Consider the following 143,387-nt stretch of genomic DNA (forward strand, 5'->3'; position numbering starts at 1 on the left):
GATGCGGGTGTTTCAAAATGTTCCATGGGCTTCACCAGCTGAGCTGGCCCTCCTGCCCCTTGAGGGTGCCAACGCTGCCTTCAGCAAGCCCTGATAAAACTCAGGTCCCACTCCAGGGCGGAGGCTGACCCGAGGCGTTTTTCTATCCAGTGACAGTGGAACAGCCGGATCATCACTGGAGTCGCTCTCAGGAATTTTCAAAGATGGTCCCTCTTTGGGCAGCACTTTTTGCGGCATGTCCACAGCCAGCCTCTGTGAGACACCTGCACTGCCAGAGCTGGGAGCAGGCTCGCTTAAACTGCTGATGAACGAGGCAAGAGAGGGGTCTTTGTGTGGAATTCCAAACACTGTGGATTGTGCTGAAGAGGGTCCAGGGCCAGAGACAAAATGGCGCTGGGAACACAGGGTTTATATGGGGGATAAAAGGGTCTTATATGCAGCAACCCAGGACCAACAGGGGAAAAGACAGGTGAGAACAACTTGGGGGAGTACATATAAAGAAAAAAAAAAGTTCATCATACCAAGAAACCCTGTTGAATCCCCAAAGGCCTGCAAAAGCCTTTGGGCAAGATCATTGCATTTAGAGGAGTGTCTCACTTTAATTCATTATCTTTGCCCTTAGGTACTGCGGTTCCAGTGGTAGGCCCCTGGACCTCCACAAAACTACTACTTCCTGAGACTTCATTGCTGGGTGAGGAGCTCAGTTGTGCTGAAAGCAGAGGCCTGTCCCGGCAGCTGTCACCCGAGTGGGGCCCAGGGGCCAGTGACCACTGCCAGCAGCAGGAATGCGGGCATGGCGAGGATGCCCTGGCTTGGCTTTTGTCTCTTGAGCAAGGCAGGCTCAGGGCAGTGCAGAGCAGGCTGGGAAGCAGAGCCCAGGGCCTTTGGAGGCTGCAAGGCTTAAAGATCAGCCCCTGCAGCAGCCCAGATGCAGGTGGCCCAGTTGCCAAGTCTGTGGTGGCCTTGAGAGTGTGCAGGTGGATTTTGCATGGCTGTGGCCTGCTGCCGGCTCTGGGCCCAGGAGTGCCTGTGGCTGCAGCAGGAAGGGTGGCTGATGGTTTGCTGGCTGCTTTGGTGGCATGGCTGCAGGGGCCAGTGCTGTGAGAGCCCCCTGTGTGAGAGCTGGTGAGAGCTGAGCTCTTGGGGACAGCGCTGTGCCCCAGGCCAGGAAGAGCAGCAGTGCCCAGTGGCAGGAGTGGTGTCAGTGGGAGCCCCTGTGCACAGGGATCCCCAGCCCCAGGGTGCCTGTGCCAGCACCCCCAGGGACCTCCAGCCCTGCGAACTCGGATGAAGAGGAACCCACAAGTGTGCAAACGCTGCCTGCGCCCAAAAGAATGGCAAAAAGTAGAGATGTTTTAAAAAGAAACAGTATTTATTTGCTGAAGATCGGCAAAAGCTCGGATTTACAGAACAAGTTTCATTATAACAATCCTTATAACAACAACAACAACAATGTACAGAACGTATTTACATGGGATCTGATGGACTAACAATCTTCAAACGTATTTACAGAAAACTTCTAATATACTGAACGTATTTACAAGCAACTTCCAAACTTTGAAACGTATTCACAAAGGCATCCCAACTGTGCCATCGTCTGCATGAGTCCTGGAAGAAAGGAAGCAGCAGAGCTGGACTCAGCTGGCAGCACTGGGCCCAGCAGGGCTGGGAGCTGGGCCCCAGGGGCTGGGCCGGGGCTGGCAGGGCTGACGTGGCCCCAGGCAAGCGCAGGGCAGGCCGGGACTGGTGCTTCTGCCACCACAATCCAGGCCCCCTGCGGGCACCATGTCCCTGAGCGGGGCCATCCAGCCCAGCCCCAGCCTGGCATCAGGGGACCCAGTGTGTGTGTGGGCAGGGCGTGGGAAGCATCTGCCTGTCTTACCTGTGGGGCTCCATCTTCATCCAAGGACCATGGGCTCCTCCTCATCCTTCTCGTCCACTTCCATTACCTCGATGTCATCCTCCTCATCAACCTCCATCTCTTCTATGTTGTCCCCCTCCTCTACTTCCATGTCCTCAACAGGATCTTTCTCGTCCACCTCCATCATCTCCTCCCTCTCCAGCTCCATATCCACTTCCATTTCCTCCACGGTGTCTCTGGCACTCTGCATGGGGCAGCACAATCCCCCATTGGGCTTCCTGTCCCCCACCATCCATTCCCACATGGCTGCAGCCTGCCCAAGCCAGGTGCCCCCTGCCTGGCATGGCACTGTACCTCCACTGGCACAGCAGTGCACATCCTGCTGCGATTGGCACTCCAGAGTAGGCGGCAGGAAAAGCCCAGTCAGCAGCAACACCTCAGCAGTGAGGGGCAGAGCACACAGCGAGCGGCAATTGACCCTTGGCAGCCAGTGAAGTGTCTGCTCTGCTCGTTTCCAGGTCCTGGACATTCCACCTGGAACCCTCTGGGAGCTGTGATGTCACTGAAATTCCATGCCCACTGCGTAGTGGGAGATGGGGATGGCAGAATGATCAAATCCTTGAATGGTTTGGCTTGGAAGGGACCCTAAAGCTCATCTGGTTCCAAGCTGAGCAGCCTCCCAGCACACCAGGTTGCTGTGGCCCCTGTCCAACCTGGCCTTGGATGTTCCTGGGGATGGGGCATCCACAGCCTCTCTGCACTGGTCCCTGTGTCCGGGACAAGCACCCTGTGAGTAAAGAACTTCTTCCCATCATCAAATCTCTTCCACCTCTTGCAGTTTGATCCCATTCCCCCTTGTCCTGTCACTACACTTCCTGACAAAGAGTCCTCTCCCTCTTCCCTTTGGGTTAGTGTCATGGTTTGGGCCTGGCACAGAGCCAGTGCCCTCATGAGAATACCCTCTCCCTGGTGTCTGCTGTGAGATGTGACCAGGAATAAGCAAAGCAGGCTCCAGCTTAGAAAAAAAGAAAACTTTATTACCTAAACTACAAGAGAAGAAGGAAGAAAACTATAAGGGAAAAAATTGAAAACCTTACAAAAAGCACTTTCCTCCTCCCCACCACCAATATTTCCCAATCCGATACATTCCCCCAAATCACCAACTGCCCAGTCTGGCACCACCCTTTAGGATATTCAAACTTCAGTCCATGAAGAGGAGAGGAGTCCTTCTTACACCACAGGCTTCCCCTGGAAACACGCTGAAACCTCGTGTGCTTCCATGTCACTCAGCACTGCCCAGAAAGTCCTTTTGCCATTTGTGACATCTTCCTTCCATGCCCAGTGCTCTCACCACTGTGCATGGACCAGAGCTGCTTTTAGGGTTGTCTTTTAAGGATGGCTTGTCTCACTCCAAAAAGGCACAGTCTCTGCTTTGGGACATCTGTCCCCCCCATTTTTATCCAACCCCCTGGGGCCGAGGGGTCCCCACAATGAACCCTCCTGGTTCTGAGGCACTGCCTCCCCCTAAATGCAGTCTCTGTGCCACAGGAATAAAACTGGTTCAGTCTATGGCTACACAAGAAGAGTCCAGCCAAAAGGCCACTCCAATCATCTCTCTCTCCACTCAGCAAGCCTTCTCCATGTCCTTCGGGCCAGATCCTTGTCTCATCTCATCTCTTATCTCCCGTCTTATTCAGCTCCGAGGAGGATCAGTATTTTTTTGCAAGGCCCCAATCATGAAAGAAAAGGGTTAAAAATTTCAGTCTCTGTCTGTCCCAGAACTCCGGCACTCCCACACTTGCTGCTGCTCTGGCCGGGCACCTCCTCCCTCGCTGCATTCCCCCCCTTTTCCCCTCCTGGGCCGGCTGCTATCACATTCGTCGTCGCCAGCTCTCCCTCTCTCTCTCCGGGGGGGAATGGCTGCCTGACGTCTCTTGGGGCTCCTCCACCCTTCCATCCTCCAGGGCCTCCTCACCCCCCATCTCTGTCCAGGCCCAGGCGTACCACATGGCTGCCCCTCCCCTGCCCAGCAGCAGCGGCTGGACGGGGGAAGGGAGATCCGACCTCCGTCCCTCGAAGTCCCAAGAGAGCCTCCCAGGGCCGAAGCTCTGCTTTTAACCCCTGTGTTTTCTCGGAGGTGTGTCCAGATCCCACTGGCCACATCAGGTGCCAATATCAAAATCCGAGCACCCATTGGTTTGACCACAGCATCCCAGAATTCCCGCTTCTTCCTGGTCAAACCACCACACATGCTAAACGGGCTGTGTGTTTGTTTTGATGGTGGAGAGGGTCAGAGATGCAGACACAGACACCAGCTGAAGGAACAGTGTAATTTACTGTAATGCACAAATGCAAACAAGAGTCAGGAAAGGATAAGCTAAGCAATGCACCTCAGCATTATTACAAAAGGGTGCCTCTGGTGATTAAGGAAGATCCATCACCAGATAGCCCAATGGTTTCCCCTTCATCCAGAGCTGCACATCAGCTGGGGGAAGCTGTCCCAGCCCAGCCCTGCAGAGCCACGGCCGGGAACCGGGAAATCCTGCGGTGCCTCCACCTTTGGCGGCCACGAGGCTCCCGAGAGCGCTGTGAGAGTAGCCCGGCTCTGATCGTGCTGGACGAGCAATGTGCCCGAGCTTCTGCTGGGGGCACAGCTGGTGTCATTCTCCTCTTGGTTTTCTCCCCAGGCCTGGCCAGGGCTCAAGGAGGAACCAAGGCCAGGTGTGGCCTTGTCCATTTTCCTCATGCAGAAAGGTGAAGACGTGTTTCACCAGTGGATGGATGCAACAATCCTTTTGATAATAACACTTGGTTAAGGAGCAGATACATAGAATATTGGGTTGGAAAGGTCACCTAGAGGGCAGCTTTGGCTCAGGTCCTGTTGTTGAGGCTTCAGTCAGGGTCTGTTGTTCAGTCCTTAGTCCTTCAGTATTTTGTGGTGCAAATCACACCTGTGCAGAGCTGCAAACAAACAAGTCTGTCTTTAGCACATTTGAGACAGGGAACAGGATTAGCCCTGCAAGGCCAGGCTGAGGCCAAGAGCAGAAGGCCAGCACCCTGCTTTTGCCCACAGGCAGCCCTGCAGAGCAAGCAGCCCCTCCTGCCCAGGGGCTGAGGTGCCCGAAGCTGCCTCCCCGCTGTGCAGCTCTGCAGAGCCCGCGGGGCGCAGGGTCCTGGGCAGCCAGGGCAGCCCGGCTGCCTTGGGGCACAAGGAGTGCCCCAGAGAGAAGCTGCTGCCCTTTGCTTTGGAACTGTTCCTCAGAGTCTTGTCATTAATCCACAGTGTCTGATGTGTTTTCCTTTCCTCTCCCAAATTTAACACAGCTTTTTGAGAAAACTGACAGATGTAGCTGCTGCTGCTGGTGGTGGTGCTTTTGTCTGCAGGTGAGGGCAGGTGATTTGGACCAAGGACAGAGTCCATTGTTAACACCCCAGCTTTGCCAAGTCAAGAAAACCATTCAGAATTGGGCTACCACTACTGAGCAGTATTCTTAGGTTTTGGAAAGCTACCACCTTAAGAAACCCGACAGATTTTCCTCCAGGAGGACACCAGCAGTAGCATGATGCCAATGTTTTCCACCCCTTTTCTGTGTCTTTTAAGAGTTCCGCAGTGCCCAGCAGGAATGAAGCGACATGTGATAATGGGATTTGAGAGCTCTCTCTTGTTCATTGCCACATGAGTGTTCATGACAAGCTGGAAACCCCACTCGTGGCTCTGTTGAGTTAAATTCATCCCAATTCTGTGCAAACAGCAGCCTCGAGGTGCTGAGAAGAGCAAGCACAGTGGGTGGGTGTGCATGCACACACCCGGGGGCTGACTGCTGTGTGTGCAGATGGTTTTGCACTGTTGTAAATCTTCACTATCCCAAGCTGAAAGACTATTTCAAATATACATCTTAAATGAAAATATATATCAAAAAATAAAATTGTCCAAAAATACATGTGCATTAAATTTCATGCATATTATATATTATATATTTTGATTAATATAATAATAACATAACATGATATAATATAACATAATATAATATATACATGAGATCATTTTTGAAGCCATTGCTTGTGGGGGATATTAGATGATCTTCTAGTGTTTGTACATTTTTGCTTTCTGCTACTGCTGATCCTAGCAGCAACTCCCTGTCAGTTCTTCCAGGTCACTTCACACAAAGGGATTCCATCATTTCAGTGTCGGTGAGAGCTTGGCACTGAAATGCCAAGTTGATTCCCGGCTCTCCAGCCTCCCTCTGGATTTTGGGGCATCTCAGCACTTGTGTCCATGGCCCTTCCTTCATCCCCAGCCTGCAGCAGTCACAGTCACTGCTGCCTCCCCCTTGCTGCAGCTCATTTGCCAAAGTGCTGCCAAAGGCAGCAGAGCTGGCTCAGGATCCCTGCTGGCTTCTGCTCTCCGGGATGAGCTTCAGGGGCACACTTGGAGCACTTTCCTAAAGAGCTGCCCGTGGGATGAGGGATTTGTCCTCCCCGGGTGGCTCCTGCTTGGATTCTGTGCTCATGGAGCCCCGGAGTTTTCTCAGCAGCCTCTGCAGCGAGTTCTGAGCCAACGTGGGGCTCTGCTGCCAGCCCAAATCTGCACTTCCCCTGCCCAGCCTGAGTGCAGGTGGGGCATGTGCTGGGCATGGCCAGAGATTTGCATGGCCAAAATCCTTCAGCATTTACATCTGCCCATGGCTTTGGGTAGCACAAATCTACGCTTACTTCAGTTGAAACACTGCATTTATTGCAGATAGTTACACCCGCACTACTAATGTACAAATACACAAACATTAACTTATGTTTAAAAATGAAATTTATTATAAATTACAACACCTTTGTTACCAATATAGAAACACAGAAATATCAATTTATGATTAAAATCTAATTTATTCTGAGAATTGTGCTATGTAAATATATACAAATATCAACTTCAGTGAAAAAAAAATTACTTTATTGCAACCCTCTGCAACAACTCACTGTACACAAATATTGAAGTTACTGAATTGAAGTTTAACAATTAAATTTATTACATATTACTACAACAATACAGCCCATATACAAATACAGAAACATCAATATCCCTTTCCAAAGAATCTCAGATCCAGAACTAAATAAATAGAATTTTAGAACTATACAACTCCATACATAATAAATAGAAGTAAATACATATATAGGCATAACAATACAGAGATGTAAACATGCATTACATATTTCATGACATATAACACAACAATATAATACAAATATAACAAACCTGTCTATAAATACACAAATATCAATGGACCAATAAAAAAATCCATACAACCCCAGCAATAGAAATGCACAGCTACAGAGCTGTACAAGTATGTAAACAGATGAATATACACGCATCAATATAACAATATACACACATACTATCCCTATACAAATATCAGCCCGTGTATGTAAATATCCCTATACTTGTAACTATCCGAATCTAGCTACACATCCATAAACAGCGCTAGATCAGGAGGGATTGCAGCCGCCGATGTTCCCAGGCTCTCGCTCGGTCTCCTCCTCCCGAGCAGAGCAGCTCTCCTGGACGGGGACAGCAGATGGGACATCTGGCAAGCAAAGGGAACACTGAGTGAGTGTGGGGACGTTTCCCTTGGCAGCGGCTGCGCTTCCATCAGGGAAGAGGAAATGTCAGAGCCTCCCCAGGAGGGTCAGAAGGAAAAGCAGCCGAGCGGGCCAGGCTGTGGTGAGCTGTTCACTTCTTTCTGGCATCCCAGTTGCTCTGAGGGAACTCCCTCATGTCACGTTATTGAACCACCACTGCACTTATCAAGACTGTGGCCCCCAAATCAATCAGCATTTATGTCTCCAGCTGCTTGCACCAATGACAGGGAATGACCTCTAACAGTGCTGGGGCACAAAGTTACTTTGCACAGGTCATCTGACAGGGCCTTGTTCTTTCTGTGCTTCCTGTGTTTCTCCTTAACTTCCACCTGGAATTTTTACAGCATTTCTTTTTCTTTCCCCTTGATCAGTGCTGAAATGTGTGTTTCTCTTCCAAGTTTCAGTTTGTTCAGTGATTCTCTCAAGCCTTTTCTCAGAAGCTTTTATCAGGGAATTGAGTGTTAATTTCAGCAATTTTGGTGATTTTCTGTGAGATTTATGCAAGAGTCCTGTTCATTGGGCACCATTTAGGAAGGTACAAAAGAGAAAAAGGATGTTCTGTATGTCAGTTCACTAGTGGAATATTCATGCATAGAGAGAGTGATTAGCTGAATTTTACATCTACTCCTAACCTGAAAGTGCAAGAGGTAATTTGGGGAGAAATTAAAGCCCGATTTCTCCTTCTACCAGCCTGTATTTAAATGTAAAGTAAATAGAGCAGGGTGAGAATGTCAGTGTTCAGTTCCTGAAGTGCCTTATTAAGGTGTTCTTAAAGTAAGGGAGATAAAATCTGGGTGGGCATTTCTAATGTCCAGACACTCATTGTCAATTTCATTGACTCTGAAAACAGCAGAGATGTGCACATCATACCTGATCAATCCATTTGGGGATGGTTTAGGTTCAGATTCTCTGAGGCTTTAGATTTTTAGATCTCTAGACAATGCTTCCAGGAATCTAAATAGCTTTCAGAAATTAAACTTTTCTCCTTTTTTCCTCAGTCTTTGCACTCATGTGCACCAGAGACCTTCAGTGAATGGATTCCACTCTAATCCATCTCCAAGCTGAATCTCCCAGCTGTGTTCACACTGGTGGTTTGTGTGTCTCTTCTGCACAGTGCAATTTTAAAATCTTCCTTCCTTATTATCTCTGCCCTTCCTTTTCTGTTTTAGCTTGCAAATGCATGCAGATGTATCAGAAATGATACACCTAATTTCTGACGCATCAGTTCCTGTCTAGCAATTTCATTTTATCCTGTTCTGATGTTATGCTAGCCTTCTATGTTTTATTCTAAGTGGACTCCTGTTTTCTTGCATGTGGAAGTTTTACAATGCAATGCTCTCATTCACCTGCTTTCATGAAATCCTTCATTAACATTAGCACAAGTAACTGTGTGATTCCCTTCTGCTTTGTAGAAGATTTGGGAAACTCAAGTCCTGCTCAGCTACAGATAAACATACATGGTGCTTGGTAATTCCCCTAAGAGCTTAAGTTAATGGTAAACAACTGCAGCTTATTAATTTTGCAGAAATTGGGAGAAAAGACATTTCAAATATTGAGGAATGTAGTGCAATATTGATGGGCATCCCTCAGTTATGCAGACAGACTGATGTCACTGGCAAAATTCCCTCTTTTCCAAAGGTTTTCATTTGCTTTGGCTGTGCTTCGTATGGCTGCAGGTCACATTTCCCTTGGTTTAAGGAAGTATCTTGGCACTTACTCTTGGGGATATATCTTGCTAATTCTGCACTTGGAGGAATTACTCAGTTCTGCACTCCCTATTACATGCCCTGTTCTAAAAGACTTTTATACTGTTTTCCCTCTCTCTGTGTTTTCACACTTGTTCAACAAGGTTTTCTTTCTAAGAATATTAATCACAATATCCCAAAGGATTAAAAAATGCTTAGGTATTTTTCCCTAAGTATTTACTGAAGAAAAATAATAATAATTAAAAAAACCTGTATGCATGCTGGATGTAAAATACAAACAGAAATAAACTTGAGAGTTCTCCCAAAAAACTTAAGAAAAAACCCCATGTATTCTATAAAACCCAGAGTATTCATCTACAGTATACAAAAATGGGCATGTTCTAGAAGAGAAAATCTGTGCAACAGTTCTGCACAGAATTCTATGCTTTCAAGCTGTTTGCCCTTCAGGTGCAGCGCCATTCTCGGAACTGTAATGCTCTGAGCATGTTCTGCTCACCATGGCAGCTTTCTGCTCTCCCCTGGTACAGATCATCCTCCAGCAAAGGGGGAGTGCAGCCACCACAACTCGCAGCACCTTCCCACATAGCAAGAACCTGAAGGACAGAGATGGCTTTCACCAGCTGCTGCGGGTTCTAACAGTGCCACCTCTCAGCTGCTGAAAGCCTGAATTTCTGTGTTGCACTGTGTTAGTTTATTGAGTCAAATGTTCTGTTATATAGTGGTATGCTCAAGTGCTCCCCGAGTTATTACAGTTAGCTCCTCCCCTATGTTATGCCCTCCTACCCAAGTGTCCCTCGAGGAATCCCCTCCCTCCTTACCAGATTTTTCCCTGTCTGTCAAGACAACTCGGCCCCTTTGCCCCATCCATCAGCCCAAACCCTACCCTTTGTTCCAGAAAATTCCCTGTCCCTCACCCTTAGATCCAATCCCTATGCCAACGCTCTCTCCTCCCCTTGTTCTGATTTGTTGTAGCCCTCAAAACCACACCCCAAGAGTCGCTTATTGGTTACTGTATGGTGTCCACCCCCTGTTTTGAAAGATTTTAAAAACCCGTGCACAGGGATGGTGGGGGTTTTTGCAACATCTGTTCCATTGGGAATTCTCAGCTGTGAACCTTCTCCTTATTTCTCCTGATGAAATTGCTGCCCTTTACACCGCCGAAGAGCCTCCTTTGCTTTCTTCACTCGGTCCTCCAGGGGTTTCTACTGCTCGGCATTTGGCCTAGAGGTTCTGGCTCAGGCAAAACCCCAACCTAGCCAGTTCCCCACTCTTGCCATTGTCCCTGGAGCATCACAGAGCAAGCCAGGGCTGCGGAGGGCAGTGACAGTGACCCATGGCCTGGCATGTCACAGCCCCCAGAGCCACACCTGCCAGGCCACAAGCCCCAGCCCTGGTGCCCACTGCCGGCCTCAGGGGCTCCTGGGCATCCTCACCCTGAGTGCAAAGGCAGCCTCAGGAGCCCCCAGGGCGCTCTGGATCCAGGCTGCAGACACCCTAAAGCCATCACTGAAAGGGACATGGATGGGGACTGCAGCTGGATCTTCCAGTGCTCTCCAGTTCTGACTACTCTCTAAGTGAACCCAAACCTCATTGGCAGCACCTTGAGCACATTGACCCTGCTCACCCCTCCTGGAACGTGGTGTTCCCACATCCTGCACCAGCCTTTTGCAGGGAGTGACCAGCTCCCAGCTGCTCTGCTACCCTGGCCTTACTTTCTGTTTGCCAGCAATGAACTTAATGGATACACTCCTGAGAAACCTAGCACAACATTTGCTTCTTAGGAGCTCTTTGGCAAAAAGACTCCACTAGTCCCTTGTTTTGCACAGAGAAGGAGATCCTGACAAAGCATGAGGCAGAGGCAGGGCTCTGACATACGAATTCCTGAGCCGCAGGATTCCACCCATTGTTGTTCCTAGCTGCTTTGCTGATATTTTAGAGCCAGTTCTGGACAGGGGCTGCTGCTGACAGGGTAGGAAAATTTGGAGGAAAAAAGGTGCAGGAGACAACAAAAAAACCAAGGGGGGAAACCCTTAGAAATACAGAGCTCAAGAGAAGTCCTTGGAGATGGTTCAATAGAAAATGCCAGCAGCAGTGAGCAGAGCCGAGGTTGCTCACTGCCACCCCAGGGGCTCCTCATGTTGCCCGAGTGATAAATGACACAAAACTCGGATAAGTTTTGTGGGTGCTTTATTACGGGCCCAGGGTGCTGGGGGACTCACGTCCCAAAAACCCAAGCCCCCCATTTCACATATGGGTGCTTCCCTCTTATACATGCGATTCACAACAAAGTCTCTAAGAAACAGTTCCCTTGTGATACATTCCTTAGTTCACAGGCAAGATCGTAAATCTTCTGCTTATCTTATTCTAAGAGCATTGTATGCTGCCTTCAGACAGGTTAGCATTCTTACTCTCCTGCACTAGTTTAATTATTTACTAAATTCCTAAGACTACCTGCTAAGTTACACACAAACCAAACACACACACTATCAACGGCTGCAAAACTGCAAAACTGCTTTTAACAAACCAATTCACACACAACTCATAACTAAACTATAATTACACATTTTGCTAAATTTCATTTCTTTTCCAACATTTCCCCCCTTTTGAGCATCCTTCAGTCCTACTGCAAGGATGCTCAATCAACAGTATTGACAGTAACATCTTCATAACGAGGTGGGGAGTGTTCTTCATTCTGCCGCCCGCGGGTCATCGCCTTCAGCAACCGGAGAGATCGCTTCTTTTCCTTTTCGATCACTCCTAAGAGGCATCTATATACAATCCATATAGTCACTAAAAATACTAAAAACATTAGTGCATACTGTATAGCAGATGTAATCCAGCCAGACAGGTGAAGCCCCAAAGAATCAAATACTGCTCCTATCCAGTTATGCTGTGCTTCCTTTTCAATTTCTTTGGTTTTTGTTTCCACTTCTGCCAGTTGAGAAATATCTTTCTCAACTTCAAGTGTAACATTTGGAATGTGTACACAGCAATGATCTATTCTCCTACTCAGGTAAGCACAAACTCCATGTTCTCTTAACAGTAGCAAATCCAATGCCATTCTATTTTGTAGGGTCATTCTTGATGTAGCTTGCAATTGCAAGTCTAGATCTTTAAATCCCTTCTTAGTAGCTGCTGCCAACCTTTCTGTCTGTCCTAACAAGTTGTTGAGCATTTCCCTATTTCGATATGTCGCTACCGGAGGGAATAATGATTCTAATATCCATCCAAAGTGTACTCCTGAGCCAGGTTCATGCCACTGCTCCTCTAGGGATTCTTCCCTCTTTCTGAGTCCTTTCCTTTGGATCAATCTATTCTGTTTCCAGTATGGACACAATGTGGGAACCCCTAGGGTGATTTGTGTTACTGATCCATCTAGAGGTAAATGTGTGGTCCACTGTCCATGTCCCAACACCCAGACTAGATTTCCAGGGCTATGCACAGTAGTATATCTGCAATCTATAGGTCCCTCCATGGACTCTTTGCTAACTGTATGATCATATCCCCTACACTCACATCCCCACTTTAATGCCATTTTCACCGGTACCAATCCAATTCAGTCTTCCGGTGTATCACATGTAAAAACCTCAGTACAATTCCAATCCTCTTTCTGCGGTCTGAACTCTCGGGAAGATGTAGATGTGATGAGGGCCCTATAATGTGACTGATTCTTTACTCCTGACCATTGGATGCACCATTGTACTTCCCCAAGGTAATTATAGTGTTCCAAAACACTAGGTCCCCATAATGTCTTCCAACTATTCCAGGTGTCAAAATTCTGTGTGACATTCTGACAACTCATCTCATTTCGGTGGGATTTCGTTCTTATTCGTACTGTATTGCATGGCTCATCTATTGGGGTTGCAATTAAACACCTCCTGGTATTTTGAATCCAACCATAATGATTGGGTTTCTTTTCACATTCCTCTCTAGTCATAGCCCGAATGGTCATACACAAATCCCTCCATACATCCACTGGTTTGGGAACTGACTGGCAGGACCATGAAACATTCTTAAATGTTTCAGGCATTTTGGTTACCGGTATTATTCCCCAGGGAATTGGTTCACCTGCAGCCTGTGGTAATGGTAGGCAAGCTGTTATTTTAGTCACGTTCTGCATGATCCCAAAATCTCTAATTAATCCTACCACTAAGTTTTCCTGCTCAGTATTCCGTTCTATTGTATCATTAGCCTCCCGTCTACCCCTTCTACCGTGTCTCTGTAAGGATAACATCATTCTGTCATGCCTCCACCATGCATTTCCTATTCTACGATTAGTGACATTCAACCACCCACAACCTTTGCCTTCCTTCTCCCACCAACTGGTCCTGTCCTCTATTCTGTCCCAGGTCAGTTCCCTATTTTGCCTCCACCTTTTGACCCATAGGTTCCTTTGATATCTTGATCTTACTAGGAAGGAACAATTTATTCTAAGGGGTGACCCATCCCACATGTCCGCTGCCATTGATACTGGATCAACCTTTATGTTTTCAGCACGATCCCCTGTCCATGGCAAAACCCTCATACTCACTCTTTTGTAATCAAAACTATCCCGTATCTTGACCAAACATGTATATTCTCCCGTATCGTTTGTGGTTACCTTAGTAAGATTCAGTACCGTGTTTCCTTGTTGTTTATCCTGATCCCAGCCGACTCCGATCTTGCCTCGGCTTCTTTCAGCCCCCCGTTGCCATATTGCAATAACTTCACCGGCCTCAACTCTCTGGCTGTCAAATATAACACAAGTTAATTGAACATCCATCCCTTCCATGACTGTAACCTTTGTTTCTTCAACCTGTACTAGAGTAGACCCTTGAACGGGTAATAGTCTCATGATCACTAGCAGTAATATAATTAAGAAGGCGGCTTTGCGCGGAAGATCATCCGGGTTGGAGACACTATCTGGGTTTCCCATTGGAACGGTGCCTTCTTTACCCTGGTGTAATGGATCCAAGCATCCATCCCCTGGACCTTCACCGCCGTGTAGGTCGTCATCATCACCTGGTGGGGTCCACTCCATGATTCCTGTAGCGGATCCGTGATCCACTTCTTGACGTACACCTGGTCCCCAGGCTGAATGTCGTGGACAGAATTCTCCAGCGTGAGCGGTCTATTCCACTGTAAAGTATTTCTTAAAGAATTCAAGATCTTATTAAGTGACATAACATACTCTGCAATTGCCTGGTCCCCACTCACATGTACCTCCCCTTTTAATACAGTTGCATGATATGGTTTGCCATATAGTATCTCATATGGACTTACGCCTACCTTTTCCCTTGGCTTAATTCGAATCCTGAGTAGGGCCAAAGGCAAAGCTTGAGGCCAGTGCAGTTTAGCTTCCTGGCAAATCTTTTTAATTTGTACTTTCAGGGTTTGATTCATCCTTTCCACCTGCCCACTAGACTGAGGTCTCCAGGGGGTATGCAAATTCCATGTTATATCTAACAGTCGTGCTAATTCCTGTACTACCCCGGCTATAAAATGCGGACCCCTATCTGATGACAATCCTAAAGGTACTCCAAATCTTGGTATTATTTCTTTTAACAAGGTTTTTACCACCTCCTTAGCCTGATTAGTTCTACATGGAAAAGCTTCTGGCCACCCTGAAAACGTACATACATACACTAACAAGTATCTGTATCCCTGTGCCCTAGGCAATTCGGAAAAATCAACTTGCCAGTAATCTCCCGGTTGTGGCCCGACTTGCAGCTTTCCCATTTGTATTTGTCTCCTAACTACTGGATTATTTTTCAAACATACCGGGCACATTGCATTAACTCTTTTTGCCATTGTTAACATCTGATTAGAGATTATCTCATTTTTCAAAAATTTTACCAATACTTCTGCCCCCCAATGACATTTGTTATGTTCTGATTCCAAAATAAATTTCATTATGCGAGTAGGTACCACTATTTGTCCCATTGGTGTAACATACCACCCAAGTTGATTCCTCTGTGCCCCTAGCAAGTTTATTAGTTTTCCATCTTCTATTGAATATTTGGGCTCCTGATTCAGGTAAGGGGTAGCCGGATTCGTTCTTACCGGTACCAGTGCCATTTGAGTCCATATTTCCCGTGCCACTTGCCATGCTGTAACATCAGCAAATCGGTTTCCTCTGTAAACGTCTCCTTCCGCAGTCTGATGTCCTCTAACATGCATAACTGCGACTGCTTTGGGACTATGTACTGCATCCAGTAGCTGTAGCACTTCTTCCCGGTGCTTGATGTTGGTTCCCTGTGAATTCAATAGCCCCCTTTCCTTCCATAACGCCCCATGTACATGAACCACACCAAAGGCATATTTAGAATCTGTCCAGATATTAACCCTTTTGTCCTTGCTCAAATACAGGGCTCTGGTGAGTCCAATCACCTCTGCCTTCTGGGCCGAAGTTCCAGGTAACAAAGCCTTTGCCTCTATTACCTGATCCAATGTTACCACTGCATACCCGGCATAGCGAGTCCCATTCTCGACAAAACTGGATCCATCAGTGTATAGTTCCCATTCAGGGTCTTGCAATGGTTCATCCTTTAAGTCGGGTCTGCTGGCATATACTTGTTCAATTACCTCTACGCAATCGTGCACCAGTCCCCCAGCCTCCTGGTCACTGCGTAAAAACTCTGCTGGATTAACATGATTAGTAGTCTTTATTTCAATATCATCCTGTTCTCTCAGGGTAGCCTGGTATTGCAACATTCGACTGGATGATAACCAGTGACCCCCCTTTTGCTCCAAAACAGCCATGACCATATGGGGAACAAACACTTTCATTTTTGCCCCCAAAGTCAATTTCCGGGCCTCTTGAATAAGAATTATTGTTGCCGCCACAGCTCGTAAACACGAGGGCCACCCGGAACTTACCGAATCCAGTTGTTTAGAGAAGTATCCCACTGGCCTCTTCCAGGATCCCACCTTCTGGGTGAGGACCCCCAATGCCAGTTTTGCCTCTCATTCACGTACAACTGGAATTCCTTGGTCAGGTCAGGGAGTCCTAGGGCTGGGGCCTCCTTTAGTGCCTGCTTCAATTCCTGGAAGGCCTTCTTTTGCTGTGTTGTCCACTCCAGCCGATGCTGCTTCAAGGCCTCATACAGTGGCTTGGCTAGGAGACCGAAATTCATGATCCACAGTCGACACCATCCCACCATTCCTAGAAAAGATCTCAATTCCTGATGGTTACGAGGCAAAGGAATAGCACGTATTGCCTCTATTCGGTTTACTCCCAAACATCTCTGCCCTTGTGTGATCTCACAACCGAGATAAATAACGCTTTTGACCAGTTGAGCTTTTTCCTTAGAAACCCGATACCCTGCTTGGCCCAGCATGTTGAGTAATTTAATTGTTAATTCCACACACATTTCCCTTTCCTTAGTAGCCAGAAAGATGTCGTCCACGTACTGCAGGACTACATACAAGGATGGGGATATTGTTACCTGGGTTATCTTCCATTCCTCCAGCTCCTTGGCCAGTTGATTTCCAAAAATAGTGGGGGACCATTTAAATCCTTGTGGGATTCTGGTCCATGTAAGCTGCTTCTTTCTCCCAGAATCAGGACTCTCCCACTCGAAGGCAAAATATTTCCTACTCTCTACTGCCAGTGGGATGCAAAAGAAGGCATCTTTAAGATCAATCACTGAGAACCATTTAAACTCCTCCGATACAGATGTTAACAAGGTATAAGGATTAGCAACAACTGGATGTATGTCTTTCACTATTTCATTAATAGCCCTTAAGTCCTGTACCAAACGGTACTTACCATTAGGTTTCTTTACTGGAAAAATTGGAGTATTATACTCCGATTCACATTCCTGTAATATTCCTTGAGCCAAAAATTGTTTAATTAATGGGGCTACTCCCCTCCTTGCCTCAAGCTTCAAGGGGTATTGCTTTACCCTCACCGGTTGGGCCCCTTCCTTTAGTTCCACCTTTACTGGCTGTGCAGCTTTAGATTTTCCGGGAACCCCTGACTCCCATACCCAGGGTACTACAGCCTGCTCACTTTCTTCTGGAATAGGAGAGGCATCCACTTCCTTGATCACAAAAATGCCTGCTATTTGTTCCTCAGGTATTTCCAATTTCACCCTTCCCCCTTCAAATATTATTTTCACACTAAGTCGGGACAACAGGTCTCTGCCAAGAAGGGGTGTGGGGCAGTTTGGCATATACAAGAATTGGTGATCTAATTCCTTCCCCCCAAACTTAAGATTTAAAGGTTGTAAAAATGGTTGTTCCTCTAGCTTCCCTGTTGCCCCCATCACTTGTACTGTTGTGTCACTCAAAGGTCCCAATCGTCTATTAAGTACAGAATAGGTTGCTCCAGTGTCTACCATAAATTCTTGATCCTTTCCATCTATCTCTAAAACTACCCTAAGATCCTTTTCTAGTCAGCTTTGATTCTGATAGTTTCCCAAAACTAGTGCTTGAGCGACTTCTGCTGGTCCTCCCGTGAATCCTCCCACAGGAGCATTCCCCATTGGACCTGTCCTTAATCCTATGTTTCCCATGCCCATACCTCCTCTAACCGGGCATTCATTTTTCCAGTGTCCTAACTGTCGGCAAAACGCACACTGGTTTGGATCCAACCTCCCCGTGTTAGGTGCAAACCCAAATCCTCCCCGACCTCTTGCCAGCCCCCTTTGTCCGTGATTAGCTCCTCCCCGACCTCGACCCCTAATGGGTCTTCCTCCTACCCCTGTCTGTTGCATTACAGCCAGAATACTAGCTTGTTGTCTTTTTGCAGTTTCTTTTTCCCTGTTGTTGTATACCTTCCACGCTACCTCCAACATTTTATCCAAACTTCGAGTGTCCTCTCCTTCCAACTTTTGTAACTTTTTCCTAATATCCTCTTGTGATTGCCCCATAAACAACAATGCCAATTGAAGTTTTCCTGATTGATCCTCTACATCTAAATTAGTAAACTTCCGAGCCATGTCTTTTAATCGTTCTAAAAAGGCAGACGGTGACTCATTCTTGTCCTGCTTGACCGAATACAGCTTAGACCAGTTCATAGTCTTAGGTATTCCTGTCCTAATTCCTTCCACCAACAATTCCTGATATCGTTTTACAGCCCTTATTCCCCCCGTAGAATTTGGGTCCCACCTTGGTTCCTCACTAGGTACCAATTCATCAACTGTTTCATTTAGTTGTCTCAACCGTATCTCCTCACGAGCCTTTTCTCTAGTGGCTTTAATAACCATTTCCTTTCTGTGGAATCCATTATAGTATCTAATAATACCTGTAAATCATTCCAGTCCGGATTCTGAGTCTTTATTACCATTTTAACCACCCTTGCCACCCTTTCAGGATCCTCCCGATAACTCCCCGCTGATTGCTTCCATATTACCAAATCCCCGGGGGAGAAAGGCACCTTTATAAGTATCCTTTCTCCCTGTGGTCCCACAGCTTCCCTTAACGGCGCAATTAACTGTGGCCCCTTCTGCCCCTTCCTCCCCTTGCGAGTCCGCCCTGCTAACGGAGTTCTTTTAACACTCTCATTCCTTTCACCATCACCACCATCACTATCACTCTCACTAGATCCTGTTTTTATAGCTATATCCGCAGGGGGAGCAGGGGGCACATTAGGAGCAACCGGAGCCCTCGGAAGTGCTATACAGTAAGACAAATCTTCCTCAACTGAAGGATACAAATTACGCTCCTTTCTTTCTTTACATCCCACACACTCCCTTTCATCATTCACTTCTAAAACCAAAATACCACACTCCTTTTGCCATTCATCTTTCCGGTACAAAACGAAAAACAAATCCAAATATGGTATTTCATCCCATTTCTCATTTCTCCTTAAAAATTGCATCAAAGATTCCATTATCTCCAATTCCAGTGTACCATTCACCGGCCATCCCGCTTGCCCAATCTCATATTCAGGCCAACAATGATTACAATAATCTATCATTTTACTTTTATCCAATTCTTGATAATACCCCTCACTTTTCCACTGTTTCAATATACAACCTAACGGCGTATTTCCAGGTATTTTACCATTGGCTTGCACTAAGGTTTTAAAAGTTTTAAAAGACATCATATTACAGCCTTTAATTCCACCTTTAGTTCCAGTAAACCAATACACCTTAAACCAATATACCTTCTCGCCGTCCTTCCCAAACAAAAACAGGAGGCGAGTTCCGGTCCTGCGTCCTTAGACGTCTTATGGCCGGAGCCTAGGCTTTTTACCAACCACCAAATCCAAATCCAATTATCACCTTTTTCCAATATAAAGCACATTCGGGCTTACCCTGGCAGTTGTCCAACAGGCGCGGGGTCGGGCATGACCGATGTCTCCCCGAGAAGTGCTCGGTGCCGGCTTGGAGTGGATCGGGACGCGGAACCGCCCCAGCTGCCTTTGGAGTCCTGCCGCGGTCGCCAGAAAAACTGTTGCCCGAGTGATAAATGACACAAAACTCGGATAAGTTTTGTGGGTGCTTTATTACAGGCCCGGGGTGCTGAGGGACTCACGTCCCAAAAACCCAAGCCCCCGATTTCACATATGGGTGCTTCCCTCTTATACATGCGATTCACAACAAAGTCTCCAAGAAACAGTTCCCTTGTGATACATTCCTTAGTTCACAGGCAAGATCATAAATCTTCTGCTTATCTTATTCTAAGAGCATTGTATGCTGCCTTCAGACAGGTTAGCATTCTTACTCTCCTGCACTAGTTTAATTATTTACTAAATTCCTAAGACTACCTGCTAAGTTACACACAAACCAAACACACACACTATCAACAGCTGCAAAACTGCAAAACTGCTTTTAACAAACCAATTCACACACAACTCATAACTAAACTATAATTACACATTTTGCTAAATTTCATTTCTTTTCCAACACTCAGTCCCCTGCTGGTTTGTGTCTGATGCAGCCCTGCCTGGAAAGGGCTCCAGGCTCTGGTGTTCCCAGCTTGCTCCAGGCTACATTCTTAGCAGCACTGAAAGAAGAGGTGAAACAAAGAGACATTTTCTGTGCTGCCTGCAAACTCTTCTCCTTCAGTGCCACTGCCAGAGATCATCCCTCTGTCAGCTTGGCACTGTGCCTGCTGCATCCTCATCCCTGTCCCTTGCATCAGCTCCTGCACATCATCAGCACTCGCTGTCCCACATCATGAACAGAGAGAGCTGTGTCAGAAGAGCAAGGAGTGCATTTTCTTGGCTGTGAGATGCAAAGCTGTGTTTCGTGTCAGGCACAAACAGACGATATGTGTATATGTGAATGCAAAATGTGTGGACCCCAACAATGGGAGAGCTGTGAATTCTAATAATAACTGAGGAAAATAAAGCATGGAAAAAGACTTTTGAACCTATCTTTTGTTTGCAAATTAACCCTAGTTGATTTAGGAGCATTTGAATTAAAGTGTTATAGATGTTGCTTTTTGCTTGCATTTAATCCATAAAGACTTCTGCAATAATAACCTTTTGAAGTATAATTTTAGAATATTACTTGTATCCTTGAAACTGTAGCTTTGGAATATATATAAAGAAAATATGCCTATCTCACACCTTATTGAAGCAGAGAAAAACAGTTTGAGAAAAAAAGATGAACATCACCTCAAGGATTTATGGTTTCGACCAAAGGGAAGCTGGACATCACTGTTATGAGATTTGGATTCTCTGCAATTAAAAGGTGGACACACATCTGGGGAGCTGGACCCCACCAGATGAGATTCATCTTTCTTCTTTTGGAAACTGGACCGTCACCATCTGGGGATACTCCTTTGAGATACATCCTGAGAAATTAAAATCACAGTAGTGTATAGAATTGTGATGTAATAATTTGGAACAAAAATTGCTGATGAGTAAAAGATTGAAAATAGAAACTGCTGAAAAAAACTGATGAGTACCCCTATAAATACCTGTAATCCTCAATTATCAGTGTGCAGTTGGAGGGAAAACTTCCCCCACTGTACCCAGCGCTGTATTGCTCATACTTTGCCATATTAAATAATAAATTGATTGCTGCTTGAATATTGGCCTAGTCAAGCTTCTGATTCATAACACTGTTTGCTGTGCTCTTCTATGGGCTGGCCATGGCACTTGGTAATTAATATGCTGTCATGCTGTGAACTGAATTCACACCTTACAGGGCTGTGTTTACTGGGCCTGGTGGATCAGTGCCCACTTCCTTCCTCTGCTCCTCCTCACTCCAGGACTGTAGGAGACCAGCATGGGGTCAAAGACCCTGCAGTATCATTATTCTCTAGTAATGCTCAGAGGTCTTCTAAGGGCTATGTAATGCACAGCATCTGGGTGTGGGGCATGTGCTAAGGAGAAAGAAAGAGTCTGTGAGAAAGCTGAGCTGCTCTTACATGGGACTGCAAAAATGACAGGAACTTTTTGGCATATAAAGCTTTCCTTCCAGGTCAGGGACCAGGGAAGGCCTAATCAGCTGTGGCCCCACAAAGCAAGTCTGTGCTAACTCCCAGCACCAAGTGCAGGGGTGTGGGGCAGGGCTCCTACAACAACAGCACAGCTCTGTGGAAGAGCCCAGCCTTGCATCTGGGTTCCTGCCTGCTTCCCCTTTAGAGACAGCTGTGGCCCTAGGATTTGTGTCTGAGGGAGACACATCCTTGGACCTCCTGATCTTTCCCAAGTGGCCAAATGGGGATGCACCAGCAGCACTGCTGGGAAGGTGCTGGCTCAGTGGCTGTTTTTGAGACTGTGCCCCCCATATCAGCTTTATGTGTGTGTGGGGGGGTGCTGTGGTGGGTGTGGTTACACACTCACTGGCCTTGGCAGAGCACAAGTTGGAACCTTGGGAGGTTCCAGCTGCTGTAAGGCTCAGGAGGCAGAGCTGGTGCTAGGCACAGTGTGGCACTGTGCTGAGGGAAAGGTGAAAACAGTTAATAATCCACCCTCAGCTAATCACTGAGGGCTGATGGGAGGCACAGGCTTGGTGGAGCTGCTTTGTACAAGCCAAGGTGCTTATCAGCTGTGCGGTGTCCCCAGCAGCCCCTGGCAATGCTGGTGCAGCTGAAGGACAGGCTTGATGGGTCTGGTGCAGCCCCACAACCTCAGACACTGCGGCTCCACCGTGCAAAGCAGCATGGCTGAGCTGGTTGTTGGTCAGGTAAGGGCTCAAATATATTTTCTGCAACTTGCTCCAGCACAGTTCAGCCTGGAAAAAAGGCATTTTTCCAAGTGTAGGGGAGTCAAGCCCCAATAAATGTCAGCTGAGCCCTGGTGCTGGCTCCCGTGCATGAAGCCTCAGTGAGGCACCAGGGCCTCCTGTCAGCAGGAGGGGAAGGGAGATCAGAGTTGTTGGAAGAGTACGTGACTGAAGGCTGAGCACAGGGTTGGTGGTGCTTTGCGTGGCTCTTGCATGACATCCAGGCTGGCTGTGGCAGTGTAAGCTAACCTTTTGTTTTGCATCAGGCTTCATGCCAGAGCCAGCCCCTTTCCAGCCTTTGGGGTGATTACAGCTGTTGCTCTATATTTCTCTCCCTTCTTTTTTTTCCAACAGCTAGTCTACCCCAGCACCATAGGCAGGCAGTGATGGCTGCCTGTAGCTAACAAGACAAACTGAGATCTGCCTGCAGAGCCATAGTAAGGTGTCTCTGGGCTTGTGAGACAGGCCAGGACAACACAAACTGAGGCCATAGCCATGCTGTGCTTTCAGTTGAGCCTGTGGTGGAGCTGCTATGCTTGTAGTCAGCATCCAGATGGGGCAGGTGACATATCTGTCTTAGCTGGGACAGAAACAGAAGTACAGCCCTTGCACAGCATCCTTCTGCTAGGCTGTGCTAAGCTCAGGGGCCTCTAAACTGGCCCTTAAGACCTAGGTCTCCACTCCTTGCCCAGATCCCCAGCCTCAGGGAGGACTTGGGTTTAGGAGCCACGGCTTTTTCTTCCATAAGACTCCATTAAGAAAAAGTCAAGTTAAGCAGTTCATTGACATTTAAAATACTGTACAGTGTGTAAAACCAAATATCCCCCTCCCCACAACAATCCCGTGCTCTCAGCGGATGCTCTGGTGAAGAATCCCACTTTTGGCACTGTTTGCCTTCTCTTTTCTCCTTCTTCTTTATGGGATCCATCTCAAAACAGCTCCAGACCTGCACTGTTTCATTAGCAGCTGCTGAGGCCACTGTTGTACCATCAGGACTCATGGTCAGGTTCAGGATTCTATCAGTATGACCTGAGGAGGAGAAGGAATGTGCAATCCAGGCTGAGCTGATCAGCACATGCACATTTACTCCTGTATGCTCCCATGAGCCCTGCCAGCTTGCATAGCTGTCCCCCCAGTGGCTGTGGCAGCGTGATTTCAGACCCCAAGCACACACTTGGATCAGTGGTATCTCTTCCACAGCCCCGTGGGCATGCTTTACTCCTAGCAGCATGGCCCCGGATACTGTCCTGTATCAGTGATGCTGCAGGCTCAAACCAAGGAGTGCAGCTGTCTTCAGCCTCTAACAGCCCCCCCACACCCAGGCCCTGTCCACCTACCTTGCAGCTCTGCAACCTTGGTCATTGTTGGATAGTTCCATATAATCAGCTCATTCTGTGCAAAGCCATAGGCTGAAATGAGCTCCTTGTAGTTTGTTGACCATAGGATAGAAGAGACCTGCAAAGAGGCAGTAACACAGGTGATACAGGGTCCTTGCGCTGATGCTCACCACTCGGAGGTGAGCATGGTCCCCCTCCTTCCCTGTGCCTTTGGGCCTGAGGAGCCAGCGGCTCTGTGTAGGTGTGCTGCCAGAAGGTGTTTGTCTCCAAGCTGATGTTCATATCTCACCTGGGAATGGGTATCAACAGCACTGAGGCAGGCGCCAGAACACACGTTCCAGATGCAGATATGTCTGTCTCTAGTGCCACCTCCAGTGGCTAGAACATTCATCTGGTATGGGCACCACGCCAGGCCTGAGAGAGGAGAGTTCATTTTAAAACATACAAGAGGCAACCTGCGCCCAGCCAGTGCTGCATGCCTGCCTTGCACACACATATCTGCCCGTGGCAGCTCTGTGCTCACCTTGACAGCACCCTGGTGCTGAGTGAAGGTCTGTACAGGAGCAAAGTCTCCACCCCCACCTTGGGTGCATGGCCAGACGTTCGCCAGACTGTCACTGCCACCACTGGCCAGGTAGCGGCCATCCAGAGACCATCTGAGTCCACACACCTCGTGTGTGTGGCCAGCAAGGGTGGCCACGTGATGCTCAGCCACTCGGACATCGTGGTGATGGATGTGCCCAGTCTGTGCACCACTGCAGAGAGAAGAGAAGGCTTGCAGGGTCAGGCTGCACATTTTCACCCAAATCCATTTTTGTTATTGCAAGACTGCTATACCTGCCACTGGGTTTCAACCAGTGTTACCAGCAACACAGGTCTGTTGGTGTGAGTGAAACACCCACACAAGCTCTTTACAACTTCAGCACAAATTGCAATACAGGAAAGAGGCCTTCTCCTCACAGCCCCAACAGATAAGGCTAAATAAGAATCCCAAGCCAGGACAAACTTCTCTCTGCCATCCCTAACCCATGCCACACGTAGATTGAGGGATAGGAGTTTGCAACAACTGGAAACTGCCCTTGACCCACTGCTTTACCTGGAGAGGATGCAGCTTTCCAGCTGAGGGTTCTCACAAGGCCACAATGGCTGGTCATGGTTCGGAGACATTTCTGTTGCTCAACGTCCCATAGCTGGAGAGGCAAAGCAAAAAGTTCTTCAGAAGAAACCCAATCCTGTTTCTATGCCCTAGGAACCTCACTGCACAGGCTCTCTCAGCTTACTCAGTAAGGGAACAGAGAAAATGTGTATCTCATGACTATAGCACAGAAGGTTACGCTACTTATCAGAAAACCCCCAGACCAAACCCTGCCTTGCACACTGGGCAGTTCCACCCCACACCAGGGAAGACAAGTCAGGTGCATGGCATCCTTCCTCTGCCAGCCAAGGCCCCACAGTTCTGTCAATCCCTAGAAAACACCTCTAGTTTTAGTCCTGCATTCACCTGAACCTCAGCACTACTTGTGCCAACAGCAAGATAGTCTCCATCTTTAATCCATGACACAGAGGAAATGTAAGGATATGGATGCTCCGTCTGCAGTAGGGGGATAATCTCCCTAGTACCGTAATTCCACAGATAAACAGCGTTGTCCAGAGCCACTGCAAGGAAGTTCTGGGAGCTCCAGTCTACGAGATTCAGATCTACAATTTGAAAGAGCAGTGCAGGTCACACCATGCTTGGCTAGATAGCCCTGCCCTTCACCCGTGCTGATGCAGCAGGCGCGGGTGCACATGTGCACACACACACGTACAGGTGAGGGGCAGCCTTCTGAGTGTCACTATGCCCAGCTGCTGGGGCCAGGTACCCTGCTCCAAGGCACCTACACAGTGCCCTAGACCACTGTCCCTGTAAGGCCACACAGGGACACTCCAGAAGTGGTCTGTGCTAGCCTGGGTACACAAAATAATACAGACAGCCCAGTCACACTGTCCTAGGAACAGCAATCCAATGCAGAATGTTCTGGATGCCCAGCACTCAACCCTGTAGCCTACTTACAGTAGTCATTGAACATCTCTGGTGCATCCAAGACCCAGTCTGGCTTTGAGGGAATATATCTGCTCTTCTTCCTGCTGGATCCAGGTGCCATTTTCTGACTGTAGAGCACTTTCAGGTTATTCTGATAGCCTGTGTGCAGGGGAACAGGTTTGTTAACCTGAGTTAGTTTCCTCCCAGCTGAGTGCTGCTCACCCAACTAGGAATCCCTTGGAGTGAAAATAAAGTCCTAAGAGAAACACTCACAAGCCTGCCGTGCACAAAAATCACTGGCAGAATGAACTGCTGAACAGGGGTGAGCTACAATTTGCTCATTCATGGAAACAAATTTAACAAACACTTGGGTTTTTGAATCCCATTATATTTAGTTGCAGTTTAAGCTAGAAAATGCACAGCAGAGACTTTGATGCTCTTACAGACTTCATGAAGGCTTGGAACCTGCAGTACAGGTGACTGTCACCGACATCTTTTCATAAAAATCCTTTCTTTAGGATTTTTCTCCCTTCTGAGAAGCTGTGGCCTCAGCAACAAAATGTAAACAATGGTTATCTGCTGCTGTGGAATGCAGCAGGTGGATGCGTGATTGGTCTTGGGTGAATGTTTGGATTTACTGACCACTCAGAGCAGAGCTGGGTCTCACTCTCTGTTGAGACACAGAAATTTGTTTATTTATTCTTTTTCTATTCTTAGCTTAGCTAGCTTCTGAGAACTTTCCTTCTATTTCTTTTAGTATAGTAATAATGTAATATATATCATAAAATAATAAATCAAGCCTTCTGAACATGAGGTCAGATTCTCATTTCTCTCTCCACCCTGAAGACCCTTGCAAGCCCTGTAACAGGTGACCAACTGGCAGTCATAGCAACTCTCCTAAATAAATTCACTGTAACTGTTATGCCCTCCCTCGACCTCAGGAACCGTAAGAAAGGAGACTCCAGCCTGTACAGCTCTCAGAAACCAGTTGATTTCTCCTGTGACCACACACAGAGCCTCTGTGTTGCTGTTCCCCTGACCTGATCTCTCCTGCTGATTCAGCTCACACGACTCTGTATCATACCTTCTGGAGCATTCTGTGGTTTTACACTGAGGTGGAGGATCTTTGCCTCTTCTACATCAAAACCATTCAGATTCACTGCCCAGGCTTTCTGTTGCTCCTACAGAGACAAATCACCCTCAGTGCAATGCATTTAAAACAATTCCCACACTGCAATTTAAACAGACACCTAAGTCCCCTTCTCTTAGAATCTGAAGATGTTTGACTGTGCTGCAAGGGTCAGTCACACAGAGGCAGGTCAAAGCAGTTTTCCCTCAGACTTACATGCATCGTCCTGCTCACATTTTCACACAATGGCAAATTCAGTGTCATTGCCAGTGGGAAAAGCCACAGCTACAAAGCGACCAAATGCTTCATAAACAGATTTCAGAACACAGTGTAAAACATTCCAGAAGTGTTCCCTGTGGAGACATTGTCCTAGAATAGCTACCACCAGCAGTTTCACTTTGCATAGGCTCACAGCTTTGTGTTTTGGTTGCCTGCTACATTTTAAAGCCTCATTAGTCAAAGGTAGATTTTGCTGCTAGAAGCAGCATAGGCTTAGAGTGCATGGCAGTCTCTACAGCTTCAATCTCATCCTAGGCTCCTGAAGCCCAGAGCTGCAAGTAGTGATGGCTGGGACTTGTCAGTCCCATGTGCCCACTTGATAGAGTAAAGGGGCAGGAAGGAGTAGCGGTTGTGAAGTAATTGTAACTTAGCAACATGCTCACCTTCTTGGTAGGGGAATCCTCATCAGGGTCATTCTCTTTGGTTAGGAGGAAATTTGCCATCTCCATCTGCATAGTGCTGCGTTTGGGAATGTAGCGATCCCCCCCAGCCTTTGTGGGGGTGCTTTGAATTTTGGATCCAGATTTACCTGCATTCACATATGAAAATATTGTCTTACAGCTATTTAACAGCCTGTATTAGAGCTTTCATGGGAGCAAACCCAACACTCCTCCACATCACACCCACCAGACAAGTAGGACTCTGAGGTCTCATGCCACCCAGTCACAACTAACTTATATTTTCCTCCCTGCCACCAAGTTGGTTAGGGACAGTGTGGTGCAACTCCTTGGGTCTAGTGCAAAAATTCTAGAGTCCAGAGATAAGGGGAAGATACTAAAACGCTCACAAGATGTAAAGCTGTCAGCTAACAGTCCTGCCCACACTCGTCCTAGCATACAGCTGTGCCAGCAAGGCTCAGCTGGGCAAACAGCAGCTCGCCAGCCCCAGCGCTAAGAGCTCTGCCCCTAATGCTGACAAGGAGGTGGGTGGCTGTCAGGAGCACAGACCACCTCCTCCTGCCTCAGCAGCAGCCAGTAGGGCAGCGTGGCAGGGAGCCCAGAGCCCCATGGCTACAGACAAGCATCCTGGGCGAGGCTCCCGCACTCAACCTCTGTCGCTGGGGGCCGGCGCTCACCGGGTGTCTTGGACGATGTCTTGCTGGAGCTGCGGGAGCAATTGGCCGGCTTCATGGGCGACACGCCGATGGGACTGGGCCCGGGGCCACTCTCCTTGGCCTTGCGCTGCCATCGCGTAGGCGGCGCATTCGGGATCAGCGTGTCCAGCTTCAGCAGCCCGCGCAGGTCCGCCTCGAACAGGAACTGCGCCATGGTCCTGCGGGCGGGCGGCGTTAGCCGTACCCACCAGCCGGGCTGAGCCTACTCTGACAGGCCCCGCTGGCCTCCCCATCACCGGACCGTGCAAGCGCTCCGGCTGCTCCTCCCCACCAATGGACACCCCTACGCTCCCCAACCGCTCCTCGGGACACTCCATCAGCCTATACACCCTCCCTCCACTCCTTGGGGGTCCTTGATCAGCTGGAACCCCTTCCAGCCGCTCTTTGGGGCTTCCTCCGATAAGCGACATTCTCCCGTCCCCTGCCTTTCAAGGGCAATCTCGTCCCTGTTCTTTACCCTCCCCACCGTGCTTTGCCTCTGCCCTGTGCCCCTGGGGCTGCTCTTGGCCAGGCAGCCTCAGTGGGAGCCAGCACTTGCTGCAGCTCCAGCAGGCCCCCCAGGACAAGGCCCAGCAATTAGGAGGCCAATGAAAGCTCTGGGCAGCAGCAGAACCCTCAGCAGAGTTCTTTGGACCGTCATGGACTGGCCACACCTACACTGCAGCCTGACTGGCAATGTTTCCTATGTACAGTAGACTTTCAAAAGAAGCTGTTTGAGGGAAAGGTGAACTAAACACTCACTGTCTTCTCTTAAGTCCAAATTCGGATAGAGCATAAGATGAAAATAAGCTCCAAAACAAGCAGGCCTGCCAGGAACCCCAGCCAGCAGCCTGTTCCCTGACAGAAACCCCTTCCAAGGCCCTTCTGGGCATCAGGAACATGTGCTGTGGTTCCAGCTGCACCTGTGGGAGCAATGGGGAGGTTCAGCCCGTGCTGTGCTGCACTGCTGAGCTGGCAGCACGGTGGATGCGGGCAGGACGTTCTCCGTTTCCCCCAGAGCTGGGGCCTGCAGGCACCTTGCTGCCCCTTGGCACAGGCTGTGCCACCCAACCAAGCCCAGCAGGCTGGGAGGAAAGCCCAGGGGCAGCAGGAAGCTGAGAGAAGGCCCTGCTCTAGAACTGAAGGAGTTCCACCAGAAGCAAACAAAGATGGTAACTTGAAGACATTCCCACTGTGCTCAAAGTTTGTCTGAGAAGACTAAGATGTTAGCTTGTCCAAAATCCGAGGAAATATCTGGGAAATGGTTTTATGTATGTTGGTTGTGCCCAGATAAAAAGATCCTGTGGGAAAAGAGCCTCTGCAGCAGGCTGGCGGGCTGAAGGGGTCTTACTTCTTCCTAGAATAAAGATTACCACTGAAATGCAATTTTATTTTTTTATTGTATAAGGGGAAAATATTTTCCAGACCTCTAAAACCAGTTTCAAAAATACAGATGTCTTGTGGAAAAAGGAATGAAACATATGGGGATTTCTCTATACAAGAGATATTTCTAAATATTTTTAAAAATGAAAAGTGAAGACAAAATGAGGTAATTTTTTTGGATTCTAAAACTACTTAGAAAAATCTTTAACTACTATAGGAATTGGGAAGAAATATTTGGGGGTGTCTGTCTACAGAAAAAATATTTTGAAATATTTCTACAAATTTCTAATTTCTAAACCTGAAAAACTAAGCAAATGGGGTTGCTTTTTCTCGGGAGCCCCATGCTGCTGCCTGCCCCCTGCACTCCCCCAGCCCTGGGGACCCCGCCGCTGGTCACAGAAGCCCCTGCCTGGCTCCTGCCTGCCCACACCGTGGGCATCCACGGCTGCTCCTGGCCATGGAGCTCAGCCAGTGCTGCTGCCCACTGGGCTTTGCTGCTGCTGCCACCCAGACACTGGGGTGACGGCAGCTTCCCTGTAGTGCAACTAAAGAAAGGGCCATCACCCAGACTGGCAGAGAGCGGGGATAACTTCAGTGTTGTTTAGAGGGCAGGACCAGGGGGTTCAGGGGCACAGGAAGGGACATGTTGGTCTCAGGAGGGGCTGGAGGGTGCTGGGCTGCTCCTGGGGTCTAAAGAAGAAGTCAGGATGGGACAGAGGAGGATCAAAAAAGAGATGGAAGTAGCTTGGGGATATACATGGGACGAGGAGGTGGCAGTGGGATCTCCAGGAGAATAGGAGATTTCCTTGACAATGGCTGTTCTGGAGTCTTCTTCTCAGAACTCTTGAACGGGCTACCCAGGCTCTTCTAACTGCTGGAGGAGCTGCTCTTGCTCTTTGGGTGTGAGGTGCAGCCACCATCTTACAACTCCTGTCCAGAGGTGGAACTGTGGAAAGAGGAGGTGGCTGAGGCCCCAGCTGCCAGTGGCACACAGGGAGCCTCCTGCACAGCAGGGCCCAGAGCTGGAAAGGCTCCCCAGCACGGCTGGAGCTGCTGGCACAGCTTGGCCCAGCTGCACAGCTGTCCCTCAAGGCCCCGGCCAGCAGGGCACGACTCTGGGTAGGCTCCCTGGCCAGGAGCGGGCCCCAGAGTGCCTCTGCCTTTCAAGGCCAATCTTGTCCCTGTTCTTTCTCCTCCCCACCGTGCTTTGCCTCCACCCTGTGCCCCTGGGGCTGCTCTTGGCCAGGCAGCCTCAGTGGGGGCCAGCACTGGCTGCAGCCCCAGCGGGCCCCCCAGGACAAGGCCCAGCAATTAGGAGGCCAATGAAAGCTCTGGGCAGCAGCAGAACCCTCAGCAGAGTTCTTTGGACTGTCATGGACTGGCCACACCTACACTGCAGCCTGACTGGCAATGTTTCCTATGTACAGTAGACTTTCAAAAGAAGCTGTTTGAGGGAAAGGTGAACTAAACACTCACTGTCTTCTCTTAAGTCCAAATTCGGATAGAGCAAAAGATGAAAATAAGCTCCAAAACAAGCAGGCCTGCCAGGAACCCCAGCCAGCAGCCTGGTTCCTGACAGAAACCCCTTCCAAGGCCCTTCTGGGCATCAGGAACATGTGCTGTGGTTCCAGCTGCACCTGTGGGAGCAATGGGGAGGGTCAGCCCGTGCTGTGCTGCACTGCTGAGCTGGCAGCACGGTGGATGCGGGCAGGACATTCTCCGTTTCCCCCAGAGCTGGGGCCTGCAGGCACCTTGGCGCCCCTTGGCACAGGCTGTGCCACCCAACCAAGCCCAGCAGGCTGGGAGGAGAGCCCGGGGGCAGCAGGAAGCTGAGAGAAGGCCTTGCTCTAGAACTGAGGGAGTTCCACCAGAAGCAAACAAAGATGGTAACTTGAAGAGATGCCCACTGTGCTCATAGTTATTCTGAGACGACTAAGACGTGAGCTTGTCAAAAATCTTAAGTATCAGGGAAAAGGTTTTATGTATGTTGGTTGTGACTAGGTAAAAAGCTCCTGCGGGAAAAGAGCCTCTGCAGCAGGCTGGCTGGCTGCAGGGGTCTTACTTCTTCCTAGAATAAAGATTACCACTGAAATGTAATTTTATTTTTTATTGTATAAGGGGAAAATATTTTCCAGAACACTAAAACTAGTTTCAAAAATAGAGATGTGTTGTGGAAACAGGAGCGAAACATTTGGCGATTGCTCTCTACAAAAGATATTTCTAAATATTTTTAAGAATGAAAAAATGGGGTCACTTGTTCTCTTGATTCTAAAAATACTTACAAAAATCTTTAAACACTATAGTAATTGGGAAGATATATTTGGGGGTGTCTCTCTACAGAAAAAATGTTTTGAAATATGTCTACAAATTTCTAATTTCTAAAACTGAAAAACTAAGCAACTGGGGTTGCTTTTTCTCAGGAGCCCCATGCTGCTGCCTGCCCCCTGCACTCCCCCAGCCCTGGGGACCCCGCCGCTGGTCACAGCAGCCCGTGCTGTGCTGCACTTCTGAGCTGGCAGCACAGTGGATGCGGGCAGGACGTTCTCCGTTTCCCCCAGAGCTGGGGCCTTCAGGCACCTTGGCGCCCCTTGGCACAGACTGTGCCACCCAACCAAGCCCAGGAGGCCGGGAGGAGAGTCCAGGGGCAGCGCAGCTTCTTGGGCAGTCACTGCTTGGAGGGACACGGGCCAAACCCATCCCTGAGCAGCCCCTGCCAGCCCTGGCCCTCCCTGCCCCGTGACAGCTCCCCCAGCCCCAGGGCACAGAGTCAGGCCCTGTCAGGACCCAGTGCAGCCCCTGCCCAGTCGGGAGCCAAGGCTGGCTCTGGCCCTGGGCTCGCGGCAGGGCTCCCGCTCGGGGCTGCTCCTGTGCCTTGGGCCTCTGGGCACTCAGGGCCAGCTCCAGAGCAGCTGCAGCAGGAGGGACTTTGGTGCACGAGTCCCCTTTCCCCAGGGCTGTGAACGAGCTCCAGAGGCCTCAAGGACTCCAGAGGCGCCTCCAGCTTTGGCTGCTGCCGGGCCATGCAAGGGCAGGCCCTGGGGGAAGAGCTGCAGCCACCCAGCCCTGCCAAGGGCTGAGCCCTGCTGAGCCTGGCACAGCAATTACCTTCTGAGCCTGTGCCCGTGCCCATGCCTGTGTTTGGCTTGGCCTTCCTTCCTGCAGCAGGGGATGCCAATTGGCCTCGGCTTCTTTGGGGAAATACCTCCTTCTGTCCTGCCTTTTGGCCTATCACTTGAGAAACAAAAAGTGCACCTTAACAGACGGAACTATTCTCCATTACTTTGATGGCATGTTCAGGACGTCATGCTTTTGCAAAATCAGGTCAAATCAACAAATCATCTAGGCTTTTTCCGCTGGGCCAGAGCCCACCTTCCTCCAAACAGCTGCAAGTGTTGAGCTGAAGTTGTGAGTGGATCGTGCCGGGCGAGGGCACACATGTGCATGGCTCTGTCCTGGCGCCTGCAGAGATGCCCCCCTGGCTGAGCTTAGGGCTCTGAGCTGGCAGCTCTCCCAGGCGAAAGGCCTTGACGTACCTTCACCATCTCCCAGAGGCTCAATCCTGAACGTGGGCTGGGAAGCCAGATCACCTTTGCCAACAGGCTCAGCTGCAAAGAAAGGCAGGACACAACAGCTCCAATGGCACTGCTGAAGATTCTCCTTCAGGCCTGAGTGGCAGTGAGGGCACCTGGGTGATTGGTGCCCTCCAAGGCACTCCCTTGGCTCTGCCTTCCACTCAGGAGCAGGGCCAGGGGGACCTTGTGCCTGCAGTGGCCCCATACTGGGATTGAAGGAGCCCCTTGTGGGGCAGTTGGGGGCAGAAAGGACTCCCTGGAGCTGCCAGCACCTCCAAACCCAGCCCAAGGCAGGGCCAGGGCTTGGCAGAGGCAGCAGGAGCATCTCAGGCTCCCTGGGGGCAGCAAATGAGCTGAGAAAGGCTCAGCCCCGGGGCACAGCCCTGGGCCCAGCCCCTTCCCTCTCTGCTCTTCTCTGTGGCTGCACAGAGCACACAGAAGGCCACAGTGGCATTGCACATGGGAGGAGGATGGACAGCAAATTGCCCCTTCCTCCCTCTGACAGCGATCCTGTGGGATCCCTCAGGGCTCCAGAAGGGAGCAGGGTAAGGTTTCCAGAACTGATCAACCTTCAGTGAAATTTAAGGGAACTGTCTCATGAGTAAACTCTTGCCACACAGCCACGGACTATTCTGTCAGGAAAGGTACATTCAGAACATGCTTCCAACATCTGGCAAGGTCTTCAAAGTACCATTCACCAGCATTTCCAACTAATCCAAGTCATGATCCCAGTCGAGAAGGGAGCACAGATCCTACAGAAGCATTTCCATGGTTTGCAGGGATCCCCTTCTCCCTTGGGGTATTGGGCACTGCAAAGGGGTGGAGTAAGGCTGTGGGAGCCTGTGCTGTGGCTCCTGGTCACTCTCCACGCTCTTTGCAGGTCCTGTGCAACATGCCTGGAGGGGCAGCTGGAGCAGCCCAGGGCCCTGGGGCTCTCTCCCTCCCATGCAGGAAACCCTCACTAAATGCTTGGGCAAAGCTGCAGTGCCACTGCTGTCACTCCCAACCTCCGTACCTCCCTCCTGCTTGCCCACCTGCCCATGAAACAGCTCCCACAGCACACGGGCACATAGCCAGGCCCTCTCAGGACACACTGGAGCCTTGCCCTCCCCCTCGGCCCTTTCCCCACCATGGGCACCCCGTGCAGCCGCTCCCAGGTTTCGGGACGTGTCTCCCACTGAGGGAGCTCAGCAGGACAGCTCAGTACCCGAGGGCCATGAGCCTGCTGGGGATAATTCCTCTGGGCTGTGCCCGTCTTGTCCGGGCCCTGCCCACAGTGCCAAGCAGCAGAGAGGGAAGCTCAAGCCTCAGCAGGGCTCAGGCCCAGAGGCAGAGCAATTACCTCCTGTGACTGTGCCTGGCATCGCCTCCCTTCCTGCAGGAAATGCCACCTTCCATAGAGCCCCTCTGTCCATCCCATGAGAAAGGAAGAGGCACAGCTGGATCAGATGGAATCATTGCACATCCAGGAGGTGGCCTCTTCAGGAGGCAATACTTCTCCAAAACATGGATAAGGATCGCTAAAAGCCTGATCCCTCCAGGCCTTTGGGGCTGGCTATGGCTTTACCTCCTCCAAGCAGCCACATCTCAGGATGTTACTGGGGACCGGGAAAATGCAGGGGATCCCTGGTGAGTTTGGGCTGCACAGCAGCTGATGCCCAATGCCTTCCTGCAGAGGCTGGGGAGAAGCTGCAGCCAGGCCAGTCTGGGAAACTGCCCTGCAGGGCATGGAAGCAGCAGCGGGGCAGCGAGGCTGCCGTGGATCCCTTCCCGCTGTTCCAGGCACGGCGTGTCCGGATGTGCAGCCAGAGCCCTCGGCTGCTGAGCCCCAGAACAAGGCTGAGGGAAATGCTCTCACCATTCCCTTTTAGCAGTTCTGTCACTATTCGTTTCAAGATGTTGTTTGGCTCATGTGGTTTCTTGTGTCCTGGGGCTTCGTTCTTCCCTCTCAGAGGACCTTAACGGAAAGTAGCTCCATTTCCTAGGAATGGATGCCACAGAAGCAGGGCTCAGCCTGTGGGGTCAGCAGGGACAACACTACTCACCCCTGCGATGGGAGCCAGGCTTCTCTGTAGGAATCAGCAAAGGAGCAGGAAAAGTCCTCCCTGCAGACACATCTGTAACACAACAGCCACAGTAGTTTGTGTAACCGGGTTGCTGTGAAGTTGTCAACAATTATTACTGTGTAGGACAGTGAGAACATACCTGAAGGAGGCTCCAAAGGCTTCAACACTTTTCTCAACCAATCTAATGGGGAAGCCTTTCGAGCAACCTCATCTAGAACGGAGCACAGATGAGAACATTTTTCAGGGTGTGTTGGGATCCCCTTCTGCTTTTGGGAATTGGGCACTGCAAGGGGGTCGGGTACGGCCGTGGGAGCCAGGTGTGAATGGACAAGGTCAAACTGCACAGGGGCCTGGGGAGCTCTGGGCAGGCTCCTGGTCACTCTGCACCCTCTTTCCATGCCCTGTTCAACATCCATGGTGGGACGGCTGAAGCAACCCAGGGCCCTGGGAACTCTCACTTCCACAGCTGCAACTCTTGCTAAATCCCTGGGGAAAACTGCAGCAGGCAGTGGCACAGCTATCCCCCTGTCCCCCTCCTGCCCTTTCTCCCTCCCTTTCTCCCTACTTCTATCTCTCCAACCGTCTTTCCACTGGGACAAATCTCCCAGGACACAGGCACATAGCCAGGCCCTCTCAGGAGACACTGGAGCCTTGATCTCCCCCTCTGCCCTTTCCCCACCATGGGCACCCCGTGCAGCCGCTCCCAGGTTTCGGGACGTGTCTCCCACGGAGGGAGCCCAGCAGGACAGCTCAGTACCCGAGTGCCATGAGCCTGCTCGGGACAATTCCTCTGGGCTGTGCCCGTCTTGTCCGGGCTGTGCCCGCAGTGCCAAGCAGCAGAGAGGGCGGCTCAAGCCTCAGCAGGGCTCAGGCCCAGGGGCACAGCAATTACCTCCTGTGGCTGTGCCTGGCATCGCCTCCCTTTCTGCAGAAGAGGCTGTCCATGAACCACTGGTTCCTCCAGGAAATGCTTCCTTCTGCACAGCCTCTCCATCTGCTTCTGGAGAAAAGAGAGAGCTGGATCATATTGGACTGTTCCCCATTGGAGAGGTGGCATCTTCAGGAGGCAATGCCTCTCAAAGACATGGTTAAGATTCAGGAAATCCCTTTCAACTTTTTGGGTAGGGCAGGGCTCTCCCTTCTCCATATAGGTGCCCCTTCTGATTTGCCAGGAGATGGGAAATTGCAGGGCATCTCATGCCTGTGGTGCAGTTTGGTCTGCCTGTCAGCTGATGCCCAATGCTTTCCTGCAGAGGCTGGGGAGAAGCTGCAGCCAGGCCAGGCTTGGAAACAGCCCTGCAGGGCGTGGAAGCAGCAGCGGGGCAGTGAGGCTGCCATGGATCCCTTCCTGCTGGGCCAGGCTCGGCGTGTCCAGATGTCCAGCCAGAACCCTCGGCTACTTAGCCCCAGGTGAAGGCTGAGGGAATGAACCCACCTTGTCCTGCCTGCTGCATTTCCTTCAGCATTTCCCTCATTTGTTCAGATGGCTCATGGGGTTTCTTCTGTCCTGTAGCTTTGTTCTTTCCCCTTGGAGGGCCTTAGAGCAACACGGTTCCATTTCCCGTGAATGGATGCCACAAAAGCAGGGCTCAGCCTGTGGGGTCAGCAGGGACACACTACTCACCCCTGTGACGGGAGCCTGGCTTCTGTGTAGGAATGATCACAGGGACAGGAAAAGTCCTCCCTGCAGACACATCTGTAACACATCAGCCACAGAAGCGTCTGCCATCTCTGCTCAGCTGCACGGGCACCACTGAGCCGCAGGAGCGGTGAGGGGATCGCGCAGGGCGAGGGCACACACGTGCATGGCTCTGTCCTGGCACCTGCAGCGATGCCCCCCTGGCCGAGCTTTGGGCTCTGAGCTGGCAGCTCTCCCAGGGGAAAGGCCTTGACCTACCCTCACCATCTCCCAGAGGCTCAGTCGTGGATGTGGTTTGGGAAGCCAGATCACCTTCACCAACAGGTTCAGCTGCAAAGAAAGGCAGGACAGAACATCACCTGTGGCACTGTAGGAGATCCTCAGGCTGCAGGCAAAGCTCAGCCCTGGGGCACAGCCTTGGGCCTGGCCCCTGCCCATTCTACTCTTCTCTGTGACTGCACAGAGCACATGGAAGGACACAGTGTCATTGCACACGGGAGGAGGATGGACAGCTAAATGCTCCTTCCTCCCACTGACAGCAATCCTGTGGGATCACTCAGTGCTCCAGAAAGAAGCAGGCAAGTTTTACAGATTTCTTTAGCCGTGACTTAACGTTAACAAAAATGGCCGATAGGTGAGCTCTTGCCACATGGACACTGATTATTTTGCCAGTAAAAAGGGAAAATAAGGACTTGCCTCTGGCATTCGCCAAGATATTAATAGTGTCATTCACCTGGACTTCCAAATCTTCCAAGGCGTGATCCAAATCTAGAATGGAGCAAAGACCTGAACCATTTCCTTTGTGTGCTGGGATCCCCTTCTGCCTTTGGGAACAGGGCACTGCAAGGGGGTTGGCTAAGGCTACGGTAGCCAGGTGTGAATGGGCAAGGTCAAACTGCACAGGGGCCTAGGGAGCTCTGGCCTGGTTCCTGGTCACTCTGCACCCTCTTTGCAGGCCCTCTGACTCATCCCTGGAGAGGAAACTGGGACTGCCCAGGGCCATGGGGGCTCTCTCCCTCCCCCAGAGGAAACCTTCCCTAAAGGCCTGGGGAAAACCATCCCCAGCGCTTCCCGGGGAGCAGGGAGCGCTGTCCCGGGAAAGGGGAGCCAGGCTGCCGGCTCACGTGCTCGCCATGCTTTCAGTGGAGCAGCCTGGGCAGCCCTGGCAGGCAGGGCCACGGCCAGGAGGAGCAGGAGGAAGAGGCGCCGAGCAAGGGCCATGGTGCCTTGCCCTCTGCCAGTCCCGTAGCTCTTGCTGCCACCGCTGTCCTGACAGTGCTGTCCCAATGTCAGCACCACTGCTGCCACTGCCGCTGCTGCCGCAACAGTTGTGCTCAAGGACTGAGTGCTCGCTCCTTGTGCTGCTGTGCAACCACCGGGTCTGGCACCTCTGTGACCTCAGAGCCAACTGTGACCTCAGCCTGCTGTGACCCCTGAGCCTGCTGTGACCTCATGGCTTCAGCTGTACCCCCAGAGTGCGCCCGCATCTGTACAAATGGACTGCCTTGATTGTTTTTGTGTATCCCAGGTCCATTGCTCAGCAAAACCTTATTCGTCTCCGGCTGACATTGTGGGTCAGACTGTGTCCATGGAGATGCTCTTGATGGCTTCCCTCTTTTCCTGGGCTTGCCACTGGAGGAGGTCCAGGCCCAGATGATGCCAGGGAAGGAAATGTGCCCTCAGCCCAGGGACGCTCAGCATGGGCTCCCCCAGCCCTGGGGACCCCGCCGCTGGTCACAGCAGCCCCTGCCTGGCTCCTGCCTGCCCACACTGTGGGCATGCATGGCTGCTCCCGGGCACGGAGCTGAGCCAGTGCGGGCTTTGCTGCTGCTGCCACCCGGACACTGGGGTGACAGCTCCATCTCTTTATTGTAACAGAAATGCTGGGCCAAGCTCTGCCCGCCTTCAGTAGGGGCCAGAGATCAGGGCCAGTGCCTTCAGGGGGAGGGGACCTTGTTTGGGTGGTGGCAGCACCTGCACAGCAACAAGCTGGTAAAGCAACTGCGACAGGGGCATTGAGCATGGGCATGGCGATGGGGAATGTCTGGTACAGGTGTCCCAGACTGAGGTGTTTGGCCGCTCCTGTGAAGCTGCAGATGGACGCCTGTTGAGACAGGAGGTTGCTGAGGTCCCAGTTGCAGCTGGCACACAGAGACCCTCCTGCCCAGCAGGAGATTCCCACTGTGCTCAAAGTTTGCCTCTGAAGTCTGAGAGGTGAGCTTCTCAGAAATCCCAGAAAATATCAGGGAAAAGGTTTTAGTTGGTTGTTGTCGCTCGGTAAGAATGTCCAGTGGGAAAAGAGCCTCTCCAGTATGCTGGGTGCTTTGTGATGACTTAGTTCTTCTTAGAGTAAAGATCACCAATTAAATTCAGTTTTATTTTTTATTCTGCAAGTATTTAAGTGTTCTACCTTTTTCAGAATTCTACAACTACTTTGAAAAATCCTGAACTCCTGTGGGAAAAGGGAAGAAATATATGGGGATTTTTTTCTACAAAAACTGTTTCTGAATATTTTGAACAATTTCTGCTATGTAAAAATCCTGAACAATTTCTGCTATGTAAAATGAAGACAAAATGGGGTCGCTTTTTCTCAGGAGCCCCGTTCCCAGCAGCTGTCTGCCCAGCCCTGGCTGTGCCCAGACAAGCAGCTCTGCCAGCACTGGTGGTAGCACACAGACACCTGAGCTGAAGGCCAAAGATGTTGGTGGACTCAGGCCCTTCCCTGGCAGGAGGGCTGCACCACCTGGCCTGGCTGGACACCAGGGCCGGCACCTTTGGGGACAGAGGGTCCTGTTCTGGGTGGTGGAGGCAACAGCATGTCCCCAGCAATAAGCTGGTAATGCAGCTGTGGGGAAGGGACAATGGACACTGGCACGGAAATGCAAGATGACAAGTCCAGTTGATTCTAGAAGTGTAAAAATGTTCAAAGTTCTTCTGAATTCTAAAATTACTTTGAAAAATCCTTACCGACTATGGAAAAAGGGGGCAAACTTTTGACAATTTCTATATTAGGAAAAAAATAAACCCTACCTATTTCTAAGAGTTTCTAATTAATAAAATGAAGAACTAAGCCAAAATATGGTGTCTCAGGAGCCCCATGCTTGGCCACTGCCTTCCCACTCATGGCTGTGCCCAGACAAGCAGCTCCGCCTGTGCTGGTGGTAGCTCACGGACACATGAGCTGAAGCCCAAAGACATTGCTGTACTCAGGCCCTTCCCTGTCTGGAGGGCTGCACCTCCTGGCCTGGCTGTAGAGCAGAGCCAGCCCAACTGGTGATAGAGGGTCCTGTTCTGGGTGGTGGTGGCAACAGCATGACCCCAGCAACAAACTGGTATTGCAGCCATGGCAGGGACAACGGACACTGGCACGGGAATGAGAGATGACAGGTCCAGTTCTCCCTGGCTGAGTTATTTGGCTGGTCTTGTGAAGCTGCAGAGGCGCTCCTGTGAAAAGAGGGGGTAGCTGAGGCCCCAGCTGCCAGTGGCACACAGGGAGCCTCTTGCACAGCAGGGCCCAGAGCTGGAAAGGCTCCCCAGCACAGCTGGAGCTGCTTGCACAGCTTGGCCCAGCTGCACAGCTGTCCCTCAAGGCCCCGGCCAGCAGGGCACGGCTCTGGCCAGGCTCCCTGGTCAGGAGCGGGCCCCAGAGCGCCTCTGCCTTTCAAGGGCAATCTCGTCCCTGCTCTTTCTCCTCCCCACCGTGCTTTGCCTCTGCCCTGTGCCCCTGGGGCTGCTCTTGGCCAGGCAGCCTCAGTGGGAGCCAGCACTGGCTGCAGCCCCAGCGGGCCCCCCAGGACAAGGCCCAGCAATTAGGAGGCCAATGAAAGCTCTGGGCAGCAGCAGAACCCTCAGCAGAGTTCTTTGGACTGTCATGGACTGGCCACACCTACACTGCAGCCTGACTGGCAATGTTTCCTATGTACAGTAGACTTTCAAAAGAAGCTGTTTGAGGGAAAGGTGAACTAAACACTCACTGTCTTCTCTTAAGTCCAAATTCGGATAGAGCAAAAGATGAAAATAAGCTCCAAAACAAGCAGGCCTGCCAGGAACCCCAGCCAGCAGCCTGGTTCCTGACAGAAACCCCTTCCAAGGCCCTTCTGGGCATCAGGAACATGTGCTGTGGTTCCAGCTGCACCTGTGGGAGCAATGGGGAGGGTCAGCCCGTGCTGTGCTGCACTGCTGAGCTGGCAGCACGGTGGATGCGGGCAGGACATTCTCCGTTTCCCCCAGAGCTGGGGCCTGCAGGCACCTTGGCGCCCCTTGGCACAGGCTGTGCCACCCAACCAAGCCCAGCAGGCTGGGAGGAGAGCCCGGGGGCAGCAGGAAGCTGAGAGAAGGCCTTGCTCTAGAACTGAGGGAGTTCCACCAGAAGCAAACAAAGATGGTAACTTGAAGAGATGCCCACTGTGCTCATAGTTATTCTGAGACGACTAAGACGTGAGCTTGTCAAAAATCTTAAGTATCAGGGAAAAGGTTTTATGTATGTTGGTTGTGACTAGGTAAAAAGCTCCTGCGGGAAAAGAGCCTCTGCAGCAGGCTGGCTGGCTGCAGGGGTCTTACTTCTTCCTAGAATAAAGATTACCACTGAAATGTAATTTTATTTTTTATTGTATAAGGGGAAAATATTTTCCAGAACACTAAAACTAGTTTCAAAAATAGAGATGTGTTGTGGAAACAGGAGCGAAACATTTGGCGATTGCTCTCTACAAAAGATATTTCTAAATATTTTTAAGAATGAAAAAATGGGGTCACTTGTTCTCTTGATTCTAAAAATACTTACAAAAATCTTTAAACACTATAGTAATTGGGAAGATATATTTGGGGGTGTCTCTCTACAGAAAAAATGTTTTGAAATATGTCTACAAATTTCTAATTTCTAAAACTGAAAAACTAAGCAACTGGGGTTGCTTTTTCTCAGGAGCCCCATGCTGCTGCCTGCCCCCTGCACTCCCCCAGCCCTGGGGACCCCGCCGCTGGTCACAGCAGCCCGTGCTGTGCTGCACTTCTGAGCTGGCAGCACAGTGGATGCGGGCAGGACGTTCTCCGTTTCCCCCAGAGCTGGGGCCTTCAGGCACCTTGGCGCCCCTTGGCACAGGCTGTGCCACCCAACCAAGCCCAGGAGGCCGGGAGGAGAGTCCAGGGGCAGCGCAGCTTCTTGGGCAGTCACTGCTTGGAGGGACACGGGCCAAACCCATCCCTGAGCAGCCCCTGCCAGCCCTGGCCCTCCCTGCCCCGTGACAGCTCCCCCAGCCCCAGGGCACAGAGTCAGGCCCTGTCAGGACCCAGTGCAGCCCCTGCCCAGTCGGGAGCCAAGGCTGGCTCTGGCCTTGGGCTCGCGGCAGGGCTCCCATTCGGGGCTGCTCCTGTGCCTTGGGCCTCTGGGCACTCAGGGCCAGCTCCAGAGCAGCTGCAGCAGGAGGGACTTTGGTGCACGAGTCCCCTTTCCCCAGGGCTGTGAACGAGCTCCAGAGGCCTCAAGGACTCCAGAGGCGCCTCCAGCTTTGGCTGCTGCCGGGCCGTGCAAGGGCAGGCCCTGGGGGAAGAGCTGCAGCCACCCAGCCCTGCCAAGGGCTGAGCCCTGCTGAGCCTGGCACAGCAATTACCTTCTGAGCCTCTGCCCGTGCCCATACCTGTGTTTGGCTTGGCCTTCCTTCCTGCAGCAGGGGCTGCCAATCGGTCTCTGCTTCGTTGGGGAAACACCTCCTTCTGTCCTGAATTTTGGCCCATCACTTGAGAAACAAAAAGTACACCTTAACAGATGGAGAAATTCTCCATTTCTTTAACGGCATGTTCAGGACGTCATGCTTATGCAAAATCGGATAAAATCAACAAATCATCTGGTCTTTTTCAGCTGGGCTAGGGCCCACCCTCCTCAAAACAGCTGCCAGTGCTGAGCAGAAGTTGTGAGTGGATCGTGCAGGGCGAGGGCACATACGGCCATGGTTCTGTCGTGGCACCTGCAGAAATGCCCCCCTGGCCGAGCTTTGGGCTCCGATCTGGAAGCTCTCCCAGGGGAAAGGCCTTGACCTACCCTCACCATCTCCCAGAGGCTCAGTCGTGGATGTGGTTTGGGAAGCCAGATCACCTTTGCCAACAAGCTCAGCTGCAAAGAAAGGCAGGACAGAACAGCTCCAATGGCACTGCTGAAGATTCTCCTTCAGGCCCAAGTGGCAGTGAGGGCACCTGGGTGATTGGTGCCCTCCAAGGCACTCCCTTGGCTCTGCCTTCCACTCAGGAGCAGGGCCAGGGAGACCTTGTGCCTGCAGTGGCCCCATACTGGGATTGAAGGAGCCCCTTGTGGGGCAGTTGGGGGCAGAAAGGACTCCCTGGAGCTGCCAGCACCTCCAAACCCAGCCCCAGGCAAGGCCAGGGCTTGGCAGAGGCAGCAGGAGCATCTCAGGCTCCCTGGGGGCAGCAAATGAGCTGAGAAAGGCTCAGCCCCGGGGCACAGCCCTGGGCCCAGCCCCTTCCCTCTCTGCTCTTCTCTGTGGCTGCACAGAGCACACAGAAGGCCACAGTGGCATTGCACATGGGAGGAGGATGGACAGCTAAATGCCCCTTCTTCCCACTGACATCGATCCTGTGGGATCCCTCAGGGCTCCAGAAGGGAGCAGGGCAAGGTTTCCAGAACTGATCATCCTTCAGAGGAACTTAAGGGAACTGTCTCATGAGTAAACTCTTGCCACACTGACACAGATTATTCTGTCAGGAAAGGTACATTCAGAACATGCCTCCAACATCTGGCAAGGTCTTCAAAGCACCATTCACCAGCATTTCCAAGTAATCCAAGTCATGTGGCAGTCGAGAAGGGAGCACAGATCCTACAGAACCATTGCCATGGTGTGCTGGGATCCCCTTCTGCCTTGGGGAATTGGACACTGCAAGGGGGTGGGGTAAGGCTGTGGGAGCCTGTGGCTCCTGGTCACTCTCCACGCTCTTTGCAGGTCCTGTGCAACATGCCTGGTGGGACGGCTGGAGCAGCCCAGGGCCCTGGGGCTCTCTCCCTCCCATGCAGGAAACCCTCACTAAATGCTTGGGCAAAGCTGCAGTGCCACTGCTGTCACTCCCAACCTCCGTACCTCCCTCCTGCTTGCCCACCTGCCCATGGAACAGCTCCCACAGCCCACGGGCACATAGCCAGGCCCTCTCAGGACACACTGGAGCCTTGCCCTCCCCCTCGGCCCTTTCCCCACCATGGGCACCCCGTGCAGCCGTTCCCAGGTTTCGGGACGTGTCTCCCAGGGAGGGAGCCCAGCAGGACAGCTCAGTACCCGAGTGCCATGAGCCTGCTCGGGACAATTCCTCTGGGCTGTGCCCGTCTTGTCCGGGCTGTGCCCGCAGTGCCAAGCAGCAGAGAGGGCAGCTCAAGCCTCAGCAGGGCTCAGGCCCAGAGGCACAGCAATTACCTCCTGTGACTGTGCCTGGCATCGCCTCCCTTCCTGCAGGAAATGCCACCTTCCATAGAGCCCCTCTGTCCATCCCATGAGAAAGGAAGAGGCACAGCTGGATCAGATGGAATCATTGCACATCCAGGAGGTGGCCTCTTCAGGAGGCAATACTTCTCCAAAACATGGATAAGGATCGCTAAAAGCCTGATCCCTCCAGGCCTTTGGGGCTGGCTATGGCTTTACCTCCTCCAAGCAGCCACATCTCAGGATGTGACTGGGGACCGGGAAAATGCAGGGGATCCCTGGTGAGTTTGGGCTGCGTGGCAGCTGATACCCAATGCCTTCCTGCAGAGGCTGGGGAGAAGCTGCAGCCAGGCCAGGCTGGGAAACTGCCCTGCGGGGCATGGAAGCAGCAGCGGGGCAGCGAGGCTGCCATGGATCCCTTCCCGCTGTTCCGGATTCTGCTCTGACATGAGGGCCCCTGGCTCACTCTAGGATCTCTCCCAGGTCTCCTCCCACAGCTTCATCCCACAGCTCAGCCCCAAGGGCCAGACAGGTATTAGGAATTTCACAGCCTACCATTGGTGACTCATAGTCAGAATGCACAGGAAAACTCTAGCTGTGTTTCAAAATACCAGATGCTGTGTTGCTTCCTTCCCACTGCAGATTTTCCATTGCCCCAGCCTCAGCCCCTGGCAGCCTGCCTGGATGTTCTCCCCGCGCCGCTTCTGCAATCCCACTTGTCCAGGTCCTGCTGGTTCTGTGGGCAGCTCTTCGGGCCACTGAGGCCCTGTTCCTCCTTTGTTTGTCAGCATGTCCGAGTGAGAGATGATTCAGGGGCTCAGCACCAAGGCCTCCAGCAGCACTGGTCAGTTCCTGAGTGCACTCGGTGGCCACAGGCGGCTGCCCATGGCTCTGGCAGGGATGTGAAGGGGAGGCCGTGCAGGGGAGCAGCCCCCACGCCCCAGCCCTGCCCATGGGGGCCTGCAGCCCGTGGGGATGGAGCAGCAGTTTCTGGGCTGACAGAGCCAGCAGCTGGGCAGTGCAGCACACACTGCACACATCTACTGCAGGGATATGTTAGCAATATTGTGTATACATGCACTCCAAATTGAAAAAAATCAGTCTAAGTTTAGCTTAATTTCAGAGGCATTAGGGAAGAATTATTACCGCTGCTTTCCTGGCTGAGTTTTGGAACATTATACTTTTTTTTTAATACTTTATAAAAACAATCTCTGAGTCTGGAAAGGGAGTTTTTCAATCACAGGGGTTCTTGCTTCACTCCAGGAAAAGTGTAATTCAGTGTACCAGGGAGATTTTCTCTTAACATATTGCTGAGTTCTCATGCTGCCACTCATTAGTAGAGATAAAATAATTTCTCACTGTTTATGTTTGATTTTTGTTTGGAGACAGTAGGGAAAAAATGTACCCACTGTCAAGATTTGGTTCATGTGGATCAGTTATTATTTCAGCTGCCTAAGTTGAGGGAGGAATTCACAGAGGTTATCCCAGGCAAAATCTGGTGCTGATGCTTGTGCCATTGGAGTCTGGAGTGGGCTCTTTCCTAGCACAACTCACCACACTGAGCTCCTGGGCATATCTCGTTTGTTTTCTGGTTTTTACTACTAAGAACAGCCAGCATCATTTACCAGTACCTAAAACAGATTTGTTGGTTCCTCTGAATCAACTCACACTGTGGGTTGGAGTTTCCCCAGGTTTCAGCCTGGAGAAAAGGAGGCTCAGGGGGAGCCTCGTGGCTCTCCACAAGTCCCTGACAGGAGGGTGGAGCCAGGTGGGGCTCTGCTCCCATGGGAACAGGGACAGGACAAGAGGAAAAGGTCTCAACTTGCACCAGGAGAGGTTTAGATTGGAAATTAGGGAACAATACTTTTTGGAAAAGGTTGTAAAGCATTGGAACACGTTGCCCAGGGCACTGGTAGAATCACCATCCCTGGAAGAGCTCAGAAGACATGTTGATGCGGGACTTGGGATGTGGTTTAGTGGTGAACATAGTGATGGTGTGGTTGATGGTTGGAATTGATTATTGTGAAGGTCTTTCCCAACTTTAAGGATTCTCTGATTCCATGATTCTAAACAACCCAGTGATAACATAATCTAATCTCTCTTGGTGTAAATGACTTGGTTCACTCTCTGATGTTTTCTCCACATCCATGTGCCAATGCATCTTCCAGCACATGGAAGGAACAAACCAGGTGTGAAGACTGGAGAAAGAAAATGAGCCCACATCACTTCCTTGGGAAGAGAAGAGAAGATCCGACAACTTCCAGAGGGGAGGAGAAACAGAAAAAAAAGTTTGAGAAGCTGAAGTAGTGGCAGAGGTACCAGGGAGAAGAAATAAGAGGTGAGAGAAATGGTGGTTATGAATTGCAGGGCAGGCAGAGGACACCAGTGACCCAAACAGTTTGGCACCTCCTGGCCATTAGGCAGCTGACCACTTAATTGATCACATCCTTCAGCTCTGTGTGTACAGCGTGAGGATGTCCTGGGCACCTCCTCAAACACCTTATTTCTGAGGGTGTTTGTAGAGATTTGGCCCCAAGGTGACAGGATGGACAGGGAGATTGGTCCATGTGCTCCGGTGACCCACTCAGATCACCAGGATTTCTGCATCCAAGTCCTTCAGGTGACAGGGCTGAGGAGCCCTGCTCAGTCCTGCCTTGCCCAGGCTCTCGCCGGGCATCCCAGGAGACTCCTGTCTCTCCTGATCCCTTGGATCCCTTCTTGCTGACCAGCAAATATGCCTGGGGGCAGGTGGGCAGCAAAAGGAGGCCCAGAGGAACAAGTGAGGTGACAGCCCACAGCAGGAGGGGACACAGGTGGGGAAACACAACCAGCCTGGCTCTGCAATGTGACAAACCACTACAGAATGAGCACCATGAAAATCATCTCCCTGTCCAAACCCACAGCCACATCAGTCTTTAAATATTTTATACTGTTCTGATCTGAAAAACCAAGCTGGAGCATTGCAAATCAAATAAGAAAGGGACAAAGGAAAGATTAGTGAGTACAGAGCAGTTCCTACATTAAGACTGAATGGGATCCCTCAGTCTAGAAATCAAATGGGAGATAGATGTGAGAGGTTTGTAACAGCTTGAACAGCCTGGGAAATGGGGGCAGGGAAAAATTTGTTTTGATTCGACACAAAAAAGGAACTTGAGGGCCTGAAAATGTTATTAGGCAGAAACTACATCTATGTGTAAGGGCCACATAGAGAAAGGGTCCTTGGCAAGCCAGTGGAGAAGCAGCATATGGGACAGAGGTGTGCAAGAAACCCATTGCATTGGAGAGAGTCTGATGGAGACCTCACCTACAGCACTGCCCAGGAATCAAATAAAACTTCACCCAGGCATAGCCACATGGTAGTGGAGAATCAGAGTTCCTCCTTCCTCCACTCAGCAAGTCCCAGCAAAACAGCAGTCAAAAATCTTTGCCTTTCTCAAGCCCCTAAACACCAGTGAGTTCTCAGTTTGCTTTGGGGTAAAGGTGAACAGGGCAGGCACCTCTGGAGGGAATGCAGGGGATGGACAGCAGGCAGCCATGTGCAGAACTGTCCTGTGCCCTGCAGGGCCCAGCACTCACCTGAGCTGCAGCACACGGCCAGGGAGCCGCAATGGGCACCGCTGGCCAGCGGGTGAAATGCCACTGTCACCTGCACGGTGTCACCAGCGCCCAGAGCTCCTGTGGCCGGCACCACGGAGAAAGGACTGCAACACAGAGAGAGGGGTCAGGCCTGGGGGACACCTGGCCATGAGATTCCTGCTGCACTGCAGCTCCCTGCAGCGCCCTTGGCCAAGCAGGGAGCAAACCAAGCACAGGCAGCACAAGAGACAGAACAGACAGGATCACAAACAGCCACCGAGCCACTGCTGACAAGATCCAGCCCTCACAAGATCCTGGGGGTAAAATGACCTCAGCTCCCCATACTCTGCATCCAGCTCTCTGCAATGAGCCTCAAGGCTCCCACTGCCAGCAATCCCATCAGAGAATGGTTTGTGAAAAGCACAGAGAGGGTTCAGAGCTATTTGCATGCACAACTTGACACTGACTGCCTCAGGAATTTCTCTTTTCCTGCTGCCTATAAAACTCATCTCAAGAGATGAAAATGTTAGGGCACTCCCTGTCCTGGGAGATTACACCCTAGGAATCAGACAAGGAGAAGGAACTTTTCCCTGAAGACCAAGGAATAGTTCCTGTTGCATTTGCAGTGTGCTTCTTTGGTTTATTTTACCTTGAAATCATCGTGATTTAGCCTACAAGGGGCAACTTTTCTAAGCATTTCAATGAAAGCTGCTCTAAGAAAAGGAGCAATCAAAACTCTGAAAGAGTGCAAATGCAGATTAGAGCAATACAGTGACATGGAAACCCAAAAGGATGATGCCATTTACAGTCTGAAGGGTCCAATCCCAGCTAAATGAAGCACCATGAGCAGGAGCACATCAAGGAAGCAGAACAGGAGGTTTCTGTGTGTTTACCAGCAATGCAGTCTGGGACTCTGGGCTGTCATGCAGGCTGGTAACTGTTTGCTTGGCCCAGCAGAGAAACTCTGTGCAATGTGTTGGAAATAATGATGCAGATGTGTTGGTGCACTTTGGATTTAACAGGAGCAATCAGGATTTAGTCACCAGGTAAAGAGCTCTTGCCTGACAAACACAAGACTCTGTGCTTTGATGCTCAGGGACAGCTCAGGGGAAATGTGCTTCTGCCCAGCAGCTGCTGGGCTTTGTGCCCTTCTACAGCCCCAGTGAGGAAACAAAAGTTCCCGGCCTTGGTGCTTTGTTGCTGGTCAATCTGTCACTTCAAATGTGTTCTGGGGACTTTGCTGATGAATGCATCACACACAAAAACAAAGAGAACATCCGCCAAGCTGAACTTTGTTCATGTCAGTAGTAACAGCTGATGAACTCGCTTCAGGTTCTGCTCATTAAGGACCTCTTGCTGTAATTATGAGCTGGCCTGTTCCCATTGCCACTGGTGAGAACATCACTGCTGGCTGATGGAGAAGCCTTGGGCCAGCAATGTCCATGTGCTGGACGTGAGACTTTGGAGGGAGGGGAGGAAAGACAAGGCCCCAGCAGCCCCAGAGCCAGATCAGTGCTCGTGCTCCTGCATCTGCCCCGGGGCTGATGCCAGCACGGCTGCAGCTCTGCTGGGGCTGGGGGGATCAGGGCCTGCTGGGGGCAAGGCACAGCATTCTGTTCTTAGTCTTTGGCCAGAAATTTCACCGCAATAGAGAAGCTGCCAGTTAGGGGAATCCCTGGCCACGCTTCAGCACTACCTTCCATTCCATTCCCTTCCCACTCCTGCCCCATGTTACATGCTCCTGCCTTCAGGTGGCAGGATGGGAATAACATTCCAGGGATGACTTCAGGGCTTGCCTGAGAAAGAAGGTGTCTTCTTCTTTTCAAATTATCAGGAGAAGAGGATCCAGCCAAGTTCAGGACTCAGCTGTCAGGACTGGAAAACTGAGTGCAAATCAGCCCCCGCATCTCCTCCATCCCTGGGCTGTACCCACCAGACTCCTCTGTTCCTGCTGTAGCACTCATCTCTCACACACACCTGGCTCCCCAAGACCCAGAGACACAAGCTCCACAGCTAAACTTAACTCCTCTGAATTTCAGCCAACACCCTAAACTGTTCCCTGAGCCCACAGCTAGAAGAGCTGTGAAGGAGACATCCCTGACACTGTAAGAACCAAAGGAAAATCACTGCCAAGAGATAGGCCTGGAAAGCTAAATTTTGAGCTTTTCTCTGTTAATTGTGAGCTGCTCCTTAAGACACTTCTTATCCTGTTAGATCCATCCTCTCAATGAATCACTACTGCACCTGACAGGCAGAAAAGATAAGGTATGGAGGGGGTTTTAAAAGGTTGTTTTCTTCTGCTTTTATAACTAGGTCCATTGACATGTTTGTTTCCTTGTATGGCATCTAAAGACAGGTCCATGTCTCCCAATGGCACCTTGCAACCCCCAGACACTGCTCTTGCTTTGAGCAGTGTGTTTGCTCAGATGATTTCCAGAGGTCTCCTCCAGGAGCACTGCAAAGCCACGTGCCTGTGGCCTCCTAGAGAATGGCTCTGTTTGGCTGACAGTGCTGAGCAAGCATTTCAGAAGCTGCTTGTGCTCAGCAGGGTGCAAGCCAGCTCCCAACATGTTCCAGCAGCCTCCAGGAAATCTGGGACACAGAAAGCTCCAAGGCCACTGAAAGCAAGAGCAGATGCCTTCCATCCTGCTCACTTCCAGCCAGGCTGCAGGCCAGCAGATCCGATGCTTGGTTCCTTCTGTAGCTCTTTCCCAACTCCGCTCTCACCCAAAGCTGTTTGCACAGGGACAGATGAGCTGCCTCACCTCTGGGTGCTCAGCTGGTACCGAGCTGCCCAGGCACCGACATTGCGCACCAGCAGAGTCTGCTGGGTGCTGACCTTGACTGGACACTTGGAGAAGTCCAGCTGGGCAGGGAAGTCCAGCACAGCTCGGGCACCAATGGCCCGAATTGGCACAACGATCCTTTCCCTTGCAGTGAGGCACACCAGCTCGTGGCAATAATCCTGCAGGAAAAGAAACTGGCTCAGCACAGGACATTTAGTGCCATCCCCATGGCAGAAGAAAAACCATTTCCTATACCCCTTCAAGGCCATCAATTTACCTATTGCACCCTCAAATGAACACGAAGTTCTACTACTATGTCACATTTTAAAGGCACCAGTGCACTTTGCAAAATCTGTCTCAGTGGCATTCAGCTCTTGTGTCACTTGGGTCATACAGATAACAGCCCTAGGCCACCATCATTTTTACTCTAAACTTTAATGATGTTAAAGAATTCCTAAGCCCCTTCTAAGCAACATGGAGCTGGGGAACACAGGACATTGCTCTTTAATCTTCTGTATTCCCACTGTCTGAGAATAGGACAAAGTGTTCAACTGACTCTAAGCAGCAAAAGGAAGAGGAGAAAACAGCTGTACCCAAACACATCCTGCACCTCTGGCTTGGTGCAGAAACATCGGTTGGCTCACAACTCCCCTCTAACTTTGCCCGTCCAACCAAGTCAGGAGAAGAACAGTGCTAAGAGGTAGCAGGATGCTTCAGCTGTGTCTTGCCTGTCTGTGCCAGCAGAGCCGAGTGAAACCAATGTACAGCTGAAGGCCTGAGCATGTGTTCTGTCCCTTTCCCTTTGCCACAGGAATTCCTTCTGTCAGGCTGGGCACTCACCTGTGCTGCTCTGACCATCCTGCCCTTGGGCACCTGGGCATGTGCCGGGGGGGGAAGCTCAAACTCTGCCCAAAGCCTTGAGAGCCACGGCTGGTCCCAGCTGGAAGAGCTTCCAAAGCAGCTGTTCTCTCCCAGCTCCTGTGTGGGCACAGATGAAGCCCTGCAGGCAGCGCTGGAGCCAGGGCCACAAAGGTCCCTTGCTGTCTGCAGCTCACTTGGCTGAAGATGCCCCACTGCTGAGGCTCTGTCAAGGAGATGCCTCTGTTTTCTTCTGTGGAGGGCTCTGTCAGCTCAGACAGAGAAAACAATTAACAGGGAGAACTAAAACCTAGACACATTCCTGTGCACCTCACTCTTGGTACAGTGTTCCTTTCTTGCATCTCTTGGTCTCATCCAGCAGCGATCTCTCCTTGCTGTGAGTTCTGAGCGTTGTGCAGGGATGGAGTTCAGGCAGTTCTGAGAGCTCCTCCCCATTCTCTGGAAAGGACACTGCCTCAATCCAACGAAACGTAAGAGGAAACAAATGCCCAAAGAGCAGAAATCCCCAACCATGTCCCATGCAATCATGGAGAAGCCAATGGGACAGAGCCATATGGCTGGAGTATGTGTGTTCCACTCTGTATTATTAATTGACTGATGCTAAGTATGTCAGCAGGAAACTCCCAGGGCTCCCAGGAATGTCCTAGTGGCTGTGATCACAAGTTATTCACCAGTGCCACTTGTTCAAGAAAAGCCTTTCTGAACAAGCACAACTCTGAGGCTCTAGCTGGTTTACTTTTGCCTTTCAGCTGCTTCCCTCTAAGTTCCAGAGGGAGAAGTTTCTCAGCAGGAAGAAGGAGGCCAGCACTGGGGAAGGTATCCTGCCCAGAATTGGCCCATTTCTAGGCAGGAGTGAGACTCGCCCAAAGGTAGCCTTTTCCTGCTCTTTTCCTTTCTGTTTCACATGAAGTTTGAAGAGGGTGTGTGTTTCTGACAGGCTTGCCTCCAGCAAAATACCTCAGTGTCCAGGTCCTGCTGTCATTGCAAGGTGCTGGGAGTGGTGGACTGGGAGTCCTGATCTGCACTAAGGCAACACAAATACCCTCTGCTGAAGCTGCTGGGGTGTGCTGGAGTGCAGCTGCCATTGCTAAAACAATGGGAGGAGGGCTGGGGACACAAAGGCACAAAATTGCCCTTTGCCATTCTCCTGCTGAAGGAGCCACCTCTTGCTTTGGTGTGGTCACCATCAAATGCTCGGGGTCACAGGATTCCCTGCAGAGTGGCAGCGTTGGCCTTTGAAGGCCAAGGATGTGCAGGAATGACTTCAGATTGAACACAACAAATTGCATTTCTGCTTTGGGCTGGAACAATGTGTTGGACCCTGACGGGGTGTTAGATTTTGCAGGCTGCCAGATGTCCAGGGGACTGGCCCTGGGCAGAGGGGAATGGATGTGCTTTGTCTGGATCAGTGCCTACTCAGAGGTGTGTTTAAAGCTGCTTTTCTGGCAGGACTAGCTCGGTATAAAGCACAGTCCAAACGGGTAAGTGACTGAGGTGGGCTGTTGAGCAGGAAATTGGCAGCAAGAGACACAGAACACAATCCAGGTAAAGGATTGTCCTGGAGAGGAGCCTTGGGAACACCTCAGGGAAGGGCACAGCTAAGGGACAGTGTGCTGCAGCCACTCCCTTCAGCAGAATGTGTCTGCTGTGAAGTCACAGAGGAGAGCTGCTTGCATCTCTGCAGTGACAGCAGTGTGGCTGGAGAAGGCAGAGAAAGCAGGGCAGAGTTTTCTCCAAGCAATGTCTCTGCTCCAGAAGCATTTGCTGTTGTTGTGTCATTCCAGACGTGCCTCTAGAATGGCATGAAATAAGATCGCAGTAATGACAAGAAAGCACCCATTTAAAGGCCATTGAAAAAGGAGATACCAACTCTACTTTTACCCAAGTTGCTGAGAAAATAACTGAACCTTATCCTCATTCAGCATTCACCTCACTTGTCTTTTTATTTTCAGCTCATTTGTCTTTTTATTTTTGCCTTTTCCTCTCTTTGGAACACACTAACTTTTAAATACAATGAAAAGGAACAAAATCATCAAAGCAAAAGAAAAGTGTTTCTTAGTAAGGATTCAGCTGAGCTGGGGATGTCTCCCTCCCTGAGAGCCAAGCGCACACACACACACCCTCTGAGAAAATGGCAATCTTTGTATCCCCTTTGTACCCGCCTGGGGCGGTCCCTGTGCCCTTTGCCATTGGATGGCTACTCAGGAGCTTCCATTCTCTACTGAGCACCAACTTTTCTGTCCCCTCCCTTCTCATCCTCCTTCCTTTTGGTCAGGTCTTCAACCCTGTCCCTCTCACTGTGACACTCAACAAACCAACCGGAACAAATGCAAACCACAAATAACACACAGAACCAACAAATTCCATTCTTTTGCTTAATAACCTTTTGGCTTCAGCCAAGTGTCACCTCATCTCTCACACCTCCTCTGGTCCTGTGCTCTTCTTACAGATGTCTAAGTTGTAGAGCAAAAAAGATATTTGCAGTTGTGTGGGCCTCGGTTTCCCTGTCTCAGAGTAAAAGACATCCCAAATCCTTTCCCATGGAGTCTCCTGTAAATTCATGGGTTTTACTTACTCCATGAGTGCTCAGTCAGTGCCCCAGAGCTCTGTGACCACATGAGCACAGGGCTGTATTTTAGGAAAGTGCTGCCTGGCATTCTGGAGTAAGAAACCTGGAGAAATCCATGCCAGAAGAGCAGCTTGGCTTGAGCCTGCCCTGTGTGGCCCAGCAGCTGTGGATCAGCTCAGAGCAGAGGTGGGTGAGCCACTGTTTGCCCAGTGTGGGCCGGGCAGACATGCTCCCCCAGAGTCTGTACTTCACTGGGGATCAGTGGAAGATTCTCCTGCATGAACCTTCCTCCCAGCAGCTGAAGCTCTCCCTGCTCTCTCTCCTCTCCAGCTGCTGTCAGCTGCCCCGAAACAGAGCTGGTTTGGGGTTTCCCCACCAGAGCTGGTATTTCAGAACTTCGTCGCTCGGGAGGTCTCTGAAATGGTGCTGTCTCTCATGAATAAGGACAAGGTAAGTGTTGGCACGCGAAGCTTTAACACTCTGCTGGAAGAGGAGAGTGCTGTCATTCCCTCAGTGTAGAGCAAAGCAAGTTATGTGCTGCAGCACATGCAGAAGAAAATGTCTCAGCACCTTCTTCTGCAAGATGGTGGAAATCTTCCTGCTGGGAATTGTCCCCAGATTTTGGCCAGGCGTTGATGGTGTCTATCCCAAAGGAGTTTCCTTCTCTTGAAAGCTCTGGATTGACAGGAATGTTGAGGGCTGTACAGTTCTTACCTGCTCTCATGCTTGGCCTTGGGTCTATAGCACACCCTGTGTGTCCTTGGTTAATCTTGGCTCCTGGTAGGATTCTCTGCCTCTGTCAGCCAGTTTGGCTCCCTTTGTGCAGCTCACAGGCAAAGCTCAGGGGCTGAGCCTTCTGCACTTTATGCTGGAATCACTTCTCATTAATGGCATTGGCCCTGCAGGAGCCGTGTTCTGCAAGAGCCCTGCAATCAGAGTGATGGAGCAGAAGCAGTGAGAGGCCTTTAGGTGCCACTTGAGGCTCCTGCTCAGCTTCATCCAGCTCTGCTCAGCTTTTCCAAAAGCAACACGGTGCTCTGCTTTCCCTTTGCAGAAGCACAGCACATCCAAAGCCATGTGCTCCTGGAGGTTTCCACCTTCAGCTGAAGAAATTGGGATTGTTTTGCAGTTTCCCAAGAGAGCTGAGAGGGAAACAGTTGAAAAATGTCAGTTGTGTTCCACTGTAAAGAGGAAAACTTGAGACCATTTGAATTTCAGTCAGGGAAACATTTTCTCAAGTGAGGCTTGTGCCAAGAGTGGGCTGGTGGGAGGAGACAGGAGGGAGTCCAAATCATCTGGTTTAGACTTTTGGAGAGCATTTTGGTGCTCAGGGGTTGATGATATCAGTGTGCTAGTAAATGCATGTGTGCTCTGTCTGTGAGCCCCAGAGGGCAGAACCTGGCCTGCTGGCTGCAGGCAGGAATGCCCAGCAGCCCAGCTTGCCTGTACAGGCAGCAGGAAGCCCTGGAGAGCCAAGATTGGCTTTGCATACTGGAACCACACTGTCAGTCAGTGCTGGTCCTGTTTCTCCAGGCAGAAAATGCCTCTGAAGCCCCATGGTCAATAGACACGGCCTGTCTGTGTTTCTGTCACTTTTGGCAAGCTGGTTGCTCTCATGGTTTTAAGATTCTTCCTTGCTGCTTTACTGCCCATTTAAATTCTCTTTGCCATCTCCTTGTTTTAGGGATTGTCTTGCTGTGTTCATTCCTTCTTTTGCTTTTCAGGTTTGCTTTTATTCCCAGTAAGACCCCAGTGTTTGGTCTCCTGTCTTGCTGCTCTGCCTGCCTGACTCTATCCCCAGAAAGTCCCTACCCAAACCTGCTCTGCCAGAAGGGAATTTCTTCCTTGCCCCACAGTAATGTGCTGGTTTGCTTTTAGGTAGCACATTCCCCCTCTGGAACATGACAGCTTCATGGCTGTGTGCAGGCAGAAGCCAGCAGGTTTTTTGGCCTTGTTGAATATGCAGGTGACTTGGTTCAGGTGCTGTGTCTCCATCCTGCTGGTGCTGACCTGCTCAGCCCTTCTTTCCCAGCAGGCACTGCCCTATGGCCCTGGCCAAATGCTGGAGCCAGAGAGAAGGGATTCAAGTTCAGCCTTGTGAATGATGTGCCTGTGCCTGCTCAGCTGAAAGTGCTTTGGAAAAGGGTCAAGGGAGGGATGTTAGCAGGGCATGGGCAGGTCTCCTCTCGTCCTGTTTCCACAAGTGGCAAAATGATAATTTCATGTCTTTGCTGCAGTTTCTTCACGTGGTGAAGGTCTCCATGGAGAGCTCACCTTACTTCCAGCTGGTGAGCTCCAGCGATGCGTACCGTGCCGTGCCGCCGGGCGCCTCTGCCCCTGTGCGCATCCGCTTCACCCCCAGCAAGAACCAGGTGAGGCTGGAGGAGCCACAGCACACAATGATCGCCACAGCCATTGTTTTCCCTGCACTCTGGCTCCAGCCCATTGCATGCTGTGAGCTGGGCTCCAGGCGTGGGCAGGCAGCCTGCAGCCAGTCACACCTTGGCACTGCTGGCAGGCACTGCAGCCAGGCCTGACAGGCTCTGCTTCCCCTACCTGCACATTGCTGAGCATTGCCAAGGGAAGATGCATAGGAAACAGGATGAAAATGACAGAGGGCTGTTGATAGATGTTGGGCCATCTCTAGGTCCAGTGGAAGGGGTTTCATTCTGATGGAAAACACCAGAGGAACAAAGAGGTCAGAGAGCTTTCCTCCTTCCTGGACTGCCAACAGCTTCCCTGCGTGCCCCTGGGCTGGAGCAAAGCCGGTGCTTTTTCAGCCCCTCTGTTGTGCAGCCTTGCAGCTGTGCTGTCCCAGAGCACAAGTGAGCATGGCACAGCTGCAGGGCCAGGGCAGAGGATGTGCTGTGCCCGTGAGCCCGGCCTGGCACAGGCACACTGGGCTCTGGGTGCCCTTGGTCAGCAGGAGGTTGCTGAGCTGCAGGGGACTTGGACACCTGCCTGAAGGAGCTGGTGTAGGGCAGGTACAAGCTGCAGGCAGAGCTGTGAGCCCAGAGCCCGTGGCAGTGACACTGCTGGGGCTCTGTCTTCATGCCTGTCGCTGTGCTTGCTCTGTCAGCTGGCACCCATTCTGTGCCAAAGCTGCTTTTGTGGGGAGGTTTGAACAGCAGTGCTGAGGCCCTGGCAAGTCTGATCTCAGTGCTGGGATCTGGAGGGTTCATGTTCTGATCTGGAGGCTTGTTCATACAGAAGGGTTGAGGGCATGGCATGGAAGGGAGGAAGCCTGGCAGGGAAACAAAGAGAGGCCCTTTCCAACAGCATCCTGCTACCTCTTAGCACTGTTCTTCTCCTGACTTGGTTGGACAGGCAAAGTTAGAGGGGAGTTGTGAGCCAACCGATGATTCTGCACCAAGCCAGAGGTGCAGGATGTCTTTGGGTGCAGCTGTTTTCTCCTCTTCCTTTTGCTGCTTAGAGTCAGTTGAACACTTTGTCCTATTCTCAGACAGTGGGAATACAGAAGATTAAAGAGCAATGTCCTGTGTTCCCCTGCTCCATGTTGCTTAGAAGGGGCTTAGGAATTCTTTAACATCATTAAAGTTTAGAGTAAAAATGATGGTGGCCTAGGGCTGTTATCTGTATGACCCAAGTGACACAAGAGCTGAATGCCACTGAGACAGATTTTGCAAAGTGCACTGGTGCCTTTAAAATGTGACATAGTAGTAGAACTTCGTGTTCATTTGAGGGTGCAATAGGTAAATTGATGGCCTTGAAGGGGTATAGGAAATGGTTTTTCTTCTGCCATGGGGATGGCACTAAATGTCCTGTGCTGAGCCAGTTTCTTTTCCTGCAGGATTATTGCCACGAGCTGGTGTGCCTCACTGCAAGGGAAAGGATCATTGTGCCAATTCGGGCCATTGGTGCCCGAGCTGTGCTGGACTTCCCTGCCCAGCTGGACTTCTCCAAGTGTCAGGTCAAGGTCAGCACCCAGCAGACTCTGCTGGTGCGCAATGTCGGTGCCCGGGCAGCTCGGTACCAGCTGAGCACCCAGAGGTGAGGCAGCTCATCTGTCCCTGCGCAAACAGCTTTGGGTGAGAGCGGAGTTGGGAAAGAGCTACAGAAGGAACCAAGCATCGGATCTGCTGGCCTGCAGCCTGGCTGGAAGTGAGCAGGATGGAAGGCATCTGCTCTTGCTTTCAGTGGCCTTGGAGCTTTCTGTGTCCCAGATTCCCTGGAGGCTGCTGGAACATGTTGGGAGCTGGCTTGCACCCTGCTGAGTACAAGCAGCTTCTGAAATGCTTGCTCAGCACTGTCAGCCAAACAGAGCCATTCTCTGGGAGGCCACAGGCACGTGGCTTTGCAGTGCTCCTGGAGGGGACCTCTGGAAATCATCTGAGCAAACACACTGCTCAAAGCAAGAGCAGTGTCTGGGGGTTGCAAGGTGCCATTGGGAGACATGGACCTGTCTTTAGATGCCATACAAGGAAACAAACATGTCAATGGACCTAGTTATAAAAGCAGAAGAAAACAACCTTTTAAAACCCCTCCATACCTTATCTTTTCTGCCTGTCAGGTGCAGCAGTGATTCATTGAGAGGATGGATCTAACAGGATGAGAAGTGTCTTAAGGAGCAGCTCACAATTAACAGAGAAAAGCCCAAAATTTAGCTTTCCAGGCCTATCTCTTGGCAGTGATTTTCCTTTGGTTCTTACAGTGTCAGGGATGTCTCCTTCACAGCTCTTCTAGCTGTGGGCTCAGGGAACAGTTTAGGGTGTTGGCTGAAATTCAGAGGAGTTAAGTTTAGCTGTGGAGCTTGTGTCTTTGGGTCTTGGGGAGCCAGGTGTGTGTGAGAGATGAGTGCTACAGCAGGAACAGAGGAGTCTGGTGGGTACAGCCCAGGGATGGAGGAGATGCGGGGGCTGATTTGCACTCAGTTTTCCAGTCCTGACAGCTGAGTCCTGAACTTGGCTGGATCCTCTTCTCCTGATAATTTGAAAAGAAGAAGACACCTTCTTTCTCAGGCAAGCCCTGAAGTCATCCCTGGAATGTTATTCCCATCCTGCCACCTGAAGGCAGGAGCATGTAACATGGGGCAGGAGTGGGAAGGGAATGGAATGGAAGGTAGTGCTGAAGCGTGGCCAGGGATTCCCCTAAGTGGCAGCTTCTCTATTGCGGTGAAATTTCTGGCCAAAGACTAAGAACAGAATGCTGTGCCTTGCCCCCAGCAGGCCCTGATCCCCCCAGCCCCAGCAGAGCTGCAGCCGTGCTGGCATCAGCCCCGGGGCAGATGCAGGAGCACGAGCACTGATCTGGCTCTGGGGCTGCTGGGGCCTTGTCTTTCCTCCCCTCCCTCCAAAGTCTCACGTCCAGCACATGAACATTGCTGGCCCAAGGCTTCTCCATCAGCCAGCAGTGATGTTCTCACCAGTGGCAATGGGAACAGGTCAGCCCATAATTACAGCAAGAGGTCCTTAATGAGCAGAACCTGAAGGGAGTTCATCAGCTGTTACTACTGACATGAACAAAGTTCAGCTTGGCAGATGTTCTCTTTGTTTTTGTGTGTGATGCATTCATCAGCAAAGTCCCCAGAACACATCTGAAGTGACAGATTGACCAGCAACAAAGCACCAAGGCCAGGAACTTTTGTTTCCTCACTGGGGCTGTAGAAGGGCACAAAGCCCAGCAGCTGCTGGGCAGAAGCACATTTCCCCTGAGCTGTCCCTGAGCATCAAAGCACAGAGTCTTGTGTTTGTCAGGCAAGAGCTGTTTACCTGGTGACTAAATCCTGATTGCTCCTGTTAAATCCAAAATGCACCAACACATCTGCATCATTATTTCCAACACATTGCACAGAGTTTCTCTGCTGGGCCAAGCAAACAGTTACCAGCCTGCATGACAGCCCAGAGTCCCAGACTGCATTGCTGGTAAACACACAGAAACCTCCTGTTCTGCTTCCTTGATGTGCTCCTGCTCATGGTGCTTCATTTAGCTGGGATTGGACCCTTCAGACTGTAAATGGCATCATCCTTTTGGGTTTCCATGTCACTGTATTGCTCTAATCTGCATTTGCACTCTTTCAGAGTTTTGATTGCTCCTTTTCTTAGAGCAGCTTTCATTGAAATGCTTAGAAAAGTTGCCCCTTTTAGGCTAAATCACGATGATTTCAAGGTAAAATAAACCAAAGAAGCACACTGCAAATGCAACAGGAACTATTCCTTGGTCTTCAGGGAAAAGTTCCTTCTCCTTGTCTGATTCCTAGGGTGTAATCTCCCAGGACAGGGAGTGCCCTAACATTTTCATCTCTTGAGATGAGTTTTATAGGCAGCAGGAAAAGAGAAATTCCTGAGGCAGTCAGTGTCAAGTTGTGCATGCAAATAGCTCTGAACCCTCTCTGTGCTTTTCACAAACCATTCTCTGATGGGATTGCTGGCAGTGGGAGCCTTGAGGCTCATTGCAGAGAGCTGGATGCAGAGTATGGGGAGCTGAGGTCATTTTACCCCCAGGATCTTGTGAGTGCTGGATCTTGTCAGCAGTGGCTCAGTGGCTGTTTGTGATCCTGTCTGTTCTGTCTCTTGTGCTGCCTGTGCTTGGTTTGCTCCCTGCTTGGCCAAGGGCGCTGCAGGGAGCTGCAGTGCAGCAGGAATCTCATGGCCAGGTGTCCCCAGGCCTGACCCCTCTCTCTGTGTTGCAGTCCTTTCTCCGTGGTGCCGGCCACAGGAGCTCTGGGCGCTGGTGACACCGTGCAGGTGACAGTGGCATTTCACCCGCTGGCCAGCGGTGCCCATTGCGGCTCCCTGGCCGTGTGCTGCAGCTCAGGTGAGTGCTGGGCCCTGCAGGGCACAGGACAGTTCTGCACATGGCTGCCTGCTGTCCATCCCCTGCATTCCCTCCAGAGGTGCCTGCCCTGTTCACCTTTACCCCAAAGCAAACTGAGAACTCCTTGGTGTTTAGGGGCTTGAGAAAGGCAAGGATTTTTGACTGCTGTTTTGCTGGGACTTGCTGAGTGGAGGAAGGTGGAACTCTGATTCTCCACTACCATGTGGCTATGCCTGGGTGAAGTTTTATTTGATTCCTGGGCAGTGCTGTAGGTGAGGTCTCCATCAGACTCTCTCCAGTGCAATGGAATTCTTGCACACCTCTGTCCCATATGCTGCTTCTCCACTGGCTTGCCACAGACCCTTTTTCTATGTGGCCCTTACACATAGATGTAGTTTCTGCCTAATAACATTTTCAGGCCCTCAAGTTCCTTTTTTGTGTCGAATCAAAACAAATTTTTCCCTGTCCCCATTTCCCAGGCTGTTCAAGCTGTTACAAACCTCTCACATCTATCTCCCATTTGATTTCTAGACTGAGGGATCCCATTCAATCTTAGTGTAGAAACTGCTCTGTATTCACTAATCTTTCCTTTGTCCCTTTCTTGTTTGATTTGCAATGCTCCAGCTTGGTTTTTCAGATCAGAACAGTATAAAATATTTAAAGACTGATGTGGCTGTGGGTTTGGACAGGGAGATGATTTTCACGGTGCTCATTCTGTAGTGGTTTGTCACATTGCAGAGCCAGGCTGGTTGTGTTTCCTCACCTGTGTCCCCTCCTGCTGTGGGCTGTCACTTCACTTGTTCCTCTGGGCCTCCTTTTGCTGCCCACCTGCCCCCAGGCATATTTGCTGGTCAGCAAGAAGGGATCCAAGGGATCAGGAGAGACAGGAGTCTCCTGGGATGCTCGGCGAGAGCCTGGGCAAGGCAGGACTGAGCAGGGCTCCTCAGCCCTGTCACGTGAAGGACTTGGATGCAGAAATCCTGGTGATCTGAGTGGGTTACCGGAGCACATGGACCAATCTCCCTGTCCATCCTGTCACCTTGGGGCCAAACCTCTACAAACACCCTCAGAAATAAGGTGTTTGAGGAGGTGCCCAGGACATCCTCACGCTGTACACACAGAGCTGAAGGATGTGATCAGTGGAGTGGTCCACAGAACTGCTCCTTCAGCGCAAAACTGGGACACTTTGTTCTGTGCCCTGTGCCTTGCTCTGTTCCTTGTGCTTCCATCAGCCAGTGAGCTGAGCAAAGACTCCCCTTTGCTTTGTTCCAGGTGAAGAAAGAATCCACACAAAGCTCCAGGGAGAAGCTGTAGATGTCAACGTTGGGCTGAGCACTAATTCCGTGGAGCTTGACAAGACTTTCACCACCATGTCAAGCCACAGAACCCTGTTCATTGAAAACAGGAGTAACATCACAGCCCACTTCCAGTGGAAGGCTTTTGCTGCTGAGGAAGAAGAGAATGAAGAGAAGAGGAGGTTGGTTTGAAAGATGCATTTCAGTGAGATACAGGCCCAAGACTGAGCTAACATGGCCTCAGGGGATGTTGGTGCTTTTGAATGGTTTAGGCCAAGTAAACCATGCCTGGCACTGGGGTGTGTGTCCCTGGGCTTCAGGAGCTCAGCACTCAGCATTCCAGGTCATTTATACTCCAACCAGGGATGGCATTTTGGGAAGGAAAGGTTGATTGTGATGACTGGATTTCCTCAGGTCCTAATTGGGCTCTTGTCTCTCTTCTCTTCTTTCTACATCACCTGGCAACATCCTTAAACGTTTCCTGAGTTGCCAGTCCCTCTTTCCAAAGGTGATACACCCTCTTTTTTCCCCTTAGTTCCTTCAAAAGCTCCTTGCCCATGCGGGCTGGTTGTGTGTCCCTGTGCTGCTGTCAGAGAGGTTTTGAGCTCTCAGAGCAGAGAGGATTTTTTGTGAGAGAAGATAGTGCAGGATCCTTTCCCTCTCAGGACATTCTAGTGCCATGCACTGGGATGGGATCCAAAAAGCTCTGGCTCATGAAAAGGTCTCTCCAGGAGTTTGCTGTCTCCCTCCTGCACAACAAAGTTCCTTCCCCTCTCAGAGCCTCTGTTTTCATGCATATTGCATATAAAAACTTGAATGTCCCTGAAGGGATTCGGTGCCTGAATTCATCAATTTCCTGTGGAAGTGCTCTGGGATGCTCCTGTGAAAGGCAGAGTAGGGAACCGGGTAGGTCCAAAATGGAAGAAACAAAGAGTGATGCTGGTAACACGTAGCTGCCAGCCAGCTTTGTCTCCCCTTGCCAGGGAAATGCTGCAGTGGGTGCTCTGTGATCTTTCTGTGCCCCCCCGAGCAGCTGAGTGGGAGGAAAAGCCACTTGAAATGGCTGGTAGATTCTCCCTCAGCTGTGGCAGAGGCTTTGAGGCAGGAGGTTCTCTGGAGGGATGCTGGCTTTGGAAACCTCTGCTGAGCTTGCAAGTGTGGAGTGAAACTCCCTGCTGGGCCAGGGAACAGCAAGTTGTCCTCTGATCCCTGTGGGACCCTCGTGGCTTGGGCTCAGCCTTTGCTGGGGAGCTGCTGCTGCTCCTCCTCAAGTGCTTTGCTCTCCTGCGCTCACACTTCTCTCTGCAAATCTGTGACTCATGAAACCATCTGCTGGCCTTGTCTCTCCCTGGGGCTGCAGGCAGTGTTTGCTGTGGCTGCCGAAAGAGGTGTCCCAGGAAAACTTCCCAGAGGAGAAAGAAACGGAGAAGGTGAAGGGCTCTTGTGGAGATCACAGTGCCCTCCTGAGCAGCATGGTCCAGGAGAAGATGGCAAAGGTGCAAGAAGACCCCATGCTGTTCTCTGATGACATTTTTTTCATTGAGCCAATGGTAAGTGATAGCTGAGAACCTTCTCTTCCTCCTTCTCTTCTGCCTCCTCCTCCTCCTCCCACCCACGCTACTCCCTACACCCACCCCTTCCCCGGCTGCGGTCACTGGGCAGATCCTCAGCTGGCCCCATGTGCTTGCAGGGAGGACAAGGAGTTTCTGGTGAGGCTGCAGGGCTCGCTGCTGAAAGCATTTGTGCCCTGCAGGCTCCAGGCAGGGCTGGGAGCCTGACAAAGCCCAGCTCTGCTGCCAGGCTGGAGCTCAAGGCCCTGCCTGCGTGTCCTGTCAGTGTCCCAGGGAGCAGTTCTTGTAGGCAGGGGCTCCCCCCACACGTGGGGCTCAGCAGAGGCTGTTGGAGCACTGCCAGCTCACACACTGACCTGGAGCTTGCAATTGTTCCCTGGCAAAAGGAGGCCAAATTCAGCCCAAGGTTAATGACAGAAATGCCAATCCCCTCCTGTAACCATGCCTTGCACTATTTCTGAGTGTCCCTTCCAGCATCATCTGTGAGCCTGGACACAAGGGTGGAAGGTTGAAATGGGCCTTTGGAGTTGTCCTGCACACAGGGACAGAAAACCTTTTCCTTTTCTGGTGATGCAAGCAAACTGCCACATGCTGCCATCAACCAGAGCCTTGATTCTGAGTACTGGCATTGTGAGAGATGATGAATGCCTGGTGTGTGCACAGTGCAACATCCCTTCTCATCTTGGAGTAAACCCTGGAATAATGCCAGCCTCTGCTTTCTTTCAATACAGGTTAAACTAATATTTTTATTTGCAAGGAAGGGGATCATGTCCTCTTCTTGGTTACTCCTATGGCCCATCTAAGGCCAAGAGCCAGCAGGGCACAGTGGCAGTTGCATCCCACTGTAGCTGACAGCAGCATGATGTGCCCAAGAGCTTGTGTCAGAGCAGCAGGAATATTGTGGAGAGTGGGAGCTGATCAGCTGAGCATTGAGAGCTGTGTTGGGCTGGGTTTGGAGTGTTTCCTTGGCTCCTTGTGTCACTGATCACTGATGCTCTAAACAAAGGCTTACAGGAGGGTGGTGAAAACAAGCAATGTGAAGTTTGCAAAGCAATGTTTTGCTGTCTCTTTCTGCTGTAGGAGGGAGAAATCGGGCCGAATTGTTCAGCTGAAATCAAGGTGACCTTCAAACCCCTGGAAGCACTGGAGTATGGAAGTGTGGCTTACTGCAGCATCTCAGGTGCAGCTCCTTTGCCCTGCCTCTCTCCCCCTCAGTGAAGCCATGGTGCCAGCCTGAGCCCGCTGGGCTCCCATGGAAGTGCTGGGAAGAGTCCCTGGTCAGCAGGGCAGTGCTGGCACATCCCCCCGGCCCTGCAGCTCCCAGGGAGTCTCCCGTGCCAGGCCAGGGCTCAGAATGCTGTGTGTGCCTGAGTGATCCCAGAACAGCCCAGGCAGTGCAGGGAGAGGTTTTCATGCCATGGCTTTGCCAGCATTCCCTCAAAGGCCAGAGAGCTCCAGAGCAGAACAGCTTTAGTGAACAAGCACTCAGCCCCTGCAGGCCCCTGGCCTCCAGGATGGCTCCATTTGCCATGGATCCATCATCAGGAAGCAGGAGCTGAGTTAGAAATGGGCTCCCTGAGCCTGGATCACCTCCCAGTGCCCAGACAGCAGCAGAGCAGAGGGGGCTGAACCCCCTGAGCCCGGGCTGTTGGTACAGGGAGCAGCCTTGGCCAGCAGCTGCTTCTCTCCCTGTGTGGCAGTTGTCACCTTGCAGCTCTCAGTCTGTGGCAATAGAACACAGTGCTGAGTGTCACAAGGGGAGCACTTGGGCAACAAAGTCCTGTGCTCCTGGGCCAGGGAGTTTGGGAATTGCCAAACTCTGTAGGAGCTTTGTGCCTGCACTGAATGGATTTCAAAGCTCCTCTAGGTGCATGGGAAGGAAAGCACAGAATCACAGTATGGTAAGGATGGAATGGACCTTAAAGATCATCTATTCCCAAGGCCCCTGCCATGGGCAGGGACACCTCCCTCTAGGGCAGGGCGCTCCAAGCCCCATCCAGCCTGGCTTGGAACACTTTCAGGGCTGGAACCTCCACAACATCCCTGGAGAACCTGCTCCAATGCCTCACCACCCTCACAGGAAAAATTTCTCCCCTACTATCTCACCTAAATCTCCTTTCTCTCCATTTCTACCCATAACTCCATGGCCTGTCACTACAGGCACCAGAGATGTTTTAAACTCAGCCAACTGGTGGCTCAAATTGGAAAGCAGCCCAGGAAATGGGTTAGAAATTGCAAGTCAGCCTCAGGGGATATGTTCTGAGGGAAGAGAAGGGTGCATATCTTCTCCTGCAGCATCAGGAGCTGGTTGCATCCAGCTCAGAGTCGGGGACTAGCACTGAGGCAGCCTGGAAAATGCAGTGGAGGAGAGGGAATGATTGTACTGCAATGGACATCTCTCCCCAGGCTGTGAGAGCAGGCTGCCCCTGCAGCTCAGAGGGGAAGGCCAAGGACCCTTGGTTGAACTCAGCTCTCCTACCCTGAACCTTGGGAACGTTTTCGTCAACACCCCCGATGTCTATGAGGTGAGCAGCAGGGCTTGGGATGGATGCTGATGGCTCCTGAGGCAGCAGCAAGCCTGGTGCAGCTGTGGAATTGCTGCCAACCTGGGCAGCTGTGAGCAGGGAATATTTGATGGACTGCTGAAATCTGGGGGTCACAAAGGTGTGTCAGTTGTTCCTGAAGCCCCAGTCCCTGCTTTTGGGCAGCCTTCCTTAGCGATCAGCTGGGAGGCTTCCTGCAAAACAACCCCTTGGCAGATGAAACCAACACTGGCTCCTAAGGTTGCATGTTCAGAGGCTTTTGTGGCAGTGCCAGACACAAGGCACCTTTGCACTGGGCTCTGCAGAAGCAGCTGCAACAAACTGGCTGCCTTTGAGCTTCAGCCCACTGCCAACAGCTCCCAGCCAAGTGTCTTCTGCTTATTGCTGCAATCACAGGAAATCCTTGGGAGTTCTCTCCCTTGCTGACCAGTCCCTCACCACACTTCAGCCTCGGTGCATCTCTGGCTCTAGAAAGAGAAAAGTGTTCCTGGGAATAAAGCAAAGGGGTTTTCTATCTCTTTGCCTCCCCCCCAGTAGAGTCAAGCTTGCAAAAACTTCATGAGGCACTGCATCATGGCCGACACTTTCAAAATCTTGGGCTGTGGATGGGAAAGACGCTGAGTTTTCTCACCAAAAGATGGTGCTGTCTGTACGTTTTGATGCTGATGCCTCATTCTCAATGTATTGTTTTCATGGTCTGGGAAAAGGTGAAGGAGCAGATGGTGCTGTTGAAGCTGTGCTCACTGGTGCAGCAGCAGCTCTGGGGTGATTCCCTATGCAGCTGCAATCAGCCCACGTTGCTCTCAGGGCCAGCTCTCAATGCGCTTGGTGCTGCTGAGCAGAGGGGCACTGCTCTGTGTCCATGGGATAAGCCCAGGGTGACTGCAGTTCTGTGGAGTTGCCACTGCTCTGCATGAAAGCCCAAAGGCAGAGGTTGTCCTGTTGAATCTTTGTACTTCTGCCCTTCGGCAGCACAAAGCATCTTCTGCCTTTTCTGGGTGTTCATTGCATCATTAGACAATTACTCACAAGAAGGGAAGATTCCACACGTATTGCCATTTTGCTTTCTTGCTGCTGAAGGTGAAACTGATGAACCAAGGAGCTATTGATGCACCCTTCACCTGTCTCCCTTCAGCCACCAACGTGGGTTTGTGTTTCAAGTTTGCCCCCGAGGAGGGCATCATTGCAGCAGGTGGGAGCCAGAGTGTGCAGGTCTCCTTCAGTGCCACCGTGCTGGGGAGCTTTGAGGAGGAGTTCCAGTTCAGTGTGGCTGGATCTCCTGTGCCTGCCATCCTGACCATCAAGTAAGGACCCTGGGAGCTGGGTGGACACATCTGTAGCTGTCTCTGGGACATCCCCCACCTACCTCCTTTTGGGGTGGAGCAGAGGAAAAAGGTGTTTCCTGAGGTGTGAATCTCTGCTCTGCTGCTGGCATTGCTTTAGTGTGAGGCTGCCTGCTGCCCTGTGTGGTAGCTGGGAGCTGGAATGACTCCTCCCTGCAGGGATCTCCCTGTGCCTTGGGCCATGGCAGGCAGTGGGATGGATCAGCTTTGGGCAGCAGCTGCTCTGGGATGTCCCACCTGAACCCCCAGCAAGGCCCCCAGGGCTTTGCAGATGGGCCAGCCTGGCTGATCCTGCTGCAGCAGCAGGGTTTGTAAAACCTTGTGTGAATAATCCATGCCAGATGGGCAGCAGCAGCCTCAGCTCACCTCTCATGGCCATGCTGTGGGGCACAAGCTGTGCTCCCAGCTCCTGTGCCCAGAGGGCTCTGGTGCCTCCTTTGCACAGCCAGCAAAGGGCTGATGTGGGAGTCAGGAACTGTGCAGCAGGAACTGTGCCAAGGACTGGGGCACCATCCCGTGGGCAAGAGACAATCCTGGCCCAGCCAAAGGGAGAAGGGCGGATCATAGGGGAGGCAGAGCTCAATGCTCAGCACCACAGCAGTGTGAGGCCTTGTCCCTGCCAGCCTGAGCCATGTGCTGCAGGATAATGCAGTGGAAGCCGGAGAGCTGATGCTGGCTGCTCTGCAGCTTTGGAGCTGGGCTGCTGCTCTTGGGAGGCACTGGCTCAAGGCAGTGAAGAAATGAAAGCAATCTGCACTGGATGATACCAATGAGATCAGGGAGATGGTGAAGAGGAACAAGGAAGTTATTCCTTAGCAAGAGAAAAGTGTTGAGCAGGTGCGCCCATAGTGGAAAAACAGTGACGCTGCCTTCGTTTTTGGAGGAAAAGTGCTGCTTTTTTCATTTGGAAATCAAGAGGTAACCTTTCACCATCAAATAATTGATTCTCCTCTGTCCCTCCCCCAAAGTGGCCATGGGGTGTTTCTGCATAAGCAGCTTGCTCCTTGAGCAAGGGCAGGTGTCTCTTGTTGAGATGTGCAGAGCAGAGCCAGGGGCAGTCCTGTGAATACAATAGAGGACACAGTTCACTGGTTCTTGATTTTGAACCAAAAGGCAGAGTGGGCACTGATTGGCATCAACCATGAAATCAACTGGTGAATGTTGTGCAGCTTCAAGTGCTGATTTCAGTGGATGTTGGTGGCTTTTGGAGTGTGTCTGCTGAGTTGAAGGACAGGTGAGGTGCTGTGCTAGATTCAGGACAGCCAAGTTTGGTTGTTGAAGCTCTTGCTCTTGGCTGTGCCAGCTGGTGCACTGCTGACAAGCTGGTCCTTTCCTCTAGGATTCATCTGTGCCCTGGGTAGAACTGTTGCTGCTCTTTTCAGAGGATGTTTGGGAATGCCCTGGATTCGTGTCTCAGAACAATGTCTGTAATGATTGTGTGGGTCAAACTCTCTTGAGAAAGCTCCTCCATGGGAACAGCAGTTGCAGCTCAGAAGGAGCAAAGCAGGGAAGCTGTGGCTGGAAGGGCTGCTTACAGAAGTTTGTGGGGACACCTTGATGTCCATGCCATTGCAGATGGGGAAACTGAGGCACGGAGCCATGTCTGGGTGTGTGTTCAGGGTCCTTCATGGGACCCCCAGCAACCCGGGGGCTTCTCCTGCCTGCCCTGTGCCCAGAGCCCATCAGGGGCTGTTGGCTGCTGCCCCTTGGCTTGAGCTGCCTCCTGTGCCCAGGGCCCTGTGCTGAGCACACGGGGCTGTGTTGGTTGGAAACCCAGGGTGCCCTCAGCCCGGGTTTTGTGCCCCCGAGCCACGACAGCCGCACCTTTGCAATGCCTTTAACCGAGCCATTGCGTGCTCTGTCCTCGGCCTGCAGGGGCAGCGTCACGGCACCGAGTTTACACTTCGACCTCGCTGAGCTCGACTTCGGGGACATCTCCTTTGGTGAGTGTTCCCTGGGCTGGGACACAGCCTCAGGGATGTGTGCCTTCCAACAGAAAAGCATCCCTCACTCCTGCCCTGCCCCAGCAGACTCTTCAGTCTGTGAACTGCAGGGCTGCTGCTGCTGCTGCCTCAGGGGGCATTTTGCCATTGTGAGATCCAATGGAAGCAAGGAATAGAAAGGCAGTATTTTCTGGTGTCTCTGTGCTGCTTTAAAGGACAGATGTCTGCCAAGGAAGGTGGGAATCTTGCTGCAATGGAAAGTTGAGCCCCTCCCTCCAAATGATTATCCCTTTGAAATGACAGGGCTCCCAGGCAAAACTGTGGGAAAAGGAATAACAGTTCTTTGCTAGACTATCTCAGGAGAGGACAGACAAGACAAGAACAGACATCTCCCAGATGCCAAGTCCTGTTTTTCTCCTTTGGTGGAGGTCTGGTCACAGCAGGAGGAGCTGTGGGCTCTGGCAGGGCAGGGATCCCCCCCAGCCGGTGCGGAAAGGGAAGGGAAGGAGGAAATGCTCCTTTTGCAAAGCCCCAGAGGGCAGGGGGATGTGGGCAGTGCCCAGCAGCAGCAGCAGCAGCAGCAGCGGGACAGGCAGGCAGGGTTGGTGCCAGCGCTGAGCTGCAGCCAGGGCAGCCCCGGGCCGAGCACAAACCTCCCGCAGCAGCAGCGGCCGAGCTGCGATCCCCGAGCGGGAGGAAGGGAAGCTCTGCTCCCTGCCCAGCCTCAGCTCCCACTGCACAGCCGCCCACGGCATCACGCCACAACTCCCAAAACCCCCAAGGGAAAAGCCCAGCCCAGGGCCAAAACCCCCCAGAACCCCCCAGAACCCCTATCCCCCTTCCCAGACCAAGGGCAACATTCACGGCCAAGCCTAAAGCCAGAACAATGAAGTTCATGAACTTCTGAAGGAAACTCATTGCCTTTTTTGAGCTGCTTCTTCCCCAGCCTGCATCACCACGGAGGCGCTTGTCAAGTTGCCTTTGGAAGGAATGAAACACGAAAGGAAAGAGATGGAAATATGTTTCTGAAGCAGGAGATTGATCCTGCTGAATCCAATTTCTTTCCTAAGGGCTCTTCGGCTGAAGGCAGCTGTTGTATCTTTGCTTCTTTGTAACTGTTGACTGTTGTCTGCATGTGCTGGCCTCAGTCTCCTTGGAGGTTTTGACATCTGGGTTTGTCCTTTTTGTGCCTCTCTTGCCTCCCTGCTGGAGTCCCTGCTGGAGCTGGCAGTGGTCACTTGGATGGGCACAGAGAAGCTCTGGGCTGCAGCTGCAGTTGCTTTTTCTCCCCATCTGTGTCCCAGATGCTCTTGGTGAGCAGGCCTGGGGAGAAGTCTCCTCCCCACAGAGCTGGCCAGCCCAGCCAGATGTGCAGCGCACAGCAGGCTGTGGCTGCTCTGCACGCTCTGCAGGACATCCCCACCATGAGTGGCTGTATCTCTGGCTTTACAGGATGGAAAGCAAATCTCAGAGCCTAAGTGTGGTAAACCCTTTCAGGCAGCACTCTCAGTGAGCAGCATGGCTGTGATGTCCCTATTTGTGGGCTGAGGTGGGACCTGGTTCCTAATTGCTAATCTCAAAGCAAGGCTTGGCTGTGCCCCCAGTTGAGTGGGCTCTGAGCTGTCACGTGCTCAGTCTGTTTGGCCCAAAGCAAGAGATGCCTTAAAGATCCTGCAGAGAGAAGCTGCATTAGGGTGCTTTGCCTCACGTTCTAGTTCCTGATTCCATCCTCACTTTCTTTTGCTGTAGCTTCTTCTCACTGACAACTCACTGTTTATATGTCTTGAAAAAGGTGGCAGTGTTGGCAGGCTGTGCAGGGAATTGGACAGCTTGAATTCTCAGAGTAAATGCTGGGTCTGGGTGCACACTCAGCACTGAGAGAGAACTGGTGCTGGTTTGGGGCAGGTGAGGGAGCTCGTCCCCATCCCAAAGAGAGAAGCTTGCAGTGTTCAGCAGGGCTAGGAGTGGGCATTTTCAAGGCTGCAGTCTGGAATCTGTGTCAAAGGGAACTAAGTGACGATTAATTCCTCACGCAGCTTCTGGGTGAGCTGTAGTTCAGATCATAAAGAGCTCAACTCCAATCCCACTTTGATCCTGCCAGGATCTTGCCCCCAGGATCATGCCCTGCTGGGTGCCTGAATGGATATTTGTGTCCTTGCCCAGGCTTTCCCTACACGCAGCGCTGCCGCCTCACCAACAGCTCCGCGGTGCCCCTGACGTTCCAGCTCCGCATGTCGGACGATGGCACGCAGCCGGCTGTGGACAGCGTGGATCAGATCCGCAGGGACACCGACCCGGCCTGGAGCAAGGGAATCCATTTCCATGTGGAGCCCAGGGAGTTCACCCTGAATCCCAGCCAAGGCACCATCCTCCCCCAGGGACACCAGGACATCGAGGTACGGCAAGAGCCCAGCCACAGCTGCTGCAGCACCAGGGCTGGAGCTGCACTGCAGGGTGGGAGGGCTTTAGCTCTGGTGCCAGCTTGGAGCATCCTGGCACTGAGAGATCTGCACTGCTGGGAGGCCTCTGCTAGCTGGCTTACTCAGGATGTTCCTCAAAGAGCACTGTTTGCTTTCCAAAATCATATGCCTGAGTTCACAGACCTTATGGTCAAGGCCTGAAGCCATTCTTGTGTTTTTGAGAGCGATTGATTTGATTGGAACGGGGCAGAGCAAGGATGAGGGCGGAAGGTGGCTGTTAGAGAGATGTCATTGTATCAAGCAGTGAGCTTTTCTTCTTGGTCTCATTTCCCCCCTCCTGGGGAGCAGAATGATTTGTGTTCACTGCAGGAAGCTCCAATGGAGACAAAAAAATCTGCAGCCATGTGTAGCGGTTCAAATTTATTGTATTGATTCCTTGTTAAGTGGTTTGTTCTGTGGTACCCCGTGTTCTCCCCGAGTGGGTTTACCCCTGGGATTTACCTTCCCTCAAAGCTGTCCCTCATGCCATTCCCTGCCCCTTGTTCCAGCTCTTTCCCTGCCTGTCAAACCCAGCCCCTTTTGTTCCCCAACCTTCTTTGCCAATTTAACCTGGAGCCAATCCCTGTCTGCAATGCCCCTTTGGAATTCCCCTATTCCTGGAGGCCCCATTGGCCCATGTGAGCCATCCTCCCCACCCTCCTACCCAAAGTGGCCCCAGACACTTGATGTAATCCCCTCAGTGCTCCCCTGAGGATTCCCTTTTGGCTTGATGTTTGTATTCACCCCCTGATTTGTGTCTGTACAAAAGCCCTTGCACAGTAGTGTCCAGGGCTCTTTTGGCTTTGATCCTTTTGCTTGGAATAAACCCTTCCTTGTGGAACTTCAAGACAGAGATCCTCCTCTTTTCTCCTCTGCCTGATCCTGTTGGTGGCTTGTCTCTTGCAGCGTAGAGCAAGAGGCTCTGAAGGTTCTGCCTGTGGTCAATGCCCACCCTGGGGCAGTTCTGAGGATTCTGCCTGTGGTCAATGCCCACTCTGGGGCAGTTCTGAGGGTTCTGCCTTTGGTCAACGCCCACCCTGGGGCAGTTCTGAGAGTTCTGCCTGTGGTCAGTGCCCACCCTGGGGCAGTTCTGAGGGTTCTGCCTCTGGTCAATGCCCACCCTGGGGCAGTTCCCCACTCCTGGCGTCGGGCCGCAGTTCTCAGAGCTAGCCCGGGCCCGGGCTCCCAGGGCAGCCATGAACTGCCCAGCACCTGCTGGGCCACACTTTGCCCTCAGCCTCCTGCTGTAAAGCTGAACTCATTGTGGTCGAGTCAGATTTCCTCTGCATGGATGTCTTTGTAGCCAGATGAGAAATTGGCCCCATAATTTGAATGCAGTGGTGCATGGAGCTGTAGTCTAATGTTTTAATGTAGCTGACCTGTGCCCTGATAGCAAGGTGTGTTTAACAAATCTGGTATTGCCAGAAGGCTTTTGTTACTCTGAGACTGTGCTCTACACATGGAGCAGCAGAAGAATGAAGGCCAAATCCTCCCTCAGGAACTGGAGGTTATCACCCGTGGGTAATGAGCTTTTGTAAGGAAGCATTGACTGTTCTTCTCTTCCACCAGGTGACCCTGTGCTCCAACACGGTGATGGAGTTCTACCGGAGGTTGCTGGTGGACCTGGAGGGTATTGGCAAGGGAGTGGCAGCCCTGATCATCACAGCCAGGTACCAGCCCTTGCCTGGCCTCCCGCAGGCACTGCCTTGCCCAGGCTGTGCTGGCTGCAGCTGCCAAGGAGAATTGCTGCTGAATGCCCTCATGTTGTGCCAGCTGGACACGAGAACAGCAGTGCTTGGGCAGCAGCCCGTGGTGAAAAGCACGTTTGCTCACAGCCCAGCACGGTCCTGGCCCTCTTCTAAAGGCACCAGGAATGATATCATTGATTGGCCTTGTTTTTGGTGCTTGAGGTGGAACAAATTTCCTGAGGGCCTCCTCTCCTCCTGGCTGCAAGATGTGGAGTTGTGCTGGTTGTGAGCACGGTGCATTGGTTTGAGCCACAGCCAGCAGCTGCTGAGAGTCAGGCTCTGGCTCTTTCCGTGAGGGCACATGGCAGGGGGGAAGTGGCTCCCAGCAAGAGTGGGGAGGGCAAGGTCTGACAAGGGGAAAGCAGCCCTTGATGTGGCAGGTCAGCTCCAGTTTTTGTCCTTCCCTCTGCTTCCCGTTTTGAGCTTTAATGTCGTCAGAGTTGAGAGCAAAAGTCGTTGTTGCTGCAGCAGAATTCCATGCTGCTGTGCTGCTGTGGGTGTCAGTGTGATGCCCAGAGGGATGCAGCTCCCTGGTGCTGTTCCCTGTGCCAGGCAGAGCCATCCAGGCAGTGCCTGGGCTGCCATTGTGTACAGCAGGTGGAGCTGGGGCCAGGCAGTGCCTGGAGCTGTGCAGTGAAGGAGCCAGGGAGCTGCAGGGCCTGGCAGGGGCTGATCAGCCCCTCTGTGGGGCAGCTGCTGTCTCGTGCCCTCCAGGGCTGGGGCAAAGAGCTGAGTTCTCAGGCAGGGCAACAGCACCATGGCAGAGAAGGGAGTCATTTTTACGGAGACCCTGGAGTTGTGTGTTCCTTCAGCCTTAGGGAGCACTGATCCTTGTTGGCAAGGCTCCCCCAGAGCTCGTGGGTCACTGAGACTGTTCCTGGAGTCCTTGCAAGCCTTCTTGGGTAAAGCAGGGGCTGAGGCAGCTGTGGGGCAAAGTGCTCTGCCTGGGGCACTTGGCAGCCTCTGGGTGCTGCCTCTCAGGGTTTGCCCCTCCTTGACAAGACATGTTGGAGTGGGAAGAGGTAGAAGGCAATTTATCCCTGTAGGGCTCTTCAATGTGCATTTAACAGTGACCAATGTGTTCTGCTCCATTTCACAATCTTTGGGGGTAGGCATTCTCCATTCTCTCAGTATCTCTGATTGTCCTGGGGTCATCTCTTTGCCCAGATGTCTCGTTCCTGAGCTCCAAGTGTCCTCCCCAGTGCTGCTGTGTGATGAGTGCCACCTGAAGGTGCCCTATGAGAGGAAGATCCTCATTAGGAATCCCAGCCACCTTCCTGGCTGCTACGGGCTTATTCCCCAGGTTTGGCATCACATCCACCTCCTCCTGTCAAATATTCCTGAGGAGATCATTAGGGGAACAAAGGGTTTGGATAAGACCTTGCTGGTTTCTATTCAGTCTTAAAGATCTGCTGAGAACAGGATCCTACCCAACTGTAAACTTGAGGAGGCAGTTTAAGCTCTTGAAAAAACAGTTGATGTTCTAGTCGTCAGCGTGTTTTCCTGTGGGAGATCTTAGAGGGTTGTGAAAAGCTGCTGCACCCACAGACACCAGTGCCTGTGCTGGCAGCCTCCTAGCAGGATGCCCTGGGAGTGCTAAACCTACAATACTTGCATCTTGTTTGTGCCTTTGACCTTTGTCCTGGGGAGTTTTAAAGGTGTGTGTAAGTTGCTGTTGTGGTGGATGTTAAGGAGCCTGAAGTTTCTTGAGAGGTCCCTCTGAATCTGCGTTTCATTGTGTCCCTTCCAGAAACGCAAGGAGGACTCTGCTGTGCTCTACTCCAGCCCCAAGCCCTGTGGGATTGTGCAGCCCCAGAGCACAGCAGAGATCCCAGTTGTGGTGGCAGTGCAGGCCCTGGGCACTCATCGCACCAACGTTCTCATCGGCGTGTTCGGGGATGAGAGAAACCCCCTGGTGAGGGCAAGGGGAGATGTGAGCCTGTGTGCAGCTGCTCCTGGCAGGGTGCACAGGGACAGGGATTGTGCCGGGGAAAACAGGCACAGGCTGGTGGGGAGAAGGACAGGAGGGATGGGGGCACAAACAGCTCCTGCCTTAGAGGTGGGAATCTCAGTGTCTGACACAGAATGGAGTTGGGCTAAGCTGGAATCCAGGGGCATTTGAGTTCATTATTCTTTCAAATGCTGTTAACTTTGGAAACATCTGTTTGAAAATGTCATCTCTCTGAGCGCAAAAGTGGTATTCAGAAGTCTTCTAGGAAGCTTGAGCTTTCTGTAAAAGAAAGGAAAGCTGGCATTTGAAGAGTGTTTGCAAGGACTGAAACTTCGAACCCGGGCCATCGTGGCACTGCCTGTAAATCAGTGAACAGGAAGGAAAGGCAATGCAGGCTGTGCCAGGGAGCCTGAAGGTTGACCAAACAGTTGCTTTCAACTATCAGGCTGCTTCCCTTAAAGAGGAGGGTTTCTCCCCACCAGAAGAACCAGTTGTTTAACTGTCAGGCTGGTCTTACCTAGAGATTTCTTGCAAAAATAAAAGCTTTGGGCCAATAATTTTTAGTTTGAAAGGTTCTCTTACCTTAATCCTTTTCAGTTTGGAGGTGAACATGTAATTTTCTTTTTCCCCAAAAGCCCAGCATTTCAGCTGGAGAGTGGTAGCTGTCCCTAAAGAAAAAACTTGAGCAGGGTTGAGCTGTTGAAGGTTTTTTAGGTTTGTCTGTTGTGGTTTGTTTTGGGTTTTTTGAAATCTTTCTTGCTTTCTTCCTGGAACAGAGAGCACAATTATGGAGCTCAGGACAGCTGGCAGAAATCTCCCCAAGCCCAAGGCTGGCAGAGCTTGGCAGGATCCCAGCACCACAGCCTGTGTATGTATGTATGTATGTATGTATGGATGGATGGATGTATGTATGGATGGATGGATGGATGGATGGATGGATGGATGGGAATGCGACCTGAGTCGCCTGGGAGTGTTGTAAAATGTCAACCAATCCCCCAGCGGTGTCAGGGGAACATTCCTGATAAATCCCTGGTGGAGCTGCCGAGTTTCTGGCCTTGGGCACTGGGTGGGCTGTGCTGGCTGGGCACTGGCTGGGTCTGCCCCTCGGTGTCTCAAATCTCACCTTTTTGCTGCCTTCTCTGTCTTTTCCTCTCCCACTGTGCTTTTTGCATCCCCACCAGGTGTTAATGCCTGTCCTCTGTAGTTGCTCAATGCAAGCAGGTACAGCTGCTGCAGCACCTCAGTGCCATCCCTGGGCTGCCTTTAGAACAGACCTGCCCCAGCCTGGATTGGGAAGGGCTGGATCAAACCATTTCTCAGTTCAACGTGCCAGCACTCAGCCAGGGGCTGCATCCTGGCCAGGAGCTGCTCGTGAAGGTGTCCCTCCCTCCGTCCCACTGCAGGTCCCTGTTCATAGTTATTTATTTTCCAGAGATGAGCTCCACCCACCTAAATTCAAACCCCAACCACCAAAGGAGAGGAGAACCAGTCTGGATTGCCCGGCAACTCGATGGAGGCACTTCAGGACTGGACAGGAGGAGGCAGCCAGAGCCCCGTCCAGGTTTAGAGCAAATTTGGGGAAGAATCCCCCGAAGGAGCTCCGGTGGGAAAAAAGGAGATCCAATCGGCCCCTCCCCTCAACTGGTCCGGGAGGAAAAAATACGTCCCTGGAGAAAGGTGGAAAAAAACCTGTTTGTTAAACAATAAAACCAAAACAATATCAAAAAATGAGACCCCTTGCCACTCTGAAAGAGATGACAAACTGAGAAAAGCCTGTCCCTGGGTTGCAGCTCACTCAGTCTCTGATCAGTCCCTCCGGTGCTGGAATTGTCACAGGCCAGGCCCGGCCCCATGGGCCACAGGTGCAGCTGCCGGTGCTCTGCTGGTGTTCAGTTCAGAGCAGGTTTCAAGAGGTCCAAAGAAAAGAAAATACACAGTCCAGGGAACTTCTTTGCCTCAGCTAGCTAACACTAACTAAAAAGTAAAAGAAGAGCTCTGTCCCGCTGTCTGTCCGCAGACAGCAACAGTCCAGGAGGAGGAATGTGGGGGAGTGGAGTAGAGTGTCTGAAAACAAACTGCGCGCTTCTTCTCTCCCCCCTTTCACTCTCTGGAACACTCTTAAAGGTGCAAAACTTATTATTCAACATAAACAGAAAGAGACGATTGGGGATAAAAGCATCATATGGTCAACCCAGGACATTCCACCCCTTATCCCCATATCGTCTGCTTACTACTAAAACTAATATAAATTCTAACTCTACAAGTACATACATGATACATCCATTATACAGCTATACACAGACAATGGTAATAACATTCAGCAAACAGTGATATTTACACAGGTTTTATCCAACAATCAGATCTCCCTGAGGTACACATTGTGTTCTTCCATCTTTTTGCATTATCCACCATGTGCAACCTGGTCCCTGAGCAAAAACAACCCCACAAATGGGTTTGTCTGTATTCAAGGCAGGATTAATCCAAACTGTCTTCCCTAATAAACCTCTGACATGTACCACTGGGACTTTGTCTCCATCTGCTCTCTGCAAAGGCTCAGATTGGGCAGGGCCCACTCAGTTAGTAGAGCCTCGGGTGTTAACTATCCAGGTGGCTTTTGCCAGATGCTGCTCCCAGTTTTTGAAAGGTCCCTCACCTAATGCTTTCAATGTGGTTTTTAACAGTCCGTTGTACCTCTCTACTTTTCCTGCAGCTGGTGCATGGTAGGGGATATGGTACACCCACTCAATGCCATGTTCCCTAGCCCAGGTGTTGATAAGGCTGTTCTTGAAATGAGTCCCATTGTCTGACTCAATCCTCTCAGGGGTACCATGTCTCCACAGATTTTGCTTTTCCAGGCCCAGGATGGTGTTCTGGGCCATAGCATGAGACACAGGGTAGGTTTCCAACCATCCAGTGGTGGCCTCCACCATGGTCAGCACGTAGCGCTTGCCCTGGCGTGTCTGGGGCAGTGTGATGGAGTCAATCTGCCAGGCCTCCCCATACTTGTACTTGGACCACCACCCACCATACCAGAGCAGCTTCACTCGCTTGGCCTGCTTGATGGCAGCACACGTCTCACAGTCATGGATAACCTGAGCAATACTGTCCATGGTTATATCCACCCCTTGGTCTCGTGCCCACTTATAGGTGGCATCCCTGCCCTGATGACCTGAGGCATCATGGGCCCATTGAGCTAGGAATAACTCTCCTTTATGTTGCCAATCTAAGTCCATCTTTGACACCCCTATCTTTGCAGCCTGGTCTACTTGCTCATTGTTTTGGTGCTCCTCATTAGCTCTACTCTTGGGAACGTGAGCATCCACATGGCGGACTTTCACAGGTAGCCTCCCTACTCTGGTAGCAATGTCTTTCAAATCTTCAGCAGCCCAAATTGGTTTTCTTCTACAATGCCAGTTAGCCTGTTTCCACTTCTCCAGCCATCCCCACAGAGCATTGGCTACCATCCATGAATCAGTATAAAGGTAGAGCTTTGGCCACTTCTCTCTCTCAGCAATGTCCAGGGCCAGTTGAACAGCTTTGAGTTCAGCAAGTTGGCTTGATCCACCTTCTCCTTCAGTGGCCTCTGCCACCTGTCCTGTGGGGCTCCATACGGCTGCTTTCCACTTCTGGTTCATTCCCACAATGCGGCACGAACCATCAGTAAAGAGAGCGTATCGTGTATCTTCTGCTGGCAGTCAGTTGTATGGTGGAGCTTCCTCAGCTCGTGTCACTTCTTGTTCCCCTTCATCAGCGAGACCAAAGTTTTCACCTTCCGGCCAGTTTGTAATTATTTCCAGAATCCCAGGGCGATTCAGTTTTCCAATACAGGCGCGCTGTGTGATAACAGCAATCCACTTGCTCCATGTAGCACTGGTGGCATGGTGCGTAGAGGGAACTTTTGCTTTGAACATCCACCCCAGTAATGGTAGTTGAGGTGCCAGGAGGAGTTGTGCTTCAGTGCCTGTTACCTCTGAGGCAGCCTGGACTCCTTCATAGGCAGCCAAGATTTCTTTCTCTGTTGGAGTGTAGTTGGCTTCAGAGCCTCTGTAGCTTTGATTCCAAAATCCCAGTGGTCGGCCTCCAGTCTCCCCAGGCACCTTCTGCCAAAGGCTCCAGGACAAGCCATTGTTCCCAGCTGCAGAGTAGAGCACATTCTTCACCTCTGGTCCAGTCCTGACTAGGCCAAGGGCTACTGCATGAGCAATCTCCTGCTTGATCTGTGCAAAGCCTTGTTGCTGCTCAGGGCCTCAGTGGAAAGTGTTCTTCTTACGGGTGACCAGGTAGAGAGGGCTCACAATCTGACTGTATTCGGGAATATGCATCCTCCAAAAACCTATGGCGCCTAGGAAAGCTTGTGTCTCCTTCTTATTGGTGGGTGGAGACATTGCTGTGATCTTGTTGATGACATCGGTGGGAATCTGATGCCGTCCATCTTGCCTCTTCACTCCCAGAACCTGGATCTCTTGAGCAGGTCCCTTGACTTTGCTCTTCTTGGTGGCGAAGCCAGCTTTTAGAAGAATCTGGATGATTTTCTCCCCTTTCTCGAACATCTCTGCTGCTGTCTTCCCCCACACAACGATGTCCTCAATATATTGCAGATGTTCTGGAGCCTCACCCTTTTCCAGTGCAGCCTGGATCAGTCCATGGCAGATGGTGGGGCTGTGCTTCCACCCCAGGGGCAGTCGGTTCCAGGTGTACTGCACGCCCCTCCAGATGAAAGCAAACTGAGGCCTGCATTCTGCTGCCAGAGGAATGGAGAAAAATGCATTGGCAATGTCTATAGTGGCGTACCACCTTGCTGCCTTGGACTCCAGCTCATACTGGAGTTCCAGCCTGTCTGGTACAGCAGCGCTCAGGGGTGGAGGTACTTCATTCAATGCACGATAGTCCACTCTCAATCCCCATTCTCCTTCAGATTTTCGCACAGGCCAGATGGGGCTGTTGAAGGGTGAGTGGGTCTTGCTGAGCACCCCTTGGCTCTCCAGCTCACGGATCATTTTGTGGATGGGGATCACAGCATCTCGATTCATTCGGTACTGTCAGTGGTGCACTGTTGAGGTGGCAATTGGCACTCGTTGCTCTTCCACCTTCTGGGAGACCACTAGGAGACCTACTGCAGATGGGCTTTGTGACAGTCCAGGCAAGCTGCTCAACTGCTTGACACCCTCTGTCTCTACAGCAGCTTTTCCAAATGCCCATCTGAGTCCCTTTGGGTCTTTGAAATACCCACTTCGGAGGAAGTCTATGCCTAAAATGCATGGGGACTCTGGGCCAGTCACAATAGAGTGTTTTTTCCAGTCATTTCCAGTCAGGCTCACCTCAGCTTCCACCAAAGTAAAATCCTGGGATCCCCCTCTCACACCAGCAATAGAAACAGACTCTGTCCCCACATGTCTCGATGGGATTAATGTACATTGTGCAATAGTGTCAACCAAAGCTTTGTATACTTGCGGTTCAGATATGCCAGGCCAATGAATCCACACAGTCCAAAAAACACAGTTTTCCCCAGCCTCTACCTGGCTAGAGGCAGGGCCCCTCTAAGCCTGGTTATCCTTCTTTCCCTGGGCATATGCCTTGGAGGGTCTTTCAAGGGGATCAAAAATATTGTCATTATCGTCATATGTGACAGTTCAGTTACTGGCCACTGGAGCTGCTTCCCTTTTGGAACTTCCTCGCTGAGTCTTCAGTTCACACACCCGTTGTGCCAGAGCAGTGGTAGGTTTTCTGTGCCATCTCCCCATGTGTTCTCCACAATCACGCAGGTAGAACCACAGCTCAGCTCGTGGGGTGTACCTTCTCTCGCCATCTGGAGAACATCTGCGTTGGGTACCAGAACCTCTGATCTGCACTGCCGAGATTTGGAGAAAGCCCTCTTTAATCTCCTCCCTCAGTTTCTTGTGACCCTCCTCCATCTTGTCTTCTAATTTTTGCAGACGTGTTTCCACCACTGCAATTCTGGCATGTGTTGGGCCATTCACAGTGTCTGCATACGCTCGGAGCTTCTTTGCCATATCCAGCACAGTCTCCTCACCATCATCCCGCTTCATTATGGCTAAAGCAGAAGTGTTTTCTCGTGGCCCAAGTCGTACAAGTTTTCTCCACATCACAGATGTGCATGGTAACAAGTCTGGATTTACAATGTTTCCATCATCTGAGAAGACAATCTCAGCCAGTGCCATTTCCCTCAAGCGTTGAATCCCTTGTTCTATGGTTTTCCACTGGGTTTGCTGCATATAGAGATCGTCTGCACACAGGTATCTTTGTGCTACACTTCTTAGGATCCGTTCCCAGAGGCTGTGAGGGTTAGCCCCGCTCATCATTCCTTGGTCAATGACAGGATCCTGTGACAGGGATCCCAAATGCCTGGCTTCAGTGCCATCCAGAATTGTAGCCTCGCCTGCAGCATCCCAGAGATGGACCAGCCAACTAATTATGGATTCACCAGGTCGTCGGGTGTAATCCTTCCTTAGGCCACGAAGGTCCTTCAGGGAATAAGACTCAATATTTGCATCTGATCTTGCACCTGCTGCTTTGACTCCTGATTTTATGTCAGGAGGCATCGAGGTTTCTTCTCCTGTATCACCATCATCATCATCCACTGGTCGATTAGTTTTTTCCATGCATTTTTTCCCACTTCTAGTACTGGTAGCAACAGCCATGGGTTTAGATGCTGGCTTAGGCTCACTATCTGGTTTGGCTGCTGGCTTCGAGCCTGGGCTGTTGACTACAGCTTGAGTGACTGGGATAGCTGATTTATCTCCCTGCCCCCCTGCCTCTGTCTGCTGCCCTACACTATCTAACAAAGTGTGATAAGCATAGGCCAGGGCCCAGCTTATTGCAGGTAGGCTTTTCTCCTTAGAATCGTCATGGCACTTCTCTTTTAGGTATTTCCCCACTTCTGCTGCTTTCTGAATTTGGTCCCGTGGAAAATCCCAGTCTACAGGATCAGAAAATTCCTAAGGGTTTGGCCTATATTTTCCCATTGTCCACACCACTCAGGATTTTTCACGCCTGCATCTGCTTCTGGGCCAGGGGTCTCACCAGCTCCTCTGGATATCTCAGCCCGCATTCTAGAGAAGCTGCAGACCACATAGAGGAAGCTTACCAGATTAAATACCAGAAAGATGGTCTCTTTAACATTCAGGGGAAACTGAACATTCTCAAAAAGTGACATAACCTATCCAAAGGAGAAGAAGGAAAGGGAAGGCTGGAAAGTCTCATTCTTGGCTCCTCCTCTAACAGACTGAGTGTAATTACTAATAAATTCCCAAAACCTACTACTGGAATTGGGATGCAGGGTAGGATGAAGAAACCATAAACCATACATATCGTAAACAGAGGCCAGTATCTTTGTAAATGCTTTATAAATCATTATCACCAAGGCCAGCACAACAGCTATTCCAATCCGTACCCCTCTACCGTAAAAATTACTCGTTAAGGACAATAATCCTAGTGACCAGAAAGGTATTGAAACCTCAAAAAGGTCTAGAGCCCAGAGCCATACAAAGGCTTTCACAACCACAGACATCAGGGGTCCAAGCAGCATGGCTACTAACTGCTTTAACAACAAGAAACACACACTTAATAGAGCTTTTTTCCAGCTTTTCCAGCCATGCATTGGGCGCCAATTCATGTATTTGTCCAGGTTTAGAGCAAATTTGGGGAAGAATCCCCCAAAGGAGCTCCGGTGGGAAAAGCAGATTCAATCGGCCCCTCCCCCCAACTGGTGCGGGAGGGAAAAATACCTCCTTGGAGAAAGGTGGAAAAAAACCTCTTTATTAAACAATAAAACTAAAACAATATCAAACAATGAGACCCCTTGCCACTCTAAAAGAGACGACAAACTGAGAAAAGCCCATCCCCGGGTTGAAGCTCAGCTCACTCAGTCTCTGATCGGTCCCTCCGGTGCTGGAATTGTCACAGGCCAGGCCCGGCCCCGTGGGCCACAGGTGCAGCTGCCGGTGCTCTCCTGGGTGTTCAGTCCAGAGCAGTTTCAAGAGGTCCAAAGAAAAAGGAAAAAACACAGTCCAGGGAACTTCTCTGCCTCAGCTGGCTAACACTAACTAAAAAGCAAAAGAAGAGCTCTGTCCCGCTGTCTGTCTGTTCGCAGAAAACACAGTCCAGGAGCAGGAATGTGGAGGAGGAGTGCAGTGTCTGAAAACAAACTGCGCGCTTCTTCTCTCCCCCCCTTCACTCTCTGGAACACTCTTAAAGGTGCAAAACTTATTATTCGACATAAACAGAATGAGACGATTGGGGACAGAAGCATCATATAGTCAACCCAGGACACACGGCCACTCCCCCTGCAGGTTTAACTTAGGCCAGACTTCCATACAATAGTGAATCATTTTTATTTTGTCTAAGCCTTTTGTGGCCTCCTGAGTGTCCCATTGATCTAGCATCTGTCCCAGAGGACTATCAAGGGGAATATTCTTCTCTTTTTTCCTATCTTCCCTTCCAAATATTCTTTTACTCAAACACTTTCCCATACTGACTCTAATTTGGTTCTTAACTGAAATCTTAAGGTGCCCCTACCTGAACAAAAACTACAGACGGGCAAAACAACACTTAATATTCTTTTACTGATCAAGCAGTCATTCACTTTCACACTGGTCAGTATGAGGAATTTACTCACATACTCGGGAAAAAGAGGGGAACGTCACCCACACTCACGGGCTTCACCTTTCACTTCCCAGGGGTTAGGTCCCATTGAGGCTCCCTCTCGCCCCTCCCTTGTACCCTAAGGCTAGGTCTGGGGTTAGGTCCCAACGGGGCTCCCTCTGGCCCCTCCCTTGTACCCCTCCTAACCAGGAGGGGGGTCCTACCCCTTTTGGAGGCGCCTCAACCACCGATTCCACTCACTTCCCCCCGTTCCTGGCTGGCCCCCTCTGGGGAGTCCAGAAACGCGGTACTTGGGGCCCTCACTGACGTCGGGGGTCCGAGCTGCCGGCCCCCGTCTCACTCACTCGCCACTCGCTTGCCTCCAACTCCCGCCACCGGTTCTTCCCAGGTCCCGGCGCTCCTCTGCGTTGCCAGTCCCAGGCTGTCTTCAGAGGTCCGGCGTAGCCAGCTGTTCCCTGGAGGCCCAATAGGGTGGGCGGCCGTCCCGTCCTCGGTCCTCTTCAGGTGTGGCTATCCCAGAGGAGTCCCCAAGCTGTGATAAATAGGGCCAGGAGAGCAGCTCGTTTAAAAAGGCCTTTATTAAAGACAGCTCTGGCTGGGGAACCCGAGGGGTCGCGCACACCGCCACTGCTCCCACTGGACGACGCTGAGGAGGAGGAGGAGTACAGCTTTGTCTCTCGGCAGAGCTGGGGCTTCCGTCCTCACCAGAGTCCTTAGGAAGGCAAATATTGGCTCGCAGCCGAGGGGTATCTTCCAAGCTGGGTACTATCAAAATTATGGTGACAGGACAGAATCCGGCTCTGGCCAAGAGTGGGTGACTTAGTGTGGTTCTGATGGGCTAAAGTCAAAGTTTGTATGCTAGTTCGTTGTTTTGAGAGGGTTCATAGAGTTCCCACAGCCTCTCATTTGAATTCAGTCCGGGTGCAAGTCCTCCTGGGAGCAGGGGAGTAGGGGAAGTGGTTCCCGAGGGGAACGATACAAATCCCGGGTGAGACAGAAAGGGGAACAAATACAGATTATGATGGGGAAAGATACAAATACAGGGTAAAATAGCAACATCGAACAGCAGCAATTAAAGGCAAGTCTTACAATACTAACATTCAAAGTTTAACTAACAAGGGGTACAAAAGACTAGCAAGGGGTACAAATACAGAGTACGACAAGGAGAGATACAAATACAGGGTAAAATAGTAACAGTTAGCAACGGCAACTGAAGGCAAGTCCCAGAACTCTAACCTTCAATGTTTAACAACAGACCAACACTTCAAATTAAGACCTTATCAACTTCATTAACATCAACTACCAATTACTACTCTGAAAAAGAGCTCTCATCCCCACGATTTCATTCCTCACAACTGCCACCTCCTCTGCCCATGCGTATCCCTGAGCTGCCTTTATCTCTTTTTTGATCTTCCTCTGTCCCATCCCAACCCATTCCCGAGTTCTTTTAGAGACCCCAGGAGCAGCCCAGCACCCTCCAAGCCCCTCCTGAGTCCAACATGTCCTTTCCTCTGCCCCTGAGCCCCCTGGTCCTGGCCTCTAAACAACACAGACATTGACCCACCTCTGCAGGAGTAGTTGATGGCCCCTTCTTCTATTGCAATAAAGAGATGGAACTGACAGCCAGTGTCCAGGTGGCAGCAGCAGCAAAGCCCAGCCGGCAGCAGCACTGGCTGAGCTCCATGGCCAGGAGCAGCCGTGGATGCCCACAGTGTGGGCAGGCAGGGGCCAGGCAGGGGCTGCTGTGACCAGCGGCGGGGTCCCCAGGGCTGGGGGAGCCCCGGGGGCAGGCAGCAGCATGGGGCTCCTGAGAAAAAGCAACCCCATTTGCTTAGTTTTTCAGGTTTAGAAATTAGAAATTTGTAGAAATATTTCAAAATATTTTTTCTGTAGAGAGACATCCCCAAATATTCCTTCTCAATTCCTATAGTCGTTAAAGATTTTCTAAGTAGTTTTAGAATCCAGGAAAAGTGACCTCATTTTGTCTTCACTTTTCATCTTTAGAAACATTTAGAAATATCTTTTGTAGAGAGAAATCCCCAAATGTTTCGTTCCTGTTTCCACAACACATCTGTATTTTTGAAACTGGTTTTGAGTTCTGGAAAATATTTTCCCCTTATACAATAAAAAAAAAAATTGCACTTCAGTGGTAATCTTTATTCTAGGAAGAAGTAAGACCCCTGCAGCCAGCCAGCCTGCTGCAGAGGCTCTTTTCCTGCAGGAGCTTTGTACCTAGTCACAACCAACATACATAAAACCTTTTCCCAGATATTTCCTGGGATTTTTGACAAGCTAACGTCTTAGTCTTCTCAGACAAACTTTGAGCACAGTGGGCATCTCTTCAAGTTACCATCTTTGTTTGCTTCTGGTGGAACTCCCTCAGTTCTAGAGCAGGGCCTTCTCTCAGCTTCCTGCTGCCCCCGGGCTCTCCTCCCAGCCTGCTGGGCTTGGTTGGGTGGCACAGCCTGTGATGTTGCTCCCACATGTGACTGAGGACACAGCTTAAGCAGAACCTATCCATCCTCTGCAAAAACATTTATCACTGAAAGACACCATTTATTGAAATAATTTGGGGAGAATCTTGGTCATGAAGCTTCTCCACCAAAGGTGGGCCTTTCCAGGTGATATCAGCACACCTTTCAGGGTGGGCAGGTGCCTTACTGCGCAGAGAACTGTCTCCCAATCCACTGGGCCTGAGGGGCATTTACTCTACCACAATGCCAAGATTTCGGCTGCAGCAGGAGGAGGAGCTGTGCTGAGTGAGAAGCTGAATCAGAAGCTTCAGAGTGCTCAGAAAGTCCTCACAAATAGGTCCCTGTCAGTGGGGATGTGGATCATTCCTCTTGGGTTCAGGTGCAAACAGGGCATTTTGAGTAACATTTGCAGGCGGTACTGGCTCCCTCAGGCCTTACACAGCCCACGGCAGCAAAGGAAGACTTGGAAAAAAACATTAATTCCATAAAAGTGGTGTTGGGAAAGCAGGAGATAGCAAAGCACTGCTGAAAGCACGCAGTGTATATGATATAAAATTACTGTTTATTGATACACTGCAACATATTGTTCTAATGGTGGGAGGGAAAAGAAATAATGATCAGTTATCTCATTAATAATGTTCATTTTCTCTTCCAGCATTGCCAGCGGGTTGAGTTAATTTTTAAGCATGACAGTTGGGCTTTAATATATCAGCTGTAGATTCCAGTCACAGAAGTCTAGTTTAATAATTGGGTTTCTTTCTCCCTCATTTTGACTAATACCATACTTATAGCAATTATTAAAATTCATCATAGCAGAAAAATAAACCATTTGAAACCTCACCAAAAATGGCAGCACAACAGAGCTCTGCTTAGCATTTAGTGGAGAATTCAGAACAGTTTTTTGGAAAACAAGAACAGCTTCTCTGATAATTCAACAGCCATAATGTGAACGTGGACACTCAGTGAAAGCCAAGAGTGCTTCAGGTGAGCCAAGGCAGTGTTGAATAGGCTGCTGTCACTAAAAAAGCGTATTCAACCTTCACGGGAAATTCCCTCTGAAAATGCAAATTCATATGTGGTTCTTCAGCTATAGGTAGTTCAGCCAAGCCATGGCAGTTCACCAGCACTGGCAGAAAGTTGTTTCAACACTGCATCATCAAACTGTTCTGGAGACTTCACAGTCTGCCTTGGAATGGCTGTAGGTGCCAAGTGGACACAGCTTCTGCTGTGAGGAACTTAAAATCCTCCTTACTGCTCTTCCAGACTCTTTAAAGACAAGGTTTAACTTCCAGCATGAGCACAGCTCTGCAGAAGCTCATTGACCCCAAAACCTATAGGCATCAAGGCACCCAGCAGAAATCCTGCACATTCCCACCATGCCAGAGAGAAATGGGGCTTATTCAAGGACTGACAAATAGGCAAGACTTTGAGGGGTGAGAGTGGAATGAAAATAGAAAACTTGAGAAAAGCCTGGTGTTTATAGCTTTGGGAGAATGGGCAGCAGGACTGTAAGCTGCGTGCTCACCATCTCCTCCTCCAGGTGCACACAGGGATGGAGCAGCCCCAGTGAGGGGTTTCAGGCATTGAAACCACTGTAGACTTGGAATGAATTCACAAGTGAAAATAAAGACAGAAGAATCACAGAATCCCAGCCTGGTTTGGGCTGGAGGGACCTCCAAGCCCGCCCAGTGCCATCCCTGCCATGGCAGGGACACCTCCCACTGTCCCAGGCTGCTCCAAGCCCCAGTGTCCAGCCTGGCCTTGGGCACTGCCAGGGATCCAGGGGCAGCCACAGCTGCTCTGGGCACCCTGTGCCAGGGCCTGCCCACCCTCACAGGCAGGAATTTCTTCTCAACATCTGACCAAGTACCTGGTTACACAGACACTGGGAACTGTCTCACTCTGCAGCAGGCTGCAGCGAATGTCTGCTGAAATATGACGCACAGAATCCACCCCAGGTTCCTCCTGCATGCATTGCCTGCACTCCTCTCAGGACACAGCTCTCAAAACCAGTCCCAGAGGGCTCCTGCTGCCCAGGAGGAGATGGGAAAGGGCTGTGCCCTGGCTACAACCTTGGCAAGAGCTCAGCAAGAGCCATCGGTGTCACCGCAGCCCGAGAGACAGAACAGGGAGAGAATTTCTATTTGCACTTTGAAGCTGAGAAGGGACCAGTTGGTGTCTGAACAGCATTCCTTCACACCTCCCCATATTATCTAAAAGTAGGAGACTTAGCAATTAAGCAACCCTCAGATAAATAATTGAGGAAAACTAAAGACTGGAAAGATACCAAAGGCTTCCCTCACAGGACTGCAGAGTGATGCACTGCTTTGGAACTGCAGATAAACCAAGCCCCAACCAACCTCATCCTCTGGCCACTATTTAAGAGCCAGGAGGAAAAGACTGGAAGCAAGAAGACACCAGCCTACTACAAGTTTTGCCCTGAAACTCCATTGACACAGGAGCCCCAGGCTTTCCTGCATGATGCTTCGTGACTCCACGATGCTGTTACAGCCACGCTCAGCTGCTGCACAGCCCATGCCTCGTTCACTTGAGCAGCCTGAGCCGGGGAACACCAGAGAGTATTATCAGAGCACAGGGAATGCTGCTCTAATTGTTGGTTTGCAAAGTTATGTGGATAAATGATCATCTGGGGAAAGAAACATGGTGTATGTATAGTTAATCTACTTAGAATTTGTTGTAAATTAATCATCTTGAATATTAAAACTATTCCCTATTCTCACATTAAAATAACTCCTCAGTATTTTCATCTGATCTTACCAGAAATGATGAAGCTGGACTTTGCTGTCCACCTCTCCCATTCTTACCTCTTGCACTGCCAGGAAAGTGCTAAATAGAGGAATTGCCAGCTCCCTGCAGCAGAGAGCTGATCTTCTGGGCCCTGTGACACACAGATGAGGGAGTGAAAGCACAGAGGACTTTGGAGGCTAAAATCCTGTGTCTCTGTGGTGCTCACAGCAGCTGGTCCCATGCAAGAGGTGAGCAGTTGCACAGGTGACCCGAGGGCTGTGGGGAGTTTGAAATCCCACATATTTTGTTCATGTGTCAAATCTGGGCTCTGTTTCTTGTGCTCACCCCATAAACTCCATAGGTGAACTCACTAAAAATGGCATCACAGAGGTCCCTGCAGATCAGCTAAGTGCAGATATCAGATCAAGGACTGGACTCATTTACCTTGGAGATCCTTTCCAGCTTTTGTGATGCCTGACTCTATAAACTGAAGCTGGTCTTTTGCTCATACTGCATTTTTGTCATAGCTTCTGAATCAATCCCTTCAGAACATCAGCTGAGCAAGTATTGCTCTCCAGGCAGCTTCTCACACAGTAGAGGGATGGGCAATAGAAACCACACAATGTTTTTTACAAAGGTGTGTTTGTTCTTTCCTAGGACAATTTTGGAATCAAGTGCTGTAGCACAAACATGTTTTTCCAGGTTTACAAGAGCCTCTCACCTTTACTGGTTCTGCAAAGCAAATTGGGTGCTGAATACCACTCACACATGAATTGGTGGCCAATTGGCCAAAACTCCTCTTTCTTGTCTCCAGCCCAGCTTTAGCCATGACTCTGCACACTCAGAAATCACAGGGCAATGGAAGATTTGTCCTCTTAACAGCAGTAATGCAAGATGACTGCAGATGAAATTTTACATTCTAATTAATACTTGGTCCCCAGTGATGCTCATGAGTGTCCTGGCTGTTCAGAGGTGTCCCAGCTCCCTCAAACACAACTGCACCAGCCAGGACATCTCATTTCACGGCCCGTGGCAGCAGAAACGCACTGCTCTGAAAGGCTCTGAGGCCAGTGGGCCGCACTACAGAGCAGATAATCTCCAGCAGGGGTTGGAGGAAGAGTTCTGCTTTGAGCTCACCTGAAGATGATCAATAGCTGCACCCACCAAATTTGTTTTGTTGTTGCCCATCAGAACTAAGGAGAAGAATTTCTCAGGAGCTCCTGCCAACCATTGCCGTGAGCTATTTGAACTCATGTCCTTGTCCCTTTCCCAGGTCTGCTGTGTGAGGAGCCACCTCCACAGTGCTGTCAGACACCCTGGGGCCACCAGCCCCTCGCTGGAAGGGTTCCAGCCAGGTACTGCCAGCTCTGCATGTACTGAGGATGTCACCTCCTGCACACACACCTCATAAACGCCCTATAAACCCCCAGCACTGGAGTGGTGCGTGTGCATTACTATCAAGTTATGTCACTGCTTCCATAATAAAATTATTTCAGTGGGTTGTAAGTCAGCTATAAAACTCTCTTTGGGCTAAAACTTGGCATGTGCACATATGCAAAGACACTCACACAGCCTGATTTCTGGGAAGGGGAGAGAAGTGCATTACTCCTGAATTCTGCACAGGGGCAGAGGGTATTCTCACGGGGAGAAGCTGCAGAGCACCCGCCAGGCCAGTGGGGGAAGGCAGAGACTGCTGGAAATGGGACGGCCACAAACCCACCCATCACTGCCATTCCAGCCTCCTTTCCATCCCCCAGCTCCGGGAAAGGGGGACAGCATCTTGTCTGCTCTTGGGGACGGTGAGCGGAGGGTTACATGTTTTCCCAGCTCTGTCTGAAACTCAGAGGGTACAGGGACACTTCAGAGTCCCCCTGCATAGGCTGCTTCAAAGGAGGAGTCCTTGGAAGCTCACCGGCACTAAACCCATCCTTTAAACAAGCTTTGCTTTGCAAGAGTTTGGATGCTCCTTGACTGTTACTGCAAACTGCAGAGGGAAAACATGTTTGCAGTGCCAGGACTGTCCTGGGATGTTGTGTTGTTTCTGTAGAAGTTGGACTTTTCTGTTCCCCCTACAATGTAATGGTTCTGCGCTGGTTATCTTCCCCTTCCCTTGTGCTGCCAGTTATCCCAACTCCTTCCCAGTTGCCTTGGAGACTAATGTATCCTTTCTCAAATCCCTCCCCAGTGCCCTGTCCATCACTCGGCGCTCACACCCTTCTCTCTAGAAACTTCCAGCGAGAGCGTTGAGTGATTGGTTCAGGGACCAGGGCCCCACCCTCAAGTTATCCCCATTGGGGTTCTCTAAAGTCAATCTTTTGTATTCCACTCCCATCTAAAACTCTATTCGCCCTAGGGTCGACTCCTCCCCTGTCTCCCTCCCTCCTTAGAAGCTGTTGCAAGTATCTCCCCCCTTCCCTGTCCGGCTGTCGGTTCCCCTGGGACCCAGTGAGCCTGGATTCCCCACAGCTGGAGAGCGCTCTCTTCTTTCTGCTGGCTGCAGCCATAAGCCGTGCCACGTCCCACCGCAAGGTGTGGCTGCTGTCACAGCACAGGGTGTTTGCCTTAGGCGCTGTCCCGAGCCACGGAGATCGGGACAGTGCTGCCCTGCTGCGAGCGGTGCTGGATAGCTGGCCAGGCCGTCCGAGAAGGACAGTCCTTGCCCAGCTTGACCGCTTCACTGGGACATGGCTGCTGTTAAAGAGTGTAAATCCCACTGCTCACAGAGGTCCCTCCTGCAGGGCCCTGCGAGCTTGGCACTATCACAGCAAGAAGAAATCTGCCCCTGGAAGCTGCATCCAACAGTGCCTGCACAGTTAGTGGGAAGAGGGGAGGGATTTTTAAGAAGCATAAAGAAAAGGGGAGCATAGAGAAAAAGGGAGCCTCCTGCTGTCTCTTGAAATCTCCCCCAGCCTGAACAAGCTCTCTTCGGGGCTAGAGACTCCCAGAAGCACAGTGGGGCAGTGCCTGCTGTAAACACAGCATCCTTCTGATGTCTGCAGCTGCAGGTGTTCATACACTTGACCTTTTGTGATAAACAGTAAGGATGTTTCCTTCATACTTACTTTGCAAATCTTCTAGGAAACACACCAAACTCCAAGCAGTCATTTGCTGTGATGTTTTTTCCCTGAATAACACAAAACTCTACCTTTATGTCAGTGTTCCTCTGGTTTGCTGGGTCAAAATCCACATCTGGCCTGAGGGAGATGAGTCATTTGCCCGGGTGCTTCCACTCCTGCTGCAGCCCTGAGATGGTCCACATATAGAAAGAAGAAATATAGGGAAAGAACTATAACAATGTATTATCATGTAATCAGGTGGTAAAAAAGGGGAGTGTAATTGAAAGTAAGGGTATTCTTCTTTAATTTGATGCAACTATATTTAGTGATATTAGTGGTTTGAGCATTGCTGTACATCCTCCTGTTATGTTTGCCCAATTATCCCATCATTAAAAAAAACCAAACAATATTAAAAGTAGTAACAATTTTGATTGAATAATTGAAATGAAAAATATAAAATTGGATACAATATAATTCGATTAAAATAAGGGATAATTTGGTTCCAATAATAGTGCATAAGCAAGAGATACCGCGGGGTACGGAGTGCAGGTTTCAATGACCCTTGCCACTTCATGTACAAGCTAGCCAAGTGAAAGTCACCCCTTATATGCCATGTGTCAATGCCATCTCCTCCTATATTCGGTTCGTCACTTTTCTGTCTCCGCCTTCATTACCACCCTTATCACGCTTGCGCCACCACTGGGTTTGGTGGTCGCACAACTCTTTGGGGGTCGTCACTGATGAAGGCCCTGTAGTCTTCTTTGTTGTCCTTTAATTCACCTTTGGGTTACACACGTGCACCAAGCCAGTACAATGTAAGCCAAGACTAACGTATCATTGCATCTGCATATCAAAGCAATAAATCCCTTATAATTAGCATTTTCTGGGACCCAACCAGGTTCTTGGTCATTTTTAGCAACTGTATCTTCAGCTTCTTTCCTGTGGTCCTTGAGAACATCTGCTGGGAAAAGGGGGGTGGAGCCCCTCCTTTCCCTCTCCTCTTTGGCATTACTATTTTTAACTTATTTTATTATTTCCAGATATTAGTTACTGTATCAATATTGATTACTGTTTCAATTTTTATCAGCACGAATCATACCTATTTACCACACTCCAAACTAGAAATTATCTGGTTCCACCATGTGGACTGAGGAGAATGTAACAGCTCCATCTTTTCAGAGAGGAGGCAGCACTAGGACCACAGTGATTGTTTCAAACAGTAGACCTGAGCACACAGTTTGCTCCAGCTCGGAGCATGGGCTCATCCCAGCCTAAGAACTCCTGAAGGCTAAATTATTAGAAATAGCATTACCACAGGATCTATGATAGCTATCATGAGATAATCATCACACATCTGGATTTTTAAGACACAGAGCGTTGTCTGGTGCTTTCCAGTCCCTGGTGACATGACCTAATAGCAACACGTCCCTGGGGCTGCGCTAGTGCAGCACTCTGTGCTGGGGGAAGGAGGCACTACTGGGCTGGGAGAGCACACAACTGGCAGCCCGTGGCTGTGATTTACACAAAGCTGTTTGTGTCTTGTAAATAGATTTCTTTTCCTTCAGTGGTAGGGAGCCAGGAGATGCATTGGTCAGCAGCAGAACAGAGAACATCTTGGTGCAGAGCCAGGAGCAGGGGAAGGACAAGCCTTCCAGCACAGGGTACTCACATGGCTTTTGAAATGAAGGGCTGCAGCAAATGTGGAAGGGTAAATAAGGCCAGGAAATCTTTTGCTCTATGAATGAACTCCCTGCTATTTATGACGCAGAGTTTCCAGGGATGTTGCTTTGGAGCTGGGCTCCTGCTGGGCAAATGATTCTTCCCAAACTGAGGTGGGTGCCATGTTATCACTCCCTGGCTCTACCTGTCACTATCTGGCTGCTCCTCAAAGCTCTGGCTTCAGCCTAATCTTCTGCCTTCTGAGCAGCAAGATTTAAATGGTCCTTATCATTCAAATGACTTGACTTCAAATTGAAATGATTTGATTATTTTAACAACTGATTAAATCAGCTCCCTCTGATCTAACGGTGTTGGTGTCTGGGAACAGTGCAGCCAGGACTGAGATGCTCAGTACAGGCTGCAAAACCTGCTGGAAATGCAGGACAGTATTTAGGTTGTTTATGACACTCCTCTCCCATTTCCTCATGCTGTTCCTGCACCTGTACTGGGTGGGCGAGGCTGTGCATGCCCTTTGAGCAGAGATGAACTTTTGGGGTCAGCTGCCTAATGGCCAGGAGGTGCCAAACTGTTTGGGTCACTGGTGTCCTCTGCCTGCCCTGCAATTCATAGCCACCATTTCTCTCACCTCTTATTTCTTCTCCCTGGTACCTCTGCCACTACTTCAGCTTCTCAAACCTTTTTTTCTGTTTCTCCTCCCCTCTGGAAGTTGCCAGATCTTCTCTTCTCTTCCCAAGGAAGTGATGTGGGCTCATTTTCTTTCTCCAGTCTTCACACCTGGTTTGTTCCTTCCATGTGCTGGAAGATGCATTGGCACATGGATATGGAGAAAACATCAGAGAGTGAACCAAGTCATGTACACCAAGAGAGATTAGATTATGTTATCACTGGGTTGTTTAGAATCATGGAATCAGAGAATCCTTAAAGTTGGGAAAGACCTTCACAATAATCAATTCCAACCATCAACCACACCATCACTAGGTTCACCACTAAACCACATCCCAAGTCCCGCATCAACATGTCTTCTGAGCTCTTCCAGGGATGGTGATTCTACCAGTGCCCTGGGCAACCTCTTCCAATGCTTTACAACCTTTTCCAAGAAGAAATGTTCCCTAATTTCCAATCTAAACCTCTCCTGGTGCAAGTTGAGGCCTTTTCCTCTTGTCCTGTCCCTGTTCCCATGGGAGCAGAGCCCCACCTGGCTCCACCCTCCTGTCAGGGACTTGTGGAGAGCCACGAGGCTCCCCCTGAGCCTCCTTTTCTCCAGGCTGAAACCTGGGGAAACTCCAACCCACAGTGTGAGTTGATTCAGAGGAACCAACAAATCTGTTTTAGGTACTGGTAAATGATGCTGGCTGTTCTTAGTAGTAAAAACCAGAAAAAAAACGAGATATGCCCAGGAGCTCAGTGTGGTGAGTTGTGCTAGGAAAGAGCCCACTCCAGACTCCAATGGCACAAGCATCAGCACCAGATTTTGCCTGGGATAACCTCTGTGAATTCCTCCCTCAACTTAGGCAGCTGAAATAATAACTGATCCACATGAACCAAATCTTCACAGTGGATACATTTCTTCCCTACTGTTTCCAAACAAAAATCAAACATAAACAGTGAGAAATTATTTTATCTCTACTAATGAGTGGCAGCATGAGAACTCAGCAATATGTTAAGAGAAAATCTCCCTGGTACACTGAATTACACTTTTCCTGGAGTGAAGCAAGAACCCCTGTGATTGAAAAACTCCCTTTCCAGACTCAGAGATTGTTTTTATAAAGAATTAAAAAAAAAGTATAATGTTCCAAAACTCAGCCAGGAAAGCAGCGGTAATAATTCTTCCCTAATGCCTCTGAAATTAAGCTACACTTAGACTGATTTTTTTCAATTTGGAGTGTATGTATACACAATATTGCTAACATATCCCTGCAGTAGATGTGTGCAGTGTGTGCTGCACTGCCCAGCTGCTGGCTCTGTCACCCCAGAAACTGCTGCTCCATCCCCACAGGCTGCAGGCCCCCATGGCCAGGGCTGGGGCGTGGGGGCTGCTCCCCTGCACGGCCTCCCCTTCACATCCCTGCCAGAGCCATGGGCAGCTGCCTGTGGCCACTGAGTGCACTCAGGAACTGACCACTGCTGCTGGAGGCCTTGGTGCTGAGCCCCTGAATCATCTCTCACTCGGACATGCTCACAAACAAAGGAGGAACAGGGCCTCAGTGGCCCGAAGAGCTGCCCACAGAACCAGCAGGACCTGGACGAGTGGGATTGCAGAAGCGGCGCGGGGAGAACATCCAGGCAGGCTGCCAGGGGCTGAGGCTGGGGCAATGGAAAATCTGCAGTGGGAAGGAAGCAACACAGTATCTGGTATTTTGAAACACAGCTAGAGTTTTCCTGTGCATTCTGACAATGAGTCACCAATGGTAGGCTGTGAAATTCCTAATACCTGTGTGGCCCTTGGGGCTGAGCTGTGGATGAAGCTGTGGGAGGAGACCTGGGAGAGATCCTAGAGTGAGCCAGGGTCCCCCATGTCAGAGCAGAACCCGGAACTCCAGGAAGGGATCCATGGCAGCCTCGCTGCCCCGCTGCTGCTTCCATCCTCTGCAGGGCAGTTTCCCAGCCTGGCCTGGCTGCAGCTTCTCCCCAGCCTCTGCAGGAAGGCATTGGGTATCAGCTGCCGCGCAGCCCAAACTCACCAGGGATCCCCTGCATTTTCCCGGTCCCCAGTCACATCCTGAGATGTGGCTGCTTGGAGGAGGTAAAGCCATAGCCAGCCCCAAAGGCCTGGAGGGATCAGGCTTTTAGCGATCCTTATCCATGTTTTGGAGAAGTATTGCCTCCTGAAGAGGCCACCTCCGGGATATGCAATGATTCCATCTGATCCAGCTGTGCCTCTTCCTTTCTCAAGGGATGGACAGAGGGGCCATATGGAAGGTGGCATTTCCTGCAGGAAGGGAGGCGATGCCAGGCACAGTCACAGGAGGTAATTGCTGTGCCTCTGGGCCTGAGCCCTGCTGAGGCTTGAGCCGCCCTCTCTGCTGCTTGGCACTGCGGGCACAGCCCGGACAAGACGGGCACAGCCCAGAGGAATTGTCCCGAGCAGGCTCATGGCACTCGGGTACTGAGCTGTCCTGCTGAGCTCCCTCTGTGGGAGACACGTCCCGAAACCTGGGAGCGGCTGCACGGGGTGCCCATGGTGGGGAAAGGGCAGAGGGGGAGATCAAGGCTCCAGTGTTTCCTGGGAGGGCCTGGCTATGTGCCTGTGTCCTGGGAGATTTGTCCCAGTGGAAAGACGGTTGGAGAGATAGAAGTAGGGAGAAAGGGAGGGAGAAAGGGCAGGAGGGGGACAGGGGGATAGCTGTGCCACTGCCTGCTGCAGTTTTCCCCAGGGATTTAGCAAGAGTTGCAGCTGTGGAAGTGAGAGTTCCCAGGGCCCTGGGTTGCTTCAGCCGTCCCATAATGGATGTTGCACAGGGCATGGAAAGAGGGTGCAGAGTGACCAGGAGCCTGCCCAGAGCTCCCCAGGCCCCTGTGCAGTTTGACCTTGTCCATTCACACCTGGCTCCCACGGCCGTACCCGACCCCCTTGCAGTGCCCAATTCCCAAAAGCAGAAGGGGATCCCAGCACACAAAGGAAATGGTTCAGGTCTTTGCTCCATTCTAGATTTGGATCACGCCTTGAAAGATTTGGAAGTCCAGGTGAATGACACTTTGAATGTCATGGCGAATGCCAGAGGCAAGTTCTGAATTTTCCTTTTTACTGGCAAAATAATCAGTGTCCATGTGGAAGGAGCTCACCCATCGGCCATTTGCGTTATAGTCAAATCAGGGCTGAAGAATTCTGTAAACCTTGCCCCGCTCCTTTCTGGAGCACTGAGTGATCCCACAGGATCGCTGTCAGTGGGAGAAAGGAGCATTTAGCTGTCCATCCTCCTCCCGTGTGCAATGCCATTGTGTCCTTCTGTGTGCTCTGTGTAGCCACTGAGAAGAGTAGAATGGGCAGGGGCCAGGCCCAGGGCTTTGCCCCAGGGCTGAGCCTTGCCTGCAGCCTGAGGATCTCCTACAGTGCCACAGGTGATGTTCTGTCCTGCCTTTCTTTGCAGCTGAACCTGTTGGTGAAGGTGATCTGGCTTCCCAAACCACATCCACGACTGAGCCTCTGGGAGATGGTGAGGGTAGGTCAAGGCCTTTCCCCTGGGAGAGCTGCCAGCTCAGAGCCCAAAGCTCGGCCAGGAGGGCATCGCTGCAGGTGCCAGGACAGAGCCATGCACGTGTGTGCCCTCGCCCTGCGCGATCCCCTCACCGCTCCTGCGGCTCAGTGGTGCCCGTGCAGCTGAGCAGAGATGGCAGAAGCTTCTGTGGCTGATGTGTTACAGATGTGTCTGCAGGGAGGACTTTTCCTGTCCCTGTGATCATTCCTACACAGAAGCCAGGCTCCCGTCACAGGGGTGAGTAGTGTGTCCCTGCTGACCCCACAGGCTGAGCCCTGCTTTTGTGGCATCCATTCACGGGAAATGGAACCGTGTTGCTCTAAGGTCCTCCAAGGGGAAAGAACAAAGCTACAGGACAGAAGAAACCCCATGAGCCATCTGAACAAATGAGGGAAATGCTGAAGGAAATGCAGCAGGCAGGACAAGGTGGGTTCATTCCCTCAGCCTTCACCTGGGGCTAAGTAGCTGAGGGATCCGGCTGGACATCTGGACACGCCGAGCCTGGCCCAGCAGGAAGGGATCCATGGCAGCCTCACTGCCCTGCTGCTGCTTCCACGCCCTGCAGGGCAGTTTCCCAGCCTGGCCTGGCTGCAGCTTCTCCCCAGCCTCTGCAGGAAAGCATTGGGCATCAGCTGACAGGCAGACCAAACCGCACCACAGGCATGAGATGCCCTGCAATTTCCCATCTCCCGGAAAATCAGAAGGGGCACCTATATGGAGAAGGGAGAGCCCTGCCCTACCCAAAAAGTTGAAAGGGATTTCCTGAATCTTAACCATGTCTTTGAGAGGCATTGCCTCCTGAAGATGCCACCTCTCCAATGGGGAACAGTCCAATATGATCCAGCTCTCTCTTTTCTCCAGAAGCAGATGGAGAGGCTGTGCAGAAGGAAGCATTTCCTGGAGGAACCAGTGGTTCATGGACAGCCTCTTCTGCAGGAAGGGAGGCGATGCCAGGCACAGCCACAGGAGGTAATTGCTGTGCCTCTGGGCCTGAGCCCTGCTGAGGCTTGAGCTGCCCTCTCTGCTGCTTGGCACTGCGGGCACAGCCCGGACAAGACGGGCACAGCCCAGAGGAATTGTCCTGAGGAGGCTCATGGCACTCGGGTACTGATCTGTCCTGCTGGGCTCCCTCCCTGGGAGACACGTCCCGAAACCTGGGAGCGGCTGCACGGGGTGCCCATGGTGGGGAAAGGGCAGAGGGGGAGATCAAGGCTCCAGTGTCTCCTGAGAGGGCCTGGTTATGTGCCCGTGTCCTTGAGGATTTGTCCCAGTGGAAAGACGGTGGGAGAGATAGAAGTAGGTAGAAAGGGAGGGAGAAAGGGCAGGAGGGGGACAGGGCGGTAGCTGTGCCACTGCCTGCTGCAGTTTTCCCCAGGGATTTAGCAAGAGTTGCAGCTGTGGAAGTGAGAGTTCCCAGGGCCCTGAGTTGCTTCAGCCGTCCCACCATGGATGTTGCACAGGGCATGGAAAGAGGGTGCAGAGTGACCAGGAGCCTGCCCAGAGCTCCCCAGACCCCTGTGCAGTTTGGCCTTGTCCATTCACACCTGGCTCCCACGGCCGTACCCGACCCCCTTGCAGTGCCCAATTCCCAAAAGCAGAAGGGGATCCCAACACACCCTGAAAAATGTTCTCATCTGTGCTCCGTTCTAGATGAGGTTGCTCGAAAGGCTTCCCCATTAGATTGGTTGAGAAAAGTGTTGAAGCCTTTGGAGCCTCCTTCAGGTATGTTCTCACTGTCCTACACAGTAATAATTGTTGACAACTTCACAGCAACCAGGTTACACAAACTACTGTGGCTGTTGTGTTACAGATGTGTCTGCAGGGAGGACTTTTCCTGCTCCTTTGCTGATTCCTACAGAGAAGCCTGGCTCCCATCGCAGGGGTGAGTAGTGTTGTCCCTGCTGACCCCACAGGCTGAGCCCTGCTTCTGTGGCATCCATTCCTAGGAAATGGAGCTACTTTCCGTTAAGGTCCTCTGAGAGGGAAGAACGAAGCCCCAGGACACAAGAAACCACATGAGCCAAACAACATCTTGAAACGAATAGTGACAGAACTGCTAAAAGGGAATGGTGAGAGCATTTCCCTCAGCCTTGTTCTGGGGCTCAGCAGCCGAGGGCTCTGGCTGCACATCCGGACACGCCGTGCCCGGAACAGCGGGAAGGGATCCACGGCAGCCTCGCTGCCCCGCTGCTGCTTCCATGCCCTGCAGGGCAGTTTCCCAGCCTGGCCTGGCTGCAGCTTCTCCCCAGCCTCTGCAGGAAGGCATTGGGCATCAGCTGCTGTGCAGCCCAAACTCACCAGGGATCCCCTGCATTTTCCCGGTCCCCAGTAACATCCTGAGGTGTGGCTGCTTGGAGGAGGGAGGGCCATAGCCAGCCCCAAAGGCCTGGGGGGATCAGGATTTTCCTGATCATAACTCATGTCTTGGAAGAGTATTGCCTCCTGAAGAGGCCACCTCCGGGATATGCAATGATTCCATCTGATCCAGCTGTGCCTCTTCCTTTCTCAAGGGATGGACAGAGGGGCTCTATGGAAGGTGGCATTTCCTGCAGGAAGGGAGGCGATGCCAGGCACAGTCACAGGAGGTAATTGCTCTGCCTCTGGGCCTGAGCCCTGCTGAGGCTTGAGCTTCCCTCTCTGCTGCTTGGCACTGTGGGCAGGGCCTGGACAAGACGGGCACAGCCCAGAGGAATTATCCCCAGCAGGCTCATGGCCCTCGGGTACTGAGCTGTCCTGCTGAGCTCCCTCAGTGGGAGACACGTCCCGAAACCTGGGAGCGGCTGCACGGGGTGCCCATGGTGGGGAAAGGGCCGAGGGGGAGGGCAAGGCTCCAGTGTGTCCTGAGAGGGCCTGGCTATGTGCCCGTGTGCTGTGGGAGCTGTTTCATGGGCAGGTGGGCAAGCAGGAGGGAGGTACGGAGGTTGGGAGTGACAGCAGTGGCACTGCAGCTTTGCCCAAGCATTTAGTGAGGGTTTCCTGCATGGGAGGGAGAGAGCCCCAGGGCCCTGGGCTGCTCCAGCTGCCCCTCCAGGCATGTTGCACAGGACCTGCAAAGAGCGTGGAGAGTGACCAGGAGCCACAGCACAGGCTCCCACAGCCTTACTCCACCCCTTTGCAGTGCCCAATACCCCAAGGGAGAAGGGGATCCCTGCAAACCATGGAAATGCTTCTGTAGGATCTGTGCTCCCTTCTCGACTGGGATCATGACTTGGATTAGTTGGAAATGCTGGTGAATGGTACTTTGAAGACCTTGCCAGATGTTGGAAGCATGTTCTGAATGTACCTTTCCTGACAGAATAGTCCGTGGCTGTGTGGCAAGAGTTTACTCATGAGACAGTTCCCTTAAATTTCACTGAAGGTTGATCAGTTCTGGAAACCTTACCCTGCTCCCTTCTGGAGCCCTGAGGGATCCCACAGGATCGCTGTCAGAGGGAGGAAGGGGCAATTTGCTGTCCATCCTCCTCCCATGTGCAATGCCACTGTGGCCTTCTGTGTGCTCTGTGCAGCCACAGAGAAGAGCAGAGAGGGAAGGGGCTGGGCCCAGGGCTGTGCCCCGGGGCTGAGCCTTTCTCAGCTCATTTGCTGCCCCCAGGGAGCCTGAGATGCTCCTGCTGCCTCTGCCAAGCCCTGGCCCTGCCTTGGGCTGGGTTTGGAGGTGCTGGCAGCTCCAGGGAGTCCTTTCTGCCCCCAACTGCCCCACAAGGGGCTCCTTCAATCCCAGTATGGGGCCACTGCAGGCACAAGGTCCCCCTGGCCCTGCTCCTGAGTGGAAGGCAGAGCCAAGGGAGTGCCTTGGAGGGCACCAATCACCCAGGTGCCCTCACTGCCACTCAGGCCTGAAGGAGAATCTTCAGCAGTGCCATTGGAGCTGTTGTGTCCTGCCTTTCTTTGCAGCTGAGCCTGTTGGCAAAGGTGATCTGGCTTCCCAGCCCACGTTCAGGATTGAGCCTCTGGGAGATGGTGAAGGTACGTCAAGGCCTTTCGCCTGGGAGAGCTGCCAGCTCAGAGCCCTAAGCTCAGCCAGGGGGGCATCTCTGCAGGCGCCAGGACAGAGCCATGCACATGTGTGCCCTCGCCCGGCACGATCCACTCACAACTTCAGCTCAACACTTGCAGCTGTTTGGAGGAAGGTGGGCTCTGGCCCAGCGGAAAAAGCCTAGATGATTTGTTGATTTGACCTGATTTTGCAAAAGCATGACGTCCTGAACATGCCATCAAAGTAATGGAGAATAGTTCCGTCTGTTAAGGTGCACTTTTTGTTTCTCAAGTGATAGGCCAAAAGGCAGGACAGAAGGAGGTATTTCCCCAAAGAAGCCGAGGCCAATTGGCATCCCCTGCTGCAGGAAGGAAGGCCAAGCCAAACACAGGCATGGGCACGGGCACAGGCTCAGAAGGTAATTGCTGTGCCAGGCTCAGCAGGGCTCAGCCCTTGGCAGGGCTGGGTGGCTGCAGCTCTTCCCCCAGGGCCTGCCCTTGCATGGCCCGGCAGCAGCCAAAGCTGGAGGCGCCTCTGGAGTCCTTGAGGCCTCTGGAGCTCGTTCACAGCCCTGGGGAAAGGGGACTCGTGCACCAAAGTCCCTCCCACTGCAGCTGCTCTGGGGCTGGCCCTAAGTGCCCAGAGGCCCAAGGCACAGGAGCAGCCCCGAATGGGAGCCCTGCCGCGAGCCCAGGGCCAGAGCCAGCCTTGGCTCCCGACTGGGCAGGGGCTGCGCTGGGTCCTGACAGGGCCTGACTCTGTGCCCTGGGGCTGGGGGAGCTGTCACGGGGCAGGGAGGGCCAGGGCTGGCAGGGGCTGCTCAGGGATGGGTTTGGCCCGTGTCCCTCCAAGCAGTGACTGCCCAAGAAGCTGCACAGCCCCCGGGCTCTCCTCCCGGCCTGCTGGGGTTTGTTGAGTGGTACAGCCTGTGCCAAGGGGCAGCAAGGTGCCTGCAGGCTCCAGCTCTGGGGGAAACGGAGAACGTCCTGCCCGCATCCAACGTGCTGCCAGCTCAGCAGTGCAGCACAGCACGGGCTGACCCTCCCCATTGCTTCCACAGGTGCAGAAGCTGGAACCACAGCACATGTTCCTGATGCCCAGAAGGGCCTTGGAAAGGGTTTCTGTAAGGGAACAGGCTTCTGGCTAGGGTTACTGGCAGGCCTGCTTCTCTTGGAGCTTATCTTCATCTTATGCTGTGTCCGAATTTGGACTTGCTGGAAGAGAAAAGGGTGAGTGTTTAGTTCACCTTTCCCTCAAACAGCTTCTTTTGAAATTGTATTTCAGACAGTAAACATTGCCAGTGAGGCTGCAGTGTAGGTGTGGCCAGTCCATGATTGTCCAAAGAACTCTGCTGAGGGTTCTGCTGCTGCCCAGAGCTTTCATTGGCTTCCTAATTGCTGGACCTTGTCCTGGGGGGCCCGCTGGGGCTGCAGCCAGTGCTGGCCCCCACTGAGGCTGCCTGGCCAAGAGCAGCCCCAGGGGCACAGGGCAGAGGCAAAGCACGGTGGGGAGGAGCAAGAACAGGGACAAGATTGGCCTTGAAAGGCAGAGGCGCTCTGGGGCCCGCTCCTGGCCAGGGAGCCTACCCAGAGTCGTGCCCTGCTGGCCGGGGCCTTGAGGGACAGCTGTGCAGCTGGGCCAAGCTGTGCCAGCAGCTCCAGCCGTGCTGGGGAGCCTTTCCAGCTCTGGGCCCTGCTGTGCAGGAGGCTCCCTGTGTGCCACTGGCAGCTGGGGCCTCAGCCACCTCCTCTTTCCACAGTTCCACCTCTGGACAGGAGTTGTAAGATGGTGGCTGCACCTCACACCCAAAGAGCAAGAGCAGCTCCTCCAGCAGTTAGAAGAGCCTGGGTAGCCCGTTCAAGAGTTCTGAGAAGAAGACTCCAGAACAGCCATTGTCAAGGAAATCTCCTATTCTCCTGGAGATCCCACTGCCACCTCCTCGTCCCATGTATATCCCCAAGCTACTTCCATCTCTTTTTTGATCCTCCTCTGTCCCATCCTGACTTCTTCTTTAGACCCCAGGAGCAGCCCAGCACCCTCCAGCCCCTCCTGAGACCAACATGTCCCTTCCTGTGCCCCTAAACCCCCTGGTCCTGCCCTCTAAACAACACTGAAGTTATCCCCGCTCTCTGCCAGTCTGGGTGATGGCCCTTTCTTTAGTTGCACTACAGGGAAGCTGCCGTCACCCCAGTGTCTGGGTGGCAGCAGCAGCAAAGCCCAGTGGGCAGCAGCACTGGCTGAGCTCCATGGCCAGGAGCAGCCGTGGATGCCCACGGTGTGGGCAGGCAGGAGCCAGGCAGGGGCTTCTGTGACCAGCGGCGGGGTCCCCAGGGCTGGGGGAGTGCAGGGGGCAGGCAGCAGCATGGGGCTCCCGAGAAAAAGCAACCCCATTTGCTTAGTTTTTCAGGTTTAGAAATTAGAAATTTGTAGAAATATTTCAAAATATTTTTTCTGTAGACAGACACCCCCAAATATTTCTTCCCAATTCCTATAGTAGTTAAAGATTTTTCTAAGTAGTTTTAGAATCCAAAAAAATTACCTCATTTTGTCTTCACTTTTCATTTTTAAAAATATTTAGAAATATCTCTTGTATAGAGAAATCCCCATATGTTTCATTCCTTTTTCCACAAGACATCTGTATTTTTGAAACTGGTTTTAGAGGTCTGGAAAATATTTTCCCCTTATACAATAAAAAAATAAAATTGCATTTCAGTGGTAATCTTTATTCTAGGAAGAAGTAAGACCCCTTCAGCCCGCCAGCCTGCTGCAGAGGCTCTTTTCCCACAGGATCTTTTTATCTGGGCACAACCAACATACATAAAACCATTTCCCAGATATTTCCTCGGATTTTGGACAAGCTAACATCTTAGTCTTCTCAGACAAACTTTGAGCACAGTGGGAATGTCTTCAAGTTACCATCTTTGTTTGCTTCTGGTGGAACTCCTTCAGTTCTAGAGCAGGGCCTTCTCTCAGCTTCCTGCTGCCCCCGGGCTTTCCTCCCAGCCTGCTGGGCTTGGTTGGGTGGCACAGCCTGTGCCAAGGGGCAGCAAGGTGCCTGCAGGCCCCAGCTCTGGGGGAAACGGAGAACGTCCTGCCCGCATCCACCGTGCTGCCAGCTCAGCAGTGCAGCACAGCACGGGCTGAACCTCCCCATTGCTCCCACAGGTGCAGCTGGAACCACAGCACATGTTCCTGATGCCCAGAAGGGCCTTGGAAGGGGTTTCTGTCAGGGAACAGGCTGCTGGCTGGGGTTCCTGGCAGGCCTGCTTGTTTTGGAGCTTATTTTCATCTTATGCTCTATCCGAATTTGGACTTAAGAGAAGACAGTGAGTGTTTAGTTCACCTTTCCCTCAAACAGCTTCTTTTGAAAGTCTACTGTACATAGGAAACATTGCCAGTCAGGCTGCAGTGTAGGTGTGGCCAGTCCATGACGGTCCAAAGAACTCTGCTGAGGGTTCTGCTGCTGCCCAGAGCTTTCATTGGCCTCCTAATTGCTGGGCCTTGTCCTGGGGGGCCTGCTGGAGCTGCAGCAAGTGCTGGCTCCCACTGAGGCTGCCTGGCCAAGAGCAGCCCCAGGGGCACAGGGCAGAGGCAAAGCACGGTGGGGAGGGTAAAGAACAGGGACGAGATTGCCCTTGAAAGGCAGGGGACGGGAGAATGTCGCTTATCGGAGGAAGCCCCAAAGAGCGGCTGGAAGGGGTTCCAGCTGATCAAGGACCCCCAAGGAGTGGAGGGAGGGTGTATAGGCTGATGGAGTGTCCCGAGGAGCGGTTGGGGAGCGTAGGGGTGTCCATTGGTGGGGAGGAGCAGCCGGAGCGCTTGCACGGTCCGGTGATGGGGAGGCCAGCGGGGCCTGTCAGAGTAGGCTCAGCCCGGCTGGTGGGTACGGCTAACGCCGCCCGCCCGCAGGACCATGGCGCAGTTCCTGTTCGAGGCGGACCTGCGCGGGCTGCTGAAGCTGGACACGCTGATCCCGAATGCGCCGCCTACGCGATGGCAGCGCAAGGCCAAGGAGAGTGGCCCCGGGCCCAGTCCCATCGGCGTGTCGCCCATGAAGTCGGCCAATTGCTTCCGCAGCTCCAGCAAGACATCGTCCAAGACACCCGGTGAGCGCCGGCCCCCAGCGACAGAGGTTGAGTGCGGGAGCCTCGCCCAGGATGCTTGTCTGTAGCCATGGGGCTCTGGGCTCCCTGCCACGCTGCCCTACTGACTGCTGCTGAGGCAGGAGGAGGTGGTCTGTGCTCCTGACAGCCACCCACCTCCTTGTCAGCATTAGGGGCAGAGCTCTTAGCGCTGGGGCTGGCGAGCTGCTGTTTGCCCAGCTGAGCCTTGCTGGCACAGCTGTATGCTAGGACGAGTGTGGGCAGGACTGTTAGCTGACAGCTTTACATCTTGTGAGCGTTTTAGTATCTTCCCCTTATCTCTGGACTCTAGAATTTTTGCACTAGACCCAAGGAGTTGCACCACACTGTCCCTAACCAACTTGGTGGCAGGGAGGAAAATATAAGTTAGTTGTGACTGGGTGGCATGAGACCTCAGAGTCCTACTTGTCTGGTGGGTGTGATGTGGAGGAGTGTTGGGTTTGCTCCCATGAAAGCTCTAATACAGGCTGTTAAATAGCTGTAAGACAATATTTTCATATGTGAATGCAGGTAAATCTGGATCCAAAATTCAAAGCACCCCCACAAAGGCTGGGGGGGATCGCTACATTCCCAAACGCAGCACTATGCAGATGGAGATGGCAAATTTCCTCCTAACCAAAGAGAATGACCCTGATGAGGATTCCCCTACCAAGAAGGTGAGCATGTTGCTAAGTTACAATTACTTCACAACCGCTACTCCTTCCTGCCCCTTTACTCTATCAAGTGGGCACATGGGACTGACAAGTCCCAGCCATCACTACTTGCAGCTCTGGGCTTCAGGAGCCTAGGATGAGATTGAAGCTGTAGAGACTGCCATGCACTCTAAGCCTATGCTGCTTCTAGCAGCAAAATCTACCTTTGACTAATGAGGCTTTAAAATGTAGCAGGCAACCAAAACACAAAGCTGTGAGCCTATGCAAAGTGAAACTGCTGGTGGTAGCTATTCTAGGACAATGTCTCCACAGGGAACACTTCTGGAATGTTTTACACTGTGTTCTGAAATCTGTTTATGAAGCATTTGGTCGCTTTGTGGCTGTGGCTTTTCCCACTGGCAATGACACTGAGTTTGCCATTGTGTGAAAATGTGAGCAGGACGATGTATGTAAGTCTGAGGGAAAACTGCTTTGACCTGCCTCTGTGTGACTGACCCTTGCAGCACAGTCAAACATCTTCAGATTCTAAGAGAAGGGGACTTAGGTGTCTGTTTAAATTGCAGTGTGGGAATTGTTTTAAATGCATTGCACTGAGGGTGATTTGTCTCTGTAGGAGCAACAGAAAGCCTGGGCAGTGAATCTGAATGGTTTTGATGTAGAAGAGGCAAAGATCCTCCACCTCAGTGTAAAACCACAGAATGCTCCAGAAGGTATGATACAGAGTCGTGTGAGCTGAATCAGCAGGAGAGATCAGGTCAGGGGAACAGCAACACAGAGGCTCTGTGTGTGGTCACAGGAGAAATCAACTGGTTTCTGAGAGCTGTACAGGCTGGAGTCTCCTTTCTTACGGTTCCTGAGGTCGAGGGAGGGCATAACAGTTACAGTGAATTTATTTAGGAGAGTTGCTATGACTGCCAGTTGGTCACCTGTTACAGGGCTTGCAAGGGTCTTCAGGGTGGAGAGAGAAATGAGAATCTGACCTCATGTTCAGAAGGCTTGATTTATTATTTTATGATATATATTACATTATTACTATACTAAAAGAAATAGAAGGAAAGTTCTCAGAAGCTAGCTAAGCTAAGAATAGAAAAAGAATAAATAAACAAATTTCTGTGTCTCAACAGAGAGTGAGACCCAGCTCTGCTCTGAGTGGTCAGTAAATCCAAACATTCACCCAAGACCAATCACGCATCCACCTGCTGCATTCCACAGCAGCAGATAACCATTGTTTACATTTTGTTGCTGAGGCCACAGCTTCTCAGAAGGGAGAAAAATCCTAAAGAAAGGATTTTTATGAAAAGATGTCGGTGACAGTCACCTGTACTGCAGGTTCCAAGCCTTCATGAAGTCTGTAAGAGCATCAAAGTCTCTGCTGTGCATTTTCTAGCTTAAACTGCAACTAAATATAATGGGATTCAAAAACCCAAGTGTTTGTTAAATTTGTTTCCATGAATGAGCAAATTGTAGCTCACCCCTGTTCAGCAGTTCATTCTGCCAGTGATTTTTGTGCACGGCAGGCTTGTGAGTGTTTCTCTTAGGACTTTATTTTCACTCCAAGGGATTCCTAGTTGGGTGAGCAGCACTCAGCTGGGAGGAAACTAACTCAGGTTAACAAACCTGTTCCCCTGCACACAGGCTATCAGAATAACCTGAAAGTGCTCTACAGTCAGAAAATGGCACCTGGATCCAGCAGGAAGAAGAGCAGATATATTCCCTCAAAGCCAGACTGGGTCTTGGATGCACCAGAGATGTTCAATGACTACTGTAAGTAGGCTACAGGGTTGAGTGCTGGGCATCCAGAACATTCTGCATTGGATTGCTGTTCCTAGGACAGTGTGACTGGGCTGTCTGTATTATTTTGTGTACCCAGGCTAGCACAGACCACTTCTGGAGTGTCCCTGTGTGGCCTTACAGGGACAGTGGTCTAGGGCACTGTGTAGGTGCCTTGGAGCAGGGTACCTGGCCCCAGCAGCTGGGCATAGTGACACTCAGAAGGCTGCCCCTCACCTGTACGTGTGTGTGTGCACATGTGCACCCGCGCCTGCTGCATCAGCACGGGTGAAGGGCAGGGCTATCTAGCCAAGCATGGTGTGACCTGCACTGCTCTTTCAAATTGTAGATCTGAATCTCGTAGACTGGAGCTCCCAGAACTTCCTTGCAGTGGCTCTGGACAACGCTGTTTATCTGTGGAATTACGGTACTAGGGAGATTATCCCCCTACTGCAGACGGAGCATCCATATCCTTACATTTCCTCTGTGTCATGGATTAAAGATGGAGACTATCTTGCTGTTGGCACAAGTAGTGCTGAGGTTCAGGTGAATGCAGGACTAAAACTAGAGGTGTTTTCTAGGGATTGACAGAACTGTGGGGCCTTGGCTGGCAGAGGAAGGATGCCATGCACCTGACTTGTCTTCCCTGGTGTGGGGTGGAACTGCCCAGTGTGCAAGGCAGGGTTTGGTCTGGGGGTTTTCTGATAAGTAGCGTAACCTTCTGTGCTATAGTCATGAGATACACATTTTCTCTGTTCCCTTACTGAGTAAGCTGAGAGAGCCTGTGCAGTGAGGTTCCTAGGGCATAGAAACAGGATTGGGTTTCTTCTGAAGAACTTTTTGCTTTGCCTCTCCAGCTATGGGACGTTGAGCAACAGAAATGTCTCCGAACCATGACCAGCCATTGTGGCCTTGTGAGAACCCTCAGCTGGAAAGCTGCATCCTCTCCAGGTAAAGCAGTGGGTCAAGGGCAGTTTCCAGTTGTTGCAAACTCCTATCCCTCAATCTACGTGTGGCATGGGTTAGGGATGGCAGAGAGAAGTTTGTCCTGGCTTGGGATTCTTATTTAGCCTTATCTGTTGGGGCTGTGAGGAGAAGGCCTCTTTCCTGTATTGCAATTTGTGCTGAAGTTGTAAAGAGCTTGTGTGGGTGTTTCACTCACACCAACAGACCTGTGTTGCTGGTAACACTGGTTGAAACCCAGTGGCAGGTATAGCAGTCTTGCAATAACAAAAATGGATTTGGGTGAAAATGTGCAGCCTGACCCTGCAAGCCTTCTCTTCTCTCTGCAGTGGTGCACAGACTGGGCACATCCATCACCACGATGTCCGAGTGGCTGAGCATCACGTGGCCACCCTTGCTGGCCACACACACGAGGTGTGTGGACTCAGATGGTCTCTGGATGGCCGCTACCTGGCCAGTGGTGGCAGTGACAGTCTGGCGAACGTCTGGCCATGCACCCAAGGTGGGGGTGGAGACTTTGCTCCTGTACAGACCTTCACTCAGCACCAGGGTGCTGTCAAGGTGAGCACAGAGCTGCCACGGGCAGATATGTGTGTGCAAGGCAGGCATGCAGCACTGGCTGGGCGCAGGTTGCCTCTTGTATGTTTTAAAATGAACTCTCCTCTCTCAGGCCTGGCGTGGTGCCCATACCAGATGAATGTTCTAGCCACTGGAGGTGGCACTAGAGACAGACATATCTGCATCTGGAACGTGTGTTCTGGCGCCTGCCTCAGTGCTGTTGATACCCATTCCCAGGTGAGATATGAACATCAGCTTGGAGACAAACACCTTCTGGCAGCACACCTACACAGAGCCGCTGGCTCCTCAGGCCCAAAGGCACAGGGAAGGAGGGGGACCATGCTCACCTCCGAGTGGTGAGCATCAGCGCAAGGACCCTGTATCACCTGTGTTACTGCCTCTTTGCAGGTCTCTTCTATCCTATGGTCAACAAACTACAAGGAGCTCATTTCAGCCTATGGCTTTGCACAGAATGAGCTGATTATATGGAACTATCCAACAATGACCAAGGTTGCAGAGCTGCAAGGTAGGTGGACAGGGCCTGGGTGTGGGGGGGCTGTTAGAGGCTGAAGACAGCTGCACTCCTTGGTTTGAGCCTGCAGCATCACTGATACAGGACAGTATCCGGGGCCATGCTGCTAGGAGTAAAGCATGCCCACGGGGCTGTGGAAGAGATACCACTGATCCAAGTGTGTGCTTGGGGTCTGAAATCACGCTGCCACAGCCACTGGGGGGACAGCTATGCAAGCTGGCAGGGCTCATGGGAGCATACAGGAGTAAATGTGCATGTGCTGATCAGCTCAGCCTGGATTGCACATTCCTTCTCCTCCTCAGGTCATACTGATAGAATCCTGAACCTGACCATGAGTCCTGATGGTACAACAGTGGCCTCAGCAGCTGCTAATGAAACAGTGCAGGTCTGGAGCTGTTTTGAGATGGATCCCATAAAGAAGAAGGAGAAAAGAGAAGGCAAACAGTGCCAAAAGTGGGATTCTTCACCAGAGCATCCGCTGAGAGCACGGGATTGTTGTGGGGAGGGGGATATTTGGTTTTACACACTGTACAGTATTTTAAATGTCAATGAACTGCTTAACTTGACTTTTTCTTAATGGAGTCTTATGGAAGAAAAAGCCGTGGCTCCTAAACCCAAGTCCTCCCTGAGGCTGGGGATCTGGGCAAGGAGTGGAGACCTAGGTCTTAAGGGCCAGTTTAGAGGCCCCTGAGCTTAGCACAGCCTAGCAGAAGGATGCTGTGCAAGGGCTGTACTTCTGTTTCTGTCCCAGCTAAGACAGATATGTCACCTGCCCCATCTGGATGCTGACTACAAGCATAGCAGCTCCACCACAGGCTCAACTGAAAGCACAGCATGGCTATGGCCTCAGTTTGTGTTGTCCTGGCCTGTCTCACAAGCCCAGAGACACCTTACTATGGCTCTGCAGGCAGATCTCAGTTTGTCTTGTTAGCTACAGGCAGCCATCACTGCCTGCCTATGGTGCTGGGGTAGACTAGCTGTTGGAAAAAAAAGAAGGGAGAGAAATATAGAGCAACAGCTGTAATCACCCCAAAGGCTGGAAAGGGGCTGGCTCTGGCATGAAGCCTGATGCAAAACAAAAGGTTAGCTTACACTGCCACAGCCAGCCTGGATGTCATGCAAGAGCCACGCAAAGCACCACCAACCCTGTGCTCAGCCTTCAGTCACGTACTCTTCCAACAACTCTGATCTCCCTTCCCCTCCTGCTGACAGGAGGCCCTGGTGCCTCACTGAGGCTTCATGCACGGGAGCCAGCACCAGGGCTCAGCTGACATTTATTGGGGCTTGACTCCCCTACACTTGGAAAAATGCCTTTTTTCCAGGCTGAACTGTGCTGGAGCAAGTTGCAGAAAATATATTTGAGCCCTTACCTGACCAACAACCAGCTCAGCCATGCTGCTTTGCACGGTGGAGCCGCAGTGTCTGAGGTTGTGGGGCTGCACCAGACCCATCAAGCCTGTCCTTCAGCTGCACCAGCATTGCCAGGGGCTGCTGGGGACACCGCACAGCTGATAAGCACCTTGGCTTGTACAAAGCAGCTCCACCAAGCCTGTGCCTCCCATCAGCCCTCAGTGATTAGCTGAGGGTGGATTATTAACTGTTTTCACCTTTCCCTCAGCACAGTGCCACACTGTGCCTAGCACCAGCTCTGCCTCCTGAGCCTTACAGCAGCTGGAACCTCCCAAGGTTCCAACTTGTGCTCTGCCAAGGCCAGTGAGTGTGTAACCACACCCACCACAGCACCCCCCCACACACACATAAAGCTGATATGGGGGGCACAGTCTCAAAAACAGCCACTGAGCCAGCACCTTCCCAGCAGTGCTGCTGGTGCATCCCCATTTGGCCACTTGGGAAAGATCAGGAGGTCCAAGGATGTGTCTCCCTCAGACACAAATCCTAGGGCCACAGCTGTCTCTAAAGGGGAAGCAGGCAGGAACCCAGATGCAAGGCTGGGCTCTTCCACAGAGCTGTGCTGTTGTTGTAGGAGCCCTGCCCCACACCCCTGCACTTGGTGCTGGGAGTTAGCACAGACTTGCTTTGTGGGGCCACAGCTGATTAGGCCTTCCCTGGTCCCTGACCTGGAAGGAAAGCTTTATATGCCAAAAAGTTCCTGTCATTTTTGCAGTCCCATGTAAGAGCAGCTCAGCTTTCTCACAGACTCTTTCTTTCTCCTTAGCACATGCCCCACACCCAGATGCTGTGCATTACATAGCCCTTAGAAGACCTCTGAGCATTACTAGAGAATAATGATACTGCAGGGTCTTTGACCCCATGCTGGTCTCCTACAGTCCTGGAGTGAGGAGGAGCAGAGGAAGGAAGTGGGCACTGATCCACCAGGCCCAGTAAACACAGCCCTGTAAGGTGTGAATTCAGTTCACAGCATGACAGCATATTAATTACCAAGTGCCATGGCCAGCCCATAGAAGAGCACAGCAAACAGTGTTATGAATCAGAAGCTTGACTAGGCCAATATTCAAGCAGCAATCAATTTATTATTTAATATGGCAAAGTATGAGCAATACAGCGCTGGGTACAGTGGGGGAAGTTTTCCCTCCAACTGCACACTGATAATTGAGGATTACAGGTATTTATAGGGGTACTCATCAGTTTTTTTCAGCAGTTTCTATTTTCAATCTTTTACTCATCAGCAATTTTTGTTCCAAATTATTACATCACAATTCTATACACTACTGTGATTTTAATTTCTCAGGATGTATCTCAAAGGAGTATCCCCAGATGGTGACGGTCCAGTTTCCAAAAGAAGAAAGATGAATCTCATCTGGTGGGGTCCAGCTCCCCAGATGTGTGTCCACCTTTTAATTGCAGAGAATCCAAATCTCATAACAGTGATGTCCAGCTTCCCTTTGGTCGAAACCATAAATCCTTGAGGTGATGTTCATCTTTTTTTCTCAAACTGTTTTTCTCTGCTTCAATAAGGTGTGAGATAGGCATATTTTCTTTATATATATTCCAAAGCTACAGTTTCAAGGATACAAGTAATATTCTAAAATTATACTTCAAAAGGTTATTATTGCAGAAGTCTTTATGGATTAAATGCAAGCAAAAAGCAACATCTATAACACTTTAATTCAAATGCTCCTAAATCAACTAGGGTTAATTTGCAAACAAAAGATAGGTTCAAAAGTCTTTTTCCATGCTTTATTTTCCTCAGTTATTATTAGAATTCACAGCTCTCCCATTGTTGGGGTCCACACATTTTGCATTCACATATACACATATCGTCTGTTTGTGCCTGACACGAAACACAGCTTTGCATCTCACAGCCAAGAAAATGCACTCCTTGCTCTTCTGACACAGCTCTCTCTGTTCATGATGTGGGACAGCGAGTGCTGATGATGTGCAGGAGCTGATGCAAGGGACAGGGATGAGGATGCAGCAGGCACAGTGCCAAGCTGACAGAGGGATGATCTCTGGCAGTGGCACTGAAGGAGAAGAGTTTGCAGGCAGCACAGAAAATGTCTCTTTGTTTCACCTCTTCTTTCAGTGCTGCTAAGAATGTAGCCTGGAGCAAGCTGGGAACACCAGAGCCTGGAGCCCTTTCCAGGCAGGGCTGCATCAGACACAAACCAGCAGGGGACTGAGTGTTGGAAAAGAAATGAAATTTAGCAAAATGTGTAATTATAGTTTAGTTATGAGTTGTGTGTGAATTGGTTTGTTAAAAGCAGTTTTGCAGTTTTGCAGCTGTTGATAGTGTGTGTGTTTGGTTTGTGTGTAACTTAGCAGGTAGTCTTAGGAATTTAGTAAATAATTAAACTAGTGCAGGAGAGTAAGAATGCTAACCTGTCTGAAGGCAGCATACAATGCTCTTAGAATAAGATAAGCAGAAGATTTATGATCTTGCCTGTGAACTAAGGAATGTATCACAAGGGAACTGTTTCTTGGAGACTTTGTTGTGAATCGCATGTATAAGAGGGAAGCACCCATATGTGAAATCGGGGGCTTGGGTTTTTGGGACGTGAGTCCCTCAGCACCCCGGGCCTGTAATAAAGCACCCACAAAACTTATCCGAGTTTTGTGTCATTTATCACTCGGGCAACAGTTTTTCTGGCGACCGCGGCAGGACTCCAAAGGCAGCTGGGGCGGTTCCGCGTCCCGATCCACTCCAAGCCGGCACCGAGCACTTCTCGGGGAGACATCGGTCATGCCCGACCCCGCGCCTGTTGGACAACTGCCAGGGTAAGCCCGAATGTGCTTTATATTGGAAAAAGGTGATAATTGGATTTGGATTTGGTGGTTGGTAAAAAGCCTAGGCTCCGGCCATAAGACGTCTAAGGACGCAGGACCGGAACTCGCCTCCTGTTTTTGTTTGGGAAGGACGGCGAGAAGGTATATTGGTTTAAGGTGTATTGGTTTACTGGAACTAAAGGTGGAATTAAAGGCTGTAATATGATGTCTTTTAAAACTTTTAAAACCTTAGTGCAAGCCAATGGTAAAATACCTGGAAATACGCCGTTAGGTTGTATATTGAAACAGTGGAAAAGTGAGGGGTATTATCAAGAATTGGATAAAAGTAAAATGATAGATTATTGTAATCATTGTTGGCCTGAATATGAGATTGGGCAAGCGGGATGGCCGGTGAATGGTACACTGGAATTGGAGATAATGGAATCTTTGATGCAATTTTTAAGGAGAAATGAGAAATGGGATGAAATACCATATTTGGATTTGTTTTTCGTTTTGTACCGGAAAGATGAATGGCAAAAGGAGTGTGGTATTTTGGTTTTAGAAGTGAATGATGAAAGGGAGTGTGTGGGATGTAAAGAAAGAAAGGAGCGTAATTTGTATCCTTCAGTTGAGGAAGATTTGTCTTACTGTATAGCACTTCCGAGGGCTCCGGTTGCTCCTAATGTGCCCCCTGCTCCCCCTGCGGATATAGCTATAAAAACAGGATCTAGTGAGAGTGATAGTGATGGTGGTGATGGTGAAAGGAATGAGAGTGTTAAAAGAACTCCGTTAGCAGGGCGGACTCGCAAGGGGAGGAAGGGGCAGAAGGGGCCACAGTTAATTGCGCCGTTAAGGGAAGCTGTGGGACCACAGGGAGAAAGGATACTTATAAAGGTGCCTTTCTCCCCCGGGGATTTGGTAATATGGAAGCAATCAGCGGGGAGTTATCGGGAGGATCCTGAAAGGGTGGCAAGGGTGGTTAAAATGGTAATAAAGACTCAGAATCCGGACTGGAATGATTTACAGGTATTATTAGATACTATAATGGATTCCACAGAAAGGAAATGGTTATTAAAGCCACTAGAGAAAAGGCTCGTGAGGAGATACGGTTGAGACAACTAAATGAAACAGTTGATGAATTGGTACCTAGTGAGGAACCAAGGTGGGACCCAAATTCTACGGGGGGAATAAGGGCTGTAAAACGATATCAGGAATTGTTGGTGGAAGGAATTAGGACAGGAATACCTAAGACTATGAACTGGTCTAAGCTGTATTCGGTCAAGCAGGACAAGAATGAGTCACCGTCTGCCTTTTTAGAACGATTAAAAGACATGGCTCGGAAGTTTACTAATTTAGATGTAGAGGATCAATCAGGAAAACTTCAATTGGCATTGTTGTTTATGGGGCAATCACAAGAGGATATTAGGAAAAAGTTACAAAAGTTGGAAGGAGAGGACACTCGAAGTTTGGATAAAATGTTGGAGGTAGCGTGGAAGGTATACAACAACAGGGAAAAAGAAACTGCAAAAAGACAACAAGCTAGTATTCTGGCTGTAATGCAACAGACAGGGGTAGGAGGAAGACCCATTAGGGGTCGAGGTCGGGGAGGAGCTAATCACGGACAAAGGGGGCTGGCAAGAGGTCGGGGAGGATTTGGGTTTGCACCTAACACGGGGAGGTTGGATCCAAACCAGTGTGCGTTTTGCCGACAGTTAGGACACTGGAAAAATGAATGCCCGGTTAGAGGAGGTATGGGCATGGGAAACATAGGATTAAGGACAGGTCCAATGGGGAATGCTCCTGTGGGAGGATTCACGGGAGGACCAGCAGAAGTCGCTCAAGCACTAGTTTTGGGAAACTATCAGAATCAAAGCTGACTAGAAAAGGATCTTAGGGTAGTTTTAGAGATAGATGGAAAGGATCAAGAATTTATGGTAGACACTGGAGCAACCTATTCTGTACTTAATAGACGATTGGGACCTTTGAGTGACACAACAGTACAAGTGATGGGGGCAACAGGGAAGCTAGAGGAACAACCATTTTTACAACCTTTAAATCTTAAGTTTGGGGGGAAGGAATTAGATCACCAATTCTTGTATATGCCAAACTGCCCCACACCCCTTCTTGGCAGAGACCTGTTGTCCCGACTTAGTGTGAAAATAATATTTGAAGGGGGAAGGGTGAAATTGGAAATACCTGAGGAACAAATAGCAGGCATTTTTGTGATCAAGGAAGTGGATGCCTCTCCTATTCCAGAAGAAAGTGAGCAGGCTGTAGTACCCTGGGTATGGGAGTCAGGGGTTCCCGGAAAATCTAAAGCTGCACAGCCAGTAAAGGTGGAACTAAAGGAAGGGGCCCAACCGGTGAGGGTAAAGCAATACCCCTTGAAGCTTGAGGCAAGGAGGGGAGTAGCCCCATTAATTAAACAATTTTTGGCTCAAGGAATATTACAGGAATGTGAATCGGAGTATAATACTCCAATTTTTCCAGTAAAGAAACCTAATGGTAAGTACCGTTTGGTACAGGACTTAAGGGCTATTAATGAAATAGTGAAAGACATACATCCAGTTGTTGCTAATCCTTATACCTTGTTAACATCTGTATCGGAGGAGTTTAAATGGTTCTCAGTGATTGATCTTAAAGATGCCTTCTTTTGCATCCCACTGGCAGTAGAGAGTAGGAAATATTTTGCCTTCGAGTGGGAGAGTCCTGATTCTGGGAGAAAGAAGCAGCTTACATGGACCAGAATCCCACAAGGATTTAAATGGTCCCCCACTATTTTTGGAAATCAACTGGCCAAGGAGCTGGAGGAATGGAAGATAACCCAGGTAACAATATCCCCATCCTTGTATGTAGTCCTGCAGTACGTGGACGACATCTTTCTGGCTACTAAGGAAAGGGAAATGTGTGTGGAATTAACAATTAAATTACTCAACATGCTGGGCCAAGCAGGGTATCGGGTTTCTAAGGAAAAAGCTCAACTGGTCAAAAGCGTTATTTATCTCGGTTGTGAGATCACACAAGGGCAGAGATGTTTGGGAGTAAACCGAATAGAGGCAATACGTGCTATTCCTTTGCCTCGTAACCATCAGGAATTGAGATCTTTTCTAGGAATGGTGGGATGGTGTCGACTGTGGATCATGAATTTCGGTCTCCTAGCCAAGCCACTGTATGAGGCCTTGAAGCAGCATCGGCTGGAGTGGACAACACAGCAAAAGAAGGCCTTCCAGGAATTGAAGCAGGCACTAAAGGAGGCCCCAGCCCTAGGACTCCCTGACCTGACCAAGGAATTCCAGTTGTACGTGAATGAGAGGCAAAACTGGCATTGGGGGTCCTCACCCAGAAGGTGGGATCCTGGAAGAGGCCAGTGGGATACTTCTCTAAACAACTGGATTCGGTAAGTTCCGGGTGGCCCTCGTGTTTACGAGCTGTGGCGGCAACAATAATTCTTATTCAAGAGGCCCGGAAATTGACTTTGGGGGCAAAAATGAAAGTGTTTGTTCCCCATATGGTCATGGCTGTTTTGGAGCAAAAGGGGGGTCACTGGTTATCATCCAGTCGAATGTTGCAATACCAGGCTACCCTGAGAGAACAGGATGATATTGAAATAAAGACTACTAATCATGTTAATCCAGCAGAGTTTTTACGCAGTGACCAGGAGGCTGGGGGACTGGTGCACGATTGCGTAGAGGTAATTGAACAAGTATATGCCAGCAGACCCGACTTAAAGGATGAACCATTGCAAGACCCTGAATGGGAACTATACACTGATGGATCCAGTTTTGTCGAGAATGGGACTCGCTATGCCGGGTATGCAGTGGTAACATTGGATCAGGTAATAGAGGCAAAGGCTTTGTTACCTGGAACTTCGGCCCAGAAGGCAGAGGTGATTGGACTCACCAGAGCCCTGTATTTGAGCAAGGACAAAAGGGTTAATATCTGGACAGATTCTAAATATGCCTTTGGTGTGGTTCATGTACATGGGGCGTTATGGAAGGAAAGGGGGCTATTGAATTCACAGGGAACCAACATCAAGCACCGGGAAGAAGTGCTACAGCTACTGGATGCAGTACATAGTCCCAAAGCAGTCGCAGTTATGCATGTTAGAGGACATCAGACTGCGGAAGGAGACGTTTACAGAGGAAACCGATTTGCTGATGTTACAGCATGGCAAGTGGCACGGGAAATATGGACTCAAATGGCACTGGTACCGGTAAGAACGAATCCGGCTACCCCTTACCTGAATCAGGAGCCCAAATATTCAATAGAAGATGGAAAACTAATAAACTTGCTAGGGGCACAGAGGAATCAACTTGGGTGGTATGTTACACCAATGGGACAAATAGTGGTACCTACTCGCATAATGAAATTTATTTTGGAATCAGAACATAACAAATGTCATTGGGGGGCAGAAGTATTGGTAAAATTTTTGAAAAATGAGATAATCTCTAATCAGATGTTAACAATGGCAAAAAGAGTTAATGCAATGTGCCCGGTATGTTTGAAAAATAATCCAGTAGTTAGGAGACAAATACAAATGGGAAAGCTGCAAGTCGGGCCACAACCGGGAGATTACTGGCAAGTTGATTTTTCCGAATTGCCTAGGGCACAGGGATACAGATACTTGTTAGTGTATGTATGTACGTTTTCAGGGTGGCCAGAAGCTTTTCCATGTAGAACTAATCAGGCTAAGGAGGTGGTAAAAACCTTGTTAAAAGAAATAATACCAAGATTTGGAGTACCTTTAGGATTGTCATCAGATAGGGGTCCGCATTTTATAGCCGGGGTAGTACAGGAATTAGCACGACTGTTAGATATAACATGGAATTTGCATACCCCCTGGAGACCTCAGTCTAGTGGGCAGGTGGAAAGGATGAATCAAACCCTGAAAGTACAAATTAAAAAGATTTGCCAGGAAGCTAAACTGCACTGGCCTCAAGCTTTGCCTTTGGCCCTACTCAGGATTCGAATTAAGCCAAGGGAAAAGGTAGGCGTAAGTCCATATGAGATACTATATGGCAAACCATATCATGCAACTGTATTAAAAGGGGAGGTACATGTGAGTGGGGACCAGGCAATTGCAGAGTATGTTATGTCACTTAATAAGATCTTGAATTCTTTAAGAAATACTTTACAGTGGAATAGACCGCTCACGCTGGAGAATTCTGTCCACGACATTCAGCCTGGGGACCAGGTGTACGTCAAGAAGTGGATCACGGATCCGCTACAGGAATCATGGAGTGGACCCCACCAGGTGATGATGACGACCTACACGGCGGTGAAGGTCCAGGGGATGGATGCTTGGATCCATTACACCAGGGTAAAGAAGGCACCGTTCCAATGGGAAACCCAGATAGTGTCTCCAACCCGGATGATCTTCCGCGCAAAGCCGCCTTCTTAATTATATTACTGCTAGTGATCATGAGACTATTACCCGTTCAAGGGTCTACTCTAGTACAGGTTGAAGAAACAAAGGTTACAGTCATGGAAGGGATGGATGTTCAATTAACTTGTGTTATATTTGACAGCCAGAGAGTTGAGGCCGGTGAAGTTATTGCAATATGGCAACGGGGGGCTGAAAGAAGCCGAGGCAAGATCGGAGTCGGCTGGGATCAGGATAAACAACAAGGAAACACGGTACTGAATCTTACTAAGGTAACCACAAACGATACGGGAGAATATACATGTTTGGTCAAGATACGGGATAGTTTTGATTACAAAAGAGTGAGTATGAGGGTTTTGCCATGGACAGGGGATCGTGCTGAAAACATAAAGGTTGATCCAGTATCAATGGCAGCGGACATGTGGGATGGGTCACCCCTTAGAATAAATTGTTCCTTCCTAGTAAGATCAAGATATCAAAGGAACCTATGGGTCAAAAGGTGGAGGCAAAATAGGGAACTGACCTGGGACAGAATAGAGGACAGGACCAGTTGGTGGGAGAAGGAAGGCAAAGGTTGTGGGTGGTTGAATGTCACTAATCGTAGAATAGGAAATGCATGGTGGAGGCATGACAGAATGATGTTATCCTTACAGAGACACGGTAGAAGGGGTAGACGGGAGGCTAATGATACAATAGAACGGAATACTGAGCAGGAAAACTTAGTGGTAGGATTAATTAGAGATTTTGGGATCATGCAGAACGTGACTAAAATAACAGCTTGCCTACCATTACCACAGGCTGCAGGTGAACCAATTCCCTGGGGAATAATACCGGTAACCAAAATGCCTGAAACATTTAAGAATGTTTCATGGTCCTGCCAGTCAGTTCCCAAACCAGTGGATGTATGGAGGGATTTGTGTATGACCATTCGGGCTATGACTAGAGAGGAATGTGAAAAGAAACCCAATCATTATGGTTGGATTCAAAATACCAGGAGGTGTTTAATTGCAACCCCAATAGATGAGCCATGCAATACAGTACGAATAAGAACGAAATCCCACCGAAATGAGATGAGTTGTCAGAATGTCACACAGAATTTTGACACCTGGAATAGTTGGAAGACATTATGGGGACCTAGTGTTTTGGAACACTATAATTACCTTGGGGAAGTACAATGGTGCATCCAATGGTCAGGAGTAAAGAATCAGTCACATTATAGGGCCCTCATCACATCTACATCTTCCCGAGAGTTCAGACCGCAGAAAGAGGATTGGAATTGTACTGAGGTTTTTACATGTGATACACCGGAAGACCGAATTGGATTGGTACCGGTGAAAATGGCATTAAAGTGGGGATGTGAGTGTAGGGGATATGATCATACAGTTAGCAAAGAGTCCATGGAGGGACCTATGGATTGCAGATATACTACTGTGCATAGCCCTGGAAATCTAGTCTGGGTGTTGGGACATGGACAGTGGACCACACATTTACCTCTAGATGGATCAGTAACACAAATCACCCTAGGGGTTCCCACATTGTGTCCATACTGGAAACAGAATAGATTGATCCAAAGGAAACGACTCAGAAAGAGGGAAGAATCCCTAGAGGAGCAGTGGCATGAACCTGGCTCAGGAGTACACTTTGGATGGATATTAGAATCATTATTCCCTCCGGTAGCGACATATCGAAATAGGGAAATGCTCAACAACTTGTTAGGACAGACAGAAAGGTTGGCAGCAGCTACTAAGAAGGGATTTAAAGATCTAGACTTGCAATTGCAAGCTACATCAAGAATGACCCTACAAAATAGAATGGCATTGGATTTGCTACTGTTAAGAGAACATGGAGTTTGTGCTTACCTGAGTAGGAGAATAGATCATTGCTGTGTACACATTCCAAATGTTACACTTGAAGTTGAGAAAGATATTTCTCAACTGGCAGAAGTGGAAACAAAAACCAAAGAAATTGAAAAGGAAGCACAGCATAACTGGATAGGAGCAGTATTTGATTCTTTGGGGCTTCACCTGTCTGGCTGGATTACATCTGCTATACAGTATGCACTAATGTTTTTAGTATTTTTAGTGACTATATGGATTGTATATAGATGCCTCTTAGGAGTGATCGAAAAGGAAAAGAAGCGATCTCTCCGGTTGCTGAAGGCGATGACCCGCGGGCGGCAGAATGAAGAACACTCCCCACCTCGTTATGAAGATGTTACTGTCAATACTGTTGATTGAGCATCCTTGCAGTAGGACTGAAGGATGCTCAAAAGGGGGGAAATGTTGGAAAAGAAATGAAATTTAGCAAAATGTGTAATTATAGTTTAGTTATGAGTTGTGTGTGAATTGGTTTGTTAAAAGCAGTTTTGCAGTTTTGCAGCCGTTGATAGTGTGTGTGTTTGGTTTGTGTGTAACTTAGCAGGTAGTCTTAGGAATTTAGTAAATAATTAAACTAGTGCAGGAGAGTAAGAATGCTAACCTGTCTGAAGGCAGCATACAATGCTCTTAGAATAAGATAAGCAGAAGATTTACGATCTTGCCTGTGAACTAAGGAATGTATCACAAGGGAACTGTTTCTTAGAGACTTTGTTGTGAATCGCATGTATAAGAGGGAAGAACCCATATGTGAAATGGGGGGCTTGGGTTTTTGGGACGTGAGTCCCCCAGCACCCCGGGCCCGTAATAAAGCACCCACAAAACTTATCCGAGTTTTGTGTCATTTATCACTCGGGCAACATGAGGAGCCCCTGGGGTGGCAGTGAGCAACCTCGGCTCTGCTCACTGCTGCTGGCATTTTCTATTGAACCATCTCCAAGGACTTCTCTTGAGCTCTGTATTTCTAAGGGTTTCCCCCCTTGGTTTTTTTGTTGTCTCCTGCACCTTTTTTCCTCCAAATTTTCCTACCCTGTCAGCAGCAGCCCCTGTCCAGAACTGGCTCTAAAATATCAGCAAAGCAGCTAGGAACAACAATGGGTGGAATCCTGCGGCTCAGGAATTCGTATGTCAGAGCCCTGCCTGTGCCTCATGCTTTGTCAGGACCTCCTTCTCTGTGCAAAACAAGGGACTAGTGGAGTCTTTTTGCCAAAGAACTCCTGAGAAGCAAATGTTGTGCTAGGCTTCTCAGGAGTGTATCCGTTAAGTTCATTGCTGGCAAAGAGAAAGTAAGGCCAGGGTAGCAGAGCAGCTGGGAGCTGGTCACTCCCTGCAAAAGGCTGGTGCAGGATGTGGGAACACCACGTTCCAGAAGGGGTGAGCAGGGTCAATGTGCTCAAGGTGCTGCCAATGAGGTTTGGGTTCACTTAGAGAGTAGTCAGAACTGGAGAGCACTGGAAGATCCAGCTGCAGTCCCCATCCATGTCGCTTTCAGTGATGGCTTTAGGGTATCTGCAGCCTGGATCCAGAGCACCCTGGGGGCTCCTGAGGCTGCCTTTGCACTCAGGGTGAGGATGCCCAGGAGCCCCTGAGGCCGGCAGTGGGCACCAGGGCTGGGGCTTGTGGCCTGGCAGGTGTGGCTCTGGGGGCTGTGACATGCCAGTCCATGGGTCACTGTCACTGCCCTCCGCAGCCCTGGCTTGCTCTGTGATGCTCCAGGGACAATGGCAAGAGTGGGGAACTGGCTAGGTTGGGGTTTTGCCTGAGCCAGAACCTCTAGGCCAAATGCCGAGCAGTAGAAACCCCTGGAGGACCGAGTGAAGAAAGCAAAGGAGGCTCTTCGGCGGTGTAAAGGGCAGCAATTTCATCAGGAGAAATAAGGGGAAGGTTCACAGCTGAGAATTCCAAATGGAACAGATGTTGCAAAAACCCCCACCATCCCTGTGCACGGGTTTTTAAAATCTTTCAAAACAGGGGGTGGACACAATATAGTAACCAATAAGTGACTCTTGGGGTGTGGTTTTGAGGGCTACAACAAATCAGAACAAGGGGAGGAGAGAGCGTTGGCATAGGGATTGGATCTAAGGGTGAGGGACAGGGAATTTTCTGGAACAAAGGGTAGGGTTTGGGCTGATGGATGGGGCAAAGGGGCCGAGTTGTCTTGACAGACAGGGAAAAATCTGGTGAGGAGGGAGGGGATTCCTCGAGGGACACTTGGGTAGGAGAGCATAACATAGGGGAGGAGCTAACTGTAATAACTCGGGGAGCACTTGAGCATGCCACTATATAACAGAACATTTGACTCAATAAACTAACACAGTGCAACACAGAAATTCAGGCTTTCAGCAGCTGAGAGGTGGCACTGTTAGAACCCGCAGCAGCTGGTGAAAGCCGTCTCTGTCCTTCAGGTTCTTGCTATGTGGGAAGGTGCTGCGCGTAGTGGTGGCTGCACTCCCCCTTTGCTGGAGGATGATCTGTACCAGGGGAGAGCAGAAAGCTGCCATGGTGAGCAGAACATGCTCAGAGCATTACAGTTCAGAGAATGGCGCTGCCCCTGAAGGGCAAACAGCTTGAAAGCATAGAATTCTGTGCGGAACTGTTGCACAGATTTTCTCTTCTAGAACATGCCCATTTTTGTATACTGTAGATGAATACTCTGGGTTTTATAGAATACATGGGGTTTTTTCTTAAGTTTTTTGGGAGAACTCTCAAGTTTATTTCTGTTTGTATTTTACATCCAGCATGCATACAGGTTTTTTTAATTATTATTATTTTTCTTCAGTAAATACTTAGGGAAAAATACCTAAGCATTTTTTAATCCTTTGGGATATTGTGATTAATATTCTTAGAAAGAAAACCTTGTTGAACAAGTGTGAAGACACAGAGAGAGGGAAAACAGTATAAAAGTCTTTTAGAACAGGGCATGTAATAGGGACTGCAGAACTGAGTAATTCCTCCAAGTGCAGAATTAGCAAGATATATCCCCAAGAGTAAGTGCCAAGATACTTCCTTAAACCAAGGGAAATGTGACCTGCAGCCATACAAAGCACAGCCAAAGCAAATGAAAACCTTTGGAAAAGAGGGAATTTTGCCAGTGACATCAGTCTGTCTGGATAACTGAGGGATGCCCATCAATATTGCACTACATTCCTCAATATTTGAAATGTCTTTTCTCCCAATTTCTGCAAAATTAATAAGCTGCAGTTGTTTACCATTAACTTAAGCTCTTAGGGGAATTACCAAGCACCATGTATGTTTTTCTGTAGCTGAGCAGGACTTGAGTTTCCCAAATCTTCTACAAAGCAGAAGGGAATCACACAGTTACTTGTGCCAATGTTAATGAAGGATTTAATGAAAGCAGGTGAATGAGAGCATTGCATTGTAAAACTTCCACATGCAAGAAAACAGGAGTCCACTTAGAATAAAACATAGAAGGCTAGCATAACATCAGAACAGGATAAAATGAAATTGCTAGACAGGAACTGATGCGTCAGAAATTAGGTGTATCATTTCTGATAGATCTGCATGCATTTGCAAGCTAAAACAGAAAAGGAAGGGCAGAGATAATAAGGAAGGAAGATTTTAAAATTGCACTGTGCAGAAGAGACACACAAACCACCAGTGTGAACACAGCTGGGAGATTCAGCTTGGAGATGGATTAGAGTGGAATCCATTCACTGAAGGTCTCTGGTGCACATGAGTGCAAAGACTGAGGAAAAAAGGAGAAAAGTTTAATTTCTGAAAGCTATTGAGATTCCTGGAAGCATTGTCTAGAGATCTAAAAATCTAAAGCCTCAGAGAATCTGAACCTAAACCATCCCCAAATGGATTGATCAGGTATGATGTGCACATCTCTGCTGTTTTCAGAGTCAATGAAATTGACAATGAGTGTCTGGAAATTAGGAATGCCCACCCAGATTTTGTCTCCCTTACTTTAAGAACACCTTAATAAGGCACTTCAGGAACTGAACACTGACATTCTCACCCTGCTCTATTTACTTTACATTTAAATACAGGCTGGTAGAAGGAGAATAATAGGGGGTAATTTCTCCCCAAATTACCTGTTGCACTTTCAGGTTAGGAGTAGATGTAAAATTCAGCTAATCACTCTCTCTATGCATGAATATTCCACTAGTGAACTGACATACAGAACATCCTTTTTCTCTTTTGTACCTTCCTAAATGGTGCCCAGTGAACAGGACTCTTGCATAAATCTCACAGAAAATCACCAAAATTGCTGAAATTAACACTCAATTCCCTGATAAAAGCTTCTGAGAAAAGGCTTGAGCGAATCACTGAACAAACTGAAACTTGGAAGAGAAACACACATTTCAGCACTGATCAAGGGGAAAGAAAAAGAAATGCTGTAAAAATTCCAAGTGGAAGGTAAGGAGAAACACAGGAAGCACAGAAAGAACAAGGCCCTGTCAGATGACCTGTGCAAGGTAACTTTGTGCCCCAGCACTGTTAGAGGTCATTCCCTGTCATTGGTGCAAGCAGCTGGAGACATAAATGCTGATTGATTGGGGGCCACAGTCTTGATAAGTGCAGAGGTGGTTCAATAACGTGACATGAGGGAGTTCCCTCAGAGCAACTGGGATGCCAGAAAGAAGTGAGCAGCTCACCACAGCCCGGCCTGCTTGGCTGCTTTTCCTTCTGACCCTCCTGGGGAGGCTCTGACATTTCCTCTTCCCTGATGGAAGCGCAGCCGCTGCCAAGGGAAACGTCCCCACACTCACTCAGTGTCCCTTTGCTTGCCTGATGTCCCATCTGCTGTCCCTGCCCAGGAGAGCTGCTCTGCTCGGGAGGAGGAGCCCGAGCGAGAGCCTGGGAACATCGGCGGCTGCAATCCCTCCTGATCTAGCGCTGTTTATGGATGTGTAGTTAGATTTGGATAGCTACAAGTATAGGGATATTTACATACATGGGCTGATATTTGTATAGGGATAGTATGTGTGTATATTGTTATATTGATGCGTGTATATTCATCTGTTTACATACTTGTACAGCTCTGTAGCTGTGCATTTCTATTGCTGGGGTTGTATGGATTTTTTTATTGGTCCATTGATATTTGTGTATTTATAGATAGGTTTGTTATATTTGTATTATATTGTCATGTTATATGTCATGAAATATGTAATGCATGTTTACATCTCTGTATTGTTATGCCTATATATGTATTTACTTCTATTTATTATGTATGGAGTTGTATAGTTCTAAAATTCTATTTATTTAGTTCTGGATCTGAGATTCTTTGGAAAGGGATATTGATGTTTCTGTATTTGTATATGGGCTGTATTGTTGTAGTAATATGTAATAAATTTAATTGTTAAACTTCAGTTCAGTAACTTCAATATTTGTGTACAGTGAGTTGTTGCAGAGGGTTGCAATAAAGTAATTTTTTTTTCACTGAAGTTGATATTTGTATATATTTACATAGCACAATTCTCAGAAAAAATTAGATTTTAATCATAAATTGATATTTCTGTGTTTCTATATTGGTAACACAGGTGTTGTAATTTATAATAAATTTCATTTTTAAACATAAGTTATGTTTGTGTATTTGTACATTAGTAGTGCGGGTGTAACTATCTGCAATAAATGCAGTGTTTCAACTGAAGTAAGCGTAGATTTGTGCTACCCAAAGCCATGGGCAGATGTAAATGCTGGAGGATTTTGGCCATGCAAATCTCCGGCCATGCCCAGCACATGCCCCACCTGCACTCAGGCTGGGCAGGGGAAGCGCAGATTTGGGCTGGCAGCAGAGCCCCACGTTGGCTCAGAACTCGCTGCAGAGGCTGCTGAGAAAACTCCGGGGCTCCATGAGCACCGAATCCAAGCAGGAGCCACCCGGGGAGGACAAATCCCTGATCCCACAGGCAGCTCTTTAGGAAAGTGCTCCAAGTGTGCCCCTGAAGCTCATCCCAGAGAGCAGAAGCCAGCAGGGATCCTGAGCCAGCTCTGCTGCCTTTGGCAGCACTTTGGCAAATGAGCTGCAGCAAGGGGGAGGCAGCAGCGACTGTGACTGCTGCAGGCCATGGACACAAGTGCTGAGATGCCCCAAAATCCAGAGGGAGGCTGGAGAGCTGGGAATCAACTTGGCATTTCAGTGCCAAGCTCTCACAGGCACTGAAATGATGGAATCCCTTTGTGTGAAGTGACCTGGAAGAACTGACAGGGAGTTGCTGCTAGGATCAGCAGTAGCAGAAAGCAAAAATGTACAAACACTAGGAGATCATCTAATATCCCCCACAAGCAATGGCTTAAAAAATGATCTCATGTATATATTATATTATGTTATATTATATTATGTTATGTTATTATTATATTAATCAAAATATATAATATATAATATGCATGAAATTTAATGCACATGTATTTTTGGACAGTTTTATTTTTTGATATATATTTTCATTTAAGATGTATATTTGAAATAGTCTTTCAGCTTGGGATAGTGAAGATTTACAACAGTGCAAAACCATCTGCCCACAGAGCAGTCAGCCCCCGGGTGTGTGCATGCACACCCACCCACTGTGCTTGCTCTTCTCAGCACCTCAGGGCTGCTGTTTGCACAGAATTGGGATGAATTTAACTCAACAGAGCCACAAGTGGGGTGTCCAGCTTGTCATGAACACTCATGTGGCAATGAACAACAGAGAGCTCTCAAATCCCATTATCACATGTCGCTTCATTCCTGCTGGGCACTGCAGAACTCTTAAAAGACACAGAAAAGGGGTGGAAAACATTGGCATCATGCTACTGCTGGTGTCCTCCTGGAGGAAAATCTGTCGGGTTTCTTAAGGTGGTAGCTTTCCAAAACCTAAGAATACTGCTCAGTAGTGGTAGCCCAATTCTGAATGGTTTTCTTGACTTGGCAAAGCTGGGGTGTTAACAATGGACTCTGTCCTTGGTCCAAATCACCTGCCCTCACCTGCAGACAAAAGCACCACCACCAGCAGCAGCAGCTACATCAGTCAATTTTCTCAAAAAGCTGTGTTAAATTTGGGAGAGGAAAGGAAAACACGACAGACACTGTGGATTAATGACAAGACTCTGAGGAGCAGTTCCAAAGCAAAGGGCAGCAGCTTCTCTCTGGGCCACTCCTTGTGCCCCAAGGCAGCCGGGCTGCCCTGGCTGCCCAGGACCCTGCGCCCCGCGGGCTCTGCAGAGCTGCACAGCGGGGAGGCAGCTTCGGGCACCTCAGCCCCTGGGCAGGAGGGGCTGCTTGCTCTGCAGGGCTGCCTGTGGGCAAAAGCAGGGTGCTGGCCTTCTGCTCTTGGCCCCAGCCTGGCCTTGCAGGGCTAATCCTGTTCCCTGTCTCAAATGTGCTAAAGACAGACTTGTTTGTTTGCAGCTCTGCACAGGTGTGATTTGCACCACAAAATACTGAAGGACGAAGGCCTGAACAACAGACCCTGACTGAAGCCTCAACAACAGGACCTGAGCCAAAGCTGCTCTCTAGATGACCTTCCCAACCCAATGTTCTATCTATCTGCTCCTTAACCAAGTGTTATTATCTAAAGGATTGTTGCATCCATTCACTGGTGAAACACATCTTCACCTTTCTGCATGAGGAAAATGGACAAGGCCACACCTGGCCTTGGTTCCTCCTTGAGCCCTGGGCAGGCCTGGGGAGAAAACCAAGAGGAGAATGACACCAGCTGTGCCCCCAGCAGAAGCTCTGGCACATTGCTCGTCCAGCACTGTCGGAGCCGGGCTACTCTCACAGCGCTCTCGGGAGCCTCGTGGCCGCCAAAGGTGGAGGCACCGCAGGATTTCCCAGTTCCCGGCCGTGGCTCTGCAGGGCTGGGCTGGGACAGCTTCCCCCAGCTGATGTGCAGCTCTGGATGAAGGGGAAACCATTGGGCTACCTGGTGATGGATCTTCCTGAATCACCAGAGGCACCCTTTTGTAATAATGCTGAGGTGCATTGCTTAGCTTATCCTTTCCTGACTCTTGTTTGCACTTTTGCATTACAGTAAATTACATTGTTCCTTCAGCTGGTGTCTGTGTCTGCATCTCTGACCCTCCCCACCACCAAAACAAACACACAGCCAGTTTAGCATGAGACCTGCCTCTCTGCCAGCCTGTCTCTTGACAAACACCCCTGAGACCTACCTCCACAAATGAAATTCCCACTTTGCAACTTCCTTTTCTGCAGGCAGGTGAGAAATGAGCCACTCCCAGCTCTGGACACCTCCAGAAACCAGCTGCTTTCAGCAGTCACAGCCCTGAAATATCAACCTCCTTCCTTAACCTGCCACTGGCAGCTCCCACCAAGAGGCCTTTTGTCCAAGGATACCCACAGAAGAGCTGGAGAAGGGAGCAGTTTGAAACACAACTGCTTCAGAGTTAAAACCTGCCTTTACCAAATGAGCACACACCAACCTGTCCCAAAGGGAAAGCAGGCAGGAGAGAGAAGCTCCACTGCCACAACAGCAAACTGTGCTTCCTTCTGTTCCAGCTGGAGAGTGGAGGGCATGGGCTGCAGCTCACTTTGGGAAGGAGCCCTGGGAATTGGACTGATCTGGGAGGGCAGCAAAAGGAATCCCCCAAAAAGTAGGAAAAGATTCTCTTAAAGGAATAGATGATGACAACATTTCTGCAGAAAAGCAAAAAAAGAATAACTGAAGCATTTCAAGAAGCGCCCAGACTGTAATTTGTTTGCCAATATGACAACCCCAAAGTCTCTGTGGTGTGTCAGGAAGCTCAGGAATGAACCTACAAGGCTTGGATAAACATCATAAATGTCCGTCCCCCTGAGCACGAGCAGCTCCCCAACAAGACTTCAAGACTAAGGGACAAAGCTTCCCCCTTCAGCTCTCCACAGCAGCTCTAGGGAGTCTCTCCCCACTGCAAGATCTCCTTTGTCAGTCTACAGTGGCAGAACTTGGCTGCAGGAGGCATTTGCATTGGAGCTCTCCCCAGATAGGGGGAAGAAAAAGAAGAGGTGATTCCTGAGGAAAGAAAAAGGCAAGTCTGTTTGGGAAGACACCAGTATGAATTCACTACAACTCAAGGCCAGAAATCTCTTGAAGAAAGCAACATCCATCCATGGGGCAGCACTTTGGCTTTGATATCAATGCTGACAAAATTGCTGCCCCTTCCTGCTGCTGTAGCTGACTCCGAATCACGAGAAATGTGCCAATTCTGCCAAAGACAGGCAGACATGGTGAGATGAAACCAGCTAGTCTGCTGAAAAGGAGTCCAAATGAATGTTTTCTAACTCTCCCTTTTCCTCCTTTCTGCAGCCAAGAGCAATGTCCTTCCTCTCTGTCCCCGATGGTGACCCAGGCACGGCATGCAGCGTGGGGACAGAGCCTGTCACTGCTCCCAGTGCCCTGCCCTGCCCTTCCCTGCCTGCCTTGCCCTTCCCTGTCCTGCTGGATCCTGCTGTGCTGTGCCGAGCCGAGCCGAGCCCGGCCAGCAGTCACGCATTTGGGGAATGACCCTCCCCTGTGCCGCCCGCTGGCGTAATGAACGTACCACTTTGTAACTTTGACTAGTTAGAGAGTCTTTGTTCCTGATTTTCAGTTTTAACAATTCAGGGAGCTTTTGTTTTCCCTGAAAGAAGTACAGTTGCTGCCAAGGGAAACACACCCAAAGACCAATAGTGACCCAGCCTTCCCTTTGCTTCCCTTTTCCTTCCCTCACTGCTACACAGCGCTCTCATACCAGGACCTCAGTGCTGCCTCACCTGAGGATTCAGAGCTGCCTCCAGGCCCTTCCAGGCTAAGTGCAGGTGCTCAGGACTCTGAGGTTTTCCTGGCTTCTTGGGAGAAGGTGTTTGCTTCATCTGGACTTCTTGGGGTTTCCTCGGAGGAGCCAGGCACAGGCAAATTTCATCTCCACTGTGAGCTCTTCATTCTGCTTGTTCCCATGAAGCTTAAATGCCAACCTGAGCTCATCGGTCCTCTGGTTCCCGTAGACCATCACAGCCCTTCCATGGCCTCTCCAGAGAGGAGCAGCTGCACATCTTCAGAGCAGCAGTTGCCAGCCCACAGTCCATCAGGGAGGGAAAGAGTTTCTACCCTTGCTTTCCAAGCAGGTCCTGATTAATGATCCTTTAAAGTGTTTTCCTGCAGTGCTCTATCATGGGTAGATCTCAAGTGAGAATCAGGTAGAAAGGGTCAAGTCGCCTAGGAAGGGGGCCCTTGAAAACAGAAAGATTCTCTGCCTGCTTTTCCTGTACTTGCTGCAGATTTGGATGGTGTTCTGGGCATTTTGCAGACAGCCTCTCTGTAGGGGTACAAGGGCAAGGTGGAAGATATTGCCTAACAAGTGGTCAGTGTTAGGTGCACTCTCCTCTTTCTTTGAATGAAGCCATACTAGGACTCTGATAGGATATTGCAGATGTTTAAGACTGCCTGCCCTGCAAATCAAGCCGTGCCATTTGACGCTGGCAGGGGCTATGTAGAAATCACGAATGGGCCGGGACTGCTGTGGAACGCGCCTCGAGCTGTTTGTTTTCCAGCATCAGTCTCATTGCATGGGTATGACCATGGGAAGATGCCAGCAGCTCACATCCCAGGCAGTAGACAAAGAACTTAGCGTTACAACTTACTTTATAAGTTTTTTGACCAATCACACAAAGCAAAAGCACATTGACAGTAGTTCTATCCAATCACTATAAGCACAGGTACCTTTGGTTAAAACAATGCTCGCTTATGTCAAATACAATACCTACTTGGAAGCCTTAAAACACAATGCACTGAGCTCCATTATTAAGCTTCAACCTTCCCAATATCTTGCTAGATAAACTTTTCTGTAGCTTAGAGGGGTCTTCTAGACCAGCATTAATACACAGATCATTGTTCTATTTGTCCTTGCTTTTCTACAGGTTAAATAATTTTTCTGCTGACCTATCTCATGGCTGCTGCTTAGCTGTAAACAGCTCTACTGTATCTGAGACCTGCCTTTTTCAGCTTTCCCAAAACCCTCTAATTTTGTGGATTCCCACAGAGGACTCAGTGCCAGAGCCTCTCGAGAAGCGTGGAGGGCAGGGCTCAGGCAGGTTGTGCCAGTGCAGGATTTGAACTCAAGGCACCAGGAAGCACCAAGCCTGCAGAGAGGAACTCAACCCTTCTCATCTCCCTCACTGCCAGAGGCAGGCTCAGAGCAGCCATCTCACCCCTCTCTAAACCAGTGGGGGCTCTGTCCTTACCAGGCTCCTCAGGCTCCTGGGAATTGTTCCCACAGCTCTCAGTGCCAGGCAAAGCTCCCTCTGCTGCAGCTCAGTCCACAGGCTCCCCTCCTGAGGACTCAGGGGCAACATTAATATTCCCCTTGAAAGAGAAACAGAAAGGAAGAAACCCTTCTTACCACTTACACAAAACACCTGGTCCAACAACTCCATGGCTCACACACTTAATCCCTTGTTCCTGACAAGAACTCTGGGCCACAAAGCCCTTCAACAGTCAGAAAAATTTGACTTCTCAAACACAGTCCAAAAGCTGTCAAAGCTGACAGTGACAGTGTGGAACATGGGGGTGACACTGACCACATGGAATGGCTGCTAAGGAAATCAATTGCTGCTCTGTTCTGTAAGGCTGCATGTCTGACAGCACTAATATCAGTCATCATGTCACTAATTGCAATGGAAGTCGCACTGTCTTCTTTCTTCAGCCAACACCCCAATCGGTGTAATGGTTTCAATGCCTCGCCCTAGGCAAGTTGATGTAGAAATAAATTCGATGTACCTCATTTTGCAGGGCCCTAGGGTCTGAAATTGCTATTACAGTTTTCTTTATAATGATGGGCACATCTTTTTTCTCTCTGTTTTCTCTTGATGGCTTTTTTAACGATAGGTGCTATCACAGTGAGTTGTCTGATGCTACATGGGCCACCTTTAATTTTTGAGGGAATGTCCTGCCAGGCTCTATCTCCACAAATGAGCCAATATTCTGTTGCTCATTGTCATGGGGACTCACCTAGGTCATCTACTCATCAGCAGTTTCACCCTCAGGGGACACTGGGGTAGTACAATTGCACCACAAACTTGAGTATCTGTCCTCAGGATGATGGGGAGTAACATTTAACTGTGGACCTCCCTGGTACTGAAACTCAGCACAAAATTCCATCACCAGTGAACCAAGAATTTGAATTCTTGAGGTTCAGAAGGTGCTTTAAGAAGATCAGGGGCCCAATGATGCCAGCTGGTTATGGGATTGGTCTCGTTGGCAGCCTCACACCAATATTTGTCACCATTGGGTATTGGCTACTCCTTGGCTGGCACAGGCACACCGACCAAACAGGTTGCAAAGGGTTTGTCTGGGCTCAAATTGGTCAAACACATGGTGTCTGAGCCTGCTGACTTGGCTAAAGCAAGGCAAACATTCATTTTTGGTTCATCTACAGGCATGTATGCACAGCAAAAGCAAGCAAGAAAAACCAACAAGTGCCAGTATATCATTTGATCAAGCTCCATGTTCCTGTTCAGCTGTTTCTTGGCAGAAGCTTCCCCATCTATTTCAGTTCTCAAGCAAATCTTTTAGCACTTGGTCAGGGACTGGCCAACTATAGGGCACTAAACTGTCCCTCTAACCTTCAATTTTTACAAATTTGGATATCTTAGAATTCTTTTGAACACAATGGACACCACGCTTTTGATGAAAGAGATCTATGATACAAACCATTTTCACAGTCCAAAAACCAACATCAAACTCAAGATTTGTAGCTTTCACAGGTTGAACAGGGAACGTCTGGCATGAACCATAGCTTCTCCGTGCGGCTCACGTCTGCGTGCTCATTTCCCTGTGGGTGGAATTGTCGGTGTGCTCCTGTGTATGAGATGGTTTCACGTCCTTCGCGGGGACCCACTTAGGTCCGGCACCTTTGCAAATACAAGCCTACCCTTTGCCCCAAGTGATTAGTGCAAATGGTCTTTCAATTTATCCTTACTCAAGGTTTCTGATCAAAACAGAAGGATTTTCTTTCAATTTTTCCTGTGTGCTGTTTGAAAAGTGCCTAAAAATTGGAGGATTAGGTCCTGCAAATGAGCTATTCAAAGCATAAAGACATCTAAAGCTTTGCTCAACCTTATCAGAGGTGTTGCTTGGGCCACTTCCCCTTTTGTTGATCTAGAATGGGTTTTAGAGTGTGGTGCATCCTTTCAACAATTGCCTGACCTGTGTGGGAATAGGGAATTCCAAAAGTGTGGCGAACACCCCAGTCCATCAGAAATGTCGCCAATTTCTGAGCTGTGTATATGGGACCATTTGTCAGTTTTCACCTTGTGGGGGATCAGTTTGGTGAGCTCTGGGCCCAGTGACACTGACAAGGACAAAAGCAAAAAACGAGAGGCGCTCTCTCTTCCCAGGACCAAAGTCCCACAGCTTTAATGGAGAACAGCTCCAGGAGAGAAAAGGAGTGTCCAAGGGAGGAAAGAGGATGTCCAGGGGAGGAAAGAGAGCGTCCACCTCGTGGCAGGAGACTTTAAACCCTCGGGGAAGGGGATGGTAGAAAGGAACTACCATAGTTCAACATAATAAATCACCACACTGTAGTTTTCTGCATAAATTGCTGCACTCGTTGCAAACAAAATCCTAAAATCTCCCCAAACACAACCGTGCAGTCCCAAATGACCACAGTGTGGGAGAAAAACCATTCAACCCCCCTGTATACCCAAGCACCAGGTGTCACAGGGAGTACCAACCCCTGCAATTAGAAAGTCCACACACACAGGCTCACGGGAAAAGGAGTATCTCTTTATGAGGGAACAGAGTGCTCACTTTTCTCAACACAACACACACCATAAATCACAACAGCATCCACTCACATCATCTTCCTCAAACATTGACATACTGAAAACACAACCACAATTACGACACACAGGAAAAAATGCAGCAATAAAACAGGATTTGCTCAATTCACCCCCAGAATTGCTAGCAGGTCCTTATTGACACAGCAAATGCTTTCTGCCAGCAGCCAGACCCAAACCCAGACTGTACAGGCGTACGTTGTGCACAGGACATCTCTGTGTGACTTGTGAACAGCCCTTTTCCTGTGTACGCCTTACGGGTTACTTTATACAGAGTTAAACGTTCCCTTTCTCCACAGTCCCAGCAGTCTTGTCTGTCCCCCACGAGGAACAGCCGAGAGCGGAGGTGCCTCCAGGAAAGGAATGTCCTGGCAGCGCCCAGAGACGTCCAGAGCCCGGCTGTTCTCACTGGAGCAGAGAAGCGTTCCTGCCGCGGTCACCAAATGAGGTGTGGAATAGAACTCACCACAGTTAAAGGTAGAAGGTGGTGTGTTTATTACAGCCAGGCACAGGAGGAGTTGTCTCCTAAAGACATGTGTGAAGAATCACTGGCTCTCTCTCTCATCTCTACTCATCTAAAATATCTTACACATTCATATAATTCCCAAAAAACCTAACACATATTCATTAGATAACACTGCCTACCCTCCTTTGAATTAAAATGTATTATAATTGAGTCCAAAGTTCCTTCACATTACTGCAGTCTTTCACTTCAAATGGGTTGGTGGGTTTCAAAGTGGGGAATGGCCTCCTTCTGATGAAGGCCAAGACGTCTTCCTCAATTTGACCTCTTCCCTTATGACCTGTTGGCAGGCTTTCGCACCCCTTGGCTATAGCTGAAGTTTCGGGGCCCAGGTGCAGGCTACGGTCCTCTTCTTTGTCACAAAGAAATCCGCATCCCATCCTGCTTCTTGTAACAGAGTAAAGACAGGCAAGTGATATATTACCCTAGCCTTAACTACCTTACCTGCAAAAAATTAACTATCCCTTATTATTTCAACTCTTCTTGCTACACTCTTTCCCCATAACTAAATCTTGCTAAAATTTTAACTCTTCCAGTTCTTTTAAATCCTGGATTCATGGCCTCATCTCACACGCCAGCCATGTGTGAGCCGATGCTATAACTGGGAAATTCCACTCCTGAACAGGAGATGTAAGGCCTGGTTCTGAGCTGGAAGGGTGAGAAGAATGAGATGCACAGCGTTTTGATCCAGGGGATGTCCTGAAAGTGCACTGCCTACCTGCCCCTGCTGCCGAGCACCACGCTCCATCTCCTTCTCCTACTCAGCAGATTTTTAGGAATCGAGTGGTTGCTGTGTATTATTTGCTATTGCAACTAATAGTATGAATTTTCTTTGCAATCCCCGTTTTGTCCTTGGTTATTTTGTGCATGGGTCTCCTCTTGAACCTGTGACAAAGGCCAGCAGGAACCTGCAGGACACTCCTATACTCATGTCAGTAAATGCTGAGAAGTGCTTTAAGTATCAATAAGTCAAAAGTATCAATGAGTAAATCAAATAATTTGGCGGACTATTTAGTCTGTGAGTTTCAGCAAAGTATTGAATATGTCTTAGATCCAAGGATACAAACTAGTAACTGAGATTGCTGGGTGTGCACGTATTAGGGAAGTGATTCCCCACACACCCAGTGCTGAGATCAAGTATTGCCTCTCTTCTAACCCTGAGCTGGCAGCAGGGATCAGGTCCTCCTTGGTAACATTCATTTTGAAGACTTGTGTTGAGCAGGTAAGAATGGTCAAAATGAAATCTTTTCCAGCTGTTTCCCTTTGGTTTACCTGTTTGTGGCAGGAGAAGCAGCCCGCAGCGCAGTGGGCACCGTGCCCTGCCCAGCCGGGGCTCTCTGGCACAGAGCAGCAGCAGCGCCAGCACCGTTCAACCCGCTCCTGCCTTGGCTTCCCCTGGCACACAGAAGCCTCTGGAAATCAGCAGTGCCAGTGGCGTTCCCAGCTTGGAGCAGCTGCTGCTGGCGGGCAGATGCTGCCAGTTCGACTGCTGCCAAAGGGGAAGAAAGGCAGAGATGTACACACACCGGAGCCCTGGGCATGTCCAATAAAGGTGCAAATATGTGGGGAGATTTGTTAGGAAGCATTTCAGCTGTGATGCCAACAGTGGCTTCTCTCCTGGTTCTGTGTGTTCTGGATGAGTAAGGCAATGGTTGGCTCTGACAATTAAGAAGCAGATGTTATGTGGATGTTCAAATGTGTAGTGATGATACTGTAATATATCCTCCCATAGTCCTCTTTCCCGTCCCCCTTGTAATAGCCTTGGTAGTCAGGGCATTTGGGGAGGGCTGGCTTGCGACCAGCAGGCAGCACACCAACACCTGACCTCCAGTCAAGATGCAAGAAAGTAATCTCCACCAATGGAACAGCAGAGAAAGAGTTGACTGACAAAACTTTTGGAGGAGCTAGGGGTATAAAAGGCAGAGCATCGTTTTTGTAGATGAGCACATGGCTGCTAGTCACAGAGACTCCAAATGCTGCAATTTTTCCTTATTCAGTCGTTTGTTGAGGTTTACTAAACCTTTAAAATTTTAAAAGTGAGAGTCATTTCTCACATGTGCAATGCTGTGGGCCATTTTCTTGGCCTGGTTTCCTTTGCTTGTGTCCCATCTGAGTGCTCAGCTGGGGTACAGGCTGTAGGTCTATGGGACACTCTTGGAGTTCCTCTTGGATCCCCTGAACAACAAGGTTTGGCCCATGAGGGGATTTTGTGCTGCTTTGTGACAGAGAAGAACTTTCCAGACTCTTTTGTGTTTGCTGTAGGGAAGGTTGGTTATTGCTGTGCATAAATTCACAGACCAACATGGAGCGTTTGCTTTGTGATGTCGGTGCATGGTTGCCACCTTGTCGTAGTGACATCAGAAGGTTGCCTTGGTGCACGGAAGGCCTGAGTGTCAGCGCAGCTCTAGTGCTGGCTCACATCAGGAGAATCCTCCTGGTTGGGTAATTTGTCAGTGGGTAGCTGCCCACTGACAAGAGTCTTGTGTCTTTCAGTGTTGTGGTGAACTCCCAAAACACTGCTACCATGTTTCACCATCTGGCCACGGCAGCTTTTGCTGCTTATGGTGTTTGTTTTTCCGCGTATTACGTGACACACTTTGTTTTTAAGTAGAGTTTTCCATTCTGCTTAGGTCTGGTTGCATCCTAACCTGGCTTTTGTATGTCTTCCTGCTCTTTCTTGGTGGCTGAGTTTCTGATTTTGAAACAGAAAGAGCATTAGGATGCCACTGGTTTGGTAAAGCTCCTGTCAAGAGGTTCAGCTAAAAAGGGGGTGTCTGTAGCCACAGGGGCAGCATTTGCAGGGGAACATGCAGGGCTTCGGTTCCCTCCACGGGAGAGTCTGTGGCAGCAGAGTCTGTCATTTCCTCAGGTTGCTGGGACAAGCAAGACAGCTTTGAAAATGTAGACTGGCAGACGTTCTTTAAGGCCTTCCAAAAACTCTGCAGTTGTTCCCAGAATTCAGAGAAAGCTTCTTTCTTCTTAAATTTTGTCATGAAAGGATTTGACTGTCTAACTTAATAACCTTTTACTGAGTGCTAAAATAGTTATTCCCTTTGAAAGGAAGTGCAAACTCTAAAGCAGTGAGTGTCTACTTCTGAACCCTAGAGGTGCTGCTGTGGTCTTCCAAAATCAAACCGCCGCTGCTCAGGGGAATTTTGGGAAGCTTTTCTGGGCAACCATTTCCTGCAAGTTAATGAGAATTAGTGCATGTAACTGATTGGAAAAAATTAAAAAAAGTACCTGAAGGAGAGGATTTCAGAAGCTGTTTTATGTCTTTGGTAGAACAGGAGCATTGAGTGTTAAAGAACAATTTGCATTTTCTTGGTCATATTTGTATTCATTTACTGGCTAAACTGGCTGCAGTGTAGGCACAGCCAAGAATATTGTCCATATCCCTTACTGGCTGTGTGAATGAAATGTGTCTCCGAGAGGGATGTTGTGAAACAGGAAATCATCTCTGTTTGGGTTGACTTGTTCTGTGGGATTCAGCAGCCCAGGCAGTTTCATGAGAGCATTCTGTTCATTTTCCCTTCCCACTACAGGTCACCTGAAGCGTGTATTCAGCAGTGCTGAAGATCCTGAGGTGAGTGAGAAACGAACATTTCATGTCCCTGGTGTTTAAGAATTGTAGAGGAAGATGTGAGCTTGGTCAGTAGCAGTAGACTGTAGAGGGCCAGCTAGGGAGGCTGAAAGAAAATCCATTTCCATGCCTGAGACAAAAGTACAAAGGCAGCGATAGATATTTGTAAATCTCCTTCTCAGAGTTTGAAGAACTAAAAACCTACTTTTGAAAAGAGAACGATGCTTGCTGACAGCAGATAGGGAAAATTTAAATAAGAGCAATTTCCTGTACAGTTGAATTAGATCATTTTAATTTAAACAGAGTGACTTAGACTCCTATTCCTATCAAACTTCACGATATCTACTTGGAACATGAGGTGGTGGAAAAGGAAGGCCATCTTGAAACGGCACATGCAGTATCTGAAGAGCATTGGGCACCTTTGTGGCTGGGGAGCTGCGTGGGCCAAAAGGACGCAGGGCTGGCGGCCGTGAGCAGCTGAAGATGAGGCAGCGTGGGGCCAGGGGGCCAAGAAGGCCAAGGGCACGGTGGCTGTGCCGGCAGCAGTGGGGCAGCAGGAGCAGGGCAGTGAGCGTGGCCTGTGCTGGGCAGCGCTGCAGCCACAGCTGGAGTGCTGTGTGCAGCTGTGGGCCCTGGGAAGAAGAAAGTCATGGAGGGGCTTCAGCGAGTGCACAGAAGGACAGGGGAGCTGGGCAAGGGGGGGCAGCACAAGGCCAGGGAGGAGGTGCTGAGGGAGCTTTAGCCTGGACAATGGGGGCTCCTGAGGGACCTTCAGGCAGACTTCCATAGATCCCTGCCTTAGATCCATAGAGCCAATGCTCAGCACAAGGGCTGTTTCCCTGCCAAACATCCCTTCACTGCATCCAAGTGCTTAAGACACTGGAGTAGGTAACACTTTCATGTTTTGTTTATTTGTTTGTTTGTTTGCTAGAAGGGGAAGCCTTGTGTAATTTCTCCTTCTCCAGGGAGCAAGGGAACTTTTTCGCAATCTTTCCTACCCTTTTCCAGCACTGGCAGAAACACATCACTTTCAGGTTAATGACTCCCGTGTCTTTTGGCTGCCCAGGGAATCGTGTGTATTGTGTTTGGGAATTGAGCAGGAAATCAATGCCCTTGCATTCCAGCTGGTGCTCAGAGATCACAAGAGCTGGGAGGGGCTGGGCTGCATTTCTGATTCCAGCCACTTCAGCACCATCAGTGTGGTCGAGTCCAAGAGAAGAACTTGCCCGAGCACAGATGCACAAAGAGTGCAGTTCCCAGTGCAATGCTCTGGGTGTCTGGTTGCATTCCATAGGGACCCACATGCTCCAGATTCCCCAAGAGTGCGCGTTACTGAAGCAACAGGAGAGCAAGTTCAGGATTGTAGCTGAGTGGGGCACTGGCTACCAAGTTCTGATGTGTGTAGCAACAGAGAGGACAGTAAAGAGAGATTTCAGTAATGAGATCTGTCTGTCTATCTATCTATCAATCTATCTATCTATCTATCTATTTATCTATCTATGTAACATTTACATAATTGAATCTTCCTAGCTCTGGTCCAAGGAAGTTGGAGGTGCAAAGCTCACCTAAAGCATCCCTTTCAGGAGAGGATTAGAGACATGCTCCCTCGACCAATTCTGAGCAGGCAGAGATGTTTTCCCCTCCAGATATTTTTTTCCCCTCAGAGTTTTTTCCTCCTCCGGCCTCTTCTGCCCTCAAGTCCCCAGTTAATTCTATAAATTTCTGCCTCTCCTAGAGAGGTGCAACAATTCCATGTTTAGGTGGTGTTTGGTGAGTCTGGTCACACATGCATTATGTGACACATGGTTTCCTTCACTGGCATCCCCAGGGCTGCGTAAGTGCATTCATTCATGGAGCCTTAGGAGAGTCTTCTCTTTCAAGTACAGTTCTACCTGCCTTTGCATTGTAGTTCAGGGCATGTGTTTTTCTGTCTATAATTTCATGATTTTTATGAAAACATGCATTCATATCTGCACATTTTTGTGGTTTTAATTATTCATATACCTAAACACTCCGTTTTAAACTCTTGATTTATTGCAGTTGGTAATTATGAGGTAGTATATTTTAAAATGTCACAAAACAACACCTTTCGGGTAGTTTTTCTCACTCTTAAAAAAAAACCCCATAAGCCATTTTAGTTTCTGTCTCTCCAAGTTGGTTCATATCGGCCTATTTTAAATCAGGGCTACAATACTTTAATAGGATTGAGAGAGCTCCAATGAAATGCACACCAGTGATTCCTCTTGTGGAACATCATGGCCCTACCATAAAGCCTCTATTTACTTTTTTTTTTTTCCTCTCATTAGCACAACTGCAAACACATGTTTAGTTGCAAACTTACACAAGATGAGCAAAATCAAAATGATGTGATGGGCCTTTGGGATCTCCCTGCTGATCCTTCTGCTTCTTCAGCTGAGCAAGGCTCTGATCCAGGCAAAGAGATTGCACTTAGTGCTACACAACCATTTGGCTGGAACTCTGCTGATTTCTAGGAACAGCTGGAGGCCTCTCTCTCCCCAGGATGTTTTGGCTGAGCCAAGTTTTCCTGGGTTTTGGCTGCAAATACCATTGCCCTTGCTTTCCTATATCCACAAGTACCATGGCTGGGCAAAAACTGCCACGTGGGCCGTCTTCCAAAGGCACTTTGGTCTGGAGTTTGTGAATGAACGAGAGCCTCATCCACTTCCAAACCACATGAAAAAAAATCATGAAAGAAAACTTCCCATCCTTAACAAACAACTGACAATTCACAAGTGGATCTAGAGCTTCTTTACTCAATGAAAAGGAAGGCGATCTTCCAATGGAGTTGTGCTTTCGGGAGTTTTTCTTCTGACTCGGACTCACAGCTGGCACTGGAAAAGCCACATCTCTGCAAGTGTCAGTGTCTTCTGTCTGCCATCAGTATTTTGCTGCAACAATCAGAACAGGCATCAGGCTGGAGAGAGGCTCAGCTGATGCTAGCAACAGGAGCTGCCCCAAGGAGAAAAAAGACATGAACTTTTACCTCCCAAACCCATCTCCCCAGAGGCTCAAGCAGGATTC

Source organism: Melozone crissalis, unplaced genomic scaffold (genome assembly GCF_028551555.1).
Source record: "Melozone crissalis strain CALT ecotype California unplaced genomic scaffold, PUWL_Pcris_2 ptg000043l_1, whole genome shotgun sequence".
Classification (NCBI taxonomy): Eukaryota; Metazoa; Chordata; class Aves; order Passeriformes; family Passerellidae; genus Melozone; species Melozone crissalis.